This window comes from Pinus tabuliformis, chromosome J (assembly GCF_031772625.1).
Source record: "Pinus tabuliformis cultivar Carrire ecotype Pingquan chromosome J, CPIR1, whole genome shotgun sequence".
In the NCBI taxonomy this organism is placed as follows: domain Eukaryota; kingdom Viridiplantae; phylum Streptophyta; class Pinopsida; order Pinales; family Pinaceae; genus Pinus; species Pinus tabuliformis.
Genome location: NC_142295.1, coordinates 165655129 through 165799307, shown reverse-complemented (window position 1 = coordinate 165799307; position 144179 = coordinate 165655129). Strand labels below are relative to the sequence as shown.

General features: G+C 38.8%; 2 protein-coding genes across 2 annotated transcripts; one reads left to right on the top strand and one right to left on the bottom strand.

The window, feature by feature from the left end:
* Window positions 1-41816: 41816 nt before the first annotated feature.
* On the bottom strand, window positions 41817-137724 carry LOC149226195 (histone-binding protein MSI1). The gene is made up of 6 exons (XM_089377427.1): window positions 137186-137724; window positions 120186-120512; window positions 119485-119637; window positions 100244-100368; window positions 65756-65851; window positions 41817-42639 (listed from the first exon to the last, which is right to left on the bottom strand). Exons 1-6 carry the CDS (start codon window positions 137528-137530, stop codon window positions 42420-42422), a joined length of 1266 nt encoding a protein of 421 aa, XP_089233553.1. The 5' UTR covers window positions 137531-137724; the 3' UTR covers window positions 41817-42419.
* Window positions 70162-72096, top strand: LOC149226196 (uncharacterized). The gene is made up of 2 exons (XM_089375232.1): window positions 70162-71119; window positions 71278-72096. Exons 1-2 carry the CDS (start codon window positions 70165-70167, stop codon window positions 71922-71924), a joined length of 1602 nt encoding a protein of 533 aa, XP_089231358.1. The 5' UTR covers window positions 70162-70164; the 3' UTR covers window positions 71925-72096.
* Window positions 137725-144179: the final 6455 nt, after the last annotated feature.

The following is a 144179-nucleotide window of genomic DNA, read 5'->3' as shown; positions in this document are numbered from 1 at the left end:
GTAAACTAAATTATTTTATGAAATAAATCATTAAAATTAAAATTGTGAACTACAACTTCTACATTAATGATTTTAATAGTTAAAGTATATAATATTTACTAAACAATTGAATATTTTTTAAATTTTTATAATATATTCTAAAACAAATTAATCCCACATTCAACCCGTTGTAAAACAATTCTACAATATTCGCTTTATAATATTTTAAAACAAATTATCCCACATTAATTGTGCGGTAAAACATCTCCGCAATTTCACTCATATACTAAATTTCATTATCACTACAAGCTACATTGCTATCAACAACCTATTCAACGAAGAATTCTCGCAATTGAAAGGTAAGTTAATTTTTTTGCATGGAAAATTTTCATATTAAATTAGTTTAATGAAGAAGAATTTTTTTTTAAATTAATAATTTTTCTAAGCCAAAATAACAATTAAGTCCGTTGCGAGCATGGTGGGCCCGACCAAACTCAATCGCCCAACAGCTGTGGGCGGGCCACCGTGGTGTCGCGGGGTGGGCGGGGAAGGCGGGCGAGCGGGCGAGGTGTGAGGGCACAGGTGGGGCGGTAGGGGGACCCGACCAAACTCAATCGCCCAACAGCTGTGGGCGGGGCACCGTGGTGTCGCGGGGTGGGCGGGGAAGGCGGGGTGGGCGGGGAAGGCCGGCTAGCGAGCGAGTTGTGAGGGTGCAGGTGGGGCGGTAGGGGGTGTGTGGGGGGGGTGGGTTGGCAACCCCCCCGCCCGCTGCGGGGGTTGGGCGATTCTCAGAATCACCCAACCCCCGCGGCGGGCGAGGGGGGGCCGCCGGCCTACCCGCACCCCTCACCCTCACCCCGGCTCCCTCCCCCCTCACACACCACCCCCCCTCACACGCACCCTCCCCCCACATGCACCCCCCTCACAAGAAACCCCCCCACCTCACCCACCTCCCACACACCCACACGCACCTTCCCCCCCCCTCCCCTCACACACGCACCCCAACCTCCCCCTCCCCCCTCTCCCCCACCCCCCCTCACCTCACACATGCACCCCCCCACTCACTCGCCTCCCCCACCCTCCCCCCCTCTCACCCTCCCCCCCCCTTACTCACCCTCCCCTACCCGTCCCCCCCCACCCTCACACACGCACCTCCCCCCTCCCCCCCCCCCACACGCACCCTCCCCTCTCGCCCACCCACCGTCCTGCCTCTCACCCACCCCCTCACACACACACCCCCTCCCTCACCCACCCTCACCCCCCCCTCTCACATGCACCCCCACCCCTCCTCACACGCACCCTCCCCTCTCACCCACCTCCTCGCCCACCCACCCTCACATGCACCCACCACCCCCACCTGCCCTCGCCTACCCCCTCACCCGCCCTCGCCCTCGCCCGCCCCCTCACCCGCCCTCGCCCACACCTGCCCCGCCCCCTCACCCGCCCTCGCCCACGCCCATCCCACCCCCTCACCCGCCCTCGCCCATGCCCACGCTCGCCCGACCCCCTCACCCGCCCTCGCCCACGCCCGCCCCACCCCCTCACCTGCCCACACCCAGGCCTGGGGCGCGCCACCCTTGCAGCCCACCCGCCCGCCTGATTGGTGGCTGGGCGATTCCGGGAATCACCTAGCCACCAGTCAGGCGGGCGGGCGGGCCGCCGAGGTGGCGTGGTCTGGACTGGTGCCACCCCGGCAGCCCGCCTGCCTGCCCGGCTAGTGGCTAGGCGATTCCCGAAATCGCCCAGCCACCAGCCGGCCGGGCGGCCGCGGTGGCACCAGCCCAGCCGGGCAGGTGGGCGGGCTGCCAGGGTGGCGTGGCCTAGGCTGGCGGCCCGCCCAGCCACCAGCCGGGTGGGCATGTGGGCCGCCGAGGTGGCGCGGCCAGGGCTGGCGCCACCCCGGCCGCCCGGCTGGTGGCTGGACGATTCAGGTGGTGGCGCGCCCGCTCGCCACCCCGGCGGCCCGCCCAGCTGCCCGGCTGGTCGCTGGGCGATTCAGGCGATGGCACGCCCACGCGCCACCCCGACAGCCCGCCTGCCCACCCGGCTAGTGATTGGGCAATTCCCAGAATCGCCTAGCCACCAGCCGGGCGAGCGGGCGTGCCGCCGGGGTGGCGAGCAGGTGCACCACCACCCCAGGCGTGGGCGTGGGTGGGTGAGGGGGCAGGTGACGGGGTGCGGCGGGCATGGGTGGGTGAGGGGGTGGGGCAGCGTCGGCGTGGGTGGGTGAGGGGACGAGTGAGCGGGTGGGACGGGCGTGGGCAAGGGCAAGGGCAGGTGAGGGGGTGGGGTGGGCGAGGGCATGAGCGAGGGCAGGTGAGGGGACGAGCGAGGGTGACTAAGGGGGTGGGTGAGGGGGTGGGGCAGGCGACAGCGGCTGAGAGGGCGGGTGAGGGGCTGGAGCGGGCGATGGGGGATGAGAGGGTGGGGCGGGCGTGGGCGAGGACGGGTGAGGGGGCAGGTGAGGGGGTGAGGGGGCGGGTGAGGGCGAGGGCGAGGCGGGTAAGGGGGTCGGTGGGTGTGTGAGGGGGTGGGCAAGAGGGCGGGTGAGGGGGTGGGGTGGGCGAGGGCGGCTGAGGGGGTGAGTCGAGCGACGGTGTGGGCAAGGGCAGGTGAGGAGGTGGGGCGGGCAAGGGCGAGGGCGGGTGAGGGGGTGAGGGGGCGGGCGAGGGCGGGTGAGGGGGGGGCGAGGGGTGGGCGAGAGAGCGGGTGAGGGGGTGGGGCGGTCGTGGGCATGGGCAAGGGGGGTGAGGGGGCAGGCGACGGCGGGTGTGGGGACGGGCAAGGGCAAAGGGAGGTGAGGGGGTGAGGGGGCGGGCGAGGGCGAGGGCGGGGACGGGTGAGGGGGTGGGTGGGGGAGAGGGGGGGTGGGTGTGTGAGGGGGTGGGCAAGAGAGGGGATAGGTGTGTGAGGGGGTGGACGAGAAGGGGAGGGAGGGTGGGTGGGCTAGAAGGGGGGGGAGGGAGGGCAAGGAGCGGGGAGGGGGAGGGCGAGGGTGGGTGAGGGGGGAGGGTGCATGTGAGGGGGGGTGTGGGCGGATGTGAGGGGAGGGGAGGGTGCGTGTGAGGGGTGGTGGGCGAGAAGGGGGAGGGGGGGTTGAGGGTGAGTGAGGGGGGCGGGGCGGGGGTGCGTGTGTAAGGGGTGGGTGGAGGTGGGCAAGAGGGGGGGGGGGGGGCAAGGGTCTGTGTGGGGGGTGGTGGATGTGGGGGGGGAGGGGGCCGGGGTGAGGGTGTGGGCGGCGGGCGAGGGGGCCGTGTGAGGGGGGTGGGTGTGAGGGGTAGAGGGGGCCAGGGTGAGGGTGTGGAGGGGGATCAGGTGGGTCGGCCCCCCCACCCCACCCTGCCCGTCGCGGGGGTTGGGCGATTCTGAGAATCGCCCAACCCCCGTGCCGGGCGGGGGGGCTGCCGGACCACCCGCCCCCCCCCCCCCCCCCCCCCCCCCCCACACCTCCTACCGCCCCACCCGTGCCCCCACACCACCCCCACCCGCCCACCTTCCCCGCCCATCCCGCGACACCATGGTGGCCCACCCATGCCTGCCCTCCCACGCCCGCCCACCCGTCCGCATCCACCCTCGTCTTCCTTCCCACAGACAAAAAAATTATGATATATTTTTGTTGTTAATTTAAGTTAATATGTTTTTGTAATTTACTAATTTATGTGTTTTTATTTTTCAGGAAAATGGCATCAAAGAAGATTTCTGTGAATCTTTCTAGACCAAAGACTCTTAAAGGTGCATCTTCAAGAAACATTGGTGAACGAACTCCACCTGAGCTCATGGCTACAAATATTTCAAGTGCCTCAAGTGATAAGAAGATGATTTTAGACTGGAAGAATTCAAAAGAGATGAAATTTCCATCAAGAATCTGGTATGTGAAAGAAAGAGAAAGCACAAATGTCAATATATATCTATATATTGATACGAATGATAAAGGAATTTTTGAGGTGATGGGAAGATTCATAGATATGTGTTTGGTACCGGACACTGAAGTTGTTTACATACTTACAAAAGCTCCCAAGTCACAAGAAAGGATTAAATACCGACTATCATATTTACTGTATGACACAAGAGAGGTATCTACAAAGTTGTGTAAACAAATCGTAAATGAGATGACACAAAACATCGTAAGTATTGTTATTTATATTTGTATTTTGCGTTCTTGAAAGTGTCTCGCTATATTTTTTTAACTTTGTTTTTTATTGACATATGATATTTTGTTTGGCAAAATTTTGTTGAAAGTTGTTCAATTAGGTTGGGAGGCATTCATTTCATAGAGCATGATATCATGAAAGTTGTCAGCAGTTTTTACTCAGTGTCAAAGGAAGATATGGAAAACAAGCAAAATGTAGTAATTGATGATGCTACAAAACTACATCCAAAGAATCAGAAAAAAAGGCCTCTGGTGGATAAATCTAGCAAGGGTAAACAAGTTAGTTTTGAAGATGATGAAGTTGAAACTGACAATGAAGCATATGTTTCCATTATTGAAGATGACATTGGAACTGAGAAGCGCCATAAAAGACCAAAAGTAACAATGCCCAAGAATAAATCTGTTGGGAATGTTATGACAAAGAAAAGTAAAGTTGAAGATTTTGAAGCAGTCATTACCAGTAGTCAAGAACCTAGTGAAACTTAAAAAGAAAGCAGAGAAATCATTACACCAGGAGCTGATTTAGAGGATGGTATTATCAAAACAAAACAAAATGCCATTCGACGGAATTTGACAAAGAGAAACTTAATTGATGGTGGTCGTACATTTCAGCTTAATGTCAGGAAAACCTATAAGGCAAGTGAAGGACAATGTTAATATCAAGTCAAAGAGCCACATCATCTGCATGTTCACAACTTGAAGACATTGATGAGGTACAATCCATATGCTCATGTGGTTAGTTATGTGCTTCTTGTTTATCCACTTCAAGTTCCCAACAAAGAATCATTTGATAAGTCAAAATGTTTTGAATACAATTATTATGTGCTTGGGGGGAACCATTCTGTAGAAGCTCAAAGACAATTGGTGGAAGAATATCCTAATAACCCACATTTTGAAACAATGAAATGTATCATTTACGCTGGTTTATCAGATACAGAAGCAAATTTAGTGGCATGGGATCATAATTCAGATAATGAATATAGGATGTCTATGACTTTCATCCCAAGGGTTAGATTTATTCATAGTGAATTTGAAGAAAAATGTGGTGGGTGTTGGAGAGGTAAATCCCCTCTACGGATAGAGGCGATCCCTACTAGCCCAGCAAGGGTCTAGCAACAATCACACAATGCTGCTATGCATGTTCCTAATTACAATTAAACAAGAGGTAAAGAGCACCTACTTGGATTCCCGCGCTGTCGTTTGACGAAGAGATGTTGCCTTCGCTCCTTCGCTTCGGCTGGTCACAATCCTCCGCGATCCCCGCGAATAGATACCTGCACACACGAAGAGGAAACAAACGCAAGCGTGAAATCTAGTAAAAGCAACCATACATCAGTCAGAAAAGACGTAATTCACATTTAACCATTGCATGTACAAATGAGAATGGAACAATAGTAGCAGTCATCTATTATTAATCAAGACAGAGAAGAGTACAACCAAATGTTCTGACGTCGGTATCCTTCTCAGGAGGGGCCAGTCAGCAAGCGTCTCAAGCATTCACCTTTGGAAATGATTCTCCCAAGATAAGGAACTCTCTCTCACACAAGCAACACAAAACAACCTTCCCTAAGCTATCAATCACTTCCACACCTAGCACACCAAATACCTATAGTAGCAGCAATCTGAGCACTATAAGCTCTATACAATCCAAGCTATTCAAAACTAGCTGCTCATGGTAATGGTGGAAGTTTATATAGGAGAAGGAGCCTCCTAAAAGGGTGGAAGGATGAGCTTATCCTTGAGGGAAGTGGTTGCAAAGAGTCGAACAGACATGCCATAGAAGGGAGTCGATACTCACAAAGCTAACAACCAAACCTGGAGTGATCTGGAAGGCTGGCTGTTGGAACAAATTCGCCCAAACAGGATCAGCGCGGATTATAAGGAGACTGACGCGCTGACATCGCGCCTCAATAACTGGGAAAGTCATGTCAGCGCGACCCAATACAAAGGAGAGGTGCGCTGGCTCATAAAATGCGACCAGCGCGGAGAAGTGATGTGCTTCCGCGCTGGCAGCGCACTGAAAACATTAAGAGCCGCCGGTCAGCGCGGATATTTTAGAAACAGACGCGCTGATGAGGAAAACTTTGGAAAAGTGGGTTTTGGGCCAGTTCAGAAGGCATGAACTTGACTATCGTGAATTCTTGACACAGTAGGGTGACTGACAGGGAGACAGTGACAAATTACTGTGTAACAGTGGGGATAGGATAAATGTTACTGTAGATTTCCGAAAGGAATGTTGTATGGAAATAGGCTATCAAATTGTAGAGAAAACCAATTCAAAAGGTGGAAAAGGCAACAAAAATAGTCATTTATTCAGAGGTGTTGATAACATTTTCCAATTAGCATTTAGAACTGGAGATGTTTGGAAGTTGATTGATGAGATTTTTAGCATGTGGGAAGACATTGCCATTAAAAACCAGAGGGTCAAAAAGTCTAAGCCATTGATATGTAGCAACAGTAAATCAGCTCCTGAAATGAAGCAGCTTCCAGACGATATGACTATCACACCTTGGAGGGCGATGCAAGGAGTGAAAGATGAAAAAATTGTCAAAACAATATTATCTCGTGTGAGGTCAGGGGAATTATCATTGGAGGAAATGTTTGAAGAATTTCAAAAGTAAGTTTGTTGAATTATTTTTATTTATTTCTAGATTATAATTATATTTTAAATAAAACATGTTGTTCTTGGTAGTATTTGTTATATATATCATTATATTAAGTTTTTGTTACTTTATCTATGCAGTCACAAAGTTTACATGAAAATTCAAGAACAAATGGTTAGATTGTTGAATGAAGATAGTTGGGATGATGTTGTACGCAAGTATCCAGATTCAAGTTCTACATCAACATTAAAAGCTTTTTATCTTGCATTTAAAAAGGTATGTTGATTTATACATTCATTTTTATTCACTTGTGTACTATTTTTAATTTATAACTTACACATATATTTGTTTATTTTATAAAAGATAAGGAAGGATGATAATGGAGCGCTAGATAGTTTCAAAACCTTTATTGAAAAAATAAAGATCGAAATACTGAGGAAGCAACGTATTAAGAATGTTGAACTTGATCCAACTCTTAATCATTTCATTTGGAATGGGCTAGACACTATTCAATATCAAGTAATACAAGGTGACTGTGAAGACATTGCTAAACTCAAACCTAAAAGGGATTATGCCCTAGTCATTGCAGATATTCCCCATGGTTTCAATATTCCAAACATTGACTATGATAGTGAACCTTATACTTATCAAGCTCTTAGTAAAGTGGTGGCGGAATTTGTAAAAGTCACGTCATCACCATTATGGAGATTTGTAGAAGTCACGTCATTACCATTATGGAGATTTGTGACATTTCATTCAGACACACAATTGGCAATGATATTGTCAAGTTTCAAGGGGAAAACAAATTCAAGGATGCAGCTTACATGGTAAGACATTTAAAATTTATATTTGATTAATGTTGAAAAATTCATTTATATACAAATTAATTGAACTTTTACTATTTCATGTTACAGGCAAAAGTCAAATCTTCTTAACAATGAAAATCAACAATTTATAAATGATTGTGAGTTCATTCATATTGATAGTTGGGCAAAAGATGATAGCCATATGTCTATGATTTTTAATCAGGTAGACGGAAAGAGTCATAGCCAAATATTGATTTATGATGCTATTGTGAGAAAACTAGCATATGAAGACAAAGAAGCAAAAGGAGAGATAGTTAACATTTATCAAAAACCACAATTATTTATTAACTATCTTATAGACATATGTTCAAATGAAGGAGATTGGGTTCTGGATTTATTTTCTGGCTCAGGTAAGTTTTATTATATGGAATTGAATTTCAATATGTTATTTTTTAATTAATATGTCATTGTACTAATTTAGTTCATTATTTCTTTAGTGCTTGATAATTAGGTACAACACTAGCATGTTGCCTTCAAAAAGGAAGAAATTGCATTGCAATTGAAAAAAATCCAGTACAGTGCAATTTCATTCAGCAATGAGTTAATTCTCTTCAATTTCTTCCAGATGCAATGCAAGAAATTGGGTTGAAAAAAGGGGACTTTAGTGAATCACATGTGGCAAAAAAGGCAAAGGAACCCCAACCACCATTACATGGAATGTTTGGAAAGACATACATTGGGAGATTTGCAGACATCAAAGATCCATTAGAAGAGGAAAATGAGCAAAAGGAAGCAGGAAATATTGTGGAAGAAGACAATGATGAAACTCTGGAGGACGAAGAGTTTGGATTACGTGACATTGTTGATTAAATTTAAGTTATGCTTGGAAATCAAGCTTTGCAATGTTTTGAATTTGACATTTTATTAGAAGAATAAACACTCAATTAAGGTTGTTATGCGTTCAATATTTGTAATATGTGATTTTCACATTGATTTTTAAGTTAATCATTTTTTTGAAAAAAAGTGATTATTATTATTTTTTTGACATGAAATTCATTAAAAAAAAAACTATTATTTAACCATTTTTAGTCAAAATTTTTGTATAAAAATTGTGATTTTGACATGTCAATTCTAACAAAAAAATTATCAAAACGTCTAGTGTTTTAGTTATATTTATGTTAAAAATGGTTATTTTTATGTCCATTGTTAAAAAATATTGTTTTTTAGAAACAATTATTTCATGTGGATTGAAAAATTAATTAAGGATGTATAAATATGTAGAATATTGAAAATTCAAAATATCGACCTTCTAATTTAAAAATGCAAAACAATAAAAACCTCACTACAAAAAAATTAAAATTAAAATAAAAAACAAGAAAAAATAAAGAAAACGACCACTTCAAAAATTATCAAATTTACAAAAATAATTATTTACATTTCATACATTAGAAAATTTAAAGCCAAAAAATAGGTCTTTTAAAAAAAGGGTCTGATGCAGAATACCCACTTTTTTAAATCAGCGTGAAAATCACTACCATTCTAAAACATAATGTACATAAAAAAAATAAAAGTGCCAAAAACTATGCTTTAAAAAAAACATGTGTGTTCTGCATCACCCCTTTTCAAAATCAGGTCACTTTTTGCTATCTCTACGAAACGGGTAACAGTATCATTTCTCTTTTCAAAGTTTACATTGTTTTTTAAATTTCATTTATATTTTATATTTATATAATGCATAAAATATAAGATAAAGTTATGTATGACATCACAAATTTAAAATTATGATATGATAAAATCATGTGTAATGTCATCATAATGTTTTATCATTTAAAAGATGAGGGTGAAAAGGACAAATGATTATTTTATCCTTTCATAAGTCCTTAGCTTATGTAGATATCTTGAGATTTTAATGAAAAGGACTAATAGTTTCCCAAGTGTTAAATATATGGTTTTTGAATAGTCTAAATATGGTATGTGTTGGTCCAAATAATGTGCTAACAAATGTCCCATGAAGTATGGGGGGGGGAAACATATGGCTAAAATGCATCATGTATTTTTATGGAGGATTAGGGAGTGCCAAAGGATAATATCACTTAATAAAATAAAAGGAGGAAGGCCACCTATAAACATACGTATAATAAAAATACATTAATGGTTATTTTTGGACTAGGGGGTCGATCATCTCCATGTTCCTACCTAAGTCAAATTATATACATAATGGTGGATCAATAGCATAACAAAGTGGGAATTCCATGTCCAAAATACATTAATATCTCAAATATGTCATGGCATGTACATATCTTAATATTAATGGTGCAACCTTACCAAGGTGGATGGAAAACAGCTAAAGAAGATTAAACCCCAAAGCTTAAACATGACTTTAAACAAATAAGGAACTCTAGCACTACACCTATTGAGTTCCAAAATAGTGGTTCTAATTATTAGAAATAAAGGAACCATATTTTTCCATGGTCTTTGATTGATATAGAAAATTAATACCATTGAATATGATTATCACCATGAGATAATATGTGATGTTCAAACATGGAAGAAAACCTCTAGTCAAATATTAATGATGAAAATCACTACTAGCCACACGATAACCCATGAATAATGAAATGGATACCATGGTACTAGTACAATCCTAATGATGTCAAAATATTTTATTAATTCAAACACTAAAAGGAATCATTTGGTCAAGGAACTAAGATAGATTATCCATTTCCAAAGCAATGAAATCCACCAATGAAGAAAATAGATACCAAGGTACTATGGCCTCTAGACCAAACTCCTAGAGAAAATGTGTTGTGTCCATAAGAAGAAATGACAATGATGGGCCTTTTATCTAACACGAGTTAAAAATATGCCATATGATTCATATGGGACATATGCATGACTCAAAAGGGACTAACAAGAAATGGGAAGGGTGTGCAACACACTCCTTGATGCAAAGTGACCTTGCAAAATAATAACTTGGGCATCAATCAGTAACATGGTTCATGTACATTAACATTATCAAAGATGAAAATGGAAGGTGGGTAATGGCAAGGTAAGTGAGTAAATATGAATGAATTTTGTTGATTTTTGGTCGCATCAGATGTGCTCTAGCCTTGAAATTTGGAGGAAAGGCTAAGGCACATGAGATCTCCAAGACCCAGAAATCGTTTTGAGAAATTCCATCCATATCATGAGTTATTAAAATAATTAATATTTTTAATGGGTTCCTAAGTCTAAACTTAGGAAAATAAAAATATTAATGGTATTAATAAAGATAAGGATGGGAAGCTTCTAAGAGACGAGGATCAAGTATGTTTTAATCTTAGTCGTTGATTATGGACTTAATCTCAATTTTTGATTCATCAACAGGAAAAGAAGAAGAGAAGACTTTAGGGTCATTTGGAGACACACCAGCAGATACTAAGTATCCCATGGAAAATTGATTCTCAAAGAGAAGGAGATCGATTTCAGAGGGAGAGTTGTAGGGTGGAGGAAGAGGGGGGATGAGCAGCAGTCAAGGAGCTCAGAAGAAGTGACGCATGGACTCTGAGAGACAGCACAAAGAGAGATGCATAGATGATGCAGAGAGGGACCAAAGTTGCGGAGAGTCATGCAGAATGACGCAGTAGAGAAAGGAAGCTCTCCATGCTGTCAGAAAGTCTATGATAAAAGTCTCAAGTGTTTTCTCCCAGTGTCTATGTAAATTTTTCTATAAAAGCGATTGTTGTTGAAGATTAATAAAACCCTCCTCTTTTGCACCAGTTTTCCTGCATTGGATTTTTCCAAGGACAATTGTCCAAAAGTAATTGTGTTGATGTGATTGAATCTTGTGCATATATTTGTTTCTGTATAATGGTGTGATATCTGTAGTAAAATTTATTTTAATATTTACTGAAGGGATTTCATAAATAACTTATTGGGAATAATAAGTAGGTGAAAGAAATCAGTTGTTGCAGTAATAGAATTTTTGTTTAGAAATTTTCACATGGTATCAAAGAAAAGATTCGGCGACAGGAAGGGAAAATAAATTATGGGTCAAGAGCATGATGTAGAGGCATCCACTCAAGGAGACTCGTGTAGATTAAATTCAGAAGAATGCACAAGAGACGGAAATTACAATTATTCTATGTTGGCTTCCAAATTGGAAGAAGAAGTTGCTTGCGTAGCAAGCTCTGCCTCCTCATAGGTTTGGTATATAGATAGTGGAGCTTCCTGTCATATGGCAGGAATCCGAGAATGTTTTTCAGATTATCAGGAAGAAAGAAGGAATTTTCATATCACCATGGGGAATAAGGCAAAGTGTACTCTAGTAGGGAAAGGTACTATAGTTTTTCAAACAGAAACAAGAGAGCGGTTTCGAGCTACCAATTTGATGCACGTGCCAAGACTGGGGATGAACTTACTTTCCAAATCTCAACTTCAAAACAAGGGCTATGATGTTTTCTTCATTAAGGAGAAAGTATACATCAAACACCCGAGTTTGAAAAATAAGGTCCAGATCGGAATCAGAAGTAATAGGTTGTACAGATTGCAGCTAGAATCACCAATGGCACTAATAGGCAGTAATGGAGACAAGGATTTGAATGAACTATGGCATAGAAGGATGGGACATTTTCACCATGGGGCTCTGAGAATTCTCAGAAAAAGTGTAACATGAGTTCCAGATCTTAGTACTGAACGAGATGATGTATGCAGAGGGTGTGCTCTAGGCAAGTATGCCAAAGCAGCATTTCCAAGAAGTAACAATAGGGCCAAGAGTGTACTAGGATTGATACACTCAAACATCTGTGGACCGATGTCCACAAAATCTCTTAGTGTTGCTGAATACTTCATCACCTTCATCGATGACCATTCTAGGAAGACTTGGATCTACTTTCTGAAAACCAAAGATGAGGTTTTCAGTCAATTCAAAGAGTTTAAGGCTCTAGTGGAGAATCTGACAGGAAAGAAGATAAAAATGTTGTGCTCAGACAATGGTGGAGAGTATGTTGACAAGGACTTCACCGATTTTTGTGCTAGGGAGGGCATCAGAAGAGAGTGGACATCTTCCTACAATCTGGAGCATAATGGAGTAGCAGAAAGGAGGAACGGGACTATTGTGGAAGCAGCTAGGGCTATGTTGTATGATCAGGATATGCCAAAATTGTTGTGGGAAGAAGCATACAGCATGGCAATCTATGTCCATAATACAACTCCTCATAGGGCATTGGGCAAGATTACTCCAGAAAAAGGTATTCACCGGGAAGACACCTGAAGTTAGTCATTTCAAGATATTTGGGAGTTTAGCATATTATCATATACCCAAGGTGAAGAGGAAGAAGTTAGATCAAATTGTAGAGAAAGGATATCTTGTGGGATATAGAGAGAATGCTAAGGCATATAGAGTCTATCTTCTAGGGAGAAGGAAGGTAGTATTTGGGCGAGATGTAAAGTCCATGGAGGATAGAGCTTTCAGAAAATCTCAAGAAATGTCTTCTGAGGAGCAGTCAAAAGATGAGACGTTGGTAAAACCACTTCAACCAGCGGAAGCTAGTACCATAAATTCTCCTTCATAATAGGAGTAATCACAGGAAGAGGAAGAGCTGACAGATGCACCTACTACTAGAGAAAGAACGAGCCAAGAACTCCGACAAATTCTGCGGGATGCAGAAGAATTCATTGGTGCACCCAGAAATAGTAAAAGGGAGCAGAGAGAGCCAGACAGATACTAAGACTTAGTAGCTCAGGTTGGGGAACCCTCCAGTTTTTAGGAGGTTGCTCAGCATAAAGTATGGGTGGATATGATGGTGGAGGAATAAAGCTCTATAATGGTGAATGATGTTTGGGAAGTGGTGCCTATGCCTCAGGACAGATCATTGGTAGGTTCGAGATGGATCTACAAGATCAAATATGCTACAGACGGTAGTGTGGATAAATACAAAGCCAGGTTTGTCGCTAAGGGGTATGCTCAGAAGGAAGGAATAGACTATGAAGAGACCTTCACCCTAGTAGCCAGGTATATATCTATTAGAACCGTGATATCTCTTGCAGCTTAGATGGGGTGGGAGATTCATCAAATGGATGTCAAGATGACATTCTTGAACGAGGTAATAGAAGAGGAAGTATACATTGAACAGCCAAAAGGCTTTGAGACACATGAGAAGAAATCTCATGTATGCAAATTAAAGAAAGCCTTGTATGGGCTTAAACAAGCACCTAGAGCATGGTATGGTCAAATTGATGGCTACTTGCAGAAGATGGGGTTCGTCAAGAGTGATGCAAATCTCAATCTCTACTATCTAGTTGTAGATAATGAGCCTCTATTCCTAGTATTATATGTGGATGATCTCTTCCTGATAGGATCATCCAAGTTCAACGAGGATTGCAAGAAGAATCTAGCCATCGAATTCAACATGAAGGATTTGGGAAAGATGCATTATTTCCTGGGGTTGGAAGTTTGGTAGCAGAAGGGTGAGATCTTCCTTGGGCAAGGGAGATATGCTACAGAAATCCTGAAGAGATTTAGGATGCAGGACTGTAGGCCTATGGCTACTCTAATGATCACCAAATGGAAGAGGATTGATGCATCGGAAGACAAATATGTTGATCGCACCTTGTATAGGAAGCTTATAGGATCTTTGATGTATCTGGTCAATACCAGGCCAAACATTTGTTATGCTGTCAACACCCTCAATCAGTTCATGATGGAACCAAAAAGGGTGCATTGGGTAGTAACCAAACATGTTCTCAGGTATATACAAGGAAGAGTCGAGCATGGACTATTGTACATCAGAGGCAATGACATCAAGCTGAGTGGGTTCACTGACATAGATTGGGCTGGAAGTTCAATAGATAGGAAAGGTACCATTTGGTATTGTTTCAACATTGGATCGGGGATGACTTCTTGGTGCAGTAGGAAACAGAAATCCGTAGCTCTGATCTCAGTAGAAGCAGAATATATGGCCGCTAGCACAGCTTCGTCCGAAGCCATATGGCTTAGAAAATTGCTTGTGAACCTATTCAGTAGAAGGATGGAAGCGACCAAGATCATGTGTGATAATCAGAGTCGCATCAAGCTCTCTGAGAATCCAATATTTCATGATCGGTCAAAGCACATTGATATCAGGTGTCACTTTGTCAGAGACTATGTCCAACGAGGAGCAGTACAGTTGAGCTACACTCCTACAGGAGAACAGGTGGCATACATCCTCACCAAGGTTCTAGGGAGAACAAAGTTTGTTCATTTCAGGGAGAAGATGGGAATCGTAAAGTACCATTTCAATAATGGATAAGTATCAGAAGTTGCAGTGCAGCAATTAGCAGTGGCAGTGTTACGGGCAGCGAAATGTAGCAGATTGAGAGGGAGCTATAGCACAAATGTAGCAGTGACAGTAGCAGTATCATGGGCAGCAATACAGGAAGCAGCAGTACAGATGATGTAAGGCTGAAGGCCAAGCATCATCATAGGTACAGTGTGGAGGATCAGTGTGATGTTTCAATGATGGAGCATTACTAGAGAACATTTCTTGCTAAGAGGGAGTGTTGATTTGTGGTAGCATTGGATGTGCTATAGCCTTGAAATTTGGAGGAGAGGCTAACGCACATGAGATCTCCAAGACCCAAAAATAGTTTTGAGAAATTCCATCCATATGAGGAGTTATTAAAATAATTAATATTTTTAATGGGTTCTTAAGTCTAAACTTAGGAAACTAAAAATATTAATGGGTATTAATAAAGATAAGGACGAGAAGATTCTAAGAGACGAGGATCAAATCTGTTTTAATCTTACCTATTGATTAGGGACTTAATCTTGGTCGTTGATTCATCAACAGGAAAATTATAAGAGAAGACTTGAGGGTCATTTGGAGACACACCAGTAGATACTCAATATCCCAAGGAAAATCGATTATCAGAGAGAAGGAGATTGATTTCAGAGGGAGAGTTGCAGGGTGGAGGAAAGGGGGGATGAGCAGCAATCAGGGAACTTAGAAGAAGTGACGCGGGGACTCTAAGAGACAGCGCAAAGGGAGACACAAGGATGATGCTGAAAGGGACCAGAGTTGCGCAGAGCCACGTAGAAAGACGCAGGGCTGACGCATTAGAGAAAGGAAGCTCTCCAGGGTGTTAGAAAGTCTCGGAGAAAAGTCTCAAGTGTTTTCTCCCTGTGTCTATGATAATTTTTTTGTAAAAGTGATTGTTGTTGAAGATTAATAAAACCCTCCTCTGTTGCACTGGTTTCTCGCATTGGATTTTTCCGGGGAAAATTGTCCAAAAATAATAATGTTGATGTGATTGACTCTTGTGCATATATTTGTTTCTGTATAATGGTGTGATATCTATAGTAGAATTTATTTTAATATTTACTGAAGGGATTTCATAAATAACTTATTGGGAATAATAAGTAGGTGAAATAAATCAGTTGTTGCAGTCATATAATTTATGTTTAGAAATTTTCACACATTTCAAGAAACACATAAGGCTAGATGAAATGTATTGGACATGATGTTTTGGCTAGATGGATAAAGGTAGCTAACTCTATGCAAATATTGTGTGTGTGTATGGAAGAATTGTGTGTGTTTATTCTTGCAATTCATTCATGTATAGGTAAAGGAATTAGTGTAGCAAATGGACCACAAAATTGGGAACATCTTGTAATTGCTTTTATCTAGCAGTGATAATTTGCATGCTTCTATAGAAACAAATTGTTGAATAAGTGGTTGGGATGGGTAAACTGTTTAATTTTGTAGTCGCATGGTCAGTCTTCATAATTAATTTTTAGCCTTTCAAATAAATGTAATGACAAATTCAAGACATGTTCTTCATGTTAGCTTCAAAAAGAGAGAAATTTGAATTTTCAAATTATGAATTTTTGCCTCCAAAATGTAAGCATTAGAGAAATGTTGAGGTCTAAAATGGGCCTCCTAAGGAATATTATAAAACAATAGTGGAAATAATAATATAATATTATATTACCTCATCATGTTTTGGAGGGAAAAATTAAAAAAGTAATTTTTCAACTTATCTCCCTATGATTTTACTCAAATTTCGAGTGGGAGAGCTCGTTGGATGCGAAATTTAATTTTTCATTCAAGGAGTACCCATGTTGCATACTTTTGATGGACCCTACTACACGAAAAATGTGAAATACATTAAAAAAATGTGATTTCTATCACGTTTTTTCATGCATTTCACATTTTTTGTGTAGTAGGGTCCATTGATGTCACGTTTTTTCATGTATTTCACATTTTCGTGTAGTAAGGTTCATCGAAAGCATGAAACATGGGTATCCCTTGGATGTAAAATTAAATTTTGCATCCAATGAATTCTCTTACTCAAACTTTGAGTAAAATTGTAGGGAGATAAGTTGAAAATACAAGTTGAAAAAATAGTTTTTTTTTTTTTTTTTTCTCCAAAAATGGTGAATCATCCCCCATGGTTGACATCATCATATTGAATCCTATTGGTTCTTATAAAGTTGATTTTTGTTGTACATTATTGTTTTGAGGCCAATTTTTTACCTCAAAATTTCTCTAATGGTCGATTCCAAGTCGGCCTAGCCCTATAGATGTCTCTATTTGGGCTTCCTTAATCTCTATATAAAGGTCATTTTGCCACCTCCGTTGAGCAGAATTCAAATCACATCAAGGATATCTTCTGAGCTTATTTAAAGGACGAATTTGAGGCTCTAGAAGGATGAATCCGAGGAATAAAGAAATCTGATGCAGACTTAATTCCCTGATGAAGGTCGGAATCTCTGAGGTATAGCAAAATGAGTTTATGAGGCTACTTATTGTTGACCAAGTTTGACATAGTTATGTTCATGGTCAATTTGACCTCTATTTTGACTTGAAGGATTTTATGTATATCTTGTTGAACTGAACAATTTCTCTAAGGAAAAGGTTGTTGGGTTTTCTCCCAAGTGGGTTTTCCTAGGGTAAATTATTGTGTTTCTTGTTTGGTTATCACTTTATGATCCTACTGGAATTTTGTTTCTATTGTCGAGATATTTTGTGTAATAGTTTGTTTTATGATATAAATGTGAATACACAAAAGATTTATGTAAGAAACCATAAGAAGTAATTATCATATTAGGATATTCTTTAAAAATCAACATGGTATTAGAGCTATGGTTGAAGAGCAGTATTGAATGTGTAAGGTCAAAGAGAAGACGAGTTAGCCTAGGAAGCTAGCAAAAAATCTCTTACAAGCTAAGTCAAGTTAGTGCTATGTTCAAGGTGAGTTTAAGAAGAGATGGCACCTAAGTATTGTGTGTAATTTGTGCCCTAACAAGGGTCTGTCTAGCCCGTGAAAAGGAATGGAAAATCTTGTTTGAAGTTTTTCTTTGTTTAATGTACAAGAGAGGAGTGTTGAGCCTTGGAATGAGACTTATCAAGCCTCATTTTAGTCTGTTGTGGAGGGTCGAAGTTCATCAGGAAGTTGCACAAATATTTCTTAAGTAAGGTAAATCCATAAATTAGGCCAAAAATGCCTTGGTTTAACCTCTTGTAGGTCAACAATGTTGAGAGGCCTTAGGGTTGGCCTCGGCCTGTCATAGTAAGCCAAGAAGGTCTCAAGGTATGTTATAGGAGACCAAGAGACCTCAGGAGGACCAAGGAGCCTCAGAAACCAACCTGAAGACTCAACTTTATTTGTGGTCTACTAAGTTTATTTACACAAGGGTTTACAACATTGACAACCTTGATCATTTTCAGTGATTGTTACAAATAGATCCAATCTCCAGCATTGAGTGTATGTCTTGTAGATTTGTGGAGAGATTGATTACATATATGATCATTGGTATGATGTTAATATATTTATGGATTTGTACTTGGATATGTGTTTGCATCCTATAGTGGTGAAATCTGTGATTGATTCCAAGATTGTACCTTATGGGAATAATGATGAGTACTATAAGGATTGTCGAATTCTCTTAGGGATAGGGATTTTACTGAGATAATATTCTTGCTTTTTCTTGGTTAAATGGAAGATCCTTATTGATATTTTTGCTTCAATTTTCGAAAGCCTTGAAGTGTATTAGAGTTATTCTCATGCTCACAATTTGAAGATATGTCTTTCCTTTGAATCAACAAGTTAAGATATATCAAAGTTTACCTTGTGCCTCTAATGGATTTAATCCAAATGTCTTGGTTTCGTTAGAGATGTGGTTATCTTTATATGGTTCCAACAGATGTTGGTCGATGAGGATGACTTTAAGGATGTTGGAATTTGACAATAGTGTTGTTATTGATCATATCATTAACGATGATACTAAAATAAATCCTTGATGTTCTTGAATTCTTCAAGATGGCACTTTTCTTGAACAATGATATAATCACTACACAATACCTTGATGGCATTCACTTTAGGAATATGTTGTGAGATCACTTATACATTTGTTGTTCTATGGTATGAAGTTTTCGGATTGTGGCTCAAAGGCATAATAAGTCTTGAACCAAGTGTGTGTTCCATACACTACCAAGAATGTTTGGCATATTAAAATCATATTGGATTGAAGGGATATTTATTTTTTTATGCTACACTATATGTGTTCAAAGGCAGAAATACTGAATTTGTTGAGATCTAAGCCTCTAATGCCACATATATCTTATATGACTGAAAGATCTTTCTAGAAAGCAATTGTGGCTTTAATTGTTTGTACAAGCACCGGATGATTGTCTGTAAGGCTCATAAAATTTTGGAAGTTGTTGTTTCTCTACAATGCCAAAGAGGCATAATGTAAGAGTTTGAGTAAGATGAAGCATTTCGTGAATGATCTCTAGAAATATGAGTTGCAGGGCCAAGTTTAAAATGAGAACTCACATTTAGACCTATTTGGGCAGCTTCAAAGAATCATGCTAAATATTGTATAAGATGTAGATGGAGCTAAGAAGATAAATAAGAACACTTGTGTTATGCGCCCTTCTTGGAAGATATGATAGCCATAGGGTTTGTAAACCTTAGATTAATCTTGAAGGATAAGGAATCCCTAGGATTTGGGTATAAAACCCTAGAGCTAAACCTAGATATATGTTTTCGTTGAAAGAAGAAACCCTAGCTCTTGCAAGGAAGGAAGTTGATGATGAGGACAAGGTTGACGAATTTACAGGTGGATTTCAATGATTTCTACAAGAAAGAAATGATTAAGAGTTGGGAGCTATCAAACTCCCCTCATTTCCCCTATTTCCTACTTGATGAGTATATTTTTATGATTAGTGAGCCTCTTGTCTTTGTTTCCATTTTGATTGGTTATAATTGTTTCTTCCATGGCTTCTTAATGAGGGTTGCAGGTACATTATGAAGGTTTCCAAGATTTGGAAATTAATGGAAGCATCAAGAAGAAAAAAACAAAGTTGTGACAAAAGGATTCTCTAAGGATCGAACATAAACTCATCCATAATTATTTATGTTCAAGGAGAAATTTGTATTGACATCTAAAACCATGCCAGATGAGCAGAAGAGCTCCTAGTTCAGAGGGAGCAAGAAAATTAATAAGTTTTAAGAATTCCATGATGGATATTGTGCCAATATGTGTGTGGATCTACAAGATCAATCTTGCAGTAGATGGAAACCTAGAGAAGTACAAAGCAAGATTCATGAAGGCTCACCTAGAAAGAGGGAGAAGGCTATGACAAGACGTTTACTCCAATTGTCAGGTACACTTGTGTTATAACTATTATCATGTATTTGAAAACTGCACCAAGTGGATGCGGAGATCACTTTCCTCAATGGACTGATTGAGGAAGAATAAGTGTACATAGAGCTACCTTAGGGATTTGAGGTACATGAGAAGAAATCTAATTATTTCAAAAGAAGGCGGTGTACGAACCTTGGGCATGGTATTCTTGGATAGATGGATATCTAATGAGTCCTAGTTGATCTTGTTATGATATGACTTGTTTCTAACGGGAGAAACAGTGGCAAGAGGATTTTCTTTCTTGATAAAAGGAGCAGTCAAGTCCCACTTTGATGTCAAAAGGATTTGACCTATGAGTTTCAGATGAAGGATCTTGGTTGGATACTTTACTTCTTAGAACTAGAATTGTGGCAGAATTCGGGTAAGCATGTTGTCATGATCCTTCAGAGATTTGCGATGATGGATATCCAGTCCATGGCCACTTCCATGGTAACTAATATATAGAAGCTAAGTGGTAAAGGGAGAAGCCAGGATTTCCACAAAAGGATCTATTTCAGTGTCAAAGGGAGCACCCAGTCAAGGTGACCATAAAGTAGTTGTGGCACAACATGTGTTGAGGTACCTGCATGGTACTAAGATGTGAATTTAGAAGTATAGTTGTAGGGATCTACAAATTTAGATTGGGAAGAAAGTGTTGATTACAAGAAGAGCACATCACGATGATGATTCAGTTTGGATTATGCTTGAGTAGGAAGAAGACATTTGTTGCACTTAGTACTGCAGAGTCTAAGTCTATTGCAGCTAGTTGGGTGAGTTGAGAAGCAGTGTGGCTTTAGTAATTGCTCGTGGGATTGTTTCATCAGGTGCATGAGACGACCACGATGATAAGTCGTAGAACATTGAGATCAAGTACCTAGACATGTTACAAATGGGGGAAATGAGGTTCCAATGCATTTATACAGCCGAGCAAGTTCCTGACATTCTCACAAAGCCTTGTTGGGTTTCCCCCAAGTTGGTTTTCCCAAGGTAGAATTCTTGTGTTTCTTGTTTGGTTGTCTTTTATGATCCTACTGGCATTTATTTTCTACTATTGATATCTTCTATGTAATTTCTTTATGATAAATGTGAATACAATAAATATTAATGTAAGAAATCATAAGAAGTAATTATCATATTTAGGAAATCCCAGAAAAATTAACAAACAAAAGAAATAAATAAGAAAGCACAATGCAATTCATAATGTAGTCTCAATCTAGAAGGGCTCCCAAAATCAAAGGAAATTTCTGAGAATGGGTTCCAAAAGGAAAAGAGCTATTACTCTAAACCCACCATAAGAAGTCCTAATCATTAGGCATGTGCACAAGAGAAAAAGTGGATTAGCCTTATGCACCAATTTCAAACTTCCAACTAGGGTGATCTTAAGTTTCAATATGGTGAAAAAAGGTTTATATTCAAGACCACAGTAGGAGATTCCTACTCACACATGTCATTTTAGAAATAAATCTTACAAATCCAACCTTGACTAAGAATGAACCAACAACCAAAAAGGACAACCCAAGGTTCCACAACTAGAAAGTAACACCAAAAAAATATTACGATATTTGTTGTGAGCTATAAAATTTACCGAAATATGTGAAACTTCAAACTCTTTAACAATATTCTGCATAGTAACAACATTAATGGTTATGGATATGTAAGTTTGATCAAATGTATCCTCTATAGGTGGAAAAAAATGGCGATTGTTAACAAGAATTGAAGATAACACATAGTTAGTTGACCATCATTAATAACATCAGGTCATAAAATTTAATTTTAACTTTAATCATTTAATCAACAACTAAAAATACAATTATCAAAAAAGTCTAATAATCATCAATAAAAATAAAAATTTAATAATAAAATCAATTAATTAAACTAAATATGTTTCATAGCATTATCAAACCTGTCGGCTCCATGCTTTCCCATCCCAACCCTCTCCTCTATTTATTACCCCATTAATCTCTGACTTATTCACTCATCAAATCCTGATGATGAACCACAGAGGTTGGTTCGAAACGTCGATTACAAAAAACATGAATGCGATGAATCCGGAAGATATCACCACACAAAATGCAAATCGCAGAAGCCTAAAATCTATAAGAATTGAAGACGTTGGGCATTTTTTTATGGATCCATCACAAACAATTTTGTTTTTTTTCGACGTTTCGAACCAACATATGTTGTTCATCATTAGGATGAACGAAAGATATGAAAATATGATTCAATAAAAGATAACATATATATAGTAGCCTCGGGAGGATGAGGGGGTGACGACAAGATGAAACCCTAAAGAATGGTGACAAAGAAAAACTAAAAACCCTAATAGGAGAATTTATATGGTAATATCTCAAAATGAGGTCTTTCAAATATTAATCATTAATTTTAATTTTGAAATATTAAATATTAATAGACAAACTACTTATTAATGTAAAGTAATTATTAATATAAAGTATTAATGTTATGTATAAAGCATTAGTGTATAAAGTGTCATTGTTATTAATAGAAAGTGTTAATGTTAAATATGATTTAATTATTAATATAACTAAAGGTATGAAGAAAATGATTATAAATATAAAGGTACTCTGCAGTTTGAGAGGAGATTAAATTTAAGTAATGTTAAATATAAGAATTAAAACAAAAGAGGAAAGGGAGAGGGGTCAGTTAGAGACAGAATTGGAAGTCAAAAGTAGGAATCCAATTCTCACTAATTTTCCATCCTTTATCTCTATTAAGGTTATTAGGGTGCTTCCCTATTTCGATGGCTTCCCTTAATTTTTTTTTTTCTAAATTATGCTAAATTCTATTACTGAAACATAATGGTACACTAAAGCCGTAGCTTTTGCCTGTCCATGCCATAGTTTGGGCCAAAAACTAGCAAAACAAGGTCTGGACTGCCCATAATGGGAAACTAGTCCAGTTCAAAAATAAATTTGCAGGTGTTATCTCGTTTCCCATGCAGGGGAAACCAGCAATTACACATAGTATATAACCAATTTTTTAGAAAAAAAAAAAAAAAAGCATCAAAGTAACCATATGATAGCAAATTTTCCTAAAAACCCCAAAAAAAATCAAAAACCATAATTCTCGGAACCTGAGACTCGAAGCCACGTGGCGAATTGTGTGGTCGGCTAGGTTGCATACTGGCAAGCTAGGTGTTGCGCGGCGGCGACGGGTGTTCCTCAACAACGAAACATCTGTATTCATTCATGTCTTCTTTTGCCTACGTTGCACCCGTTTCATCTTCCCTCTGCTCTGGGTATTCCTCCACGACAAAACATCTGTAAGGATCCATGTCGTCGTCTGCTTGATGGTCATAGTCCTTCTCCTCTCCAGTTTTCTTGTCCGGAGGAGTGTCCTGCTTCGCCCTAGCACAGTGTGTGCTCCGTTCAACCCTGGCAGGCTCCGCGCTAGTATGGCGTCCACCGGTTGTGGTTGGCTCCTCCTCGTGGAAGGTAAAGGAGATGGTGGCAGTAATGATGGGCTGGTTTAGGGAGCAGCAGTATATGAATTGGGCTGAGCAGAGGGACGGCTAAGTACTTGAGGGAATTTCACTGGGTGGCGAGTCATGGTGCATCAGGTGGAGGTGGAGAGGACATGAGCGGTTTCTGCCACTGCGGGTATTTGGGTATCAGCCTAAGGTCAGTTGAGCCGAAGGGGAGGAAGTGTCAGAGGCCGAAGACAGAGGAGAATGGGGCAATCTGCCTCTGTTGCCCGCTCTGCAACTATGCATTTGATGGCGAGTTCTGGGCATATTGACAACAGGGGTAGGAGAAAGACTGAAGGGAGACGGCTCAGAGTGAAGAGAGGGCGCAGCAGGTTCAGAGGTCGGCTCAGAGGAAGGATTAGCTGCAGACGCAGGGTGGAAGATGAAATTACAGACCAAGCTTTGAGTAAAATGAATGCCCAGGCCGAGATTAATGCAGCAAAGGATGCTGCAGCGCCTGCCCATAGCAGTGCGAGAGCTTGGTTCCACTGCTACCAAAGGACATTGGCAATGCAGAGGCAGGTAGAGACTGGGGCAGTGGAAGTAAAATCATCAGAGGTCGTCATTGAGCCAAGACGAGGCAGGTAGATGCAGCCGGTTTAAAGACAGTGCCGGCTTAATTGCCATTTATGGCCACTGTTAATGCAATTTACGGATTGGTGTGCAGGATTACGGAGGGCCATGTGGTAAGGCCATTTGCCGTCCCATTCTGCCGCCATTCTATTAACTGTGATGTGCACCCGCATCCGGGAGTTGTGCTTCCTTGTGCACCAGGTTAGTGCAATCTTGTATTTGAGTTTGGTCATTTAAAATGTTGATGGTTCCAGAATGGAGTACCTGATCATGTTCGACTCCTATGTTTTCCAGTAGATCGGCAACCTTGTTGCTCTCTCTCTTGACGTGAATGAAAGTGGTGGCTCTTCTATTTTTCATCCATTGCTCTATTAGTTCTAGACAGGCAGCTAGTCTCCAGCTGGTGGTGACTTTCGAGGCCGGGGTTCCCATTTGTATTTGGGTAACCATGTTGATGAGAATTTGAGAGTCCCCTTCTATTATAATAGGATAGAAGTTATGTTGATGAGCTAGATTCATACCTTGCCATAATCCTTCCAGTTCTGTTGAGTTATTTGTGTCCCAACCAATTGAACCAAAGTAAAATAGTAGAGGTTTTCCTGCATGATTTTTGAATATTCCTCTGTGTCTTGCTTTGCCTGGGTTGCCTTTTAAGGCCCCATCAAAGTTTAGTTTGATCACATTTGTGGGAGGGGGATTCCAACGTGAGGGCTGCTTGGTGATGATGGTGGCTTTGTTGTGATCGTTCTGAGCCTGCGGGATCCAAATTTTCCAGTTTTCCCAAATACTCTGTTCCTGTGCCTGAGTGGGGAGGTCCTCTGCTTTCCATTGTTGGAGTGCCAGGGTTTCTTGAATGTTCTGGCATAAATTGTTCCAGATGATTTCCAATGGAGTGCTTTGATTTTTGAAAATTCTTTTGTTCCTTTCCTTCCAAATTGTCCAGAAAAATAAGCCCGGGAGGATTGTCCAGAGAGAGTTTAGAAGCTTGCTATTGTATGGAGCAGGGGCCCAGTTGCGAATGGTGCTTTTGATATCCCCCGATATTCTGCAAGGTCGTTGACACCTGAAGGTGAGTTTTTCCCATAATTGGTTGGCCATGTGGCAAGAATCCATGAGATGCTGAATAGTTTCTCCTTGTTTCTTGCAGTTAGGACAGTATGAGGGTCCTTGGAATCCTCTTTTAATTAGATTGTCCCAAGTGAGGATTTTTTTATGATATAGCAGCCAAGTGAAGGTAGAGACCTTGGGCCATATTCCGGTAGTCCATAACCGTGTCCAAACGGGATCTGTTGGTTCCTGTGTTTGGAGCATCAACTTATATTCTTCTTTTGTTTTGTATATTCCCCTCGGATTGTATCTCCATCTCAAAACATATTTTCCATCTGTACATCTGATTTTCCTGCTAGTGAGCTCCTTGTGCAAATCTTTGTAGTAGTCTTCCGTTTCTTGTTGTATTATCTGTTCTGTTGGTTTCCATTTCCTGAAGCCTTGATTGATATCTTGAGTCCAATGCTTAGAGACTTGATCAGTTTGGTTGATGTTATTGCTGTCAGGATTTTGAGGGGGAAGGACTTCTAATATTTTATGGCGTTGTTGCCATGAGTCAGTCCAAAATCTCGCAGTTCTCCCATCGCGAATCTCCCAGAAGCTGTGATGTTGTATTAACCCTTTATGCTAGTTAGTTGCATTCCAGATTAGAGAGCCTATATTTGTATTGGTAATTCTAATTAGCTCTTCCTACGGTCAATTATTCGCATATTTTGCAGTCCATAGTTGGGCCCAGGGCTTGTGTGGGCTTAACACCCATTGCCACCATAATCTTGCTCCCATCAAAGAATTGTTGTGTTGAGGATCTCGTAGTCCCATACCTCCCTGCTTTTTTGGTGTGCAAACTATTGCCCATTTTACTAGCGCCCATTTGCGATTTTGCCCTGAGGAACCCCATAGAAAGTTGCGTTGCAAGTCTTTTATCTTTTTGAGCACCCATTTCGACATTGCAAGAACTGAGAAAATATATAGAGGCATAGATTGTAAAACCGCCTTTATCAAAATAAGTCTGCTTACCATGTTAAGAGCTCTGTAAGTCCAAGACGATAGTTGACCTTCAATTTTCTCAAGGAGGTGCTTCCAGGATGTATGCTTTAAGGCTGAATCTATCAGAGGAGCACCCAAGTATTTAGATGGAAGTTTGGCTTGTGAGAAGCCTATGATTCTGGCAATGCTTCTTTGGGTTGCAGGGGGAGTATGGAAGAAGAAAATTTGAGATTTTGCAGTGTTTATTGTGGTTCCTGAGGCCATTGAGAACGTGTCTAGCAGAGCTTTGAAAGAATGAGCTTCGTGAACAGAGGGGTGTCCAAATAGCATATTGTCGTCCACAAATTGCTGATGAGTGATGGCAGAGGTTCCATGGGCAGAGATGCCTCTGAGGTCATGGGAGTGAACAACATGCTTTATAAGGCGTCCCAAACCTTCTGCCATGAGGATAAAAAGGAAGGGAGATAATGGATCGCCTTGACGAATTCCTCTTGAGGGGGAGTAGGGACTAGATGGGACACCATTAACTAAGATAGAGTAGAAGGTGGATGAAATGAGATCCATAACCCACATGAACCAAGTCGGGCTGAAGCCAAAGGTAGTAAGCATTTGTTTTATGTAAGTCCAATTTAATTTGTCAAAGGCTTTAGATAGGTCAATTTTAAGAAGCATACCTGCTTGTTTGTTGCTCTTTAAGGAATGTATGATTTCATGAGTCAGGATTATGCCATCCAAAAATTTTCGTCCTTCTACATAGCCTGATTGTTCCAGTGAGGAGTGGGAGAAGCGGTTTGAGACGGTTGGTGATGACCTTCGAAATGATTTTGTATATGACATTGCAAAGAGCGATGGGTCTGAACTTCTCCGGAGTGCTCGGCTGATCTTCTTTGGGGATGAGAGCTATGAATGTTGCATTGAGAGAAGGAAGAAGCCAATGCATAGTTCTGGATTCTTCTACCATCTTCCATACCTCATTTTTTATAAGATCCCAAAAGTGATGGAAGAAGTTCGAGGTGAAGCCATCAGGTCTGGGAGCTTTCCCATCATTTAGTTGAGTTGATGCTGATTCTACTTCCAACATAGTAACCGGTCGCAATAAGAGCTGATTGTGCTCTTCTATTATGAGTTTTGGAATATGATGGAGAATTTTGTTTATAGCAGGCTGTCTATCTGTTGGCAGCTCTTGATGTACCGTTTTGAAATGGTTGATGAGCTCTCTCTCAATGTCTTCATGTTTCTCCATTTGTACTCCCTGTTGATTTTGAAGATGTGCAATGGTGTTATTCATTCTTCTCTGGATCGTAGTGCGATGAAAGAATTTGGTGTTTCTTTCACCTTCTTTTAACCATCTGATTCTTGATTTTTGTTTCCAGAGCATTTCCTCTTGCTTCCTTCTTTCTTCTAGCTGCGTGAGAAGAACTTGTTCTTGACTTACCAATGCCTCAGTTCTGCCTCCTTCAATGATCTTTTGTTGTAGCTCTGTCATGCTTTGCTCGAGCATTTTTTGACCTTGAAATATATTGCTGAAGGTGGCGTGATTCCAGTGCTTGATTTTCTTTTTGAGATGCTTTAGCCATTGTTGGAATTGATACATAGTTGAGCCTCCAGAAGGGGGGAAGTTATCCCAGGCTGAATTGACTATATTTTTGAAATCTGGGTGGGTGAGCCAGAATGTTTCAAATCTGAATGGTTTCCTGATTGAGTCTCCAGGTCTTGTCCATTGAAGGGAAATGGGCCAGTGATCTGAGCCTGCTAGGGGGAGAATTGAAGCAGTAATGTCACCTCCCAAATGTACTGAGTTATCTGAGATTAGGAATCTGTCCAGCCTAGATGTGATTTGTTGAGAGCATGACCTTTTATTATTCTAGGTGAAAAGACCATTATCAAATGGTAAATCTATTAGCCAGTTATTTTGTATGTAGTCTTTGAAGCCTCTGCTTTCACTGTCCAATTTCACTCTGCCTCCTTTTTTTTCCTCCCATCTGGTAATCATATTGAAGTCACCTCCTGTGATCCAAAGTGGATGGCTTCTTGTGGAATTGAGAGTTTCCAACGTTTTTAGCAGTGCACTCTTTTGCACAGAATCTTGAGGGAAGTATACATTTGTCAAATGACCATGTATGTTGGTTCCTATGATGTGAAATGTGGCCTGGATGAGATGATGTGAGGCATGAAAGTCTGTGAGTGAAATGTTTTGCGTATTCCAGGCTATAGCAAGCCCTCCCGATGCTCCAGATGCATCTACCGTAACAGTTTGGCATCCTGGCCAAGCTTTGGATAAAATAGAATCTAATGTGCTATTGTTACATTTTGTTTTCTACATGAAGAGTAAATGGGGTTTTTCATGCTGAATAATGTTTTTGATCATCCTGTATTTCCCGAGATTGTTGAGTCCTCTTACATTCCATGAAATGAGCTTCATGGTTGACCAGTTGGTAATGATCTGTAATATTTGATCAGCTTGGAGCACCTGTCGGACTCCACTAAAATTTCCCCAATGAGGATGGTGCATTGTAAATCTGTCTTTCTGCCCCTTTTCTTTCCATCTTTGGTGGTGTGTTTCCCATCCCAGTTGCTTCCTTGTTGTATGCCCAAGGTTCTTTGCTGTTGTACTCTTGAGTACTACTTCCAGATTTTCGAGCTGCCTGTTCAGTATTTTGTCGAACTCTTTCTTTTTGCAAGCTTGTTCGAGACCAAAGATGTCTAGGTCTCCTAGATCGAAGCTCTCTGGCTCTTCTTCCATGTGACTTTGTTGACTACTCTCAGCCATGCTGTGGTTTTTTTGAGTGGGTCTGTCATAAAATTGTCAATGTCCATTCCTTTTGCTGACCATATCGCTTTGTCTTCTTCTTGAAGGGGGGTAGGTTGAGAAGCTGTTGGATGCTACTCTGAGTTATTCCCTGGAGAAGGTTGACTAAAAGCATTGGGAACGTGTACGGTAGATGACTTAGAGGATGGCGCAGAGGTTGTCTTAACCATTTTGGAAGGATCTGATTCTGGCATATCTAGGTTTGATAGAAGATCAAAATTGTTGCTAGTGGATGGTGCAACAGAGGTGGGCATGGTGTTTTTTGGTCCATGGGGGGGTTTTTTGGTATGCTTCTTTCCATTTGCGACTTTGGTGAACCCTTCAGAGTTAGATTTTTCCAAATCGTCTAAGGGTTTAGGAGAGGCATTTAGGGGGCAGTCACGGTATAAATGTCCATGAGCATGGCATTTCCTGCATCTAAAGGGCACATGTTCATAATCTATGGGTTGAATCCATTCAAAGTCATCATGAAGGAGACTTACCGAGTCCGTGAGTGCTTTGTCGAGTCGCATGTAAACGCATATGCGAGCATAAGATGTGTACCAGCGGAGCTTTGTTTCCTCTGCAATCTTTATGAACTCTCCTAGCCCGTTGCCAATAGCTTTGAGTGATTCTTCATCCCAATATTCCAAAGGTAAGGAGTACATGTGAATCTAGACTGGTGCCCAGCTGAAGTCTTCCTTGTCTGGGTTAAATCTTTCTATCCAATCTCTTAGATATAGACCCGCGGCATTGAAGAAATAGGGACCTCCATCGAGAATGTGGTTTCTGTCTTCAATACAGTTGAAGATGGCCGTAAAAAAACCTTTGGGGCCTAGCTGAAGGGTAACATGCCCTTTTGGCTTCCATTTGGAGGCTATCCATCCTTGCAGGGCTTTCTCAGTTGGCCAGTAGCCTATGAATTTACCTATAAGCACATGATCTTTCATATATTGGATTTGAGCATTGATTCTATGGCTGGGTAGATCGATCTTGGGGCATTCCGCTGCAATAGGCTTGCATGTGGAAGATGTTGCCTTCTTTGGTTCATCAGGTACCGTGGAGGTGTGCTCCTTTCCTTTGTTCCGATCTTCCGCTTCCTATTGCTGTGCAGGTTGGATCGGTGGCTATTTCGTGCTCCTGGTTAAGGGTTGTCCATTTTCGTCCCCATGTAGCCTGTTTCCAGTGTTGATGCCTGTAGGGGGAGGCCCTGTGGCCTCCCCCATCGGAATGTTCATTGTTTGTTTCTGTCGAATCAGCTAAGCCTGCGCTCGAAGTATGACAACTTGATTCTGAAGGTTTGACACTTATGTCTCTATGCCATGGAAAGTTTTGTCTGAAACCCTCGTCCACCATTTTCCTCTCATCCCCTCGCAGTATGCATGATTCGGCTTCCCTTAATTTTATATGGTGATAATGATCTATTTTGGCAAGGATGCAGGTGTTTTCAATACAATTTTGACGTTTGGTCTTATTAGAATGTTTGGCTAATGCGGAAATTTTAGAATGATTATGTTTTATGTCTGCGGAGTGTTATTGAATCCTAGTCATGATGGAGAGACCAGTTTCACCAACATAGGGTTTTCCACATGAGCAAGGAATTAAATAGACACCTTTTTGACACATAGGATTAATGGGGTCTTCTATATATTTAAGGCGACTATGAATGGTGTTTATGGGCTTGAAGGTAGCCATAATGTTACTCTTTATTACAATGTGGGAAACCTTGTATATAGTTCCCAAAATGTAGGGGAGGTGGACCTTACCGACAACATTGTCCATATGCTTGGGTCCTTTATTGGAATTTTGGAATGCCCTTATGCCTTGGTGTCTCTTGTATCAATTCTTTTTTAAAACCTCCATAAGATGGGTCTTTTCTTCTTCCAAATGTTCTTTGTCATAAATTATCACAGCTCTAGTTGTCAAAGTGTTAAGAACACCTATTTTTTGGTCAGGATGATCGTGGGAGCTAGCATAGAGATATTGCTCAATGTGTGTCTTTCTTCGATAGACCTAGTTAGAAATGAAACCATCTTGATTTCTGGTAATGAATGGTGTTTATGGACTTGAAGGTGGTCATAATTTTATTCTTTCTTACAATGTGTGAAACCTTGTATGTAGTTCCCAAAATGTAGGGGAGGTGGACCTTACCAACAACATTGTCCATATGCTTGGGTCCTTTATTGGAATTTTTGAATGCCCTTATGCCTTGGTGTCTCTTGTTTCCATTATTTTTTAACACCTCCATAAGATGGGTCTTTTCTTCTTCCAAATGTTCTTTGTCGTAAATTCTCACATCTCTAGTTTCCAAAGTGTTAAGAACACCTATTTTTCGGTCAAGATGATCGTGGGAGCTAGCGTAGAGATATTGCTATGTGTGAGTCTTTTTTCAATAGACCTAGTTAGAAATGGAACCATCTTTATTTCTGATAATGAAAATGTCAAGGAAGGGAAGGCTACCATCCACTTCAACTTTCATTGTAAATTCGATACAACTGGATTGACTTTTAAGGTGTTGTTTGAAAAAAAAAAAAAATCTCACATCCATGTGCCCATATGATGAATGTGTTTTAAAATTTTACAATGAATTCAATGGATTGTGAAGTAGAGTAATCGACCTCAGTTATGGTCTCCCTTAAATGAATTTGATTTCCAAATAGTGGCTCATGCAAGTTAGCTTCAGTTTCAGACAAACTAAGAGCAATGATGTCCACAAGTATAAGAGGTGGTGTTAGTAGGGAGGATTCATAGTGATGATGATCTCTATAAGGAATGGAATATAATGACATGCAAGTGTAGTAGTTAGGTCCTAAAAAGTAATCAATAGGACAACCAAGTTGCATATCATCCCAAGTAATAACTAAGTCATGGCCTCTCAAATTTATTTGTCATCATTGAAGAGTACGGTTGAAGAGGACAACTTATATTCACACCCAAGGGGTAAAGTGGCTTTGTTAACATTAAGCGTGATGGCACAAATTCAATCTCCAAACCTAAGTGGAGAGAAGGTGATTCTTGATCCAAAGGATTATGCTCAATGTGATTGTTTATTGTGCAAATAGTAGAGGTGGTGAAACGAAACATTTGCAAGGTTTTGCCAACCAACCAACAAGAACAAATGACAAAAATGTCATGGGTGAGATTCTTGCTCTAGGTAAAAAACAAATGAGGATCACAAAATGAGATTTTATGTAAGGTGACAATATATCCTTCATGTGAAAACAACTTCATGGATCAAAAGTGAGAAGACAAAAAAGCCTACATGGCATATATGTAATCATGGCCCAAGAGTAACTTACATCTGATGTGGGTTATGAAAACATCATTAACCCTCTTACTACCTTTACTAAATTAGAAATCGGTTAGAATTCCTATCAAGTCACATAATCTATCATCAAATGCCTAAAATTTGGTTAGCGTCGAAACAAGGGAAATTGAGTCAAATCTTTGCCAAGCAAACAAGGACGTAACATAAAAATAGGATCCTTCATTAATTGAACATTGATAAACAATGTTATAAATTATTACACTTATTTGGAAAAGGGGTGGAAGAAGAAAGATGTTCTAGTATCAATTGGTCTCGTTCAAAGGTAATGGCCTTAAAACCTAGAGGTGGTGCATTTCCATTTTTCTTACAGTGAGTAATCTCAATAGACAATGGGCCATTAGAAGTGGGAGAGGTGTCGCTAGTCCGATAGCTAAGTAGTTGTTCTCAAAGTACAAGTCACTTAGGGCGTGATCAATGAAACCTCAACATCCACAATCAAAATATATGGGGCCTCAACTATGGAAACACTCATCAACTCCATTGTGAAATAGGGCACTGGAAAAGGCCAAAGGAAGTGTGGGAGGAAAGAGCATGCATTTTTTGTTCTTCCGGAAAAGTGGAAATAGAAAAACATTTCATTTTAGAATGTGAGGCCTTCAAAGACAACAGGAAAAGTTATGCAGATATGTTGGCAACTAGCTCTTGGGATAATCTATTTAGCAAGGGGTTTGTCAAGAAGTTGGGAGAATTTATTTTGAAGCTTTGCAGAAAAAGGGTCGAATACATCAAGCAGATGAAGAAGCAATCTGTCCCATAGGCTATCTTTAGCCTCATGGACGTTAAAAATAATTTCCTTCTTTCTTTCTTTCTAGATCATCCTGCAAGGAGTGGCATGCAATTTGGCAATATATATATATAGATAGATATATAATTAATTATTTAATTAAAATAGATTAATTAATTAATTAAAATCACTAGCCACATTGTTGTGAAGGTGTACAAAGTTCTAGGAGCTCTTAACAATCACAAGAATAATGAACCACTCTAGAATGGTGCAAAGGGTGGTTATTTTTAACTCTATTCTCCTCAATGAACTTAGTTTCTTTGGACCCTATATGAGATTTCCCCTGCCATTAAGTTCAATTCCATCTTTTCCCTTCGTAATTCTTGTGCTATGTTTTCTTCTTATTCTATTTGGATATTTCTTGGTTAATAGTTAGGTTAGAAATAGCATTCAAACTTTGGCTAGGTTCAACAGTAGGAGATGGAACCAAGTTAACATTTGGTGAAGGAATGGGTGTCTCATATTGAGAGAGGGAACATTAAAGGATGACCCTTTTAAAGGGGTCTCCACATTAGCATTTATAGAAACATTTATCATTCTAGGATCAAGATAAGGTGCTAAAAAGGTTTTAATTAAGATAGTATATTAAGACATGAATGATAAACTTAATATACCAAGGGGTGCAAATCAATCAAGAAAGTTACAAAGGCCAACTTATTAAACAAAAGTAATTCCTATGATTAATTGAAACCAAAGGGTGGAAAGCTAATTCAAAGTTAAGGCCAATAAATAAATTAAGAAATTACTTGTGTGAACAATTAATATCTATATATGGAAAAGGCTAATTAAGAGTTGACATCATTGATAAACTAATTATTCAATAACTTTTACTAATGATTATAATAATAATATTAAAGCATACCTCTATGACATACTAATCAAGGATTATTGTTTATATGGAATTTCCTCTATAGTAACAGAGTACTTATACCCATAGGACTACCCAAGACCTATGAAAGATGGTTCACTGGAGACCTATTTAACCCCAATGACACACATGCATACATGGAGAAATAAAAAAAGATAAAACACAATGGATGTACCTTAGTTTGAAGGTGGATGCCCATTACTCTTGGTAGTTGAATACCTTGATATCTTTGCTCCTAGAGCTTATCACTTGTAACTTACAAAATAGACAACCAAATCCACTATATCTTTCTGCCTACAATCCACGTTAGCATGTTGGATTTTGTAAGTCGAGAAGGTACTTTTGCACAGGGCTTCTATTTAGGCGTGCAGAAATGACCCACATTCTCCTTAGAACACCTGCTCTAGTGTGAGCAAGTTGCTAATGTAACTTAGCCTAAGTCTAACTTAGGAAAAGCACATATTAATATGTTGGCTTATTGAGCGAAAAGAAACTAAAAAATAAAGTAAATTACTTTAGTAAGTTTCAATATTAGTTGTTGATATCAAGTGAGGCAAGACATTTATCACTTTGATAATAGGGTTAGGGTTAGGGATTTATCTCAATGTGAAGTTATAAAAGCAAGGCCAATGAGGAGATATATGCACTACAGCAGTACAAGATTGAGAGCTACATCTCAGTGAGTGGTGTGCTAGGTTCGAGGGAGTGTAGAGAAGTTGGAGATCTAAATCTGTGGAGAAGATCAAGCACTGATCTATGGAATATTTGTTGGTTCAGTTCCAGATTAATTTCACTGTGCATTTTCTCAGATGGGTAATTATCCCAAGATGAGAGCCCACATAAGTTTGGCTTATTTTAATGAAAAACTTGCTGGGAAGAAATATGTTTGTGCCATTGTGATTGAGTTTTTTATATTTGATTTCACTAAAAAATTTAGGAACCTAGTTGTGTGTTTATTTAATAGATCGTTTTTTCTACTAGGAATTAAATATTGGTTGCTGGGTTTGCAAGAAAACTAACATGGTATCAGAGTTGGATCTCTGAAAAATGATCTTGGAATAATGGAAGCCAAGGTTTGTACAAGATCATTGGGCCAAGTTCGTCCATGCTCATGCAAAGGCAAAGAATTTTTTTAATGGGTTGAAGTAAATTAGTCGTACGGTTTAGTTGAAAAAAATAAACAGAAAAAAGGAGCTAAGTTTTTAAAGTCAGATAAAAAAAAGGTTCACACAAGGAGGTGTGTAGGGTGGGTGGTCGACACATCTGACGACTCGGGAAAATTGATGTGAGGAGAGCACCCGATCGACATATCTGGTCGAGGGCGACAGGATTATGGAATAGCCACAGGCAGACGCCAGCAGTGGTGGAGGATGGGAGCCCAGACACAAGTCACAACATCTTCACGACAAGAGACAAGGAAAATTGGCAAGAAGAGTTAGGTCGGAAGATTGCAAGGAGACCAATCGTGGCTACAGGTAGTCGAATCATTGAAAGAGAATTTGATCAATTATGTTAACAGATTAGCTAGTGGCAGCGGCAGCAAAGGGTTGTTTTGGCATAGGCGGTGGAGGAAATAATAGTATCAACCACATGTTGTGAAGAATTGGGCATAATAGTGCGAGATAGATTATGGTTGCAGTGTGACAATTAGAGTATAGTACCCATTCTACATACTTTTGAGTAGACCTAAGTCGAAAAAAATGAAAATACATGAAAAAAGTGTGTTGAACACACTTTTTCCGAAGTGGGCCTATTCTAAAGTATTTTCATTTTTTTTCCAATGTGAGTCTACTCAAAAGCATGAAGAGTGGGTACCCATTGTATGTGGAGTTTAATTTTGCATCAAATTAGTCTCTACACTTGACATTTGAGTAAACCTACACAGAGGTAAGTGAAAAATATAATAATAAGGTAATTTCCTTTCCTTTTTTTTAATTATAACTCTTATTTTATTATTTTAACTATTATTTTATTTTTTTTCTTAAAAGACCCATTTTAAACCTCAAAATTTCCCTAATGAGGAAAAGGGGTCACCGTCTTTCAAATCTAGTTTGAAGAGCTTAATCATCAACTGAACTACTTCCAACTCTAAGTGTGAGTCATATAAATCTTTCAACATCTTCAACGCGTTTGTAATTAGAATAATATGTGGACTCACCTCTTCACATAAAGAAGCAACAATCAGTTCATAAGCTTTGTTATCTCTATTCTCCTATATGGTTAGATCTTTATTTGATGTGGGCTTGGCAAGTGCATTGTCACCTTTTCCTTCACAAATACCTTCTCATAAGTCATTAAAGATAAGGTTGTGCATGATCTTTCTAGATCCTTCATGGAAGTTCTCTTTGTCAGTGAGTAGTACTACAACAATGGAGATGAGAGAATGCATCTTTACCAATATTTTTGAGCTGCTACAATCTCACCTATTGAGCAAACGCCACTAAACTTTTAACATAAGAAAATGATTGACAAACCCAAAACATCCATAATATTAATTTATGAGAACTTGAAACAATGGCTAAAATCAACTATATAGTCCATAGTTTTTTGTTATATACTCTATATTTAATAGAAATTTGTCATCTTAGATTAACCTCATGATGCAACCACGCATGCCCATCTCAAAAGGCAATGCATGTTATCTTTGGCAAACTCTTACAGAAGCCTTGCAACAACACTTGTGGTTTATGACGCATAGACATAGGTTCAGGAACATAGATAGATTTAGAAATGTTGGGAACAACTAGATGTGCAGGTATCGAACCCATCAAGACCTTGACTTTGAAGAAGCTCGGCGTCAAGTGTCTTAAACACTCCTTAGATCTCTTTGCTTCTCTCCATGGCAACCCTCGACATCCCAATCAACACAATGAACAAATAATGAGTAAAATAATGTGTAAATGAAGAGAGGTACAAAATACATGATGCATACCACATTTAATTGTATGAAATTCTCTAACAATTGTCTCTCAGGTCTAGCTTAAAGTGGCCAAAGTAACCAAAAAAAAGAATAAAGGGATATTTTCCTTTGGCAACGTTTCGCTGGTATGCAAAATTTGGTAGAGTGTCACAGCCCATGATAATTTTACAAGCTCCTAGTCCAAGTGAGCCAATAATAGAGATGTGTGGGGATATATTTCGTTTGAATGGAGAGGTTGTGACTCAATGGAGAAGTCAAATGTCATGACATGAGAGGCTTAATAGTGGAATGTTGAACCCTAATGCTAAGGGAGAGCTATGGATGACAGGGTTAATTGTCGATTGTTGAACCCTAATGCTAGGGGAGAGTGATGGGTTTGTGTTGGGCATTGGTTGTAAAGTGATGGATCTGATACCTAGCCCACAAATGAATTATCAGACAAGGTCACATGGAAAATAGGGTTAGGGTTCTATGCCCTAAACTTTGAATTTTGTCATGAATGGTGCAACAAGGGAAGGAGGTTGTGTAAATCCTAAAAGTTTCAAGAGAAACATCTCAACTTCCGAGCTAGCAAAATACTTGAGCGTGGCACAACCTAGGCACAATGAGAGTAACAAACAAGTCTAACGCACACACAAGTTGTGGACCTGACGAAGGGGACGTTTCTGAGGGAACAACATGCTGAGATGGCGAGAAGTGTTTCTAAGGGCTGCAACTGCAACATATAAGTAACAAAAAACAAGCCAAAACACCTAAACTTAGAACCTAGGACCTATGCTTTGATACCATATAGGCCAAGATGTCTTAACTCCCCAAATTATGTTTTACATTAATGTGAACATCATTATATACATGAAGAGAGATGACTTTTGGGATTTAGAATCCAAAGTCTCTTCCCATTCTAACTATTCAAATTTCTCTATTTACTTATTTTGCCCAATCCTTAATATATATATATATATATATATATATATTTCAGGTCCCATTTCATATATACATTTCCATTTCCTTGTACCATGCATGCAACTTACTTTCAAGGCCTTTGAGATGCTATTTCTTAATTCACACATTTCATATTTAATATTTTTTAACTTTTCAAACCCGATATAAACATTGCTCTATAATTATCCATTTTGATACATCATTAACCCTATGAAATATACTTATATAATCATGTGGAAGCTAAAGTTACTACTGATATCTAAACCATCTTAACAAGACTTCATCATATTGTTATTGTACCGCAATAAACCTCAATAATCCCAATAACCTCATTTATTGTGTTACATCTGACAACATCAAAAAGCATCTATTACTTCCACAGCATCACCAGATTATAGGTCATATAAAGCCCAGACTTACTATAGTAAAATATTGATATATAGAGAGAACACGTCATAGGAGCAAGGTCACTGTCGTTATATTGATATATAGAGAACACGTCATAGGAGCAAGGTGATGTTAATGAAGGTATTGGGTGTAGTTTCTTGTATTATACTTTATATTAAGCCCAGTCTCACTATAGTAAATTCTTCAGCAACACTAATAGGAGTAAGGTCATATTAGGTTATTAGATGTAGTTTTGGTTATATTTCCAAAACCCCAGTATATAGGTCATATCAAGTCCAATCTCACCATGCTAGAATAATCATTTGCAAATATCAAGAACATGCGAATAGTAGTAAGTTGGTGTTAATGAGCGTATTGGGTGTAATTTATTGTGTTACATGTTACATAGAGCCCAGTCTCACTATGTAAATTTTTCAGCCACACTAATAGGAGAAAGGTAATATTAGGGTATTAGATGCAATTATGTTTTAATGTCCAGAACCTCATTTAAAAATGGAAGAAACAAAATCTTATTTCGAAGGAAAAAGCATTTTTATTTTTATTTTAATCAGTGAGAAAACCTATAATAACTCAGTTGTTAAACCAACAGCTGGGACAACCATCACTGGCTGCTATCTGCAAATGTAGGCTGACTAACCACTGTTATTCAAGGAAAACCACACCAGAATTATCCATTCATGGTCCGTAAGAAGTCGGGCTTTCACTCCTGCTAGATGTCTCTGGGTGTTGGGTCATTAACCTGTTTCCTTACGCCCAAATAAGACAAGCTCAAAAAAATATCAAATCAATGGAATACATAAAATCATAGCTAATGAGAATGATCATAAATTCAGACACAATCTTCAAAAGGATTCTTTAAATCCGTTGGAACGAAACTCACTAGGAGTATTACTTATCATGATACGGCTTAATACACAACGGTTGTCAATGCATGCCCTAAAACCTACTTGCAAATATTTATATCAGAATAAACAAAACCATTGGCATAGATAACTTGCAAATATTTATATCAGAATAAACAAAACCATTGGCATAGATAACTTATGGTGGAAGAATGATGGTGTGATATTGCCTATCACACAGCTACAAAAATTAGACACCCAAAAAACCATAGGCAACAGCAGCAAGTATAGAAGAAATGGACATGTTAACTAGATTTCACAGTAGAAACAAAACATGAAAAACACAAATTTGGAATGCAGTTGTAACTAGGTGATTGGCTTTTTCTTCATCTTCAACAGGGTAAACAAATAGCATCGAAGAGAACTGGTAAACCAAAACAACCACCAAGATTCTAGTGTACCAAGTAATGCACAAGAGTGAAAAATAGCATTATCAATTAAATTTTCCAAGCAGTACCGCATAGTTTTTCATGCATGTTGCGTAAAATAAAAACTAGAAATACTGTCCAGATAATATTACCAAATAAAATTGCAATTTTTAAAATGTAAAGATAATATTACAACTAGAAAGCGTGTACAATTAGCATTATTGGAGGCAAATAAATGAGTGCCTAATCATATGGAAAGATATGGAAAGATACTCCGGTTGAAGACTGCACACATGCACATATTCAAAAACGAGGCTTGTTGCATCCAGCTTCCAACATTAACAATGCTCGAGGACAAAACAGCCCAATTCAGGAGAGGAATATGGTTTAGGTCAACCTCACACAAACATATAATAAAAAATTGTGTAAAAATGTAGTAATGGTACAAATGAAATTACTTTAAATTGTGATTTGGAAATCTAATACTTAAACACCATATAGTCCTATCCTACTCAAAATATTATTGTAGAGACTTCCTACTTGAAGTGAAGATACCTTTGTGTCTTCCAACAACATACCAAAAATAGACCGAAACTTTATGAGTTTGGCAAAATATTCCACTCAATTAACCCAACTAGATAGAGGAGTTCACTCTAAAGAATTTCGGAGTTCTGCTCCATCAGGTGAAAGTTGAATACCCGTGGTTTAAAGGACCAATGGATGTGCAAACTAATGCCAATGGAAGGGAATAAAAGAATTGAGGACCATACGAATAATTTGGAGTCAACTGGACCTGAAATCAGACGATAAAGTCTTCCAAGTGCTTTTTTTTCTTCATCTTTTAGAGCGCAAGCCCAGAATAATATTATTTTTTATAAAAATAAAAAATAAAAAGAGATTAACCAAGATCAGTAATCCTACCTTTCAAGTTGGCATAACTATCTACCTGATACAACTGAGGATAAGTATAATCTGCAATACACCAGATGTAGCTGGTGAAATGATGCTACCAGTACACTGTATCCCAATAGGGTGTACTGATTCACATACAGACAAAGAATCTAGAATGCCAGACATACTGCTATTCTGGCCTTATAATGACCATAAAGGGATGCCATACAACCTGCCAGACACAGCTGTGCCCCAAATGCATAAATCCCGTGCTACTTCGGTACACAGTGAGCTATATTTATCCTCATCAATCTGAGACATCAAGTAATAAACGTGTTGCTATCATTAGCACTTACCAACCAACATATTTTGCATACATGGCCCAGAATTTTGACTCAGATTAAGCTACAATAAATATTTATTGCTTCACTCCATTGCAAACGTGAATCACTGGTGGAGGCATGCTTATGGAAATATATAAAACCATCAGATGGCCCAGTGTTTCAAGGAGTTGAATCACTAGCGAGGAATATTTATCCCCTCATTGCCAAGCTTAGACCTCTTTTAGCCATATTAAACCTATGGAGGATGTCCAATGCCCATCATTAAAAACTGCACACAAAAGCATCACATGCAAGAAAAAGGAATCGCAACTACAACTGGAAACAACAGCCAATGAAGTTACAAATGATTTAGGAGGAATATGATCGAAGATTTTACATGAGGTAACCTTACATGCCTTCCAACTGGTTCAAATTCCTCATAATCATATCCCTAAGACAAAAATATGACCACGTTCTTACAATATACCTCCAACATATCAAAATTATTAATCACTCAAACATCAGACATCAGATCCACTTTAACATTTTGATAATGTAACTGCTGCATAATGCAATGCAAATATGAACACGTTCTTACAATATACCTCCAACATATCAAAATTATTAATCACTGAAACATCAGACGTCAGATCCACTTTAACATTTTGATAATGTAACTGCTGCATAATGCAATGCAAATATGAACACGTTCTTACAATATCCCTCCAACATATCAAAATTATTAATGACTCAAAACCCCAGTGAGGTCCACCAAATCGGAGTCTCAGACATCAGATCCACTTACATTTTGATAATGTATCTGCTGCATAATGTCATGCAAACAGTTTTCACTGCTAGAATGCACAGTAAAGTTGCAACACATACAAACTAATGAATCACACACATGAACACATATATAAGATCCAATCTATAATAAGAAGGTGCAAAATATAATGTAGGGAATTGAAAATCCTCAATAAAAAATTCACAATAAAAATAGGCATATACAAAAGAGATGTTGCAACTCATATCAAGTTATGTGCTTATATTTCACAATACACTCTAGAACAAGTGTTGGACATCTTCAAATATCTTACCAGCAAAATCCACCGGACCAGAAATAGATGAAAATTGAATAGTGACAACATTTGAGACCCTTACATTCTGATGTTTCCCATCTTACCTAGAACGTGAGCATCACTTTCAGCTATAAATTTGTCTATAAAACCTATTACAGGGAAAGGCAGACCTGGCATAATCTTCACCAGATTGCAAACTACATAAATACAGCAGAAAACAGCAAAAGCTAAAGGTTTAAGCTCTTTCAACGTGTCTTTTCTCAATAAAAAATATGATAAGCCAAGTTTTGCTTCTCATTATATAAAAGAAAATGGAATGAGAACCATGTCATTTGTTGAGAAACTCTGAAAGCGAATACACCTCTTAATTTCACAAATTCTAGCTAGCTCTTACAATGTTTCTTTGGAAGCCATATCCCCCTCACCATGATATACATTTTCAGCCATTTGCCAGATTTGGAGAATGTTATCTTCAGCCACACTAGCTATAACCCAATCCTCACATCCCTCTTAATTTCACAACTTCTAGCTAGATAAAAGTTACACTGCTTCTTCAGGAAGCATATCCTCCTCGTCATGGTATATATTTTCAGCCATTTGCCAGATTTGGAGAATGTTATCTTCAGCTACACTAGCTATAACCCAATCCTCACATGGGTTCCATGAGAAATCTGATATCTTACTAGTATGTCCACCATGAATAAACAGCAACTCAGGTGGTCCATCTTCTGCATCCTCTGCTGTTTGCTCATCGTCAATCCTACAAAATCACGTGATAATCTTCTAAATACAACATTGCAACTAAGAACTTCAAAAACTATGAAAAATGTAAATATAATTGAGAAAATAAATACTTAATATGGGAAAAGCATATTCAAGAAGCGAAGTCTGCATATGCTGTATACAGATGACCACATAAGTAGGTCAATGGAACTGAAGAGTACAACCAGTATGAATACAATGTGGGAGTGCCAGCACAACTGCTAGAAAATGCCGAAAATAATACAAAAAAGAAACAAAAGTATAACATCAGAACATATGTATAAAACCGTGACAAAGGTACTGTGATACAAAACACTAAATGAGTTTGTCCAAGAATGGAAAGGTGGACAACCCAACCAAAGAACCTGTCAAGAAAAAGAGAGTGAGAGTGGGATATAAGACCAATTTTATCAGAACCAGACCACTCATCAAACCAGTCAACTCCAGAACCAGGAACTGGACCAAAAATGGACAAAAAATCCAGAAACTGAACCAGAACCAGACAAAAAATACATAAACATTCAAATTTTGCTATAACCAAATAAAACATGTCTATTCCATCAATATGAATCCAAACCATTATAAACAATTATGAAAAGTTTATCATATAGAAAGCCTGCATATAACCAAAATAGCACCTAGTGCAATCCATCTCTGGACCAAAAATACATCAACAAAGAGCCTCTAGATGGCCTCTAGAGTCGAAAAAATTCATTCTACAACAAATACCTACATATCATCAAAATCATTGCCTATATTGGGATCTGCATCATCAATATCATTAAAATAAGATAGAAAAAGCTTAACAAGTCAAAAGATTTTGTTTGAGTGATTGGTACATTTTCAGTAGGGTCATGACAAGGGAGTTCAACAATAAATGCAACCAACATTGAGGTACATAGAGGGCTTAGTGCTATAGATTAAATGCTAGTTCCATATCCTCACACATGACAAAATCCAATGGAAACTTTGCAATCCCCCCAATCATGAAAATTCTTAAGCTTGATGGATTTTGAGAGGGGTCTAAAAATATACTTTCTTCGTATGAAATCCAACGAGGTTGGAACCACTCTCAACCATCTTGAAACAATTAACGGTAATGTTAAAAATTCATTCATTTTCATACTTTTACTTAAATTTTTAACATTACCATTAATAACATAGCATTAGTGTTAATTTTAGTTAACAATGGTATGTTCTATGCTTAAGAGCAATTTACTTCAATTTTTCTTATTAGCCCAATATCAATTTCCAGATTAGCAATCACATTAACATGACAGTAAATGCAAATAGAAAATAAATTAAAACAGTAGAAGACAAGCCAATGCAAGAGGACACAAGGTGTGGCGCACAACCCCAATGTGGGGAAACCCTTTGATCAATTCTTCTTATTATTCTTCAAAAGTTCAGCAAAGAGAGCGAGTACAATATACAAAATTCACTTGCCCAATCAAAGTCAAATCTGTCCAGTCAAACTGCAGTCACAAGAAGCCCTAACCAGAAAGTCAACACTGGTCAACATGGCAGAATTTCTCCTCCAAATCAGCCCGGTCAAACCCAGCCAACTCAGCTTCCAACAGTAATCCAAATCAGCCCAAAACGGTCCCAAAAATAACAGTCAAACTTGGTCAACGCAGAGGTCAAACATGTGGTTGATGCTGGTCAAACAGCTCAGGTTGCCTCGATTTCTGTGCACAAAAATGCAGCCTGACCAAACAGAATATTCCCCAAGAAAAACACAGTCAAACTCGGTCAACTGCAGCTCGGTCAATGCTGGTCAAACCCTCCTGCAATTTGGTCAATTGCAGGCTGTCCTATGCACGTGTGGAGAGAGAAGCTGCCCAAAAATCTGTACACCCAATCAGATGAGAGATATAGATGTGTGAGAGATGAGTGTCCAAATGAGGTAGATGCTCCTATTTATATGTAACGTTGAGGATGAATAGACGTGTCTTTTGGGCTTCTGAGCCAACATAAGATCGCTGGCCGACCTTGACAATTTGTCCATAAACGAAATAAATTCATAATTCTATTTATACATGTCAGAATGAGACGATCTTTAGATCAATCCTGCACCTCTCAGAAAGAGGAATCCAATAAAAATATCAGTTGCATCATATGAGCTGCCAAGGTGGAGTCTGGCCCTAGTTGCCAAATTTAACACTCCTTCTCAACTAGGAAAAACTCTACCGCTAGACCATCTGACAATCTGTACCATCCCTGTCATACCTGCTTTGCTCATCCCTACTCTGCTCTGCTGAACCATGAAGAAATAATGAAGAAGAAATGATCGAGAATGTATCATACCATTCTCCACTGGCCCGAAGTCGGTCTTCAATAATCGAGAGTGTATCATACTACTCTCCACTGACCCGAAGTCAGTCTCCATTGATCCTAGATCAATATCAAATATCCTAGCATAGGGAGTATGGTAGTACACAATGTGTCCATCGGTAGTACTATGGACCCTATCCTCATTTGCCTACTCATTGGCTAGATGAGAGGTACTTCCCATGAGTCCCGGACTACATGGATAGGTTGTATCCGCAGGAGACGTGAACCACTCATCTTGCTCGTATGCCATAGGAGAAGGTGAACCACTCATCCTATGCATATCTCAACCATCATGGGGTATCACAGAGGAAGGTGAACCACTCACCCTATACATCGCGCACTGCTAGGGGAAGGTGAACCACTCACCCTATGGTCACTCATTGGTCCAAGAAGTACCCCAAGCCCCCCGGAGCTCCCAGAGCTCAGTACCCACCTCATACGGTACCCTCATAAGAGGGTCTCTCCATGACTCCAAGTCGTTCATGGAAGGTTAGGAATTTGACCTTCCCCAGCGACTTCGTAAGAATATTTGTGACCTAATCATCAATCCTAATATGACGGAGCCTTATTGCTCCTCATTGTACCATATCCCGGATACAGTGGTATCTAATATCAATATACTTGGAGCAATCATGAAACACGGGATTCTCAGAAAAACGAATCCCACTTTGGTTGTCGAAGAAGATCACAGTGGTATCTAGGACATGTCCAAACAGTTCACTAAAGAGCTTCCTCAACCAAGCAGCTTCACAAGAGGCCATACTAGCAGCAATATATTCGGCCTCAGTAGTGCTCAAAGCAACCAACTTTTGCTTCCTGCTCATCCAGGATATCGAAGCAGAACCTAGAGAGAAACAACATCCCAATGTGCTTTTACGATCCACCACACTGCCATCCCATTCAGCATCAGAATAACCATGGAGCCTCACATTCTCGACAGTGTATCTCAGTCCATAGGTGTGATTGTGCCCAAAGATATCTCAAGAGATTCTTGGCAACAATCCAATGTATGTGTTGAGGCTCGACCATAAACTGACTCAATGTATTCACTGCAAATCATATGTCCGAACGGAAGTTCACCAAGAACATCAGGGCCCCCATGAGTTGACAATACTCAGAAGGATTTCCCAAATCGGGCCCAGTAACACTTCCGCATAACTTCTTGAAGTTAAGTTCCATCAGAGTCGTCACAGACTTGCAGTCCACCATCCCAAATCTTTCAAATATCTTCACAACGTATTTTCCTTGAGAAAGGAAAATCTCACCTAGCTTTTTCCAGGCCTCCAACCCTAAGAAATAATGCATCAGTCCTAGGTCCTTCATTTCAAACTCGGAAGCCAACTCCCTCTTATATTGATGAATAAGAGGGTTTGCACCTGTCAGAAAGAGATCGTCCACATAAAGTACCATGATAAGAAGTTTGTCATTCCCAACCTTAAAGTAAAGGTTTGGATCAGCTTCACTTCTTGTAAAACCCAACTTCATCAGATAGTTGTCAATCCTCTCATACCAAGCTCAGGGGGCTTGCTTCAACCCATAGAGGGCTTTCTTCAACCTGCATACATGTGTTTGACGACCTTGAACTTCAAACCCCTCGGGTTGTTCCACATAGACTTCCTCCTTAATTGAACCATGCAAGAAGGTGGTTTTGACATCCATCTTGTGTAGGTTGCATCCTTGCAAGGCAACAAGGGCTATAATCAAACGAATGGTGGTATATCGAGCAACTAGTGAAATCTTTCATTGTCGTCCACAGCTTCCTTTTGAAAGAAGCCTCTAGCAACAAATTTGACCTTGAACTTTTCATCACTTCCATCAGTGCCATGCTTGATCTTATAGAGCCATTTCGAAGTGACAACAGATTTGTCCCTAGGTCTATGGACCACATCCCAGACATCATTCTTCATAATCAACTCATACTCTTCGTTCATAGCATCCTTCCAAACTTGGTGCTTCACAGCTTCTTCGAATGTGCAAGGCTCGGATTGAAAAATGGTGCTCATGGCAATTAAGTACCCTTGGTACCTATTCGGCTTCTTTCTTTCACAAAATGTCCCCCTTGGTGCAATATGTCTCTCAGCATCTTTGAGAGTTTCCCTAAGCCATGAGGGGCTCCTTTTTGAGGAGGAGGTGGATCAACAGGATCCATTGGCCCTTCAACATCGGGCATCAGCTCATCCTGTGGTTCTCCCTGCATTCCTAAATCTGCTTCTTTGTACTTTCTTGGAATAAGAAGGTTACTAATCTTCTCAAGGGCAGCATCTTCGTCTAAAGTGACATCTTGACTTATTTCCATTTCTCTTTAACCAGGCACATAAATTCTATATGCCCTAGAAGTTTCATTGTAGCCCACAAATGTTCCTTTCTTCCCAGATGCATCCATTTTGCTTCTCTATTATTTCGGCACATGAAAATATACGGGGCTACCAAAAATTCTGAAGTGAGAAACATCAGGTTTCTTACCGATGAAAACTTCTTCGAGAGTTTTGGAGTGGAACGCTTGATGAGGACATCTATTTTGAACGTACACAGCAGTGTTTGCAGCTTCTGCCCATAAGAACTTGGGAAATCTTTGATCATAAACCATGGCACGAGTGGCTTCTATAATAGAACGATTTTTCTTTTCAACAACACCATTTTGCTCAGAAGTATATGCGGTAGTAGTCTCCCTCTTAATGCCAAATTCCCTACAATAGTAATTGAACTCATTTGATTCATATTTGGTCCCATTATCGGTCCTCAATATTTTGATCTTCTTCCCTGTTTGATTTTCGACCAAAGCTTTGAAAGAATGGAACCATGAGAATACCTCATCCTTCTTCAAGAAATATATCCAAGTTTTGCGAGAGAAATCATCCACAAAGATAGCATAATATAAATATCCTCCCAACGATGTCACGGGCATCATACCAGATAGATCAAAATGAACCAATTGCAAAATGTCGGTAGTCCTGCTATCACGAGTGGAATGGTCCCCTTGAATGTTTTCCTTCAGCACATCCGAACAAACACCTTCATGTTCTACTTTAAATTCAGGCATACTTGTCACCATCTTACTCACATTGGGTAATGTAGATGAGCAAATCTCTGATGCCATAATTCGGATTGAAGAGATGTGTCACAAGACATAGCTCCTCATGGGCTCCTCCAACTTGATATAGGCTATCAACCCTAAATCCAAGAGTAAATGCTTCTTTGAAATTTCTATTCCAAACATGTACCTTTCCATCGATGAATGCCACTTTGAATCCTTTGTCTTCCGTCGTCGAGATAGATACCAGGTCCTTCTTTAGATCAAGTACATTTAGTACTTCTTGTAGATGAATGGTGCTACCTTGATTCAATTGAAGAGTAACATTCCCAACTCCCTTCACGAGATAGGTGGCATTGTCCCCAAGAATGATTTCCAAATTTGTATCTTTTTCTATCAGATTTGAAATAGTTTCCTTATACCCAATGAAGTGCTTTGAGGCACCACTATCAATCAACCAATTTCCCAAGGTGTCTAGAGGAGAGGTAGTAGAGAGGGCAGATATAAGATAAAATTATTTTTGCTCGTTATCAACAACAATAGATTCATCATACCTGCAGTTTCTTGATCTTTTGGGAGGTCGACCATTTCCATGTTGAGTAGCAGGAGCATTCCTTTTTCCTTTGTTGTTGAATCTGCCATTCCTTTGATTGTTGTTGCCCCTGAAATTGTTGTGGTTGTGGTTGTCATCATCATAAGGGGTATCACTTCTATTAGGACACTCCCTAGCATAATGGCCAAACTTGTTACAAATGAAGCATCTTCCCTTCCTTCCATTTTTGAATCCTTGTCTTATTTGACATTGCTTCTTTGAACCTACATTGTTCTTCTTTTTAGCATGAGCGGAGAATGTAGTAAGATCATTCCTATTTGAGGGCATGTCCATTTCTATCCTCCTTGTCTCTTCTTGAGAACATCTAGTCAGCGATTCTTCAAAACCTGGAATCCTGTCGTACTTGAGGATAGTAGTGTTGAACACGTGCCATTCACGAGGGAGTCCTCCAAGGGCAATGAGAGTGAGCTCTCTATCAGCAATAACTTCTCCAATTGAAAGAAGATCATTTTTTATCACGATAATCCTCATGAAGTTGGATTCGATATCTTCACCTCTCCCCTTCTTTATGTCCTTCAACTTGTGCTTGAGGAAGAGAACTTGGTTTGCATTGCTAACCTTGAACATGCCAACCAACCTATCATACATCTCCTTGGATGTGTTCAAATCAAAGATGTATGCAACCAAATGCTTGTTAATAGAATCCTTGATGATCTTCTTAGCTTTGACTTCACCTTTCTTGTACTTTGTCTTAGCTGCAGCCGGTGCATTTGAAGGAGGTTCAATGATCTTTCCTTGCACATAATCCATAACATCATGCTCTTCCAAAGTCAAATCAAAAGACATCTTCCATGCATGATAATCAAATTTATCATTGAGTTTGTCATCAAGCTTGAAGTATGATGTGAAGGCCATTAACTCTTGTCCTTGTCCAACAAATCTCAATGATTGCTCTTTTCATTCTTGCTTGGGCTTTGTCTTCACCTCAACTCCGATACCATGTTAATTTTAGATAACAATGGTATGTTTTATGCTTAAGAGCAATTTACTTCAATTTTTCTTATTAGCCCAATATCAATTCCCAGATTAGCAATCACATTAACATGACAGTAAATGCAGATAGAACATAAATTAAAACAGTAAAAGACAAACCAAGACAAAAGGACACAAGATGTGGCGCATGCCAGGGACAAACCCCAATGTGGAGAAACCCTTTGATCGATTCTTCTTATTATTCAAAAGTTCAGTAGAGAGAGAGAGAGAGTACCATATACAAAATTCACTTGCCCAATCAAAGTCAAATATGTCCAGTCAAACTACAATCACAGAAAGCACAAACCAAAAAGTAGTTGTTGGTCAATGTGGCAAAATTTATCCTCCAAATCAGCTCGGTCAAACCTAGTCATCGGCCTCCAACAGCAATCCAAATCATCCCAAAACAGTCTTGAAAATATCAATCAAACTCAGTCAACGCAAAGGTCAAACCTACAGTCAACGTTGGTCCAACAACTCAAATTGCCTCAATTTCTGTGCCCAAAAATGCGACATGCCCAAACAAAATATTCCCCAAGAAAAACACAGTCAAACTTAGTTAACACTAGTCAAACCCTCCTACAATTTGCTCAACGCCCAAAACAGAAAATTGCAAGTTGTCCTTCGCACCTATGGAGAGAGTGGTTGCCCAGAAATCCGTACACCCAATTAGATGAGAGAGAGATGTGTGAGAGATGAGTGTCCAAATGAGGTAGATGCTCCTTCTATTTATATGTAACATTTAGGATGAATAGACGTGTCTTTTGGGCTTCTGAGCCTACATAAGATTGCTAGTCGACCTTGATAATTTGTCCATAAACAAAATAAATTCATAATTCTATTTATACGTGTCAGAATGAGATGATCTTTAGATCAATCCTACACCTCTCGGAAAGAAGAATCCAATAAACATATAAGTTGCATCATATGAGTTGTCCAAGGTGGAGTTTGGCCCTAGTTGCCAAATTTAACAATTAGCAATACCCTAGAGTTGAATATTAAGTTGCCCCACTCATAAATTATTGTAATTTGTGTTCCAAAGGTCGTCATATAGAATACAACCATCGGTTTAGCATTGAACTAGCCTTTTCCGATTGAGGGCAACCGATCACACTGGTTTGCCTCCAAACGGAGTTCTGCTAATGCAAGTCTTGTTCTAATAAAACAAGATCATACAAGGGGTTTGATGATGTCAATGTCTCCAGAGCCTGATGGTCGAGGGTGAGGAGGGCCAACTAGGCACTGGCTCATTGTCAAAGTCTTCTGGAACCACTGAGGAGCCTGGCTACACAATCCAAGGAGGGATGTATGGACCACAGATACTCCTAACATCTAAGATCAAAAGAAGGAACTCCAAATGGATATATGGTTGCTCCTCTAGATCTATGAGGTAGTTTGATCAGCCAAGCGGGCTCTACTCTGGATCTTTCTAGAGTTGATCTCTCTAATGCTCAAAGGACATGTTCCTAGTGTACAGATTGGTCTCAATAATATCAGATAATCTCCCAGAGGAAGAGGCTATAAGGGACAAGGATTGGAGCCTCACGATAGAGTCAAATTGGAACCGTAACCACCAAGGCAAGGTTCTAGGCAATAAAAATGCAATAGAGCTCCCACAGGTCCCATCGAAATCAAGATGTGTTGGAGTGATAAGGGATCACACAAAGGGAATGTAAAGTTGGTCTATAAGCAAAGGTCAAGGTTAGTTTAAAAAATTAGGTAGAATTTTAAGGCTTTGTTGTAGGTGTTTTATTCTGCAAATTTGCGCAAAAGCTTCTAAGGTTGGAAATTGAAAGGGTGTCTAAATTAGTAATATCTTCAAAATCTCTGAATACTTCTAGGTCAAGGTAGACTCCAGATCTAGCAAAAACTCATTTTAACCTCAGTTATGTCAGAAGATCAGAGGGGCTGGCAAATAGGACGGTGATTTGATAGTAAATTTAGTGAGAGAGTAGAAATTTTGCATTAGGAGTCAACACATGATTATACAAGGAAACTATCTCAATGTGGACTGATATTTATAATCACTGGCACTTTTACTAAGTTCCATTCTACGACTTAGACTGCATATGAAGACAGATTGCTTTGGTCAGTACAGGAATGAATGGACGTGAAAGAAGGATGACAAAGTTAGTGCCCAAAAGGAGGATATTAAGGAACCAATTAAAATGGGACACAATAGGGAAAAGCAACAATCTTGCAGGAGTGGAATTTGTGGAGAAGCTTAGGGATAAACAAAAGGAGTTCAAAAGAATAAGAAGGAAGAAACAGAAACTCTAACCAAAAAAAGGTACTTTATTCTCGCAGAAGAAAATGAGAACTTTTAAAGGGATGACAATCGCTGAAGGAAAAGTAACTAGGTTCAGTCTTCATAAATGTACTTTTGATATTTGTATTTATTCAAGAAAAGAAACATTATTTTTATAATATATGTCAATGAGTTTCTTGCTCGTTGAAATAGGTCTAGCACATGTTAAAGTGCTATAAGTGAGTCAAATAGATAAAAGAAAATGTTGAAGACCTTAAGAGCATATTACACCATGTATATGTTTGCATAAAAGTCAAAGAATATCCCTCCAAGCGAAGTCAAGTCTCCTCCAAGAATGTGGCACCATCAAAAGAAGCCAACCTAAGCAAGTCAAGTTGGCCTCTAGTCTTCAAGTCGGCCTTCAAGTCAGCCTAAAAGGAGGGATAGACCTCTATATATAGAGGTTGTCCACTCCCTCGTAACATTATAACTTATCTTTGAATTTAAGCTTTTGTGATCCATAATCTGAGTTTATAGAAATATTTTCGGAAAAATCACATTATAAAATCTTTGTCGACGCATTTCGAACCAATGAGTGTGGTTCATCATCAAGACAAGTTGAAAGAATCAGATCAAGGCTCCATGTTAAATAGGGATCGTAGATTTTCCAACGGTTAGGTTTGACTGGAAGAAAAACAAATATATTGGACCCAATTGGACCCAAGTCAGAACAAAAACGGTTAGATTGGTCCAATTGGGTCCAATATACTAATAATTTTGACCAATCTAACCGTTTATGTTCTGACCTGGGTCCAATATAGCCGTTTTTTTCCAGTCAAACCTAACCGTTGGAAAATCTGCCATCCATATTTAACATGGAACCTTGATCTGATTCTTTCAACTTGTCCTGATGATGAACCACACTCGTTGGTTCGAAACGCGCCGACAAAGATTTTATGATGTGATTTTTCCGAAAATATTTCTATAAACTTAGATTATTACTTATCTCTGAAATCAGCGATCAAGGAAGACCGAAAAAGGGTAAAGAAAGACGAAGTAGAAGGAGCCTCCAGTGCAGTAAAGAAGGAAAGACCTAAACCGAAGTTGAAGGGACTGTCTTTAGGGTGAAAAACAGTCACACTTGTGAGAAATAGAGGACAGTCCGAGGTCACTACAACAACAAGATAACAGTCATATATATCTCATGGTTTGGGCTAGTAACCTAGGCCTATAAGGCCTCCTACTCAAGCGAAGAAGAGAGTCTCTCAAGCGAAGGAGAAAGGAACCAAAGTATAGGGGAAACCTCCCACACGTGCGAGAAATTAGCGTTGAAGTGTTGCCATATCAAGTTTGCAACTACATCTCAAGAAAGGGCTCAGTTGGAGGAAGGATAAAGTACTCTTCATATGTAAAGGAATCTACCAAGGAATAAAGAGGAATATCTCTTATAGAAGATACCTAACAAGGACTATTATCAGTTGCCGAAAGAAGGACGAAGTGTCGGCGAGCAAAGTGTTGGTAGAAGGAAGACCAAGTGTCGGGGAACAAAGTGCAGAACTCTATTTTCAGAAACGGCCGGTTCCGAACCGACTCGGACGAGTTGGTCCGAGCCAAACTCTCCAACTGTGACCCGGCCTAGGATTTGGTTCGGCCGGCCGGGTTAATACCAAGCCGGTCAAGTTGCCTAACAACTCGGTCGGCTTGGCCGAGTCCAAGCCTACTCGGCCGAGCTGGAAACAGCGGCCTGTAAACCCGTCAAACTGCGATTTTTTTTTATACTTTTTGGGGGACTCCAAACTGGTTTTTATTTTGCCTATGTTGTCTTTGGGGTCCATTCCCCTCCTAAACCCTATTTAACCCACCCAACCCCTCTCCTTTCTTCACAGCCATCTCATGCATTTGAGTGAGAATTTCAGTGAGAGTTTGTGAGGAGTTGTTGAGTTTCTTTTTGGAGTAGCAGTGAGGAGTCCTGGGCAAGCATTATAGCTGGAGTGAGGAGCTTCTTGGGCAGCCATTTGAAGCAGCATTTGCCATTGAGGAGTTGGTTTATTGGAGCAACCACGAGGAGGCAGTTTGTGCTTGGAGGTATTTTTTTTTCACTTGTAAAAATCTACTTTTGCTTATTAAATTTTATGTGCAAATCTAGAAATTGAAAAGAGTGTTTTTTGTGAAAGAAATGAACATTGAATCAATGCTTTTTTTCTGTTTTCATTTTCAGATTTTTTGCTTTCATTTCCAAGTCAAAAAATGGCACCTAGAGTGAAAGATGCTCCTTGGGCATATGTTGAAATGGTTGATAGTCAAATGCATTGCAAATTTTGCCATAGGAAAATTAAGGAAGGTCCTAGGGGCATTAATAGGCCGAAACAACACTTGGCGGGAATTAGAGGCCAAATTACTCCATGTACCTCACCAGAAATTGGAGACATTAGGAAGGATTTGTTAGCCAGCTTCGAGAAGTTTAAAGAAGATAAGGCTAGGCAAAAAGAGTTAGAGGCTAAAATTGGGAGGAAGAGGAATATACAAAAAATGCTGGCTACCAACCCCCATTTTGATTTTGAGGGTTCTTCCTCTATCCCTTGTACTGATGCATCCAACCCCTTCTGATATGTTCCTCCCTCTTTTGATTCTATTCAAGAAAATGGAAATGGTAAAATGAAAAAGGGTGATATGAATATCAAAAGTTATTTCACTCCCTCCTCTCCATCAGATGCACATGGTCCTCAAGCTAGTAAAAGTCATATGCAGCCCACTTTAGATGACCATTGGAAGAAAGAATTGAGGGAGACTGCTTGTGATTACATAGCTAGATGGTGGTATGATGATAATATCCCCTTCAATGCTTCCCGTTTACCATATTATGAGCTTATGTTTGATGCCATACATGTTGCTGGAAAAGGCTTCAAAGGCCCTACTATGCATGAGCTAAGGGGGTATCATTTGCAGAAAGAAATTGCCTCCATTAATGAGTATTTGAAAGACTTCAAGGACTCATGGGCAAGTACAGGATGTACCATCATGTCAGATGGATGAACTAATCAAAGTAACCGTACCATCATAAACCTTCTTATCTTCTGCCCACAAGGAACCATGTTTCTAAAATCAATTGATGCATCTAATAAGGTAAAAGATGGACAATTGTTGTTTCAGCTATTGGATGAGGTTGTTGAGGAGGTGGGGGTGGCTAATGTTGTTCAAGTCATCATAGATAATGCCTCTAACTATATTCTTGTTGGTAAACTGTTAGAGAAAAAACACAAAACCATCTTTTGGACCCCATGTGTTGCACATTGCATAAACCTCATGCTTGAGGATATTGGCAAATCAGATTGGGTCAAAAACACTGTAGATCATGCCAAATGCATAACAAAATTTATCTACAATCATTCATGGATTTTGAGCCTGATGAGGAAACCCACGGGGAGCAGGGATATTATTAGGCCTGCCATCACTAAATTTGCTACTCATTTTTTGACATTCCAATCTATGCTTTCACAACATAGAAACTTGCAAAACATTTTTTTCTAGTGAAGAAAGGAATCAAAGCCAGTGGTCTCACAAACTGGAAGGCAAAGAATTGAAAAAGAAAGTTAATGAAGAAATATTTTGGAGAAAGGCAATAGAGATTGTGAAGCTCGCTGAGCCACTGGTTAAGGTGTTGCGGTTGGTGGATGGGGAAAGATTGGCTATGGGCTTCATTTATGAGGCTAAGGATCAAGCAAAGGATCAAATAAAGAGGCCATACAAGGATAAAGTGGCTAAGTATGGGCCCATTTGGGCAATCATTGATGAAAGATGGAACAATCAACTCCATTGCCCTATACAGGCAGCTGGGTATTTTTTGAACCCATAGTATCATTATAAAGCTAAGGAGACAGGAGCTTTGAAGGGGGAGGTTAGAAATGGATTGATTGATTGCATTGATCGCATGATCCCATTGGAGTGTGATCAGCTGGAGATGCAGCAACAAACCACAACCTTCAGCGATGCCTCAAGTACCTTTGGGAAGAACCTAGCAAAGATTGCAAGGGAAGCAGATGAGCCAGGTAAACAAAAATTTCAATTTTCAAATTCTTAATACTTATTTCGTTAAATCGTTTATAATTTGAAAGTTGGATATAATTTGTAATTTTGGTTGACCTAACTCATTACACTCCTATGTTTTTTGCAGCACAATGGTGGGAGGCTTTTCGTAGCCATTGTCCTGAATTGCAGAGGTTTGCAATTCGTATTTTGAGTCAAACTTGCAGTGCTACTGGGTGTGAACGCAATTGGTCTGTCTTTGAGAGGATTCACACGAAGAAGAGAAACTGTTTAGATCAAAAACAGTTAAATGATCTAGTCTATGTCCAATACAACCTCCAGCTCAGACGCAACCAATTGCTTAACAAAAGACCTGATTCAGATCCCATTGTGTTGGAAGACATTGATCCAACATCAGATTGGGTAGTGGAGAGTCATCTAACAGAGTTTGATTTTGATGAGGATCTTGATTTGGATTTACAGGTGGGGGATCACTCGAACATAATGTTCAATTGAATGCAGATCCACTTGTACCAGCCTTAGGGCCAGCGCCAAGTCCTGCAGTTGCAAGCGCTTCCTCTGTGGAGCCATGGCAGAAGCGCATATCTCGTCTATCTCAACTTGCAGTTGTTGCAAAGCCTACTAGTGCTACCACTTATACAATTGCAGTTGGAGATGATGAGGAGGAGGAGCCATGGGGCCCGCTGTCTGACTTTGATCCAAAGGTTGATCCAGATGATCTTGGCTCCTCTAGCAATAGCCAGTAGTACTTGTCGCAGTTTACTTTTGTTGTAGAGGCCATTTCTAGCCTCCTTGGTTATGTGTTTTTGTTTTGATCTCTATATCATCATCATGTATGTATTGGACAGTGCACTGGGTGCCGTTTTGAGATAATCGATATATACATGAGCCTACTTTGATCATATGTTGTCTTCTATCTATATTCTAACGCTGTGTGTTTGGAAACATGAATGAAAATCTTTAAAATTATGTTTTTTTATAAATAAAAAAATATTTGATGTATTTTTTACAACGACCGAGTCATTGAAATCGAGTTGGCCGAGTCGATACCGAGTCGAAGTCGGAGTCAACCCTCGGCCAAGTCAGTGTCGGAGTCAGAGTTTTAAAACATTGGTGCAGAAAGGAGGAAGGACTTGACTTGTGCTTGGAGGACATTCAAGTCAAGGGTCTAGGGTTTGGCATTGATCAATAAGAAGCTTCAATAAAAGAAATTTACCAAAGGGTTTTCCTCTCAAAAGAAGAGAGGTTTTGGCCCTAGCAAAGAGCAAACATCTTGTGTTCTTGTTCTTATGTTTTTGGTAGCAGTTTGATGAATTACACACATGCATTAATAAAAAGAAGAAGAAGATTAAGCTAACAAGAAAAGTAAAAAGACTCCACAAATTGTTATCAAGTCAAGAAGAATCACACTACACCTAATTGCCCTTGATTCTTCAACATGGTATCAAAGTTAAGGTGACACATCAAGGAAAGTGCATCTCAAGAACACTCATCAAAGAAGAACATCTACAAAAGTTGAAGCATCTAACCAAGAAGTCTCTATCATATCAAGGACAAGAAGGTCTCCCATCCATCACTCATCAAGGAAGACTACAAAGCAAGAAGAAGAGCCTTACATAAAGGCGCCTACAAGAAGAGCAAATCAAGGAAGGGCCTACACCAAGCTACAAATCATCAAGCAAATCTCATCATCAAGCAAGTCAACTTGGAGAAAGCAACTTGAAGAACATCAAGATCTAAGGAAGGCAAGTCATCAAGTCTTCAAGGAGAAAGCAAGTCCACTACATCTCAAAATCTATCAAGTATATGTCGCCTTATGTATATACATCAATGTCTTTTTGCAAGGAAAGCAACAAATTGGTAGGTACCAATAACTTTCTTGCATGGAAGAAGAGATTGATTTACTTCTCAAGGAGAATGAACTTCTAGAACACATCAAAGGGAATATCACTATCTTTGTTAAGGAACAAACTCAAGCCTTAGCCAAGTACAATAAGGATGAGACAAGAGTTCAAAAGATTCTAATAGAATCCATCAAAGACTCTCATTCCTTATGTCTCCAAATTTGAAACATCAAAAGAAATCTATGATAAACTAGTAGAGCTATTCTCGGTAAGCACAGTTGGAGAAGTGATATCTCTTCGAAATGAATTGTACAAGATGAAGATATCAAAGAAAGGAATAGCTCCCTAATACATGAAGATCTCTAAGATGAGGGATCAACTTCAAGAGATAGGGGAAGCCATGTCCAACAGGGAAATGACAACTGTAGTACTCAATGCTCTACCTGAGAATTGGGGTAACTTCACATCAAGCATATATGCCAAGAAGGAAGCCACCCCACTAAGTGAAATGTGGTCCCTATGCAAGATAGAGGAAACAAGACTCAAAGCAAAGGAAGATGTGGGATCAAGGGAGCAAGCATTTGCTGCCATGGCCAAGAGAAAAGGAAAATTTGGCAAATTTAGTCCACGAAGAACAAGCAATAGATATATGTCCAAAATCCAATGCTATGGATGCCAAGAATATGAATACTACAAAAGGAATTGTCCTAAACTAAATAAGGACAACAACAACAAAAGAAAAAGGGAAGAAACTCACATGACTCAAGAGGTGAAAGAAGAAGAAAAGAAGAAAAAGAAAGATGATCCTTCGAATCTCTACTGTGACTAAGTCAAACTCTTTACTTAAAGTCTTCTTTCAAAGTTTTGAGTAGTGTAGGAGCATGTAGGAATAGAATAAAATTGCATGGCTAGAAACATCTTCTACAATCTATAATAAGCATGATGTACATAGAGTTCAAAACACTCATGTAGAAGGAGCATTTATAAATGAGAACAAAATGCATGGTTAGAAATATCTTCTAAAATATAGGAGCATGGCAAATATAGCTCAAGATATTCATGTAGAAGAGCATACCTAGGATAGGATCTCATCCGCAATGAAAGAAAATTGATCATGATTAAGAATCTTAGAAGACCTCCATCAAAAGGAAAGAAACATTTGCAGGGTAAGGGTCTTCAAGATCCTATTATGGAATCTTCAAAAGAAGATTCATAAACAAAAGCAGATGTCTCATTAGGAATCCCATTCACGGGATTCAAGAAAAGGATGATATGCAGGCAAGATAAGACGAAGCAAGAAGGGCCACACCAAGGACAACCAAATGAAGCTAAAATGATCAAAGGAGAATCAAGATGAGGTATGTATGAATCCAAGTTTACTCATGTTATCATATGTATATTATTGAGTCAGGAGAATAGTTCTATAACATGCTCAAGTAGGAAAGAATCTCTTTCACCAATGACATACTCAAAGGCATGTACTACAATCCAATGAAGGTCAACAAAAGGAAATACTCACATAAGGAGTCTAAGATTGTTGACTAAGAAGCAAGTGAAGAAGGAATGTTGGCTAGTCCTCGAAGCAAGCAATGAAGAAGTGCTCCCACAAGGAGCATAAGGTGGTTGACCAATCCATCCAAGAAGAAGCAAGTAAAGAAAGAGATCAAGCATGTGAAGAACACCATGATCACCAAGAATCACTATCTGACAAGATACTTTGAAGACATCTCCCAAAAGAAGGCATGGCAACTCTGACAAAGGAAGAAAAAGATCAAAGGACCCTTGACACCTGTGAAGGCCTTGGAGATATAAAAGGTGCAAATAAATGACTCTACTCTATGAAGATGTCATGATGAAAAAGCCATCCAACAAAAGCACCATTTAATGTTGAAGCAATATCAAGATTATGTCGTGAAGGGCTACTAGATCAAAGCATGGGAACAAGCAAGTACAACTAAGCATCCATGTGAAGAGAAGTCTGAAGCATAAACAAAATGACGATGAGTAACCAGATGACAAGAGAACCTAATATATGACAAAAAGGTCACTTTCCACAAAGGAAGCAATGACATGACAAACTAGGAAGGAAAGTGATCAATGGTTGGTGCCCTACCGTGAAGAAGTTCGAACAAAGACTTCATGACATCAAAGGAAGGAAGGAGATCAAGCAGTTGGAGGACCCATGAAGAAGAAATTGTTGATGAATAGACAAGTCCCTAGCTAAGAGGGCATTATAACAAATTCCCAATTGCAAAGGAACTTGTACAAGTACCTTGTCAAAGGATACTTGGGCATGTCCTTTTCAATTGAGAGGAAGTGATAGACACAACATTCTTGTCTTCACTTGGGAGGAAAGAATGGGAGGATTGGGTAATCATCTGGTGTTCGATACTCTTTGAGGATGTGTAGGGAATCCAAAACTAGAGTAGGCAAGAGGACCGATATGCTTTAAAGGCTTGGAACCCAAGATAAGAATAGTCCTAGAAGTCATGTACCTTGAGAGACAATGACTAAGGTGTTTATAAGTCATTGGTCTCGACAACATTGTGCTCTAATCTATTAAGAGATAGAGTTGCCAGTCAAGGCCTTGTTGTGGAAACAATGTTGGTTACTATGATGCTATAACAAATGGATTGCCAATTGGTTTTCTCTTATGTGAATTCTTCAAGATTGAAACATAGCCAAACACCTTGTAATGTTGTATGAATACCTCCCAAGTTAAGAGGAAGTGTTGAAAGAAATGTAACTAGGTTCGGTCTTCATAACTGTACTTTTGATATTTGTATTTATTCAAGAAAATAAATATTATTTTTATAATATATGTCAATGAGTTTCTTGCTCATTGAAATAGATCTAGCACATGTTAAAGTACTATAAGTGATTCAAATAGTCAAAAGAAAATGTTGAAGACCTTAAGGTCATGTTACACCATGTATATTTTTGTATAAAAGTCAAAGAATATCCCTCCAAGCAAAGTCAAGTCTCCTTTAAGCATGTGGCACCATCAAAAGAAGCCAACCGAAGCAAATAAGTCAAGTCGGCCTTCAAGTCGGCCTAAAAGGAGGGACAGACCTCTATATATAGAGGTTGTCCACTCCCTCATAACGTCATAACTTACCTCTGAAATCAGCGAGCAAGGAAGACCAAAAAAGGGTAAAGAAAGACGAAGTAGAAGGAGCCTCTAGTGCAACAAAGAAGGAGAGACCTAAACCGAAGTTGAAGGGACTGTTTTTAGGGTGAAAAACAGTCACACGTGCGAGAAATAGAGGACAGTCTACGGTCACTACAACAGCAAGATAACAGTCATATATATCTCATGGTTTGGGCTAGTAACCTAGGCCTATAAGGCCTCCTACTCAAGCGAAGAAGAGAGTCTCTCAAGCGAAGGAGAAAGGAACCAAAGTATAGGGGAAACCTCCCACATGTGCGAGAAATTAGGGTTGTAGTGTTGCCATATCAAGTCTGCAACTACATCTCAAGAAAGGGCTCGGTGGAGGAAGGATAAAGTACTCTTCATATGTAAAGGAATCTACCAAGGAATAAAGAGGAATATCTCTTATAGAAGATACCTAACAAGGACTACTATCAGTTGCCGGAAGAAGGACGAAGTGTCGAGAAGCAAAGTGTCGGAAGAAGGAAGACTAAGTGCCAGGGAACAAAGTGCAGAAAGGAGGAAGGACTTGACTTGTGCTTGGAGGACATTCTAGTCAAGGGTCTAGTGTTTTGCATTGATCAATAAGAAGCTTCAATAAGAAAAATTTACCAAGATTACCTCTACTCGACTTATCGTATGGCACTATCTGACTTACCAATTTAACTGTTGCCTCACTTCCCCCACGATATTCCTTTAATGCTCATCGTCCCTTTTTAATTTTCAGTGTTAACTTTTGAGTCTTGACTCTAGATATGGATGACCCTAAACTGATTCTGACTCGTCACGCTTTACTATTTTTGAGTTTGAGTTATATCAATTTACTATTCCAGTCTTCAGATTTCAGTATCGACTATTGTCTATTTTGCATAGGACTAATTACATTCTAGGATGATAAATTTAATTTTTAAATCAATGTAGATTCTAAATTTTAGAATGATGAATTTAATTTTTAAATCAATGTAGATTCTAAATTTTCGAATGATGAATACAGATCAAATGTACTTAATTATTGAATCTCATGGTGTATGGATGGATGACGTATGTATCAGTATGGATGATGACTATGGATCAGTGTATTTCATTATTTAATTCAATTATGTATTTATCAATGTATTTATGCTTTTATTATTGAATATGAATTTGAATATATATATATACACCCTGATACCCCAACATCCACCCTAAATTTCCCTAAAATTTGAGGGTACTCCCACACGTCCCCCGTATGCATCTCCCAACACTTACATCCCCCATCTCAAAGTCTTGGAGGAACATTGCCTAAAAGAAATCCATGCTGAGATCAGCCACAATCAAGCAACAAAAGAGCGTAAATAGAATTCAGAGTGCATTTGCTATATTTGAAATTCCATATTTCTAGAAAGGTGAACCTGCCCAAGGGCAATGAACACCATGTGAGAAGGATGTTGATTCTGTATAGAAGTTCAATTGAGTCCTCGAAAAAGAAATTCACAAAATTAAGGCTTACACTGCTGGAAACATTTTTTTCAAATAGGATAAACAGGAGCCTGAGGCAACAAAAGGTTAGATATTTTGAGTTCTCTATTGTGAACTTGGTCTTCAGGTTATGCATGGGCTTTGTATTCTGGTTATAATCTCGGGTTACGTAATTTGGACAAAAATAAATGCCTATAAGTCGGTGTTTCTGTAAAGTAGTATGTTCTTCACCCCTTGGATATTTGTAAAAGGAGAACCACAGTCAGTGCTAAACAAAATTATGCACTAACAAACAGGGTTTGATGTAATTTTGAATGGCAAAATGTGGCAGCATAAACTAATTTTGCTTCCCTGGAAATAAATAAATAAGTTAAATTGCATAATACTGAATATGGATCTGCTGGTATTTTTTAAAACTTTGGATCCAAACATATAGAACATGAACCAGAAACATAGAAAATTCAGATCTCCAAATATATTTCACTCTGATTCACTCTGACAACCTTGGTATAGTGCAGAGTCCAGACTGCTATGAAAAACGTGCATTTATTTGTTTTAGGCTAGTTTTAACTTTTATAGGTAGATGTTGGAGGTTTTTAATGTGTTTTAAAAATTTAATTTTGTTTTGTAGGATCCACCAGCTTCTTGTTTTTTTCAACACTTCGAAAACCAAAAACCCATCACAAGTTGATCCTCCAACACTTCTAAACCAAAAACGTATCCTGGAAAGATCCAGATTCAGATCTGCACAAATGCAGATCCAATATCCTCAATAGGCAGATCTAGTAACATAGACTAGTGAAGCGAACAAAGTTCGTACTTGCTGTTAACTACTCCGGCAAACTTGGAATATAAAGATCTCCATTGAGATACAAGAATATATATTAGAAAGTCTGAATGAGATGATGATACAATGAGAGTGAGGGATCTGCTTATATACTAGGCAGTGCCTCTTCATGGGAGGTAATGTCCCATTTAGACATGCCTCTTCAATATTAATTACTAATTAACTAATCATTATTACAATTATCCTCCTTATTTATATTTATATTATTTATATATTTTTATTCGTAACATTGCCTTCCTCCTCAAAAAAGCTTTGTCCTCAAAGCTTGTTGATGCAAAAGGCTTGATCTCTTTTTCGGTTTCGAATGTCTTCTCGTCTCGGCACTGTCATCTTTGTTGATACAAGTTGATATGATCTTCTAAGTGACAAACAAAATTGTCGCACTGAGAAGAGATCAGACCATCCTAGATTAATCTTTTGTGGAATATTTTGATCACTGGAATTTCGTAACAAATTGTCATCATAGGATTGGATTGAGGTTACATCAATATTCTTTGGAACATCAATTTGTTGTTTTTGTTCTAAATGGTCCTAATACATAACTTGGTTGAGTTGTCTACTCTCATGATCCGGATGTCGATAGATAACTTTTTTGGTTTGACTTTCCCTTATTAGGTGTGTGGAAATTCTTTGATTTTCTTCAGGTACTATGGTTGTTGAGTTAAGTACACAATCTTCGTTTGGAATTTACATCATCTGGATTGTAACATGTGAGTGTGTTTTTCCTTCAACTGATAGATCCCCTTCTTGAGTTCTGCTATTGATTGGTTCAGTATTTGTTTCTTTATCTTGAACTGGGATGTTACGACTGGCGACTTCGATACTTCCTCTTGAATACAATGTTCTAACTTGTCTTTTAACGACTTTTTGTCCTTCTTAAGCTTTTTAATTCGTGTTAGTAATTTTTCTTTATGATCTTTAAGTCGCAAAACTTCTTCATCTCTATTAGCAGTGATTTTGTCAATTTTATTTTGCATATTTTGTAGTGCTTTTTTACCTTCTTGAAAAATTACTTTTGAAATATCTTGGATGTCTTCTGGTGTTACTGAGTTTGGCTTCACATTGACATCATGTAATGTTATCTTTTTTCTTTTTGTAAGAAAATGTCAAAAACTTATTTTTCGTATTCAAGATGAAGGAACCAAGGGTTCCCATCCAGGGTGAATCCAAAATAATGTAATCTTGATCACTCTATAGGGTTTAAATTGAGAAGTGCGATATAAATGTATAATCCTCAATGTTTAACTGTAAATTGGTTAGGTCATATTTTTTGTTGCCAAAACAATCTAATTTTTCGATTATATTTGACCCTGAGATCACTAATTGGTTTGTGATTTTAGGCGTTATATAATGTTTATCTTCGACAAGTGAGATCGCAATAGTGACATCTTTTCCACAATGGACCCTTTTAATTCTAAATAGCACTGAAGCATAATTACGTGAAGTTTTTGGAAATTTTCCTCCATTACTAGTCTCCATTTTTACCCCTTCTTTTTTAAATTAAATAATAATTTTATTTTTTTAGATTTGACTAATAATTATTTTTTTATTGTCTTAAAATACTTTTTTATATAATAATTAAATTAATTAATTATAAAGTTATAAACTATATAAATATAACTATGATATAATTATATAAGTGTTAATTATAACTATAATTATAGATTATATAGTAATTGTGTGTAATGTAACGATTCAAGCAAAGGTAACGATGGTCAAGGAAGGATGTATTGACTGGCAGTGGTCACGAGACAATGAAGAGTGGCCGAGAAGGATTGTTCGGCAGTGGAGATACAACAGAGGAGCCGCAAGGAGTGGACGCAGCAGGATGGTGGAGAGGTGGACTGACCGAGGACGTGGGAGCGAAGAGTGGCAACGATGGGCGGACAACTAGAAGTGTGGAGTGCGGACAGCGGAATAACACGAGCAGGACAATTGGATGCGATACAAGGAGATTACAGTGTGGGGGAAAGACAGCGGAGGGGCAAAGGAATAGCGAGTGGCTGACAGCGATGTGAAGTTGTGATGGCTCGGACAACAGTTCTGTTGCTGATGTTGTGAAACGTGTCTATTTGCTGAGTGCTGCGGATGGAAATCAGGGCTCCAGTGGTGGGTGCAGCAAACGGCTATGGACGCGGTGACAAACAGGGGCGTTATCTTGCAAGGTGGCAATCCCAAGGCAGACTTATCCACTATGGTACAAAACAATACCATAAGCATAATTCAGAACTTCACATTCATTTAGCATGTCATAACAATTGGAGACCACATGCTGCAAGTTATCTAGATTTACAAAAAACTGTAGAACTATTTCCATTTTCATTTTGTTAACATCTTTATCTCATACATTAAAAATTATGCTAAACCTAAACATAAAGTTAAAATCACTGGTTGTAGTGATCATAGAACTATGAAAATAGATTTTTCATGATGCATTACTCTCAGAGATTATTTGTTTGGTTTCAAAGTTGCCACAGATATTTTACTATCAATAACTGAGAAAGGAAATTGCATAAGGATGAAAAAGCTGCAAGGACAACAATGAAATCATGATGCTAGTGTGATTACCAACCTGCTGAGGTCCCACACCATAAGCCTTCTGTCTGCACTACAAGAAGCCAATATTGTTTCATTTTTGGGGCTCCAGCCTATTTGGAAAACCTCCTCCCTGAAATTTAAAATAGTAAGAATAGATAACACAGTTACCACACAAATCTGAGAATCAACAAAACTGCATACAACACAATGCATACCACCACCTCGAATCACAAATGCTATTATTTAAGATCTCTAATACACAGTACATCATGCCTTAAATAAAAACACCAAAGAAAGTAAATCACTTTCCATAATGCAAGGACTAAATGAGCAACCCTCTCCTAACAATGCAAATTCAGGATACTAAAAAAATAAAATGCCTGGGAAAAAGAAAAACGAGGATTTTTCATTTCAGAAAACAAACTGGAATTTTGCCCTAAACTGGAGAAAGCCAGATCCAATTATTTATTCTCAAAGTTGGATGTAGAAGAATTTGATACAAGTGACCCATTAATAAACTTTTGATCCACATTAACCTCAGATTTATTAAGCTCTGAGAAGGATCTGATATGAGCATAAAAGTAAGATACACAGTAAAACACAAGAAAGCTAGTCTGAGAGTATGAGAGAATATTGCTGGAGTTGTACATGTGCTGTACAGCCATTTGTATTAGTAATGGAGTATAAAATTGAAGAGAGAGTGATCAATAATGTAAGTCCCCGATAAAATACAATAAAGCAGGTGAGTGATCAATTTATGGAAGTCTCCCAAATGAAATCATCTGTAAGTATGCACTAAAAAAGTACAAATATAATACATACCATTTGGGACTTTCAACTTAAACACAAAAAGTTCTTGACATTCCCCTATAAAAAGAAGAAGATAACATTGCAAGACATTATGATGAAGTCAGATTCAATAGCATCCTCATCACTTTGACTACTAACTCTCAATAACATCAAAAGCATCAATAGCATCCTAGTTATTGAGAGTTAGTACACATCAACTACCTTGACTTATGTTATTGATGCAAATAGGATCGATGCTATTGAGAGTTGATAAGCATCAACTACTTTGACTTATATGCTTACTAACTCTGCAACCAACTACAAGGATACCATATTCTCCTTACTACCATTGTCCATATTGGTGGAAGCACACCAACCCTTGATCTACAAATTTTGAATCAAAAGGGCCATTCATTATCGCCTATATAATCTGTGGCATCAACACTAAATGAAGAGTTGTAGAGGTGGGACTAGTGACCTCTACACCTTTGTCTCCCAGAAGTTTAGCAAGAAAGGATTGAACCTTCTCAATGATATTTACCTAGAAAACCTTGCACTCACCATTAGAATACCATACTTTCTGTTGTAGGAGCACCATTTCTTCTTCTTTTGAGTCCAATAGCAAGGGTTGTGCTACGAGATCCCAAGTTCTATCCACAACAATTAAGTTAGCCCTTGTAAGTGGCAAAGTCCAAAGAGAAGGATATTGACCTCTTTTGATTGACAACATCAGTTTTAAGCATCTTAGCCTCTATTTTGAAAGCAACATGGAAAGTGTGCTGCATGGATGTAATAACAAATAGTTCCAACTCCTTACTAAAATGTGGCAATAACATAAAAATGAACCTAACAAGGAAAATGTCTATGCAACCTCTTTCCTCAAACTTGATGGACATTTTATAGAAGTCATCAATAAATTGTTGGTTGGAATAATTGTACTACAATTTGTTTAACTTCAAGCCACAAGACAAACAAAGCATCCTTGTACCCTAATGTGTTGACCTCTTAAGAAAGACATCCCTGAATTGTGCCAAGTGCAAATTAATAATTTGTTGTTGGTCACCAAACAATGAGAGTGGCTTTGACAACACATAAGGGCCCACTTCCCTATATGAACTTTAGTAACTAGAATCTTGTTGGATGCTATAAGATTTGATTCAATTTTGAAATAAGCTTCCATGCTACATATCTAAGAATGGGCTTTGTCAATGTTGACAGACCTATCAAATTTAGGCACCAAGAGTTTAGTGTCAACTTGAAGTCCTGTTGAACTTAATTCTGAAATAAGCTTCCATGCTACATATCTAAGATGGGCCTTGTCCTTGTTGACAGCCCCATCAAATTTAGGCACCAATAGTTTAGTGTCAAGTGGAAGTCCAGTTGAACAATAGAAACAACCCAGTGAATAACAAGTTAAGGTTAAGGCCATGGCTAGCTCTGTTGGAACACTCATCTTATCATGCATCAATTTAACTTGGAATTCTTGTTTCTGTCAAGTATGTCGCTGTTGCTAAGTAAGAATGGTTTCCAATAATAAGCATTGTTGCTCCTACACTTCATCGACCAAGATTTGGACAATGTTTGAGTCCTAAGAGTCTCGTGATGCACTAAGCTTTTATAGAGAGCCATGGGCCTGGGAGATGTAGGCACAAATGGAGTTTTACACCCAAAATGGTGTCTATGAATTATAGGCAAAAATGTAAGAAATTCAAAGTAAAAAGCACCAAAATTGGTTAAAACATGAGGTTTACCACTCAACAAGATATTAAGAACTCTTAGCCCCATAGATCTCCTTGCAAGAGTACTTTCATCTTACAGCCATAGTATCACGCCTTTGAGAGCCTAAGAAGAGATTCCTGAGTAGAAGGAAAATCCCAAAGGAGATCAACATGACGAAGCTCTTGGGAAGCCCAAATCTTAAGGCATTTGTATTACTATATATAGAATACAAAATTGTGGGGAGAGTGATAAAGTTAACCAAGTCCCCAACAAAATGTCAAAATACAATAAACTGGATGAGTGATCAAATTTAGAATAAATCACACAAAAGAGATAAGACAAAGTAGAAAATAGAGAAGTACAAATCACTGTTTTACGAAACGGCCGAGTTGAAACCGAAACGGCCGTTTCGGACCGTTTCAATAGCCAAAACATTGACCCGACCCATGACCCGGCTCGGCTAACCGAGTCAGCTATGACTCGGCCGAGTCATCCAATGACTCGGTCGAGTCATAGCTGACTCGGTCAACCCGGCCGGGTCCGTATTGACTCGGCCGAGTCATGGAAAGGACGGCTGGGCAGCGGTTTTTATAAAAAAAATTCATTTTTTTGCTGATATTTGGTAAAGTTAAGTAGGGTTTGTGGATTCCAAAGGGTAATGGAATATTGTTAAATGCTTTTGGGGTCCATTTCCCCCTCCCAAACTCTATTTAAGACAGCCAAATGCTCTCATTTCACTCACAGCAGTCTTATGCATTTGAGTGAGAGTCTTCTTTGAGAGTTAGTGAGCAGTTCTTGAGCTTGTTTTGGAGCAGCAGTGAGGAGTCTTGGAGGAGCATTGTAGCTGGAGTGAGGAGCTTCTTGGGCAGCCATTTGGAGCAGCATTGAGGAGCTGATTCTTGGAGCAAGCTTGAGGAGGCAGTTTGTGCCTGGAGGTATTTTTTTCCACCTCTATAAATCTGTTTTTACTTAGTAAATTTTAGGTGCATATCAAGATAACTTAGAGAGTGTTTTTAGTCAAATAAATGAACATTGAATCAATTTTTTTTTTTTTCATTTTCAGATTGTTTTCCTAGTCAAAAAATGGCACCTAGAGCAAAAGATCCTGCTTGGGCATATGTTGAAATGGTTGATAGTGAGATGTGTTGCAAGTTTTGCCATAGGAAAATTAAGTCAGGTCCTGAGGGGATTCATAGGCTGAAACAACACTTGGCAGGGATTAAAGGCAATATTACTGCATGTCCCTCTGATCAAATTGGGGAGATTAGAAAGAATTTGCTGGAAAGATTTGAAAAATTTAAAGAAGAAAAGACTAGGCAAAAAGAGATACAGGCTGAAATTGGGAGGAAGAGGGAGATACAAAGAATGATGGCTGCCAACCCCCACTATGAGTTTGAGGGTTCTTCCTCTATCCCTCAAACTGATGCATCAAACCCTTTCCGTTATGTTCCTCCCTCTTTTGCTTCTGTTCAAGATAAGGGAAAGGGTAGAATGAAGGGTGATGGGACTATCAAAAGTTTTTTCACTCACTCAGGCTCCTCTCCATCAGATGCACATGGTCCTGAAGTTAGTATTAGTAAAGTTCTTGCTCAGCCCACTTTAGATGACCATTGGAAGAAAGAATTGAGGGAGACTGCTTGTGACTACATAGCTAGATGGTGGTATGATGCTGATATCCCCTTTAATGCTGCTCGTTCACCATATTATGAGCCTATGTTTGAGGCCATACATGCTGCTGGAAAAGACTTCAAAGGCCCTACTATGCAAGAGCTAAGGGGGTTTCATTTGCATAAAGAAATTCAATCAATTAATGAGTATTTGCAAGATTTCAAGGAATCATGGGCAAGAACAGGGTGTACCATCATGTCAGATGGATGGACTGATCAAAGAAACCATACCATCATAAACTTTCTTGTCTTCTGCCCACAGGGAACCATGTTTTTAAAATCAGTTGATGCATCTGATAAGGTAAAAGATGGCCACTTGTTGTTTCAGCTATTGGATGAGGTTATTCAGGATGTGGGGGTGGCTAATGTTGTTCAAATCATCACAGACAATGCCTCTAACTATGTTCTTGTTGGTAGACTGTTAGAGGAAAAACACAAGACCATCTTTTGGACCCCATGCGCTGCACATTGCATAGACCTCATGCTTGAGGATATTGGAAAATTAGATTGGGTCAGAAACACTATAGATCATGCCAAAAGCATAACAAAATTTATCTACAATCATACACTGGTTTTGAGTCTCATGAGGAAACACACTGGAGGCAAGGATATTATTAGGCCTGCCATCACTAGATTTGCTACACATTTTTTGACATTGCAATCTATGCTTTCCCAACATAGAAACTTGCAAAAGATGTTTTCCAGTGATGAATGGAATCAAAGCAGTTGGTCTAACAAACCAGAAGGCAGAGAATTGAAAAGGAAAGTCCATGATGAAACTTTTTGGAGAAAGGCAGCAGAGATTGTGAAGCTTGCTGAGCCACTAGTTAAGGTGTTGCGGTTGGTGGATGGGGAAAGGTTGGCTATGGGCTTCATTTATGAGGCTATGGATCAAGCAAAGGAGCAAATAAAGACAGCATACAAGGATAGAGTGGCAAAGTATGGGCCCATTTGGGCAATCATTGATGAAAGATGGAACAATCAACTCCATCGCCCTATACATGCAGCTGGGTATTTTTTGAACCCACGGTATCATTATAAAGCTAAGGAGTCAGGAGCTTTGAGGGGGGAGGTCAGAGATGGACTGGTTGATTGCATTGAGCGCATGGTCCCATCGGAGTCTGATCAGCTGCTGATACATCAGCAGGTCACATCCTTCAGCAATGCAACAGGTACCTTTGGGAAGAACCTAGCAAAGATTGCAAGAGAAGCAGATGAGCCAGGTACAAAAATTTCAATTTTCAATTTCTTAATGGTTTTACTTTTTTTATTAAAGTTTGTTAAATCATTTATAATTTGAAAGTTAGATATAATTTGTAATTTTGTTGAGCTTCAGCCTTCATCTAACTCATAATTCATTACACTCCTATGTTTTTTGCAGCACAATGGTGGGAGGCCTTTGGTGGCCAGTGCCCTGAATTGCAAAGGTTTGCAATTCGTATTTTGAGTCAAACTTGCAGTGCATCTGGGTGTGAGCGCAATTGGTCTGTCTTTGAGAGGATTCACACAAAGAAGAGAAACCGTTTGGAGCAAAAACGGTTGAATGATCTAGTTTTTGTCCAATACAACCTTCGGCTCAGACGGAACCAATTGCTGAACAAAAGACCTGATTCAGATCCCATTGTGTTGGAAGACATTGATCCAACATCAGATTGGGTAGTGGAGAGTCGTCTACCAGAGTTTGATCCTGATGAGGATCTTGATGAACTTGATGTTGGAGATCCACTGCAGCATGTTCAGTTGAATGCAGATCCCAATCCACCAGCCTCAGTCTCACAGCCAGCTAGTAGGACTCCAGTTGTAGGTGCTTCGCCTTCCTCTGCTCAGCCACGACAGAAGCGCAGCCGCATTTGTACTCTATCTCAGCTTGCATCTGCTGCACAGCCTAGTGGTACTGGCACCACTTCTACAGTTGCAGTTGGAGACGATGATGATGAGGAGGAGCCATGGGGCCCCTTGTCTGACTCTGATGATGATGATCCAGAGATTGGTCGAGATGATCTTGGCTCCTCTGGCAGTAGCTACTAGCCTCCTTGGTTATTTGTATTTTGTTTTGACTCTTGAGTCTTTGATCATGTATGACAGACTACAGTTGACTATGTATTTACTATTGCCATTGGGTACCATTTTGATATAATGGATTGGTTCATGAGCCTACTTTGATCATATGTTGTCTTCCATGTATATTATAATGTTGTGTGTTTGGAAACTTGAATGAAAATCTTTAAAATTATGTTTAAAATATTTAAAATTATGTTTTTTTATAAAAAAAAAAATATTTAATATATTTTTTACAACGACCGAGTCATTGCCGAGTCGGAGTCCGAGTCGGAGTCGATCCTCGGCCGAGTCCGAGTCCGAGTCTGAGTTGTAAAACATTGGTACAAATACAACAGATATTCACTAGACTAAGTCTTTACCAAGATCAAACCCCTCATGGTGAAACGTTCAATATATTTGCACTGTCAAAGACTATTTAACTATATTGAGACTTGTGCCTCAAGGGTTTTGAACTCAATAAGACAAGGTCTTGTTAAGTTGATGAAGGCAAGTAGCCAATATAGCCCCCACCAGTGTCCAAGTCCTATCAAGTGACATGATAATCGTGCCTGCACTTGTCGATGCACATGATTTGACACAATAGCAGTTAGGGCCAAGTGTGAATCATGGCTGACTTTGGAAAAATATATAACTCCAATTCATGGTTGCTTAGACTAAAGGTGGTCGAATTAAATGATGCCTTTAGCTCCCTTGTAATGTTATATATGGACACATTAACCTAATCATAATAAGAGAAAGCCACTTCAAATATACATATATAAATATTTATAAAGGACCCCAACAAATTTTTCACCAATCTTGTAAATCAAATTCATTGACCTATGTGTAGAAAATTTTTGTTTACTGTAGCCCACCCAGTTTCTAGTTTTTGCACGTAGTTTAATGCCCAAACCCAACATTACATGTAGCTGATATAGATGTTAGACATGCATTCAATCATGAAACATAAGACTACTCATACCATTTTATTTTTACACAGCTGATACAAGAAATAAATGAAAACACACACTCAGAAAATTGTACACAATTTACACAATTATTTTTGGTCCAATGACCCTGGAAAAAACCACAAAAGGAAAACCAGTGAAAAGAGGATTTATTTGCTTCTCTAGAAAAAATTTAGAGTCTTTAATACAACAAGAGTTTTGTATTTATCTCTTCCCTTAACCTCTGAAGTCCTATTTCAGTCAAACTTAGAACTAATATTTATGCTCCACATTCTGCTCTCTTCAGCCAAAATTTCGGACCACTGTTGCTCCTTAAACACAGGAGACACGGACCTCAGTTTGCTCCTTAAACACAGGAGATTCGGACCACTGTTTACTCCTTAAACACAGACGATTCAGACCACTGGACAGTCACTAATCTGCTAGAAAACTCGGGTTTTAAATAGCAGAAAATACACACATAAATAACACGTGTTTTCTCCCTAAACTGTGAGCTGACACACCCTCTGCAACAGCCTGAAAATTTTGCTGACAGTGCACAGAATTCACAGAACGTGTGTAGACTATGATGGGGAAAAATCGGGCTACCTGTACGCTGGCCCTGACAGAGATTCAACTCGACCTGGCTTAGAAGATACCCTTGACCTGTGTGCAAAGTTCAAACCATAGTTATGACTGCCTCCTTCAATTTCGTGCTCTCCCTCTAACTTATGCTCAGCCTCCAAGAGAGATTCGAACTACTGTGAATTTGCTTCCTTGTTCTCTGCTGTAGATTTTTCTCACAAAGCTTTTTCCTCCTTTCAAGCTCCTACGCCCTTCTCCAATGCTACTCATGAAGAATGAATGAGCTCTTTTTCCTTTTGTCTTTTGTCTTCTTTAAATGAAGAGAAACCTAACCCTAGAGATCTAATGGCTGAGATTAGATCTCAGCTCATTAGATCAAGGGTAGAGATCGTTTTCCTCTCATGACCCATTTTCTCATGTGGTAACATGTGCATTTTTTCTCTCATAAAGTCACTTTTAAAACATAAAAATCACTTTAATAATAAATGCACTTTGTAATTTTTCTTCCTAAAGTCGCATTTAGAACATAAAATGACTTTTTTTAAAAGTACTTAGCACATGTACCACTTCATAAAGTGATTTAACTCCAAGACTGTTGGAAGAATCACCGCACCTCTATAGAATCCGTAATTTCCACCCTGGGGATCCTAGTTACTCGCTTGTAATGTTTACCAATACCTGCTGGTTTTGGTGTAACGGCAAACCTCCACATGGTATCAGAGCACAGGAATTTTTTTTTTCGAAATAATTTTTCATAGTTTGAAAAATTCAGTAGTTCATTTCGAAATTGCTCTCAAGGTCTGTAGATTTCTTGATCAGCTATCCTCTTTGCATCCTAATCTCTTCAGTTCTTTCATTCCTTTCATTTCTAAGGTCGAGCCCTCTGTAAGCCAAGTAGCCTTCACTGAGTCTTAGCCTCGGCTTTGCTCACTGTGATAAAAGCTTACAGTCGTCTATCTCGATACAGAAATGGATTCTTCTCCTGCATTATCATTTCTTCATATCTAAGCATTTTTTTTTAGAAACTCTAGGATCTGGTTTAGAACAAAATTGCCGATTCTGTTTGGATAATCTCAGTCGGGCATCGAGAAATTCCGCAGAGCCTGTAGAATTTTTTGCCGTGGCACCTGTGTGTTAAAAAGGGCACTTACGACTTCTGATTAAGACGAGGGAGACGGAATTGGCGTCGACAGCAGGGTATGACGGCAGGTTACGAATTGGCGTAAGCGTTTCGGGTATTATTTTCTCGCTCACGTATAATCGTTTTTTTTTACGTGTCGGGCATTTTTTTCTTGCCCTCGTATCATCGTTTCTCTTTCCAAGGGATTACCTTCGCTCCATTTTCTAGCACCGGTTCGAACGGGAACGACAGCTTCCTGTATCCATCCTTTATTGTATCTATATACATCACTGGGTGACGGTAAGGCATGGTTGACTCCAGGAATTCTGCAAACACTGCATCGACAGTGGGACTGACGCTGAGATTCGCATAAGTCCACACAGCTATCACATCCCATGGTTTTCGCAGGAGGCGTTTAACTTGGAGAAAAAGGTGTCGAAGTCGAACCAGTGGACTGTCGTGGCCACCGTCACCAGATCCATCGAAAACAGTTCTTCATCGTTCAGCGGCAGTCATTACTATCAGCATTTTTTTCTCTAGAACAGATATTTGAATTTTTTTTATAAATCGATCTCTGCTATTTCTCCAAGGCCGTGGGCACTGTATCATCGTTTATCTTTGGGTTTCGCTCTGCGGAGTTCTGTTTTGACAAGGGTAAATCGATCGATTTTTTTTGCGCTAAATCAACCTGATTCCAGTCCGGAAGCTCTTGGATCACCGCAGATTTCAGTGATTCTGCGTGTTGGAAGCTTTTGAACAGAAAATTTCTGGTTTTTCTAAAGAACTGATATTTAAATAGCGGCAGTCATCGTGAGTACAGGGATAGCAGAAATTTAAAAGCAGGGTCTTTTTCTTGTCTTAGTCATGAATCCTTTACGCTTTCTGGCAAAATTTCATTAAATAAGCCGATATTTTCTGAGTCAAATCTGTCGTTCAAAGCACTATCTTAAGCAGCAGAGTTTGGGAAGAAATTCATTCAAATAAATCAGCATTGTTATTACAGTAAAACAGAGGTTTTAACTTTCCAGAACTTTTGTGTCTCTTCATCTCCGTCTTGAGTTTCCTGCCTATGCCTGTGGGCCCAATTTGTTGATTCTTCCTATCTAGTGTTTATTTAAGAAAATTGTGCTTCTTACAGTAAATCAGTTTCCTTTGGGAATCATTTTATATTTATATCAGCATCTGTCAATTTTGTCTGGATCAGCCAGCATCCGCATTGAAATCCGTGCAGGATTTTTTTTGTATTTTTTCCATATCTTGGGAAACGTGCAGATGGCTTCGTTAACCAGTCTCATGTTGGAAGGCAGTCATGAATATTCCGAGCAGACAGAATCTACCTTTTACGCCTTTATGGCTAAAAGGTCGTCAGATCATGTACCGTCTTCTGCTTGGTACATTGACTCTGGTGCATCACGCCATTTCTCTCACAGGCGTGACTGGTTTATTGACTTCTCACCTTTCAGTGATTCCGTGGTATTTGGTGGAGGTGAAAAATATACAGTGGCTGGCAGAGGTACCATTCAGATCCAGTCTGGTGGGCGCACACTCATCTTCTTGAATGTATACTATGTTCCTGGTATGGAAATTAATCTGCTGTCTGTCAGCCAGATTATGAGGAATTCTCCTCAGCTTGATGTAGTGTTCAGTGCGCACAAGTGCTCCATTATTGACAGGGAGACTAGTATAACAATCGTTGTTGGCCTAGAGGACCATGGTCTATATAGGCTACTTGACACCGGTGACTCTCCAGAAGTGGCTCTAGCAGCACGTGTCTCTCCCATCAGTACTCTATGGCATCAGCGATATGGGCATCTAAATATGCAGTATCTCTCTCAGCTCTCTCGGGAGGGACTTGTGTCAGGATTACCTGATATTCAGACTCAGCAATTGGGGGTATGCGGTGCCTGTCAAGCGAGAAAGCAACATCGGTCTCCATTCAAGGATGGAGAATCTTGGCAAGCATCTAAGGTACTTCAGTTACTTCATGCTGATATTTGTGGTATGAATACAGCTTCTATTACTGCTTGCAAATATTTTTTACTTATTGTAGATGATTTCAGCAGAAAGATGTGGGTGTATTTTCTAAAAAATAAATCTGATGCACTTAGTACCTTTCAGAAGTTTAAAACCTTAGTTGAAAAAGAGTCTGGCTGTAACATCATGACTCTTAGGACCGACAATGGGGGGGAATTTTGTTCTTCAGCTTTTGCCAACTTCTGTGAGATTCATGGCATCAAACGTCAGTTAACCACACCCTACACTCCTCAGCAGAACAGTGTTGTCGAGCGTCGCAACCGCACGGTTGTTGAAATGGCTCGTTCCATGTTACAACACAGGAGTGTTCCAAACAGATTCTGGGCTGAAGCAGTATTTACTGTTGTTTACCTTCTTAACCGATCACCCACTCAGGCTGTTACAGGGAAGACTCCTGAAGAGGTTTGGTCTGGCCGTAAGCCTAAGATCAGTCATCTCAAAGTTTTTGGCTCAGTTGCATATGTTTGGATTCCAGCTGCTAAGCGCTCTAAGTTGGATTCCAAAAGTCAGAAACTCATGATGACAGGGTACAGTGATCATCACAAGGCCTATAGGCTGATAGATATAGCCACTGGTCATCTTAGCTTCAGTCGGGATGTAGTATTTGATGAAGACAGAGGATTCTTTCAGTCTTCTTCTTCTGAGCAGCATTCTGAGGATCAGCCTCACAGTGTTCTTCTTCCGGTCGGTCCACCTGATGGGAGGGATGATGTAGCATCAGTATTTGATAATACTCTATCTGAACTTCCTCCAGAAAATAACCCTCCTCTTGCGGCCCCTATTGCTCTTGAGTCTTCTCCACCTCCTCCTGATATTGATTCCTCTACTCCTGATATTGGTTCTTCTACTCTTCGGCCTAAATGGTGGGCTAAAACCATTGGTGATCTCCGAGATGATGAGCTCCTTGAAGGTAGAACTTCTAGACATAAGAACAGACAACAGTCTACAGTCAATTTTGCTCTTATGGCTAATCTACACAGTATTTTTGAGCCTCAAACCTATTCAGAGGCTAAGGGTACATCTGAGTGGGAACAGGCTATGGAAGCCGAATTCCAGAGTCTTCAAAAGAATCACACATGGTATCAGAGCTTGGACCCAGGTTCGATTCCCCCAAGTTGCGTTTAAGGGGGGTGTTGGAAGAATCACCGCACCTCTATAGAATCTGTAATTTCCACCCTGGGGATCCTAGTTACTCGCTTGTAATGTTTACCAATACCTGTTGGTTTTGGTGTAACGACAAACCTCCACAAAGACATTAATATAACTCCTAATTTCTCATGACAAAAAGGTTATTAACGTGTCTTCCTGGGCCAAAAGGATAAATGCCTAGGAAACACTTTTTTGGTATCATTGTTCACAACACTATAAAAAAATATTCACAACTGAAAGCTTGCCCTACAAGTCCCCATGAGTCAAACTTATTGTTGAGGTGTTTGACTCCCCAACAAATTAATCAAGTCATTGTGTTCAACAACATTTAATTTTTGGGGTGCTCAACGACTTCCCCAAGTTTTGTAACAACGGTTTAAAAAGAGTTTCTCGCAAGGTATTTTTCAAGGACTTAGATTACAAATTGAAAAAAGCATATTGTTGAATGGTGTTGTCATTGATGCCAATGTCTGTAAATGAACGCTCTTAATATTTGTTTGGATTGCATTAGTTGGAAGCTCCAATCGAAGGTTGGTTGAAAACCCTAGCTCTAGGGTTTGGATTCCTTGGGCGATAGGCATACCCCGCATTTATTAGAGGTTTTTGAAGAAGCAAATCACTAAATTTGCCTTGGAGATCCTCATCAACCCGATTCTAGTGGTATGTGGCATGCCTCGTGGTTCTTCACAGTTTAGAAGTTATGATTGATTAAACACTGAGGACCCAATTTGTGGGTAAAATCGCCAAGGGGCGTTGTTGTCGCAATCTTCTTTTGGGTAAGATGATAAGGCTCTTTCACCAAGAATTAAATAATTTGTTTTATGCTCATGGAGGGTGTCAAATTTATTTTAAAATTTGTGAGGGATTTTCCTTGAAGAAATTTCAACTCAACATAGCCCTCAATATTGAAGTCGCCATCATCAAACGAAGTTTTCAATTTAAAAGAATTTGAATTTCAAAATCAAATTGCCCTCCACAAATACAGTTTGGTTCCCCCCCAAGTGACCCTAATAAAATCTATAAAATGGTATTGTTCTCTCCAAATGTTATGAACTCAACGAATATTCTTATGTGATTATCTTTGAATTTGCACTCGGCCTTGTGGACAAAAGGACCATCTAACGAGAGGCTAGGGTTTGGTTTGGCTTTATTTTGTATTGGGGATTTGTTTGGGCAAAATTTTCTTGTAGGTGGAAGATCGAGGTCTAAGTTTGGGCTATCAAGGTTTGTTTGGATGAACGAGGGGTATCTTGATTCTTTGCATATATCTAGAATGTCTTGCGACCTCACAGAGCATAGTGATCTCTGTAGTCACCTCTGTTAAGGCAGGGAATGTGATAACTCGGACCTAATTTTAGACATAATCCATGTGATCTAATACAAGTCTGGGAACCGAAGTCTGTTTACATGATTAAGGTTTTCATCTCTATGATTCTTCATGAAATTGTAAGAGGTTTGTTGCACCTCTAGAACAATGACGTAAAAGTCATTATTCAGATGCTTAAACCTCTATCTTTGTGGTTGGTCACATGCCTTATGTTTATCTGAAGAAGGATGATTCAAGTCCGTTGACATTGTTTATAAGGCCTAAAATTACCTGTGGACATGATACATTTAATGATGAAGACAATTTTTAAGGCATAAGACATGAAGTTTTGAATTTCAACATTTTTGTGGCATCTTAGACCAGTGAAGGTTGCAAGCCCATTCAACCAAGCTTTCGATGAGGATCTAGTCTATGCACAACAAAGAAGATTACACATTTTGATTTATACACCACAGAATAGTGTGGTCTCATACACCCTCTCTGCGGCCATAATTCAATTCCAGAACAGGTACTGAAGTAAGGGTTTTAATTGTTGAGGCATTGCAATACCTCTAAGACTGCAGATCTCCTTCACATGTAAGGTCTAAGTGTTCTTTGGGTATACATATTGACACATTTTGAGTACCCATTTAAGCTGACTTTTGTGCACTATTGGCTTGAAGAATTGAAGCAATAATTGAAGGTCAGCATCCCCCTATGGCATCATCTCATTTGGACATTACAAAAGCACACACTTGAAAAGAGGGTTGCATTATGTGTTGAAGAATATTTGAGAAGGGTCAAATTTGTACAGTGCAACCCACAGTCTTGAAGACACCTTCACCACAAAAATTTCTCCAATCAGCATGATCATTGCTCTGAAGATTTTTCGACCTAGTCTTTACATACTTTCGGCATCATTTTTGTATTGTCTTGTAAAACCTAGGAAGTAGAGCAGTAAGGACAGGAGTGATATGATTGTGTTCTTAATCCTATCACCAACAAAGAAGTGATATGACTGTCACCAGCAAGGAAGTGATATGATTGTGCATACATATGAGAGCGATGAAGAACATATATGGTTAGACCATGTACCCTTGTTGTACACAATCAAAACTTATATAAATTTGTGTGTCAAATACACCTGAGCGATTGGAATAAACACTTTGTGTTTGATTAAATTACCCTGATATGCTGGCATTTGAAATAAGTGGTGGTCACGTATTTGAGTGTGTTTGTTCGAGCCCATTGATCTTGTGTTCAATTGTCCTGGCAGAGTTCTTGCCACTAATAACTTGCATACCATAGAGGGAATCCTTGCAACCCTTCATACTATTCAAAGTGATCTCTTTTATTTTATCGCTTTTAAAAGTCAGAAATTACTATTGGGTCAAATTGTCATTTTGTCGAACAAACAACAGTTTCCAGTAATCTGCCAAATTTGGTGATCATTTTTAGAATTGGCACTTGTCTCTTGTCAATTTGTCTAACATGCCCTGAAAGGAGCATTGCATAGAATATTTAATTTATTATATGGTTCTTAAATATTTATGGGTTTTTTAAGGTGAGTATTGATTCAATGTAAACCAAAAGATGTTTGGCAATCAGGGTTGAGAATTGGATGCAACTATACAAGTTTGAAGTTGTCATGACTCATATTTAGAATATGTATTGAAAAAAAAGAACATGTTGCAAGAGTTTTGGTTACATGAAGAAAACAGGGCAACGTTGAGGAGAGTAATCTCATTGGTCAGAAATGACAGTGGTAGCATTGACAACCAACTACAGAGAGTGATATAACAGAGGTTGCAGTGACATTGACAATAGTAGCAATATGATGGTTATAGTGATTGGAATCTGGATAGTGAATTGGTTGAGCTAGGGTTTGATGTGTTGCCGCACAGAATGTCTAGGCACCGCAACAACAGCTCAGATCGGGGATTGTCACCATGATCCCCAATCTCTCCATTTAAACTTTCTCCCAACAACAGGCTAAGGGGGGTACACCCTACGGAAATGGAATGGAGGAGAACTAGTTGGGAACCAACCACTTTGGGAGACACAGTCAAGCAACCATGTACTTGTTTTAGATTTAGCCAGACTTATAGGATTCAATTAGATTTAAAAGATGATACCAATGCCTTATGGAGTCAACTATCTTGCTAGGAAATTTAGGACCAAGTAATTGATAAGCAATTGCTACTTGGATGAATAACTATCTTGTGTGAAATGCAGAGACTAAGACTAAAGTGAGCTGCAAGAATCTTGATTAATTTTAGTTAAATGTCTATTCTAAGTTCAAACCCTTCAATCCTTTCTATATCGAGCCTGATTTCGTAGTAAGTGGTAGAGAGAAGATAAGGTGAAGCACATTAAGGTGTGATTAACAATACCTATCCTGAAAATCTAACATACCTGGTGCCTTCGACACCGCAGAGCGTTGTGGTGCTGACAACTGCAAGATCACCGTTTTAAGTATTATTAAAAGCAGGCTTCTCAAGCAAAAATGGATGGGTACCTTATCTTTCTATCGACCAAGCTTATGCTTGGAAGTAAATTTTAATTATGTAGAACTAACTTAATATGTGAATGCACGAGATGATTAGAAACGAGATGATGCTAAATCAAGGATTGAAAGCACTTATGCCACGATCTATTTCTGATTTAAATGTCAAAGCCTTAAATACCAAAATCAATATTCACTTCACTAGATTGAAAGATAAACTTCTTGGCAATATGCTTAAAATATCACAATATAATGCCCAATTAAATCACAAGCTTATCACTTCAATTTATCTAGATTCTTTCCAATGCAATTATAGCTCAAAGAAAACAAAAACCTCTTCACAATTCTTTAATATCAATGCCAATTATATAGATGCTCAAAAATACTCAGTTTAAGAAATGAAAGATATGCAATAAATACTCAATAATTCAAGTATTTAAAGCCACGCTTACAGTTAATTCGACGATGAGCAATCTCAATAAATGTCAAGCACAAAAATATTCAAAACCCAATGTCAGTGATTATAAAACTTAGCATGCAAAAGACCTAAGCACTTAAATTCCAAAAATTAATTACCATGAAGAACCATGAAATTCAAATGCCAAACACTTCAAACAATTCCGGATTTAAAATAATTTTCTTACGTGCTCCAATCCAAAAAAAAATCTTGTTTTCCTATAGTCAAACATTAGAGATAATTAAAAAAAAAAAAGTCTTGACTATAGAATAAATTTAATTTTACCCCGCAGAAAGTATGCTTTAAATTTAAAAATTCTAGACCGAAGTTGCCGAAAACGGCTACCTCCAACCCCAAAAATGGCGTATTTCGTTTCAGATCTGGATCCACGTACGAAACACATGAAAAAAGCCAAATCAAACATTAGAGATAATTTTAAAAAAAAAAAAAAATCTTGACTATAGAATAAATTTAATTTTATCCCGCAGAAAGTATGCTTTAAATTTAAAAATTCTAGACCGAAGTTGCCGAAAAAGGCTACCTCCAACCCCAAAAATGGCGTATTTCGTTTCAGATCTGGATCCACGTACGAAACACATGAAAAACGCCAGATAAATAAACCAAAAAAAAAACATATTTGTGGAGGTTTTTTCCGAAAATGGGAAGTTTTTTGTTTCAACCGTTTTTCAGACATTTTGGTTGAAAAACAGCGCGTTTCAACAATTTGCCAAAACATTTTCAGATTTCGTGATACGTATTTCACTAATCCAAAAATGTTTTCTGAAATTTGGCAAAATTTGACCGTCGAGAACAATCATTTTCGTTTTTCGATCCTCCATTTTCGTTTAACCACCGAACCTAACCTAAAAGGTATTTGTGACTGCCACTAGAGTGAAACATTATCGTTGGAGTCGTCAAAGTTGAAACATTACCGCTGGAGTGAGCCGCCGAGAGATTGTTCAATATTTGACATTTGTCTACCACCCGAGTTCAGTAACCATTTTAGTGTTTGTCTTTTTGGTGTTTTCGATGCAGGAGTGTCGTCGACTAACTGTTTGTGTTCAGTTGACAGTAAGCCGCAAACTGGAGTGAGGTTTGTCGCTTGAGCCGTCGAGAGTCGATTGTGTACTATGCAGACTGCGGAAAGCCAAAGGACTCAACTGTGCAAGTCATCTTTTAAGTTACTTGTAAGTCATCTTTTAAGTTTTAACTCCCAACGTTATCATGACATTAGTTGTCGATGATGTTCAGTTCTTGACACTGTCAAGCATGTAGTTCAATCATTACATAATTTCCATTGTGCCTGGGATAAGCACTTATTGACTTTGAAATTTGAATAAACCTAATATTTTGGTGAACTTATTATAGTTAAGGAACACTCGAGTTATAATCAATGTTCCATCATGTTTTGGGGATGAAGGGATGTGGGAGGGATCTCAGGGAGATGTAGAAAAGCCCCTCAAATTTCTAGGGATCCACATGTTTCCAACATAGGTGATGATACACCAAATATTAAATATATTTAAAAAAAATACAAAAATATAGAATTTTTTAATGTGTAATTAATCTCACATTTATACATTCAAAGCAACAACATCCATGATTCAATGGGCATCTACACAATTTAGATACAATGATGCATCCCATTAATTACTGCCATCACCATTTAAATATTACATGGTCAAGATTATCACATCAAAAAATGAATAAATGGAAGAAGTTTCAAGCCATTAGTCATTGTAAATCAACCTCTACTTGATCATCTACATTTATATGCCATGAGAAACTATCATCATCATATATGGGATTGTGAAGACAATTGGTCCCTAGTTCAACTCTAACTATAACTTTATCTTTCCAACCAAAGAAATGGAAAAAAGATGGATGCTTCTCCATCTTTTTACGGAAATAATGCTCATCGAACTTGAAGTTCTCCTAGAATTGATAGGAAATCCTTTCTGTCCACACATTATTGCCTCTCAAAGCTTGTTGTTCACAAAAGATTCTAAAATCAATCAAAACACCAAAAATTTAAATAATATCGGTTTAAACAATTTACAGTTGTTAGATTATAGTATGTTGTTAGGAATAAAATCTTTTTTGAGATTGCTTTGTTGAAACTACAAGTATAATTTTAAAATAAATTTTATACTGTTTTCTACCATGACCTCATGACAATGTTTGAGATAGTTCTTATAATGATAGAAATAAAGTTTTACTAGGGTTTTCTTGAGATCTAAGATACATATTTTAATTTTTAAGTTTGTAACTTGTTTTGAACCTTTGAAATACATATTTGTCAATTTTATTTTGCAATTTCATTAACATAATCATCATCATTCATGCCAACTTCAAGTTCAACCATTCGTAAGACAGAGGAAGTGGAACATGAAATTGAATCTGCCCCCTAAAGTTGATCCAAAGTCACTACTCTGGAAATATGTAACTATTGTTGGGAAGATCCAAGGAGGGGGATCATTGGCATGGGTTTGCAATGAGTGTAAAAAAGAGTAGAAGAGATCATACACACAGATTAAAGCACATTTGCTTAGGTTAAAAGGCAATGGGGTTCGAATATGTAGTGGCCCACTTAAAGAGAATGGGACAAATGGAAATGGTTTAAGCAAGGCAAAACTTGCAAAATATCATAAAAAACAATGCAAGGCAGATGCCAAAACAAATGAGGCAAATCCTACCTCCCATTTAAAACACCCAACAAGGTTGGGAGCATCTTCATCAAAGCCTCCACTTCATTCTCATGGAATTGTTTGTTCAAAGCGGTCTAATTTGGGACCGCTTGAAAGGAGTTTTAATAATGATGCTCGAGAGATAGCAAATGTAGCTATAGGTCAATGCATTTATGCAAATGGTCTTCCCTTTAACCTTGTGCGATCTCTTTACTGGGCAAAGATGATAAAAGTAGTGAATGAAGCCCCAAGAGGGTTCAAGAGCCCTGGATATGAGAAGGTACGCACCACAATGTTGAATGCTGAAAAGTTAGATTTGGAGGCTAAATTAAGCCCCATTCGTAATTCATGGCGCATTTCAGGGGTGTCCATCATTTCTGATGGATGGAAAGATCAAAGAAATAGGCCTTTGATCAATGTGATTGCTCAAAGCCGACATGGGGCAATGTTTTTGAACGTACTGCATTGTGAGGGGCAAATGAAAGATTCTCAATTCATTGTTGACATCTTGATTGAAGCAATTGAATTGGTGGAACCTGAAAATGTTGTCCAAGTAATAACTGACAATGCAATGGTGTGTAGAGCAGCAAACCTAATTATTGAAGTCGAATATCAGCACATATTTTGGACACCTTGTGTTGTACATTCATAAAACCTCATGTTGAGCAAAGATGGGAAGCAAATTGAGTGGATTCCAATTATTTTTGAAGAGGCAAAAAAAATTCAAGCTTTTATCACAATCCACCACATGTCCCAAGGCATCTACAAGGAATTTGCGAAATTGGAGCTCCTTAAGGTACCTATACTTTAAATTTTATTTCATAAGTTATGAATTCTAACTCTAAATTCAAATATCCAAATTGGATTCTCAAATGTCATGATTCGTGAATCATAATAGTTATTCAATCAAATTATGATTTTTAATTTGTTGAAATTTGAAACATTAGCAATTTGGCACCTGCAGGTTGTCGAGACTCTATTTGCTTCTCACATCATAGTCTTAACAAGGCTTATGCAGATGAAAGATGCATTACAATCAATGGTATGCAGTTCTCTTTGTAATCAATCCAGGCAATCCCAATCTGATAGAGCACAAGCACTGAAACGGTTGGTTGTTGATAATGAATGGTAGAATAGAGTGGAGTACCTCTTGGCATTTACTAAGCCAATTGTGGAATTGCTCTGTATGTTTGACACAAATATGCCTAATTTGGGGGAGGTGTATGAGGGCATTGATCCCATGATAAAGAAGATAAGGTTGGTTATAAATGCCAAGGAGAATGACCCAAATGAATTCTTTTACAGAGAAGGAAAAGATATATTGACCAAAAGGTTGAACAAGATAACCACCCCATTGCACCTTTTAGCCTATGCAGTGAATCCAAAATGTTATATTGCAGAGTTGCTAAGTGATCCAGAAAGAACCGCACCAAGCAAAGACCCAGAAGTTGCAAAAGGATTTAAAAATGCTTTTAGAAAGTTTTTTGTAGATCCCGAAATTGGGCTTCGAATTCGTGCAAAGTTTTCTCATTTTGTGGAATCAGAGGGTTGGGGTTGTGATATTGATTGTATGCGGGACAAGACCAGATTAAGTCCAATTGATTGGTGGAACTTCTATGGTGGGGTACTTCCACATATCCAAAAATTAGCCATCATGATCTTGTCACAGGTTGCCAATTCCTCTTCAGCAGAAAGGGATTGGAGTACATACAACTTCATCCATTCAGTGAAGCAAAAGAGATTGGGCTCTAAGAAGGTTGAGGAACTAGTGTATGTTCATTCAAACCTTCGCCTTCTGTCACACAAGAGAGATGAATACAAATTTGGGGCCACCAATTATGGGACATGGAACCAGAGTTGCTTGAATTGGATATGACATTGAATGCCATGTCTCATATGACTTTGCTTGATGTGGAGTCACCAATAGGTGGATCTTCAAGTGTACATGGCAACAATGTTCCCACTTTTGGAGAAGATGTGGAACTTCTTAGTGACATGAATGAAGACATATTTGATGATATGTAAATGTAATTTATGATGGTGTTTTAAATTTTAAATTTTTGAACAACCATATGAATTATGAATAATGATAGTAGATTGTCAGTGATAGTTCATTTTGTACTTTGTATTATGTAGTATGCATTATTAATTTTGGTAATGATGTTGTAACTTGTCATGTTGATAAACTTAATGATTGAAATTTGAAACAAAAACTTGATGATATGTTGAATCATGAATGTTATAATAATCATTAATGATGAGCACAATGTTTATGCTGAATTGATGATAATGAATCATGATAAATCATAGATGATAATTGATTATGTATTTTTAGTCTTTAGATCTAATTTAGATTCTAAAATATGAATGGTAATATGAAATTCTTATTTTTTAAATATGTGTGTGTGTGTGTGTGTGCGTGTGTCGTTTCCTGCTGTATCGTATCCAGATTTTTTTAAAATTTGTCGTATATGTTTCAAGCCCCTTATTCATATCCGTTTCAGTGCAACTCAGTTCCAAACCCTTGTCACAAAAAAAACCCAAAAAAAAGAACTTTAGATTTAAAATTTTATATTATTCCTTTGGCAATTTTAATATGATAAAGTTTATGAATGAAGAGTAAAATTTTAATGTGGCAAATGTGAAAATCAAAAAGGTTTAATTTAATTTTTAATGGGCCAAAGGCCACATAAAAATTTTAATTCAAAATGATGAAACCTTAAGATCTTATTTAGATTTAATTCCTCTAAAAAATCAAAGCCACACTAAAAAATGAAAATCAAAATTTTAAATCTTTCTTTTTTTAACAAACAAAATCAAAATGTAAAATGATTAAGTTAAAAAAAAATGATTTCTTTTGGTTTTAAAACTAACCCAAAAAAAGAAAAATAAAAACAAAAAAAGAAAGGAAAGCAAAAGGGAGTCGAGGGAGAGCTTTGCAAGTTGAAGCACGGTGGGGAGGAAGAAATGCAGGTCAAAGGATGGACACTGGGATGAGGGAGCAGCAACGGGCGAGGGTTTGCAGGGAGCAAAAAAGGGGATCAAAGCACGCAGAGGAGTGGAGAGGTTGCAGGAAAGAGGGAGAAGGAGCTGGAAGCTGCGAGTTTAGGAAAAAAACACAACAAATTGAGGGCTGCAATTTGGCAGCAGCAAAGGGAAAGAAGGTTGAAGGAGAAAGTGAAACTGCAAGGAGAGAAAGATGCAAAGGCAATGAAGGTTTACAGCAAAGAATGCAAAGAGTGAGGCCAAAAAATTTATGAAAACTTCAAAAAAATTGCCCAAAATTTTATTTTAACTATCTCCAAAAAATTTTATGAATAAACCTAGATTTAAAATTCTTTCTTGCACACAAAAAATTTTCTGAGACAAGATCTTGCCCTTCAAGGCCTAGATCTGTCTCAGATCTTGAAAATTTTCCTTGAAAAAACCTTCAGATCAAAACTTGCAAAATGGAAAACAAAAATACCCAAATCTCGATATACAAAAATAAATAAAACCCTAAGACCCCCAATTAGAAAAAAAATATCAGATCTATAGAAAATATCTATAGATCTATACACAAAAGTTGTGGATCTATAAGATTTGAGGAGTATGAGTCCAACTCCACTCCCAGATCTGAAAATCTAAGGCTCTTATTAGTCAGATCTATCAATTTTTACACAAAAAATTTATAAGATTTTGGTTTTCTATAGTAGTAGTAGCCCAAAAACTTCAAGCATAAAAAATTAATCTTTAGATAAAATTGAAGCTTATATGAGGTAGGGTCTTCAAAAAATATGTGTTAAGAGTTGGCTAATCCAACCGAGGACTATCCCCAAACGCTCAATGAGAACCTCAGAGATCTTCTGCAAACACTAGATCAATCATCAAACCAAATAGAGAAATAGGATAACAATAAAATTCTGAAAAAATAGAGATACCTGCTAATTCAATTAAAATTAAAAATGTTACCGTAGATCCAACAAACTAAATAAGATACATGTATTCAGATTGAAGCTTATATGAGGTAGGGTCTTCAAAAAATATGTGTTAAGAGTTGGCTAATCCAACCGAGGACTATCCCCAAACGCTCAATGAGAACCTCAGAGATCTTCTGCAAACACTAGATCAATCATCAAACCAAATAGAGAAATAGGATAACAATAAAATTCTGAAAAAATAGAGATACCTGCTAATTCAATTAAAATTAAAAATGTTATCGTAGATCCAACAAACTGAATAAGATACATGTATTCAGATTATTCGAAGAGCTATTGATTAATAGTTTTCACATAATAGTAAGCAGAAATTAAAACATTGTTACCATACCATAGATTCATGAAGAGGAACACCATGGCAAGTTGAAACCCCAAAGACTTTTGCAATAATTCGAGAAAATATACAAGAGCGCTTGAGATTTTAGTTAACGATTCAAAAATCGGATGAAAAATACACTGACACCAACCTCTAATTTATAAATAAATTATCCAACGACTAGTTCGTTTGATCCTTGTCAAAGTAAAATCAACCGTTGAAAAAAAATTGATTATCTTTTAATCTCATTCGTCTAAATTATTTATTTTTGGAGGAATTTCAGACTTTTCATTTAATGCCTTTTTAATTAACTCAAAAATAATAATTTTGAGTTAATTACCTCAAAAATTTGACTTTGATTTAACTACCAAGGTCCAAGGGTCCAAGATTTCTTAAAATTTTCAATATTCCCTTAGCCCAGCACCTTTAAAAATTTTGTTTTTTAAGACTCCCGAATTTTGCCTTTGGAGAAATTAAATTTACCTAAGATATAAAATTAATTAAATTTCTAATTTAGGATTTTTAATTTAATTTGGCCAGAAAATTTAATTAATTGACTTATGAGGGGATTAATTATTTTGCCAACCCTCTAATACTTAGTCATGGTGTCTAATTATGAGGGACAATGCACTAAATATTTTTTACATCAAGATTTTATATTTTAATACATGAAGGGGGAAAACCCGTTTGTTATAAACCCTCAAAAAATACCCATTTATGCGACACAAAATATAATCCAGTAGACCAAGTGACTTGTAATAAAATAATCTAGTCAATTAGCTAGGATTATTCTCAAATCACTTTTACATAGACTCGATCTAAAACACTAAGACTCGCCTAAGATCTTAGCGACAAAATCCACTCTAGCTTTGGGGTATGAGTGGATGGAAAAACTTTATCAATCATTTGTGTCTAGAAACACAGATAAATTAGTGAGACTAAAAACATCCTAGAATGGAAATCGTCACATACAAACGTGGTGTTACCTAGGCTGTTACATACAAACGTGGTGTTAATTTTATATAACAATTGTATGTTCTATGCTTAGAGGAATTTTACTTCAATTTCTTTATTAACCCAATATCAATATCCAGTTTAGCAATCACATCAACATGATGTAGATAGAACATAAACAATAACAATGGAAGACAAACTGAGACAAGAGGACACAAGATATGGCACCACCTCGAGACAAACCCCAATGTGGGGAAACCCTTGATCAATTCTTCTTATAATTCTTCAAAAGTTCAGCAGAGAGAGAGTACAATCTACAATGTTCACTTGCCCAATCACAGTGAAATTTGATCAGTCAAACAACAAAAATATAAAGCCCTAACCAAAAAGTCAATGTTGGTCAGTAGGGCAGATTTTAACCTCCAAAACAACTCGATCAAACTTGGTCGACTCGGCCTCCAACAGCTAGTCAAATCAGCCCAAAAACAGTTCGAAAAAGTCCAATCAAATACGGTCAACGAAAGTCAACGTAGCAACAAGCCCTTCCATAGTTAACGTTGGTCAAGTAATGCTCAAACTGCCTCGATTTTTTGTGCCCAAAACTACAACCTACCCTAACAAAGATACCCCACACAAAACTACAATCAAAATTAGTCAATGCTAGTCAAAACAGCCTTCTGCAATTTTCGGTCAACATTGGTCAACACGGGGACCAAAAAAAGTGCAGTCCTTTCTTCGCACCTATGGAGAGAGAGAAGCCTCAGAAATCCTTACCTAATCAAGGAGAGAGAGATGTGTGAGTGAGTGAAGTGCCAAAATGAGGAGGAGGCCTCTTGAATTTATATGCAATGTTGAGGTGCAAATTAGATGATTGAGCACCTTTGACAATTTGTCCATAATCAAAATAAATTCATAATTCCATTTGTACATGTCAGAATGGGATGATCTTTAGATCAATCCTACACCTCTCGAAGAGAAAAATCCAATACAAATATCAGTTGCCTCATATGAGTTGTCCAAGGTGAAGTTTGGCCCTAGTTGCCAAATTTAACACTCCCTCTCAACAAGGGAGAACATCACCTGCCAAACCATGTGACAATTTGTACCATCCTTGCCTCTACTCTGTTGAACCATGAAGAAATAAGAAATGATCGAAAATGTATCATACCATTCTCCACTGACCTAAAGTCAGTCTCCAATAATAGAGAGTGCGGCATACTACTCTTAACCGACTCGAAGTCAGTTTCCATTGATCCAGATCAATATCAACATCCTAGCATAGGGAGTACGGTAGTACTATGGCCCCTATCCTCATTTCCCTACTCATTGGCCAGATGATAGGTACTTTCCATGAGTCCCAAACTGCATGGGTAGGATGTTCCAGCAGGAGAAGGTGAACCACTCATCTTGCTCATATGCCAGAGGAGAAGATGAACCACTCATCCTATGCATATCTCAACACGGGGTATCATAGGGGAAGGTGAACCACTCACTCTGTACATCGTGCACCATTAGGGGAAGGTGAACCACTCACCCTATGGTTGCCCATCACTCTAAGAAGTACCCCAAGCCCCCCGGAGCTCCCAGAGCTCAACATCTATCTCATACGAGACCCTCATAAGAGGGTTCTCTCCACAACTCCAAGTCGTTCATGGAAGGTAAAGAATTTGACCTTCCCCTGGGGCTTTGTAAGAATATCAACAACCTGATCATCAATCCCAATGTGTTGGAGCCTTATTGCACACTATTGTACCATATCCTAAATAAAGTGGTACCTGATATCAATATGCTTGGAGTGGTCATGAAACACAGGATTCTCAAAAAGACGAATCCCACTCTGGTTGTCGCAGAAGATCACGGTAGTATCCAACACATGTCCAAACAGCTCACTAAGAGCTTCATCAACAAAACAACTTCACAGGAGGCCAATACTAGCAACAATGTATTCAGCCAAAAGATCACGGTAGTATCCAGCGCATGTCCAAACAGCTCACTAAAGAGCTTCATCAACAAAACAGCTTCACAGGAGGCCCAACAATGCATTCAGCCTTAGCGGTGCTCAAAGCAATCGATTTTGCATCCTACTCATCCATGATATCGAAGCAAAACCTAGAGAGAAGCAATATCTGGATGTGCTTTTACGATCCACCACATTGCCAGCCCAATCTACATCAGAGTAACCATGGAGCCTCGCATTCCCAACAGTGTATCTCAGTCCATAGGTGATTGTGCCCCGCAGATATCTCAAGAGATTCTTGGCAGCAATCCAGTGTATGTGATGAGGCTCGACCATAAACCGACTCAATGTGTTCACTGCAAAACATATGTCCAGACGAGAGTTCACCAAGAACATCAAGGCCCCCACAAGTTGATGATACTCAAAAGGATTTCCCAAATTGGGCCCAACAACATTTCCACATAACTTATTGAAGTTAAGTTCCATCGCAGTAGTCACGGACTTGCAATCCACCATCCCAAATCTTTCAAGTATCTTCAAAATATATTTTCCTTGAGAAAGGAAAATCGCACCTAGCTTTTGCCAGACATCCAACCCTAGGAAGTAAAGCATTAGTCCTAGGTCTTTCATCTCGAATTCAGAAGCTAACTCCCTCTTATATTGATGAATATGAGGGTTTGCACTTGTCAAAAAGAGATGTCCACATAGAGTACCAAGATGAGAGGTCTATCATTCTCAACCTTAAAGTAAAGGTTCAGATCAACTTCACTTCTTGTAAATCACAGCTTCATTAGATAGCTATCGATCGTCTCATACCAAGCCCAAGGTGCTTGCTTCAACCCATAGAGGGATTTCTTCAACCTGCATACATGTGTCTGATGATCTTGAACTTCGAACCCCTCAAGTTGTTCTACATAGACTTCCTCCTTAAATGAACCATGCAAGGAGGCAATCTTGACATCCATCTGGTGTTGATTCCATCCTTCTGAGGCAGCAAGGGCAATGATCAAACGAATGGTGGTGTAGCAGGCAATTGGTGCAAATATCTCATCATAATCTACACCTTCCTTTTGAGAAAAGCCTCAAGCAACAAATTTGGCCTTGAACTTTTCAACACTTCCATCAGCTCCATGCTTGATTTTGTCGAGCCATTTCGAGGTGACAACGTATTTGTCCTTGGGTCTAGGGACCACATCCCATATATCATTCTTCATAATCGACTCATACTTTTCATTCATTGCATCCTTCCAAACTTGGTGCTTTGCAACTTCTTCGAATGTGCAAGTCTCAGATTGAACAATGGTGCTCATTCCAGTTAAGTACCCTTGGTATCTATTCGGCTTCTTCCTTTCACGAAATGTCCCCCTAGATGCAACATGTCTCTCGGCATCTTCGAGAGTCTCCCTAAGCCATGAGGGTCTCTTTTTCGAGGAGGAGGGCTCATGAAAGGGTGGATCAATGGGATCCATTGGTCCTTTAGCATCAGGCATCGACTCATCCTGCGATTCTCCCTCCTTTCCTGAATCTGCTTCTTTGTCCTTCCTTGGAAGAGGAAAGTTACTAATATTCCCAAGGGCAGCATCCTCATCAAAGTTGACATCATGACCTATCTCCACTTCTTTTTGGCCAGGCAAATAGATTCTCTATGCCTTAGAATTTTCACTATAGCCCACAAGTGTTCCTTTGCATCCAATTTGCTTCTCTTTTCTTTCGGCACATTAAAATATACAGAACTACTAAAAATTCTAAAATGAGAAACATCAAGTTTCTTATCGGTGAAAACTTCTTCGGGAGTTTTGGAGTCCAACGCTTGATGAGGGCATCTATTTTGAACATACACGACGGCGTTTGCAACTTCGACCCATAAGAACTTCGGAAGGCTTTGATCATGAAGCATGGCATGAGAGGCTTCTACGATAGAAAGATTCTTCCTTTCAATAACACCATTTTGCTCAGGAGTATATGTGGTAGCAGTCTCCCTCTTAATGCCATCTTCTCTACAATAATTATTGAACTCATTTGATTCATATTTGGTTCCATTATTAGTCATCAATATTGTGATCTTCTTTCTTGTTTGATTTTCGGCCAAAGCTTTGAAAGAACAGAACCATGAGAATACTTTGTCCTTATTCAAGAAATATATCCAAGTCTTGCAAGAGAAATCATCCATAAAGATAGCATAATATAAATATCCTCCTAATGAATTCACAGGCATCATTTCAGATAAATCAAAATGAACCAATTGCAATATTTTGGTAGTCAGGCTATCACTTGAGGGGAATGATCCCCTTGTATGCTTCCTTCAGCACACCCCTGACAAACACCTTCATGTTCTACTTTAAATTCGGGCATACCTGTCACCATCTTCCTCACATAGAGTAAAGCCTTGTAATATAGATGAGCAAACCTCCAATGCCATAATTCGAATTGAAGTGATGTGTCGCAAGACATAGCTCGCAATGGACTTCCTCCAACTTGTTATAGGCTATCAACCCTAAAGCTAAGTGTAATTGCATCTTTGACATTTTTATTCCACACACGTACCATTCCATCGATGAATGCCACCTTAAATCCTTTGTCCTCCATCGCTGAGATAGATACCAGGTTCTTCTTTAGATCGGGTACATATATTACTTCTTGTCGATGAATGGTGTTACCTTGATTCAATTGAAGAGTAACATTCCCAACTCCCTTCACGGGATAGGTGGCATTGTCTCCAAGGATAATTTCCAAATTTGTATCCTTTTCAATCAGATTTGAAAGAGCTTCCTTATATCCAATGAAGTGCCTTGAGGCACCACTATTAATCAACCAATTTCCCAAAGTGTTCGGAGTAGTTGCAGTGGAGAGGGCAGATATAAGATAAAATTATTTTTGCTTGTTATCAACAACATTAGATTCATCATACCTAGTGTTTCTTGATCTCTTGGGAGGGTGACCATTTCCTTGATGAGGAGCGAGAGCATTCCTTTTTCCTCGGTTGTTGAATTTTCCATTCCTTTGATTGTTGTTGCCCCTGAAATTGTTTTTGTTGTGGTTGTCATCGTCATGAGGTGTATCCCTTCTATTAGGACACTCTCTAGCATAGTGGCCAAACTTGTTGTAAATGAAGCATCTTCCCTTCCTTCCATTTTTGAAACCCAGCCTTCCTTGATAGTGCTTGTTTGACCCTGCATTGTTCTTCTTTTTAGCATGCGCAAAGAATGCAATAGGATCATTCCTATTTGAAAGCATATTTAGTTCCATCATCCTTGTTTCTTGTTGAGAACATCTAGTCAGCAATTCTTCAAAACATAGATTCCTGTCGTTGTTAAGAATAGTAGTGTTGAACACGTGCCATTCACAAGGTTTTCCTCCAACGGCAATGAGAGTAAGCTCTCTATCAGCAATAGCTTCTCCAATCGAAAGAAGATCATTTTTTATCTCAGTAATCCTCATGAAGTAGGATTGAATATCTTCATTTATTCCCTTCTTTATATCCTTCAGCTTGTTTCGGAGGAAAAGAACTTGGTTTGCATTGCTAGATTTGAACATGCCAACCAACTTGTCATATATCTCCTTTGATGTGTTCAAAACGGAGATGTAAGCAACTAAATGCTTATGAATAGAATCCCTGATGATCTTCTTGGCTTTGACTTCACCCTTCTTGTACTTTGTCTTAGAAGCAGTCGGTGCATTTGAAGGGGGTTCTGAAATCTTTCCCTACACATAATACATAACATCTTGCTCTTCTAAAGTCAAATCAAGAGACATCTTCCATGCATGATAATCAGACTTATCATGAAGCTTATCATCAGACTTGAAGTAGGATGAGGAGGCCATTTGATCAGTGATTGCTCTTCTTACTCTTGCTTGGGCTTTGTCTTCACCTCAGCTTCGACACCATGTTAATTTTAGATAACAATGGTATGTTCTATGCTTAGAGCAATTTTACTTCAATTTCTTTATTATCCCAATATCAATATTGAGTTTAGCAATCACATCAACATGATAGTAAAATGCATATAGAACATAAACAATAATAGTAGAAGACAAAAGGACACAAGATATGGCACCAGCCAGGGACAAACCCTAATGTGGTGAAACCCTTGATCAATTCTTCATATAATTCTTCAAAAGTTCAACAAAGGGAGAGAGTTTCACTTGCCCATTCACAATGAAATCTGATCAGTCAAACAGCAGAAACAAAAAACCCTAACCAAAAAGTCAAATCTAGTCAATAGGGCAGATCTTCACCTCGAAAACAACTCGATCAAACTCGGCCAACTCGACCTACAACAGCGAGTCAAATCAACCCAAAAACAGTCTGAAAAAGTCCAATCTAATCTAGTCAACGCAATAGCAAGCCCTTCCACAATCAACATTGGTCAAACAGCCTCGGTTTTTGTGCCCAAAACTGCGGCCTACCCAAACAGAGATACCCCACACAAAACCACAGTCAAAACTGGTCAATGCTGGCCAAAATAGCCTACTGCAATTTTCGTTCAACATTGTTCCTCACAAGGACAAAAATAGTATAGTCCTTTCTTCGCACGTGTGGAGAGATAAGCCTCAGAAATCCGTACCCAATCAAGGGCAGAGAGATGTGTGAGTGAGTGAAGTGCCAAAATGAAGAGGAGGCCTTTTGAATTTATATGCAATGTTGAGGTGCAAATTAGATGAGTGGCAGACCTTGACGATTTGTCCATAATCAAAATAAATTCATAATTCCATTTGTACATGTCAAAATGGGATGATCTTTAGATCAATCCTACACCTCTCAAAGAGAGGAATCCAATAAAAATATCAGCTTCCACGTATGAGTTGTCCAAGGTGAAGGTTGACCCTAGGGTCCAAATTTAACACGTGGTCATACTAAGATTATTTACATTTTACATATGCAAAATGGGCTTTACATATTTATAAAATTGTTGGTTGATGATGAAGTCTAAAAAGCACGGACGCTCGAACATGATTGATCCCTTTTGCGAAAAAAGGGGTGTATTGTTATGGGGTCGTTGACACAGAGTGGTCAACAATATGCAAATTGGGCAAAGGCAAAATTGTTTATGACAGTTGATGTTAACAGCTAGAGTCTCGTGTAAACTTGATTTGATTGACAGATTGTTTTGCAGTTTCCTATTAATATCAAGCAGAGGTGGATCCAGTCTAAAAATTGTGAAACGTGGTCTGCCAGCTGATCAGGGTGGCAGGTTGGTGCAAGCAAGAGAATGGAGTTTTCTTCAGGTTGGAGCCTGAGAACACTCCGGGGTGGCAAGGTGGTACTAGGGCAAGTTGTAGCATGTACAAGGCGTTGGAGCATTCATCCAGTAGCAACCAGTAAACAAGGTGAGTGAGCCTAAAATCTAGGGCATTGGAGCGTCCTTGCCAATTGTCGTTGATAAATAGGGAGTACAAGCATCCTACAGGTTGATTCTGTAAATAAGGGGGTTGGAAGCGGGTTGGAAGCTCCTTCAATTGGAGCCGAAAACTTTATGTAAATCTTTTGAAAACAAGTATTAAGAATCATTCGGTGTTTTTTGTCCCAGAGGAGTTTCCACCTAAAATCTTTGTGTCTATTATGGCTATTGTTATGCATTGTTAAATGGTGTTGATAAATGTTTATGTTTATCTGATGCTAATAATAATTAATGCTCTGTGAAGTTAAAATATATTAATTGCTAAGAAATATTGATTCACCTAATTGCTCATTGCTCAGTATTTCCAACACACATAAATATGTAGACAAATATTCAATAAAAAACATATAATTTACTATTAAAACATGTAAATTTTGGAAAATATTACCAATCTAAGAATATTTTATGTAAAACATGCACAATTTTTCAAGAGAAAAAGGACAGTTGGCAAATATTTTTTTTGAGAAAAAAGGTTAAAAATAGCCAATTGAAAAAATTAGCCATCAAAAAATACCATGGTTTTTGGATTGCTCAATTCTTTTAGAATAATTATGGTTTAGTTACAATTCAAGTATGTCAATTACTATTAACTATCTTATAATTTGGGTTCATTTGGGTTAATTGAAACCTTTTGTGATGAATTAGAATTTAATTAGGGATTTTATTTAATTAGAGTTTCCTAGCATGTATTAAGAAATAAACTAATGCATCGTTATTGTTTCTTATGTTAATTAGGGTACCTACCTCAACTTACAAATAGGGTTCACTATTGGCTAACAAAGGTTTATTAGTATATAATGAGGTTTAGTAGTGGATTCATTTGGTTAATTGGGTTTTATTAATGTGTAACTAAGACTTAATTAGTGCTTGCTTAGTATTTTACGATTTCTCAGCTATAATTAGGGTCTAGTTAGTATACTAAGTCACAGGACACGTCCCTCAGGGTCTCGTGTCCCGTATTCCAAGTGTCGGACACGAAAACCGCCCTAAAACGTGTTGAAAACGTTTTTCTTCGTGTCCTCCAATCGAGACATGTGTTTTGGACGTGTCGAAAATGTGCACTAACATTTTTGGTTCTTAGGACATGTGTCCCATGAAAAGTGACATTTAAAACCTACAACATGGTTTATTTTTGGGTTTTTTTGTCATTGTTCGCCACCGAAGTTGAGTTTGCTCATCGCTGGAATCCAATTTGTTGTGCAGTGTGAGGAATTCCATCAAATTCGAGCGCAATGCTCACAACTTCACATCGCCCTGGACCTGGAGATGTAGGAGACGAGCGTTCGCATGCTTGCCGAGAGTTTGGAGCACTTAAATTTCTTATAAGTTGTGTTATAACCTATGGAACTAACTTAATTATACACGAGTGACCACGTATAGATCGTGTGTTGAAATAAAAATCCCAACTCCCTGTCATGTGCCCATTGCTCACTACACCTTCGAGGTCTAAAGGGAGGGAAAGCTCGATTAACACTCTGGTCAACAATAAAGTTTGAACACATATAAATTTATAGTTCATAAATTTATGTGAAGTTTGAACATGATCAAACTTGTTCGAAGTTGATAACAAAAATTATAATATGAACAATGAACATTGAACAGTGAACATCATTGATGTAGTAAAATTAATAAACTAACTAGTAAATTACACAATAGTAAATAGTGTATACTAAATACTAAATAGATATCATCATGATTCATATCTATATGGATCAAGCACAATATTTCAGTATTTTTTAATATATATATATATATATATAAAATGTGTCCCTCATGGCATGTTTCCGGGGTCACTGCATCTCATGTCGAATACTCGTATTTACGTGTCCTCTGTGTCTCGTGTCCTCGTGTCATGTGACTTAGTTAGTATATAATTAACATCTAGTTCAAAAAACTAACAGACCACCAGTGGACTTCAAAGTGGGAGTGAGCTTCCAGCATCTTCCTCTTTTCTGTATGTGACTGCCACTAGAACCCTGCAGTTTTAGCGCACTGATGAATAATTTCTACTTGTTTGAAGACCCTTTCCTTTATGCAGATTCCTGTTCAAAGGGGTTCTTGTATGGCAAGCAAAACGTGTTAGACTGTGGCCAGAATGTGGTAGATCTTCGTGTAATAGTTAAAAGATATTTTATTTTCACAACCTTTTGATCGATGACGATACTTTGTGCATGTACATCGATGAATGTAATATTTCTTCTTACCAGAAATACAACACCATGATTTTCCCTTTGGGTAAGAACCAAAAAAAAAAGTGTTTAACTAAGATTTATTAGTGTATAAGGACAGACTTTTGTGTCAAAGCTAGTTGAAAACATATAGAATGGTACATGTAAATCTAACCCTTCCAAGAGATATCAGAATGGTATTGATTGAAGTTGTTCAAGCAACGGCAATTCAGGGGTGTAAAACAAAAATATCTGATGCCATGGTAAAACAGGAGCATGCAATCTTGCTCGGATAACAAACATCAATTACAAAATCTTGGATGACACAGTGCACTGTCACCCCAACCAGCAATACACAAGACTTACAACAAATGCATTGAAGGCTCAAATAACTGACCAAAAATACACCACCACAAACAACAATGAAGCTACACAAAACACTCAGTCAATCGGTATAAATTCCAAATATAATGAGAAAATGAGCAGTGCATCGTTCTCTGCCATGTGGTCTACCAAATAAAATGGTAAAGTATTAGATGAAAACACTCTTCTTCACATGGCATTTTAAGAAGACTAAATGGATATTCACTTCCTTATATTCCATTTTAAGAAATCCATTTGCATTCCAACGCCAAAGTACCTCCACATAAAGAGATTTAACATTTCAAGTTTCCACATACATCACAGACATTCAGACATAATTCCATAAACAAGAAAATGAATTAGAGCCAGACAAATCACATACTTGTGACAGGAAAAGGTATGCAAAGCACTGGATATCTTGCGCAGATCAAAAAGTTTCACCGTTCTGTCTGCAGATCCTGTAGCCAGTACCCACTCATTGAAAGGATTGAATGCAAGACAATTAACCTGAATAAACAGGAATACACTTGATCAGAAGAAACCAAAATAATACATCTACCCAAAACAAAACTCATACTACAATAGAAACAAGAAAATAAACCTCATTGATATGTGCATGGATTGAAAGAGCAATGAGAACAATCGCACAAGGAAAGTGTGTGAAAAAGTCAAACTGTAGACTCTATATTATCTTAGGTATATACATGAGTAAAAAATTGGTGGATAGAAATATTTTATGAGCTAGGAGAGTGATCATCTTTCACCGAGTCACAACAATTTTACAATGAGGTGGGACAGATGCAAATAACAAAATTACATATATAATAGATATTGGACCAAATCAACTAGGCCCAAGTCTCATCATTCATATAGGTTACTAAAACTACATCTTGGAAGAATAGCCCAGCCTCAAAAGCATGTTTTGATACAAAGAAAAAAAAATGGGTCATTATGATTATTGGCTCCATTTTCTGTCTGACTCCTACACCTTATTCTGCTGGTCCTTGTAAACTTCTCATTCAATCAAATTCAGCCCCTTATAAATTATATATTGTTTTATGTCCTGTTGATTTCTCTAGGTTCAGAACTTAGCTTGTATAACAAACATGGCTGGGCAATAAACCTGGAAAGCTGGTATGATTTGCACAATCTTGCATGGTAGCAGGGTTAAAAGACACATTGTTGAGTTTTCTGAGTTAACGAGGAAATTATTAATCCTTTTACCCTTTTCTATATATCACCAAAGGCAAGACATAAGTAGGACTTGTTACATCTATCTAACAAGGGTGTCTGTTAACCCCAGCAGGATGAATGTAGATAGGTTCTTGCTGCCACCCCTGTCTACATTCATTCTGCTGGGTTTCATCATCTACTGCATAACAACATCATGAGAAATCTCTCCAAAACTCTCTGGGCTAATAAGGGAGGAGGCAAAGGCTTCCATCACATCAACAGGAACACCTATTGTATAGGCTTCTACAAAATTGTATATGACAAGGAGATCCCATGGGCAAAAAAACATGTTAGAGCATAAATTTACTGTCTTTGACTGTTTACCCAACCACTGTGAGTGTGAGAAGGACTTTTACTGCTTGAGGCATTTGGAGGGCCTAGAAGGTTGGACTAGAAAGGCCAAGGCTTTGAAGTTAGGTCATTTTGAATGATCACTCTTTATGGTGGTCCCATCCTACTTTATGAAAGCAAAGTCAAGACGCCCTTTCATTTTTAAAAAGAGGCTTTAACAATATCAAAGACATTTTTGCTGCTCAGACATGGGAATGGGTCCCCTGCCCTAAGCAGGAAAAAAGTTCAATGTAGCCAAACTTCATAGACATGTCATCAAGCAGGTCAAGCAGATCATCCCCAACTTACTCTTCATGAAATTTGGATTGCAATCCTCTACAGCCTGGTGGAAGGAGTTGAATTGGAACAAGGTCGAGGCCTTTACAAAATACATGCCAATGAATAGCAACAAGTCGCTCTACAAAACCCTTATGTCTGGACTCCAAGGTTCAGTTAAATCAAATATTGACAATTAAACCCAAGTAGACGACATGGCTCTTTCAGCTTCACAATGCCCCAAAACTCTTGATCAAGCACAAGGATGTCTTTTTTGTCTATTCCCTTATCCTTGAAGGCATGACTCTTGTGCATCAGCTCGTCCAACTTGGCATACCCTAGGCCTAGTGGCTCCATTATGGTAACCTACAGAGCCTTAAACATTTTGTATGTTTTTACGCCTATGCTAAATCCACCTAATTCGGGCACCAAATTTGTGGTTGATTTCTCACTGTTGCCGCAAAATCTGGCACCATAGTGCAAAGCCCACTAGGCACTAAGGGAAACGATGGGATCAACCACCATCGTCACCTTAGAAGTAGTTCCCTTGTTGTTCTGTGGATGGATGTTATCCCCACAAGGGAGACTTCCCCAGGCAAATTTCAAAGATTAACCCAAGAATTCTCAAAAGTACCCTCCCCATGGGAATGGGTCCCCTGCCCTAAGCAGGAAAAAAGTTCAATGTAGCCAAACTTCATAGACATGTCATCAAGCAGGTCAAGCAGATCATCCCCAACTTACTCTTCATGAAATTTGGATTGCAATCCTCTACAGCCTGGTGGAAGGAGTTGAATTGGAACAAGGTCGAGGCCTTTACAAAATACATGCCAATGAATAGCAACAAGTCGCTCTACAAAACCCTTATGTCTGGACTCCAAGGTTCAGTTAAATCAAATATTGACAATTAAACCCAAGTAGACGACATGGCTCTTTCAGCTTCACAATGCCCCAAAACTCTTGATCAAGCACAAGGATGTCTTTTTTGTCTATTCCCTTATCCTTGAAGGCATGACTCTTGTGCATCAGCTCGTCCAACTTGGCATACCCTAGGCCTAGTGGCTCCATTATGGTAACCTACAGAGCCTTAAACATTTTGTATGTTTTTACGCCTATGCTAAATCCACCTAATTCGGGCACCAAATTTGTGGTTGATTTCTCACTGTTGCCGCAAAATCTGGCACCATAGTGCAAAGCCCACTAGGCACTAAGGGAAACGATGGGATCAACCACCATCGTCACCTTAGAAGTAGTTCCCTTGTTGTTCTGTGGATGGATGTTATCCCCACAAGGGAGACTTCCCCAGGCAAATTTCAAAGATTAACCCAAGAATTCTCAAAAGTACCCTCCAAAGATTTTGCTAATAAGGCAATCTAGCATAACCTTCAATAAGGTAGGGCTTTGAATGATATGAGGTAGTGAGTTCAAAGAACCTATGGCTAAGTCTAGAGGGCTACGATAAGTCTTTAAGATGCTCAAACAGATTCCAAATACATGCTACTTTTAATTTAAATACTGCTGTTATAAATTGAGTTTTGAAGGAGGACAAACTACGGCAAGCAAAATTTATGATAGCATTAGCAAAACAAACCACAGTCAATGATAAACAATAAATAATCAAAGGTTATTTAATGAGTAAATGAAGGAAAAGATTGTAGCAACTTTCAATAGCTAAAAATGCAATAAACAGCTACTAAAGCCTAGACGTCAACCCCAAAACATAGTTTTTAAAAACGGTCAGTTTGAACCAGTAATTGGTCAAACCAGCTAGTCGAACAGGCCCAGATAATGAACCATTAGAAAAACTAGATTGGAGGGTCGATTTATGTTGAGAAAGCCATTAGGGTGGCAAATTAATTAATTTCTCTTATTATGACATTATCTTGTGATGTTTCATTATTAGTTCTTCTTCTTTAAATGTATCATGTTCTTATCATCAAGACTAATGCCAATCAATAAATGGAGGAGGACACGAGATGTAGGCACACAGTCAGGGCAAAATCCCTATGTAGTGAAAAACCCAATCAAGAACTCTTCCTTCGGTAGATTCAAAACAAAACTGAGATGACCAAGGCCGTCGTAACCTAGACCGAAAGACTTCTTCCATCCATCAAGTCAACCTTGTTCCATCATGCTTCAGTTTCGAGTCATGTATTCAGTATTTCATTCATCGGTCCTGTACTCAATACTTCATTCACAGTCATGCAATACTTGATAGGCTTCGGTGCTATACTTCAGTCCTGCAATTATGTCATGCTTCGGTCCCGTAATAGTATCATACTCCAGTCCTGCAATAGTGTCATAATTTGGTCCTGCAATGGCCTTGAAACAATGTTATACTTCAGTCCTGTAGTGGTACAGTAAGACTGTCAACCTTCGATTCTGTAGTAGCCAAGAGTTTCATTCTTCGGTTCTGTGGTAGCCCAATAAGAGTATTATACTTCAGTTCTATGGTAGCCCATTAAGAGTATTATATTTCGGTTCTGTGGTAGCCTTAAAATGTCTCGGCCTATAATGACACTTCAACCTCCTGAATGATCTGAATTCACCGAACTTACTTCTTTGTCCTTCTATTGAGCTGAGTTTACATGTGTATTTATAGTTGTTTCCAACTAAGAAATGAGTCGACATGAGTAATTTCTGAGGCCAACTTATAGAAGATTAGTTTAGAGGTTGACTTGCAAGGTGACTTGATGGAGGAAGCTTTTGACATGACAAAATAGATTTGACTTTGACTTTAAAAATCCTAAAAGCCTACAATGGAGGCTTGACCTATGACAATTGACCCAAGCATGAAACTCATGCTTTAATAAGTCAATTTAATTAATAATAAAATTTATTTTCCTTTCTTTTGATAAATAGATTTCATTATGACTCAAGTACAACTATGAAGACCGAACCTAGTTACATTCTTAAACACTCCCTCTTAACTAGGGAGGTATCCATACTTACATATATCTATAGACGTACATGGAAGATCTCAAAACACATGATCTATGAAGAGTTTAGGCACACTCAATACCACAGACTAGATTCCTGACCAGGGCAATCTATCCAAGTGGGACTAAGATGGACTAAAGCTTTCAGCCACTCTAGGTAGCATCAGTGTTACTTGCTAACCATCAACCCAGGAAACTAGGTGCGTAATGCAAGGTCAAAGCTCTATGACCAATGCCACCCTGCCTACTTCGGGAACTAGACATCAACACACAGGTCAGCCAGATGTCCTCCCAGGCAATGTGTATTACACATAAAACCTCAACACTCCCGATTATTCAAATCGGTAACAAATCTCTCCCCGATCAAATAGATCAATAACATCAAGCATGTAAAACATGCTTCCAAAACTTAGAGAGATTTACCTCTACAACCACAACCGCAATCAGTAACAACCTTTCAAATACATAAATAAACACAAACCTTCAGGGTCTTCAAAGATCTTGATGTTGCTTCACAATTTATCACAGTAGGACTTAAAGGCTTCCCAAACAAATCTTGACAGAAATTTCCTCAATCAAATATCGTCCTTTCCTACTTCAGATGCAACAACATATTCTACAATCGGATCTTGCTTTCCTTCTTTCAGCAGCACCTCAATATACATTCTCCAATTTCTTCTTCAAGGTATCCATGATGACTATAATATGCCCTCCCTCTCAACTTGGGAGATGTAACCTTTCTTTTATCCAAGCTCCCTGTTAACTTAGGGAGATCAACTATTTTCTATGACATCGAAGAATCTTTTATTGCTTCCATCCTTCTTATCAGAGTCATCTTGATGATCACCATTCATATAACTTCTTTCCTCATGCTTGCCAATCAAGTCAACTTTTCTTACGAATATCTTCAACATCTTGAAGATTATGTACCTACACACCTTAGACAACAAGTACAACCAAATACATATACAGAAGCATGAAGTTAACCATATCAATATCATACAATAATGGAAGCATTAGACTTTAGATATCAAATACCTAAACTTAGGTTCCTAATCAACAAGAGACACATACTTTTATACTTCAACTTCTTGCTCAGGATTTTGTTACAAACCCTAGATCACAATAGTAACTTAATCATGTATCCATTGAATTCCATCATGTATGAGGATATGAGATTGGCATTTATCAAGAGCATGAAGCCCTCTACATACCTTGATGTTGGTGGTATTGATTGTTGAACTCCTCTAATGTTGGTGGTATTGAATATTGAACTCCGTTACCATGGCCTTAAGAAAAGAAGTACAGTTCACTCAGACCAAAATAATAGGTTGGACATATTAAGCTTTTCTACCATAAACAAGGTTGAGGTGATGAACCATCCACTCAAACCAAAATCATTGGTTAGGCATTTTAAGCTTTTTCAATTTCTACCATATTATAAGGTTGAGGAATCTAACTAAAGACTTTGAGCCAAATGATGTTAATTTAGCTCTTGTTGATGATCCATTTTTAGTAGTGGTGAAACAGTAATGAATTTGATAAGATCGTGTTGATTAGTGATTTGTAATAGGTCGATGGCCTAGAAGCTTGTAGCATTGTTTTTTTAACATTAGAGGCCATTCAAAGCCTCATTGATTGTGTATTTTGTTGATAAGTATCGCACTCAATTCCATTTTGATAGATTCACCCTTAATTGGTATACAGATGAGCAAACTTTTCATATTTTGTCTCTAATGGTTTGGAATCATGATTTGAAATCTTAAAAATATTATTCATTAAAAATTAATTATTTTATGTATTTTCATCAAATCCGATTCATTGAATCGGATTCCAATTTGAAACCTGGTTAGATAGGAGGTTAGTTCAAAACCAGTTACGGTTTTTAAAACTCTGCCCTAAAAAGGTGGTTGAAAATGCATAAAATTGATATTTTTTCTTTTCCAATTTAAAAGATGCAAACCCTAACCCTAATACTATGATGTTTAAGGTATTTTATGTTATTTAATGCAAAATTTGATGTAATCTAACCTGGGCTTACCATATAAACAAAAACAAAGCAAAAAAAAAAATTAAAGATTGACACACAAAGACTATTGCCTTTATCAATATTGGTTATATGGAGTCAAAAAGGGCATGATCAAAGGTGGAAAACCGTGATTGTAGCAAGCAAGAGAGACAGAAGCCTCTCAATCTACTCTAGCAGCTTTCAATCAATTGGAGATTGAAGATCAAGGAATGTTATTCTAAGTTTCCTTGATGGATACTTGGTGTGAAGGAAATTTTAGAGCCATAAAATATTCAAGATATGATGAAAACTTCATACAAACTCTAATTCTACAATATTGCAAAATGGGAGAATATACTCACAAGAAAATAACACAATTCACCATAGCATCACTTCATCAATCCAAGAGAAAATAAAACAAGCAAGAATATTTCCCCCAAGACAATTTGCTACCTTGGTGGTCCATTACATCCAAGAGTCAAATGAACTATTACACACTTTATCTAATGAGAAATAATGGGTTTGTGCGACAATGATCCTCTCCAAATCGACTCCCCTCTATTTATAAGAGGCTAACCATGTCAATTTTGGAGTAAAATTGACTAAACGACCTAGAATTAATATTTTAGTAATTACAAGTTAACTAGGTCAAAGTCGACCTAAAAGATAGCCATCTCAATGAGAAAACATATAAACAAACAAACAAATTTTCTTTTAGACCACACATGAGCAAAGATCCTCCAAAGGTGATGTCATCCTTCATTAGTGAAGATCTCCATCAATAGGTGTTAAGAATGGGTCAAAGAGTGCTCTTCACTCAAAACCATCTCCTCAAGAAGTGTGCATCATCAAGCAAAAACTCTCATCATCATAATGGTGTCATCAATCAAGTCCATGTCATCCTTGTAGACCTCATGAGGGTAACATCACAAGGCTAGGGCATGATGTCATCATCCTAAAAGGTGCACCATCCCTTCAAAAAGGGTCTCAAGTCATCATCCTCATCAAACTTGTCCATGGGTAGGAAAACATCCATCAAGAAGGTATAGTGACAACCTGGGGACATCCTATGGTTTCTATGTACATCTTCTTTCTAGGCAGCGTCCCATCTTCAGTGAGTAGGGTTTCAAGCTCTAGAGGGAGAGGAGAATGTTGTATACATCTAAATGTCAACACACTTCTCAAAGTGGTCAACATCTTGGCTATAGGGACCTAAAGGGTGATCAAGTGGGGTTAGACATCCTCTCTGAAATGCTAGAGAAGTCAATCAATCCCTCAAGGGATGGCAACCATACATGAGAGAAAACATCTGAAATATACCCTAAAAATCAAGTGAGATCATCATCAGAGGTAAAGTAACCATAGAAGTATCAAAGTGAGCCATAACTAATGCAAAAGGCACCAAAATACTTCACATAAGCATCATCTTCAAATGTCTTTCTAGGTTAGGGTTTGTAAACAAGTTACCATGCTTAAATATGGGAGGGTTATCCAAATGCCCTATAAGGTGCTTCCAGCATTACAAGGAGGAATAGTTCATAGGCCAACACATCTACCAACAAGTGGTATGGTGGGGGTTTACTTCATAGAAAATGCAATAATTTGTGTTTTGGTTATGAAATACCATCATTCTTGAGTGTTATAATGTGAAGAGGTAGTTGTGGGACCCAAGTTACCCCTTTCCTTAGCTTATTTTTACCACCCCTCTTGTGCACCTTTTTCTTTAATGGTTTTCTTTTCTTGTATAGCTTGGGTCACAAGCTTTTGTTTACGCATTAATTAACCCTTAAAAATGAAGTGATTTATTGTTCATCGAGGTTGGGATATTCAAAGTTTCTTTCATTTTGATTTGCATGTGCATTAGCCAAGAATTGGGTGAAGGACAATGAAAGGGGTAGAGCTCGGGCCAGGATTTCGTCCACATACCTTATTATATCCCAACCAATTTTTTTTGCATTTTTTCATAATGGCTCATGCTCTTCCTTTTCTTTCGATGGCATCAACCTCTTCGAGCAAAGTTTATGATTCCCTACTCAAGAATGAGAAAACAAGGAACCAATACTAGTAACAAACAACAATAAACACAAAGATGGAATGTGAATACAAGGGATACATGCAAGGTGATAATTATGGATTATCATGGGCACTCAACATCAATCAATGCCTCTTATTTATGCCCCTACTGAATAGCGAAAAGAAAGGCCCCAAAGAGGGTCACACAAGGCTAAGGGTAGGAAAGAACCAAAGGTGAAGCATGGGAACAAGAATATAATCAAAAGTGTCTATCATCCAATTCAACCTATGATTCATACAAGAATACCTTTAAACATTAAATGAAAGCACTTGTTTACAAAAATGGTTAATGCACCTTACAATGGATGACCCAACTTCCTTTGATAAGGAAGCTAGATGTGATAAGCAATGACCGAAGCATGGCTAGAGCATCCTTGAGGTTGGTTATTTGTCGATCAAGGCTAATAGCTGGCAAGCTTATCAAAATGGGAGAAAATATTTCTCCTAGGGGTTATCCACTTGGGTAGGTAACACTCACTACACCCATATCCTAGCAAGTTGCTCTCTTAGGGTACAAAGTGTCCTAGGCCATCAACATCCCTAGAGCTCAATAGCTTACTAGAGCTGAAATTTTATTTCCTATGTGTAAAAAGAAATAATTCTTGTTTACAGTTTAACAAGGGCCAACATGCTCAAATTTTCACTTCGGCAAACAAAACACTTCTTATGCTTGTCTTTAATATTTCTATGCAAATTTTTTTCAAATGCAAAAAATGTAGTGGGATTTGTCGCATCTATGCCAATTGAAAGAATATTTGGGGGGTCTCATTGCATTATGAGCAAGAAACATTCTATTGGCTCTCGTACTCCCTCCACCTACTTTAGGGAATCGCAAAGTTCTAATAAAAGGCCAAGGCACAGAGCTAGTTGTGTTGATCGTTGAAGGCAAGCATCACCATAGCTAGAGCATGTAAACCTCCACCATGGCATCAGATTGATAAGTTGCTAACACTTTCCCTTGGTATTTCTAAGAAAAAGAAGCCAACCAAAGATTTTTATCGAGTTAATGATGGTTGGCATTACATTACCACAAATTTTGAGTCAACTAATGATGGTTTGGGGGCACTCCTAATGACAAAGAAGATGCCCCTTTAATTGCAAGTCTCATCATGATAGTTAATAAATTGTTTGTATATGTGTGAACACTGTTTTTGGGCCTTTATGGCAAGACTATGGTTTTTTTGTTTTGTGCCGAAGGGCTTTTAAGAAATGTTGCTTCTAAAATGTATGTCCATGTGACTAGGCTTTATGTTTTTGGGTAGTTTTGATAGATATTAGGGCTTTTCACACCACTTTTTCACTTGTTGAGGCTGCTCAACTGCGTACCATTTTGTGCGAAATTCCTAATATGTAAGTAATATATTTTATTGATAGTTAAAGGAAGCATTTTATACAGAAAAAGGATTAGAAAAAACTTTTAGCATTACAACTAGGATTCATCATGTTCAAACATTCTGCCACAAAACATCCATCACATGTGAAAACTATTGAAATCAGTAGGTAGAAAGCTATGGCAGGATATGATGTCATGATCCTCATGATGGTTGAACATTGAAATTGATGCATACTAACTACCCATTACTAACAATCTTGATGACGTTAAGCACAAAATATGTAGTATTATGCCAGACGTCATCCGTTATCTGGGTAACAACTAGATGGCACAGATTATCTGATTAATCTTGTGGACTTTCAATTCAATCTTATTCGGCACCTTTTTAGTTATATCTTTTTTTATATCCTGTGGATTCCTTGAAGTTTAGAAACTGGTTTTTCTAACAAACATTGCCAATCTTTGTGCACATGTACTTCACCTTGTTGACCAATATCTTATAACGTTCATTCATAAAGGAGGTTTTAAAATTGTGAAAAATAGTGTTAAAAATGGCAACTAGGGCCAAAATTCATGTGGGTCACCTTATTTATGGATGCTAATATTTTTCCTAGATTCCTCTCGTTGAGAGGTGTAGGATTGATCTAAAGATCATCCGATTCCAACAAGTATTTATGAAGATATGAGTTTATCTTGATTATGGACAAATTGTCAAGGTCGGCCAGCAACTTATGTAGGCTCAAAAGCCCAATAGTCATGTCTATTCAACCCCAACGTTTTGCATATAAATACAAGGAGCATTCTCCTCATTTGCACGCTTCACTTCTCATCACATATCTCTCTCCCCTGCGCCGAAAAGAGTCTCTTCTCTCTCCTGCACAAAAAGGCTCTCTCTCTCACACGTGTGGAAAAGAAGGCGCAGATTTCTAGGGCTGACGCTGCAAAAAGGAACTTTGACCAGCATTGACCAACATGGACTCCTCTTTGACTACGAGTTTGGTGTGGTTGATTCTCCTTGGAAAGCCGCAATTTTTGGCACCGGAATCAAGGTGATCTGACCTCCGGTTTGACAGATATTGACTGCCCTAGTTTAGGGCTAATCTAGGGTTTGTTGTTGCTGATATAAATCAGATTTTTGTACTATTTCTCTCTACTGAATTATTGAAGATAAAAGAAGATTTGATCAAAGGGTTTCCCCATATTGGGGTTTGTCCCTGGCTAGCCGCCACATCTTGTGTCTCTTGTCTTGGCTTGTTTTCTGTTGATCGTTTAAATGTTCTATCTGCACTTTACTTAATGTACATGTGATTGCTAATCTGTGGATAATAATAAGAAAAACAAGTAAACTGCTCTAAGCATAGAACATACCATAATTTAACATGGTATCAGAGTTGAGGTGAAGACAAAGCCCAAGCAAGAGCAAGAGCAATCACCAAAGAGAAGGTTGGCAAGGCTATCTAAAAGGAATTATGGGGTCCTCAACACACTTCCCTGATGAAGACAAACTCCGTGAGAAGTTTGACTACCATGAATGGAAGATGTCTTTCGATCTGGACCATGTGAGAGGCAGAGTTGTTGAGCCTCCATCAAATGCATCTGCTGCTGCCAGGAACAAATGGACCAAGGGAGAAGTCAAAGCAAAGAAGATCATCCGAGACTCTATCGACAAGCGCTTGGTGGCCTATGTTTTTGAGCTGAACACCTCCAAGGAAATCTACGATAGACTGGTGAGTTTATTTGAAGTTAATGATGCAAATCAAGTCCTGTTTCTTAGAAATAAGCTAAAGGAAATTAAGAAGGGCAAAGATGAAAATATGCAAGCATATTTCTTAAGGATCACTGAGATCAAGAACGATCTCCTATCTATTAGGGAAATAATTCCTAACAGGGAAATGGCACTCACAACTATTGGAGGACTACCATCTGAATGGTATATATTCAAAACTACTCTCCTCAACAATAATGTAATTCCTGGATTTGAGGAATTAATGGCAAGATGCATTCAAGAAAAAGCAAGGATGGAAGAGCAGGAAATGCCCACACTTCAAGGTCATCCTGCTGCCTTTTCTTCTCATGCTAAAAGAAGAAACAATTCCGAGGCTAAATCCAAAGGAAAGGTTGGGCCAAAGGGTGGAAGAAAGGGACGATGTTACCATTGCAATAAACCAAGTCATTATGCAAGGGAGTGTCCTGATAAAAGGAACTCACACCAGGATGATGGTCAAAATCCCTCTCAAGGCAATCAAAGAAATGGCAGGTCAAATGGCTGAGGTAAAAGGAGTGCTGGAAATCAAGGAAGAGGACAACCATTCAAGAAGGCAAGAAATTCCAGGTATAAATCTAACATTGTTGACAATAAGTAAGATGAATATTATCTACCAACTGCTCTATCTACCCTGCTCCCCCGAACTCGCTGGGAAATTGGCTTATTGATAGTGGTGCCTCAAGCCACTTCACTGGTTACAACGAACCTCTATATAATCTGGTAGAGAAAGAAACCAACTTGGAAATTGTTCTTGGAGACAATTCAAAATATCCCGTGAAGGGCGTATGAAATGTCACTCTTCAATTGAATCAGGGTAATACCATCCACTTACAAGATGTATTATATGTACCTGATCTCAAAAAGAACCTGGTGTCCATTTCGACAATGGAAGACAAAGGCTACAAGGTGGCTTTCAGCGATGGCAAGGTACGTGTATGGAAAAAGAACTTTAAAGATGCTTTTCCTCTTGGGTTTCGAGTTGATTCATTATATCAGGTTGGAGGAAGTCCGTTGGGTGTCATCTCTTGTGACACATCTCTTCAGTCCGAACTATGACATCGAAGGTTTGCTCACCTTCATTATAAAGCTCTACCTGATGTCAGAAAAATGGTAACCGGGATGCCGGAGTTCAAATTAAAGCAAGAGGGTATATGTCCAGGATGTGCCGAAGGAAAGCTCAAAAGGGAACCATTTCCCTCAAGCCAAAGCAAGACCTCCGATATACTGCAATTGGTTCACTCGGACATATCCGGTATGATGCCTGTGAACTCCATGGGAGGATATTTATATTACCTCACCTTTACAGATGATTATTCTCGCGAGACTTGGATATATTTCTTGAAAAAGAAGGATGAAGTGTTCTCTTGGTTTCGACACTTCAAAGCCTTGATCGAGAATCAAACCGAAAAGAAGATCAAGATCCTAAGGACTGATAATGGGACTCAATATGAATCCAATGAGTTTCATGACTTTTGCAAAGAGGCTGGCATTAAGAGGGAGACTACTACACCATATACTCTTGAGCAGAATGGTGTGGCAGAAAGGAAGAATCGTACGATTGTGGAAGCTGTCTGTGCTATGCTCCATGATCAAAGACTTCTGAAGTTTCTATGGGCCGAAGTTGCAAACACTGCCGTATATGTACAAAATTGATGCCCTCATCAAGCATTGGGTTCCAAAACTCCTGAAGAAATGTTCACCGATAAGAAACCTGACGTATCTCATTTTAGAATCTTTGGAAGCCCTATATATTTTCATGTGCCGAAAGAGAAGTCTGGAAAGAAAGGAATCTTTGTGGGTTATAGTGAAAATACTAAGGGATATAGAATTTATGTAGCTAATCAAAGGGAAGTCGAGATTATTCATGATGTCACCTTTGACGAAGATATGGCCCTTAGCAAGGTGGACAATCTTCCTACTTTGAGGAGCTCTCAAGAAGCTGACACCAGGGAACCGAAAGAAAAAGAAGATGAGACAATGCCCGATATGGAAGAACCATTAGATCTTATTGATCCTCCACCGCCTGAGCCTTCCTCTTCAAGGAAGAGACCTTCATGGTTTAGGGGGACACTTGATGATGTTGAAGGACACACAGCTCCCCGAGGAACCTTCCGTGAAAGTAAGAAGCCGAACAGGGATCAAGGATACCTGACCATCATAAGCACCATCATCCAAAAAGAGCCTTCATCATTCACAGATGCCGTCAAGCATCAAGTATGGAAGGATGCTATGACTAAAAATATGAGTCTATTATGAGAACGATGTCTGGGATGTGGTCCCCAGACCCCAGGACAAGACAGTTGTCACTTCAAAATGGCTTTACAAGATAAAGCATGCAGCGAATGGAAGTACGGAAAAGTATAAGGCTCGTTTTGTCGTTCGTGGCTTCTCCCAGAAGGAAGGTATAGAATATGACGAGATATTTGCATATGTTGCCCAATATACCACCATCCACTCGATAATAGCCCTTGCTGCTTCGCAAGGATGGAACCTACATCAGATGGATGTCAAGACTGCGTTCTTACATGGTTCGATCAAAGAGGAGGTCTATGTGGAGCAACCCGAAGGATTTGAAATTTATGATCGAGAATCTCATGTGTGCAGGTTGAAAAAGGCCCTCTATGGGCTAAAGCAAGCACCCCGAGCATGGTATGAGAGAATCGATAGCTATTTGATGAAGCTGGGATTCACTAGAAGTGAAGCCGACCCTAACCTTTACTTTAAGGTTATAGATGACAAGCCTCTCATACTGGTGCTTTATGTTGACGACCTCTTTCTAACAAGTGCAGACCCTCTCATTCACAAATGTAAGAGGGAGCTAGCTTCTAAATTCGAGATGAAAGATCTAGGACTCATGCACTATTTCCTAGGACTCGAAGTCTAGCAGAAACCAGGGGAGATTTTCCTATCTCAAGGAAAGTATGTGGTGAAGATACTGGAAAGATTCGGCATGGTGGACTGCAAGCCTGTAACTACCCCAATGGAGCTTAACTTTAAGAAGTTAAGCGGTAGTGCTGCCGGACCTGTTTTACGAAATGCTACCGAGTATCGACAGCTCGTCGGAGCATTAATGTTCTTGGTGAACTCCCGTCCGGATATATGCTTTGCAGTCAACACTTTGAGTCAACATATGGTTGAGCCTCACCACTCACATTGGATTGGTGCCAAGAATCTGCTAAGATATCTTCATGGCACAATCACTCATGGATTAAGATACACTGCCAAAAATGTGAGACTACTTGGGTATACTAATGTTGATTGGGCAGGCAATGTGGAGGACCGAAAGAGCACCTCCTGGTGTTGTTTTTCTTTGGGATCTGCCTCGATATCCTGGATGAGCAGGAAGCAGAAGTCAGTGGCTTTGAGCACCGCCGAGGCAGAATACATTGCTGCTAGCATGGCCTCCTGTGAGGTAGTCTAGTTGTGAAAGCTCTTCAATGAGCTGTTTGGATTTACATTAGATACCACCATGATTCTATGTGAAAATCAGAGCGGGATCCGTTTATCAAAAAATCATGTATTTCATGATCACTCCAAGCATATCGATATCAAGTACCACTATATTCGAGATATGGTGCAACGAAGAGCAATAAGGCTCCAACATATCGGTACAGATGAACAGGTCACCGACATTCTAACAAAACCCCTAGGAAAGGTCAAATTCCTAACTTTCGGAGAACGACTTGGTGTCGTTCAGAGACCCTCTGATAAGGGTCAAGTATGATGTACTGAGCTCTGGGAGCTTCAGGGGGGCGCGGGGTACTTGGAGCGACATATGACCACAGGGTGACTCACCATCCCCTGTTGGTGCACTTTGTACAGGGTAAAAGGTTCAACCTTCCCCTGTGACACCCCGTGGCGACTATGGAACAGGATGATTAGTTCTCCTGTGGGCCAGGATGATTTGTTCTCCATGGCGATTATGGAACAGGATGATTCGTTCTCCTGTAGGCCAGGATGATTAGTTCTCCATGGCATCCACTGGACAAGATGATTCGTTCTCCTGTGGACAGGATGATTAGTTCCCCTGTCGAGGCATCCTACCCATGCAGTTTGGGACTCATGGGAAGTACCTCTCATCTGATCAATGAGCAAGGAAATGAGGATAGGGACCATAGTAGTTCTATCGATGGACGCATCGTTGTATCTACCGTACTCCCTATGCTAGGATGACCTGCATTGGTCTGGGATCAATGACACTGGTCTGGGACCAGTGAGAGTGGTACGCACTCTGAGACTGACTTCAGGTCACTGGAGGATGGTATGATACATCCTCGATCATTTCTTCTTCTTCATAATTCGAGCAAAGCAGAGCAAAGCAAGTAGGGTCAAGCCATAAAAGACAGTGCATTTGATGGATAGACAAGAGTGATGGTCCAACAGATTACAGATAAAGTTCTCCCTAGTTGAGAGGGAGTGTTAAAATTGGCAACTAGGGCCAAACTTCATGTGGGTCACCTTATTTATGGATGCTGATATTTTTCCTAGATTCCTCTCGTCGAGAGGTGTAGGATTGATCTAAAGATCATCCGATTCCGACAAGTATTTATGAAGATATGAATTTATTTTGATTATGGACAAATTGTCAAGGTCGGCCAACAACTTATGTAGGCTCAAAAGCCCAACAATCATGTCTATTCAACCCCAACATTTTGCATATAAATACAAGGAGCATTCTCCTCATTTGCACACTTCACTTCTCATCACATATCTCTCTCTCTCCTGCACAGAAAAGAGTCTCTTCTCTCTCCTGCACAGAAAGGCTCTCTCTCTCACACGTGTGGAAAAGAGGACGCAGATTTCTAGGGCTGAAGCTGCAGAAAGGAACTTTGACCAGCGTGGACTCCTCTTTGACTGCGAGTTTGGTGTGGCTGATTCTCCTTGGAAGGCCGCAATTTTTGGCACCGGAATCAAGGTGATCTGACCTCCGGTTTGACAGATATTGACTGCCCTAGTTTAGGGCTGATCTAGGGTTTGCTGTTGTTGATATAAATCAGATTTTTGTACTATTCCTCTCTGCTGAATTAGTGAAGATAAAAGAAAATTTGATCAAAGGGTTTCCCCATATTGGGGTTTGTCCCTGGCTAGCCGCCAAATCTTGTGTCTCTTGTCTTGGCTTGTTTTCTGTTGATCGTTTAAATGTTCTATCTGCACTTTACTTAATGTACATGTGATTGCTAATCTGTGGATAATAATAAGAAAAACAAATAAACTGCTCTAAGCATAGAGCATACCATAATTTAACAAATAGAGTTGATATATTGTAGTTATTGGGGAGCGTTTATATGTATTGGGGGTCATAAAAAGGTATCTGGTAAAAATAGGGGTTTTTATTGGAAAGATGTATTGGCAGTGGGGTTCAATAAAAGTTTTTGGAAGGTATTTATCAATATCTAGTGAAATTAAAGATATTCTTTAAATGCCCACAAACACGTGCTACATCACAGGTTCAGAGAGTGAAGACCCCATGTCTTTGTTAGGCATTAAACCACAATGTATGGTGTGTTTTTTATTGTGATTTTGCATGATAGGGTTAAAAGACACAACTTGTTGAGTTTTATGAGTTGATGAACAATTATTATCCTTTTATCTGTATGGTTAGGATTCATCCTATTGAAGCATTCTGCCACAGAAACTGGTAGGTTCTCTACACCCTAGGTTCTGCACCCATGCATATCCATTAGTTGAAGACAGGTGAAAATCTGTAGTCAGAAAGGTACAGTAAAACATAATGCCGTGGTCCTTGTAATGGTTGAAAATTACAAGGATCCACACTAACTACTGTCATTCACATGGTCAATGATATTAAGCATAAACCAAGCAGTATTGTCCAGAAAAATGTTTGGTGTGAATATGTGACTCTACTGATTTCCTATGGGATAATGTTACCAAGTTTAATCCCGTCTAGAGATGCAAGCATCTATTCACAGTTGTAAATGTGAGTGGACCCTCTCAAACTTATGAGATTGGGTGGCACTATACATAAACCAATTATAAGTTGTATTAAACATTTGCATTTAACCCATTTATTCGAAGGATTCCATCAGACAACACAAAGGTAGTGTCTTGGGACATCCCTGGGCTTGACAAGAAAGAAAGAGACATTCATTCTATGACGATTTCATTATAGAGACAAAAAATATCCTAGGGCTAAACCAACAACAGGACAACAAAAATAAATATAGAAAAAGATTCATACAGGTTGTGTTCCAAGTATAAGATAAGATACGATAATTTTATTTATGTCCACCAAATGACCACAAAAGTCTGTCAAAGGAACAAAAATAGTACATTTAGTGTCAGTACAAAGTGGGAGTGCTAAGGCATTTACAGACTGAACGCTAACTTTCTAGCCAAAAGAGAGTATAAGCTAAGGTATTGTTACAAATATGGATGGTATAAACTGAAAAACTCAGAAAATCTCAGTACTGAGCAAAAGAAGAAAGCAGGTCAAGCCCTGCTGGAGCTAACAGCTGAGGATGAGTGAGGGGACCAAGAGGCAGACAAAACAGGATATATTAAGAAAAACATCACAAAACAAATATGGATTCTATATTTTGAGAAACTTCTACAAACATTATATTAAAGAGAAAATAACTGTAGTTGGCATTTTTCCAAACAAAAGCCAGGAAACCAATTTTGCAATGGAAATCAGACTTGCAAGGGTACATCCCAGACAATTTGTTTTTTTATTAAAAGAAAGGATAAATTTGTAACATAGGAAAGAGTTGTTGAAAATAATAGCGAGAAAGGGTTCCTTGATTTGTGTCTTAATCAAAGGAATCACAATGAGTTTTTCCTTGAGCATGCATGAGTTATGAGCTAATTCCTAAAAAGTACGACGAAATCCTAAAATTTAGGGCGAATTCCTAACAGTTAGGAGTGCAAGAAGCAGTTGATTGGTGCTAATTAGTGGAAGGCCGAGTTTATTGCCTTCTAGTGCAAGTTATTTTTGGGTAAACTTCAAGTTGATTGAGTCAGGCTCCTAATTTATAAGAAGGACAAGTTAACACAACCAGAGACTTTTGTTAACTAGTCAATCAACAGTTCGACTTTCCTCAAATAGAACTTGCCAGTGATAACCTAATCAAAGTGCTTATAAGGAGGAACGAAGGCACAATTTGATCATTGTCTTGTGAGCACAAGTTGGTGAGACAAGACAATAGAGCTCACAGGTTTGTGAGAAGGTTGCACAGGGTTGTGTGTGGAGCTTGTGAGAGGCAGAGTGTGCAAGAGAAGCTTGTGCACAGATTGATAGAGGGCAGCAGAGATCAGCAGTCTTGCAAGGGTTTCAAGCTTAGATCAAGCAGGAAAGACAAGTGTGTTTTTCAGATTGAAACAGTTGTATTTGTAAGAGATCAATTGCTCAGTTTCTATCAATAAAATTCTCAAGCAAGCAGAGGGTTTTCCCAGTTGGGTTCCCTAGAAAAAATATTGTGTTTTGCTACTGTGTGACTCTGATTTATTTCTGTTCCTATTCCGCTGCAAATTTAGTAGAGAAATTCTGTGTCTATATGAAAAGAAAGTAGTTTTCAGATTGTTCATATTAGCAGTTGCAGAATTTTGTAGATTTTCTACAGGAGCATACATGGCAAATGACAAATTGAACCTACATCTAATACCAAAAAATTCATAAATACTGGCATACACTATTACTCAGTTGACTTACCTCACCTTGATGAGCTACTACTGAATGCAGTGGTTTATTAGTTGCAGATGTACGCAAATCCCATATCAACAAATGGCGGTCATCTCCAACAGACCCAAAAAGGTACTCATGCCTTAAATGCCATGCAACATCTTCTACAACACCCTCGTGCACCTAGATTGACGAGGTCATCAAACAATTTCAACAAAGAAGACAAAATTGGCAGCATAAAGATAACAATACAAATAAACAGAAACTCACCAATTGATCCCATTAAATTTCTGCAGAAAAAATAACAATGATAGTAAACAATAGGAATAATCCTGGCATCTTTTAATGGTCACATTAGTGGGGGTGTGAGCTCAGTTCTAACAGTGTCTTTACCCTTATTTTTTTATGCCATGATACCATCATGTAAACCAATCAACTTTACGATGAAAATGGCTTCTGACAAAGCCTGAACAGGGTGACACATTAACAAACCTAAAGAATAGAACTTTCAAAGCCTAAAAATCTGTGTTCAATTTCATATAGAATCCTCGGTTAAGCTGCAACTGGCAGACAACAAAATATGAACCAATCCTATTATATGGGCAAATCATCCTACTCCTGAACTGTCTTCGAATGCCAACCTAATGATGATAAGAAGTCATCATGATGGGTGGATTTATTTGCAGTCCAACACAAAGTTACATTAAATAATATCTGTCCAAACAACTCACCTTAAATATTTGTTGGGCCTCAAGCACTTTGTTTTTGGCAGGTACATTAATGTCCCACAAACAGATTTGTGCATCGTCTGAACCACTTAAAAGATGGCCATGCTTAAAAGGGCTCCATGATAAACCATAACCTTCTGTATTATGACCCCTCAATCTGAGATCAGGATTACAGCCACCATCTTGAGGAGGCTTTGAAGGATGCTTGCTGTAGTCAAACACATAGACTTCTGCACTAACTGTTTTCGTGGCAATAATGAAAGGATTTTGTGGCATGTATCGGGCTCTATTGACCTCTCCATCATGATTGATTTGCTGTATTACTTGTACCTGCAACAAAGAGCATCCACTGAGTAACCTGACCTAAATGGCAGAAATGGCATATTTACAGCAATTTGATTAGAAAGTTTCAATAACATTGAGCTGAACAAAACAGTTTCAACACAGACACTGAAAAATGTCCGTCCCAAACATATAACAAATCCCAAATGCGTGGGCAGCATTAAAGAATGTGATAAAATAGCAACGTTGAAAAACAAAATTTTGCATTCAATCTTTTCCTTTCCAATAAGGCAAAGAAAGTAATTACACTGTACAACAACCAACATTGTTCATCATAAATGTGGTGAATTCTTACAGTCGCAAGAAAATGTTCAGAAAAATTCATAGACCTTTTTGCAAATATACACTGAACTAGTAATCAGCCCACATATTCATAGATGGAACATAAAGTGAGCCATAAAGTTGTTTATTCACGTACTCAGTGCCATGGACATCACAACATTTACAAATGAACATGTAGGTGGATTACATATACATAGCCGTGTTACTAAAACAACTGGTTACTCAAAAACATTAGACAAAAGGTTCCACTCTCCATAAAGATGATAAGGTCCTTCCAATAAATGAAAGGAAAATCAATTTGAATGTTTGCCTATGTGGACACAAAGCATGTTTCAAAAGCAAACATCTAGGAGGATCTGCTTAAGGTGATTTGTATATTCAAAATATTTTAAATTTTAATATTGAAATGACTTGCAAAGGCTGGGTTTATGGATAGAACAATGACCATTATCAAGATTGGTAGAGAAAATATATAAAACCTATTTATATTTGACATCACAATAGTCAAGATGATGTAAAAAAGCACCATGAAAGAACTAAGCTTCCAAGGAAACTAAACAACCAAATGTTGGATCTAGCTCAAGCAGTTGAGAGGAGTGTCATCCTCCCTACCCAGGTACAATTCCCACAAGTGACCAGTGTTGCGGGGGAGCGCTGCCCCCCACGCTCCCGCTCTTGAAGCGTGCTCCGGATGGAAGCGCTCACAAAGCAACCTCGAGAGCGCATTCCCAATTTTCGAGAGCATGCTCCCGCAAATAAAAGAGAAAAATTAAAAATAATAATAATAATAACATAAAATTCCCAGATGTGGTGTACTTCACGATGGCCACTTGGCAGTTGAACCACCATAGGGGCCCGTCTAGCCTCCACGTGCGCCTTTACCTCACCATGACGAACCGGACCAACTTTAAATGCCTGCGAGTGGAGAACCTAATCGCACACTTAGTCGATAAATACAAGACCTGCCGTGGTAGTTCCTTCAGTTTGTTGTTTCGGGAGATGAATTTGGGTTGCGCAGAGAACAGTGGAGTTGAGTCCCAAGATGCCTCGCCATGGTCAAGACCTTAGGTGAGAAGAGAGGCAGTCGCCTGGGATTGTTGGGGGTGGTGTGATACTGAAGTTCGGGATTGTCCATGGGACCCTGGAAGGTGAATCGCTAGGGTAACTTTTCGCCTTCCCACCTACAATTTCCGCTTAATGGATGAAAAGTCTGTGGAGGCGTCAGAGCTTGTGTATGTTGTTCAAGGTAAGGTCGTTCCCATATACTTCTATTTTCACTCTCAAAATTGGGGTGCTGAGCTAACTTATAATTGGGCTCGCCCTGGTTTACGGGTCCTTCTGGTCCATGATTTTTACTGCAAATGAAGGGAGGGGTTTGTCTTGGGATATAGCATTTCTTGAGAGTATTTATAGGTATTTCCATCACACCATGGAATCTCTAACTCCATGAATTTTCTTGCATACCCATGATCGTCCTCACATGAATCATGACTTTCCCTTGCATAGCCATATCTATCCTCGCATGTGCCACATCTTTTTTTTTTACTTGGCCAAGATTTATCTTGCATGGTGCATGATTGTTCTTGCATGCAACATGAATTTTCCTTGCATGCTCCATAGATGTCCTCGCATGGGCTACAACTTTCCTTGCACCACCATGGGTGTCCTCATATGGTACATGATTGTCCTTGCATGGGTTGAAAACTCCACTATGTTGCTTGAACCTAAAGGTTTAGACTTCCATTAGGCGGATGACAATACTATGCTAGACTCCGTTTGAGCCTACACAAACTTCACTACTCACTTGCTTTCCCTCCCAAAAAGTGTTGCTACTGAACTTGAGTCCTTCCAAAGTTAGTCTCGAGTTGTGGTCAAACATTGGGTCTAATCCACTTTAAACCATCGTTGCTCAACTCTGCATTAGTCTTCATCCTCCTAGGTCAAGCACCTCATGTGCACATGGTCCAACTATCAAATGTGCAACTCCATTACCCAAAGATACTAGCTCACAATCAACCTACCATCCATACGAACCTATCTTGTCAATGCCAAAGCACCTTCTTTGTTGAACCTTTTGCTCCATATCTAGCAATTTCACAGCTCCCTCTTAAGTTGCTTCCTGTGCACACTTAGATCTGCGTGCCCTTCAAAGTAGCTTTGATACCATGTTGAAATTTCCTATGTACCCCAAATCTAGTCTATGTCTAGACTTTATCATAAACAAACTAAAGGTACTCAACTAAAAGCACTATGCACAGCAGAAATATAACAACAAGAGATCAATAAAGTACACAAGTTTTATGAGCTCAAAATCTCATTTCTCATTAGCCCATCAATAAGAAAACATTAGGGCTCTCATACCAAGGATCATGGCCCTTCATAAACCCTGATGAAAACTAGTATACATAATATACAATAAAATACACAGTTTATCCTTTGACTAATTTAGGGCTTCAGTTCTGCTTCTTTAGATCTTCAATCTGCCCAATAAAATACAGAGACAAATCTTGACTTGTTGATGGCAATCCTTTGCAATCAACTCCTTCAATCCTTTTTGTCCCATGGCTGTCCTTTGCCTTCACACATAGAGATCAACTCCATTTGATCACTTGTCCTCTTATTGTCCACCCGGCAAGCTTATTTTGTGCTCACAGAGATCGAGGCCTTTAGACCTTTGTCCAATCGCTTAATGTCCAAAATCCAAACAATCTGGGCTCTCTAGGCATGCCTTTATCTATGCCTCAGACTCTCCTTTGTCCTATTTAGACCCTTGGCTTTCACAAAGGTCATTAGTAGCCCTGTTAAGCTTGAGATCTCCCCTAACCAGGGCGTCTAAATTCTACCCTATCTCAAACTCTTGGTATATGGCCTCACTATCTTGGCTCATGGCCTTCCTGGTTACACCAGTGAGCTGCTAAAACAACTCTCAACCAGACTTGGCCTCCTTTAATTACCAACAATCAGACCCTAACCAATCTTGATAAGATCTCGACCTTCATTAGGTGTCTCCTCAATCTTTGTAACAACTTCCTCCAACCACCCTAACCTCAACCTGTTTCAATCACACAAACCCTCGACCTCCTTCTCCAAATCTCCTGTGGTTATCACTATCTCAGCATTTACTACAACCAAGTCCTTCTACTCAACCTCATTTCTCCTTTTAGGTTGCAACCCCTTTAGTTAAACAGATCATGTAGAAACTCAACTTCCAAACAAATCCTTCCTTACTTGCTAGCTTGGCCTCCCTCTTCGTTTTGACAGTTGCTCTTTAGCTAATCAAATCACAAAGAACTCGGCCTCCTTTAGCTTGCTCTCCCACTCCACACATGTAGCCCTTCACTTGTGTGTGTCTAGGCCTCTCCTTTGGCCTCCTATTTATACTTTTGTGTGAGATATTGTAGGAGTTTCCCTTCTCCATCAATAAACCCCTATTTACCACTCAACAACAAATTAGATTAAACAATTAATTGACTAGGGTCTCAAGTCCATAACTTTGGGTCAAAACCCCAACCACTTGGGTAACTTGTCGAACCAAGTCCTTTCTGCAGGTTTTCTCCTCTCAAAAATACCTTTCGAGCTACCCAAGTTTTTTAGGCACACAAGACGCCCTACTAAAAGTCCCCACTGAACTACCTACTTCCCTTAGTAAGCAAGGAGAAGTTGCAAAGATTGCAAAGCAACAACAAGGGTAACTACACAAAAGGCCCAACGAGGCAGCACTAGAATAACCTTTATAAATGTCTGGCAACAAAAGTCAGGGTTGAATCCACCAAGTCTTAATCGTGAAGAGTGGGAAGCATACCAAAAGGGATTGGCTCCATTCCTAGGGAGACCCCAAGTAACCCTTGACCATTCCCCATGGGGACACTTCCTAAAGAGCTCGACATTGTAATGTAGAACAAGGATGATTATAAAGAATTAAAGGGAGCACCTATAAGTGCCAATGACTATCTAGAATGTAGCAAAGGAAGCTCTTGAAATTTTTAGCTATGGTCAGTATTCATAATTAATATTTTAGCCCTTCAAATATATGTAATAATAAATCCAAGACATGTTCTTCATGTCGGCTTCAAAAAGAGAGGATTTTGAATTTCTAAACTTGAAATTTTGGCTCTAAGAATGTCAAGTGGACACTCCAAAAAGGTCAAGTCAGCCTAACCCTTCGAACACACCACTTTGGGTTCATCTAATCATTATATATACCCATTAGACTTCATCAATTGGGAGGCAATTTGGATTACTTTTGTTCAAGCAAAAGTTAACTTCTATTCAAGTGCAGGAGGAGAAAGACAAGGGCAGAGCGGGTTTAAAAGGCAAGTCGAGAATCTAGGAAGACCTGATTTCTAAAGCAGTAGCAGACTAATTTGTGAGACAGCAGGCCGAAACTTCAGTAAGTCGAAATCTTAGGAGGTCAAGATTTCAAGACGTTGAATTTATCTCTAGTTGACCAAGTTTGACCTAAGTGTGGTTGTGGTCAATTGGACTTTGTTTTTTACTAGAAAATTAGATTGTATCTCTTGTTGAATTAACCAATTTCTCTAAGGAAAAGGTTGTTGGGGTTTTCCCCAAGTGGGTTTTTGTTAAGCTATGGTATGTTCTATGCTTATAACAGTTTACTTCTTTTTCTTATTATATTCCATAGATTAGCAATCACATGTACATAAAGTAAAGTGCAGATAGAACATTAAATGATCGATAGAAAAGAAGCCAAGACAAGAGACACAAGATGTGGCGACTAACCAGGGACAAACCCCACAATGTGTGGGGAAACCCTTTGATCAAATCTTCTTTTATCTTCAATAATTCAGCAGAGAGAAATAATACAATAAATCTGATTCATATCAGCAGTAGCAAACCCTAGATCAGCAGCATCAACATTAGCGGCTTCATCATCAAACTAGGGCAGGCGATATCTCACAAACCGACCGTCAGATTGACTTCATTCCACCACCAAAAGTTGCGGCTTCCAAAGGAGGTTCAGATGAACCTACAACGCAATTCATATGAGGAGATCTTCTAGACCACGCAAGTCAATCTTTACTTATGCAGTTGCAGCTTCAGTTTCAGCAGTTTCTAGCTTCAAAATAGGGCAGTCGATATCTTGCAAACCGTTCGTCGGATTGACTTCATTCCACCACCAAAAGTTGCGGCTTTCAAAAGAGGTTCAGATGAACCTACAGCGCAGTTCAGATGAGGAGATCTTCTATGCCACGCAGGTCAATCTTTACTTCTACAGTTGCAGCTTTAGTTTCAGCAGTTTCCGACTTCAAACTAGGGCAGTCGATATCTTGCAAACCGTTCGTCGGATTGACTTCATTCCACCACCAAAAGTTGCGGCTTTCAGAGGAGATCCAGATGGACCTACAGCGCAGTTCCAAAGAGGAGATCTTCTAGGCCACGCAGATCAATCTTTGAATCTGCAGTTGCAACTTCAGGTTCAACAGCTTCCGACTTCACATGTGTGAGAGAGAGACCCATTTCTGCGCAGTAGAGAAGAAACTCATTTCTGCGCAGTAGAGAGAGAGAGATGTGATGAGAAGAGTGAGTGCAAATGAGGAAAAGTCCTCTTATATTTATACACAACGTTGGTGTTTGAATAGATGCGACTGTTGAGCTTCTGAGCCTACATGAGTTGTAGGTCGGCTTGATAATAATGCCATAATCAAAATAAATTCATATCTCCATGAATACTTATCGGAATTGGATGATCTTTATATCAATCCTAAACCTCTCGATGAGAGGAATCTAATAAAAATATTATCAGCCATGAATAAGATGACCCATATGAAGTTTTGCCCTGTTGCCAATTTTAACACTCCCTCTCAACGAGGGAGAACTTCATCTGCAATCTGTCTATCGGTCGTTACTATTCATAAATCAAATGCACTGCCCTGTACAACCTGACCCTTGCCCTGCTCTGCTCTATTATGCCTGTTATGCTTTGTATTGTTCTGCCCTGTACTGATCAATACTGTTTTGCTCTGTTCTACTCTGCTCTTGCATTGTTTTGTTTTGCTCTGCTTTTGTCTGAATTATGAAGAAGAAGAAATGATTGAGGATGTATCATACTGACTCAAAGTCAATCTCAGTATGTACCACTAGTCCCAAACCAGTCTCAACCAACCCGAAGTCAGCATCATAGTGAGTACAACTCCACTGGTCCTAGACCAGCATCATCCTCCACTGACTCAAAGTCAGTCTCAAAGTGCGTACCACTGGTCCCAGACCAGTCTCAGCCGACCCAAAGTCAGCGTCATAGTATGTACCACTCTCACTGGTCCCAAACCAGTACTGCACTGACACGAAGTCAGTCTCGGAGTATGTACAGTTGGTCCCAGACCAGTCTCAACCGACCCAAAGTCAGCGTCATAGTATGGTACAACTCCTACCACTGGTCCCAGACCAGTATCGCAGTCTCAGAGAGTGTACCACTAGTCCCAGACCAGTCTCAACCGACCCGAAGTCAGCGTCATAGTATGTACCACTTTCACTGGTCCCAAACCAGTACTGCACTGACACGAAATTAGTCTTGGAGTATGTACCATTGGTCCCAAACCAGTCTCAACCGACCCGAAGTCAGTGTCATAGTATGGTACAACTCCTACCACTGGTCCCAGATCAATGGAGGTCATCCTAGCGTAGCGAGTACGGTAGATACAACGATGCGTCCATCAATACTACTATGGTCCCTAACTTCATTTCCCTGCTCATTGATCATATGAGAGGTACTTCCCATGAGTCCCAGATTGCATGGTTAGGATGCCTCAACAAGAGAACTAATCCATCATGTCCTCACAGGAGAACACATCAATCCTGCTACAATCGCCATGGAGAACACATCAATCCAGGCCGCCATGGAGAACACATCAATCTAGGCCTCACAAGAGAACACATCAATCCTGCTACAATTGCCATGGAGAACACATCAATCCAGGCCTCACAAGAGCACACATCAATCCTGCTACACAGGAGAGCGAATCATCCTGTTCCACAAGAGAGCGAATCATCCTGTTCCACAAGAGAGCGAATCATCCTGTCCCACAAGAGAGCGAGTCATCTTGTTCCAGTGCGCACCACCAGGGGAGGGTGAGTCACCCTGTGGTCGTATGTTGCTCCAGTAAGAACCGCAAGCCCTCAGAGCTCCCAGAGCTCAATGTATGCAACATGCAGGACCCTTGTACAAGGGTTTCTTAACGACTCCAAGTCGTTTGGGAAAATCACAGATTAGATCTTTCCTCGGGGCTTTGACAAGGTGTATCGACCTATACATCATCTTAATGCAAGGGAGCCTCCTTGCTCATCGTCTTACCATACCCCAGATGATGTCTATCTGCTGGAGTAATCGACGAATACGAGATTCCTCAATAATCGAATCCCACCTCTGGTTGTTATAGAGAATCACAATGGTATGTGTTCAAACAGCTCACTGAAGAGCTTCCCCAACCAAGCAGCTTCATACGAGATCATACTCGTAGATATGTATATGGTCTCGGCGGTGCTTATGGCAACCGACTTCTGCTTCTTGCTCATCCATTATATCGAAGCATAATCCAAAAAGAAACAGCACTAAAAAGTGCTCCAGTGATCCTCCACACTACCTGCCTAATCAGCATTCAAATAATCATGCAATTTCATATTTCCAGTAGTGTATCTCAATTCATTAGTAATTGTGCCATGAAGATATCTTAGAAGATTCTTAGCATTAATGTAGTGAGGCTCAACCAAATATGAGCTCACAGTGCTAACTGCAAAACATATGTTCGGACGGAGGTTCACCAATAACATCAACGCGAATGAGTTTTTGAAACTCAGAGGCATTTCCCAAATCTGGTCCGACATCTCTACCATATAACTTCTAAAAGTTAAGATCCTCGAGGTAGTCACAGGCTTGCAGTCCATCATACCAAATCTTTCAAATATCTTTACCACATATTTTCCTTGAGATAGGAAAATTTCCCTTGGCTTCTGCCATACTTCAAGTCCTTGGTCCTTCATTTCAAATTCAGAAGCCAACTCCCTCTTACATTTATGAATGAGAGGGTTTGCACCTATTAAAAAGAGGTCATTCACATACAGCACCAGTATGAGAGGCTTATCATCTTCAACCTTAAAGTAAAGGTTAGGATCGGCTTCACTCCTAGTGAATTACAGCTTCATCAAGTAACTGTCGATCCTCTCATACCATGCTCGGGGTGCTTGCTTCAGCCCATAGAGAGCCTTCTTCAACCTGCATACATGAGATTTTCGATCATAAATTTCAAATCCTTCGGGTTGCTCCACGTAGACCTCTTCTTTGATCAAGCCGTGTAAGAACACAGTCTTGACATCCATCTGATGTAGGTTCCATCCTTGTGAAGCGACAAGGGCTATGATCGAGCGGATGGTCGTATATCTGGCAACAGGTGCAAATATCACATCATAGTCTATACCTTCCTTCTGGGAGAAACCACAAGCAACAAAACGAGCCTTATACTTTTCCGTACTTTCATTTGCTGCATGCTTTATCTTGTAAAGCCATTTAGAAGTGACAATGGTCTTGTCCTGGGGTCTAGGAACTACTTCCTAGACATCATTCTCCATAATAGACTCATATTCTTTGGTCATACCATCCTTCCATACTTGATGCTTGACGGCATCTAAGAATGATGGAGGCTCATTTTGTATGAATGTGCTCATGATGGTCAGGTATCCCTGATACCTATTAGGTTTCTTACTTTCACGGAAGGTTCCTCAGGGTGCAGCATGTCCTTCAGCATCATCAAGTATCCCCCTAAGCCATGAAGGCCTCTTCCTAAAAGAGGAAGGCTCATCTGGATCCATGGGTTCTTCTACATCAGGCATTGATTCATCATCCTTTTCTTTCAGTTCCCTGGTGTCGGCTTCTTGAGAGCTCCTCAAAGTCGGAAGATTGTTCACCTTGCTGAGAGCCATATCTTCGTCAAAGGTGACATCATGACTAATTACAACTTCCCTTTGACCGGCTACATAGATTCTATAGCCTTTAGTATTTTCACCATAGCCCACGAAAATTCCCTTCTTTCCAGATGAACCCAATTTATTTCTTTTCTCTTTCGGCACATGAAAAATACAGGGCTTCCAAAAATTCTAAAATGAAAAACATCAAGTTTCTTACCGGTGAACTTTTCTTCAGGAGTCTTGGAACCCAATGCTATACGGCAGTGTTTGTAGTTTCAGCCCATAGAAACTTCGGAAGTCTTTGATCATGTAGCATGGCCCGAACAGCTTCCACAATCGTGCGGTTCTTCCTTCCCACCACACCATTCTGCTCAGGAGTACGTGGTGTAGTAGTCTCCCTCTTAATGCCAACCTCAAATATGCCTGAGTGAACCAACTGTAATATATCGGAGGTCTTGCTTTGGCTTGAGGGGAGTGGTCCCCTTTTGAGCTTTCCTTCGGCACATCCTGGACATACACCTTCTTTCTCTACTCGGAATTCGAGCCTTCCTGTCACCATTTGTCTTACACGGAGTAGAGCTTTATAATGAAGGTGGGAAAACCTCCGATGCCAAAGTTCGGACTGAAGAGATGTGTCATAAGACATGACACCTACCTGACTTTCATCGACCTGATAACATGAAACCTAAGAGTAAAGGCATCTTTAAAATTATTTTTCGATACATGTGCCTTGCCATCGCTGAAGGTTACCTTGTAGCCTTTGTCTTCCATTGCCGAGATGGCACCAGGTTCTTTCGGAGGTCAGGTGCATTTAATACATCTTGGAATTTCTAGCCTTCTTGAATGTTTGTCCTCTTCCTTGATTCTCAACTCTCCTCTTACCTTTGCTATTGAATTTGTCATTCCTTTGATTGCCATCAGAGGGATTTTTGATCATCGTCCTAGTGTGAGTCCTTTCTATTAGGGCACTCTCTTACATAGTGACTTACTTTATTGCAAATGTAACATCGTAAATTTTCTTCCACCCTTAGGTCCAGCCTTTCCTTTTGATTTAGTCCCAGAATTATTTCTTTTCTTAGCATGAGAAGAAAAGGCAGCAGGAGGACCTTTAGGCATGGGCATTTCTTGCTCTTCTACCCTTGTTTCTTCTTGAATGCATCTAGCCATTAATTTCTCAAAACCAAGAATTACATTATTGTTCAAAAGAGTAGTCCTGAACACGTACCATTCGGATGTTAATCCTCCAAGAGTCGTGAGTGCCATTCCCTTGTCAGTGATAGCCTCCCCAATAGATAGGAGATCGTTCCTGATTCCGGTGATCCTTAAGAAGTATGCTTGCATACTCTCATCTTTACCCTTCTTAATTTCCTTCAGCTTATTTCTAAGAAACAAAACTCGATTTGCATCATTTACTTTAAATAAACTCACCAATCTATCGTAGACTTCCTTGGAGGTGTCCAGTTCAGAGATGTAGGCCACCAAGTGCTTGTCGATAGAGTCCCGGATGATCTTCTTCGCTTTAACTTCCCCGTTCTTCCATTTGTTCCTGGTAGCAAGAGGTGCATTTGAGGGAGGCTCAACAATATTGCCTCTCACATGATCCAACACTTCTTAATCCACAAGGGTTAGATCGATAGACATCTTCCATCCGTGATAGTCAGCTTTCTCACGGAGCTTGTCTTCAGCAGGAAAGAGTGTTGAGGACCCCATTGTTCTTTTAAGATAGCCTTGCCAATCTTCTCTTCGGTGATTGCTCTTGCTCTTGCTCGGGCTTTGTTTTCACCTCAGCTCTGATACCATGTTAAGCTATGGTATGTTCTATGCTTATAACAGTTTACTTCTTTTTCTTATTATATTCCACAGATTAGCAATCAAATGTACATAAAGTAAAGTGCAAATAGAACATTAAACGATCGATAGAAAACAAGACAAGACAAGAGACAAGATGTGGCGGCTAGCCAGGGACAAACCCCACAATGTGTGGGGAAACCCTTTGATCAAATCTTTTTTTATCTTCAATAATTCAGCAGAGAGAAATAGTACAATAAATCTGATTCATATCAGCAGTAGTAAACCCTAGATCAGCAGCATCAGCATTAGGGACTTCATCATCAAACTAGGGCAGACGATATCTCACAAACCGACCGTCGGATTGACTTCATTCCACCACCAAAAGTTGCGGCTTCCAGAGGAGGTTCAGATGAACCTACAGTGCAGTTCAGATGAGGAGATCTTCTAGGCCACGCAAGTCAATCTTTACTTATGCAGTTGCAGCTTCAGTTTCAACAATTTCCGACTTCAAACTAGGGCAGTCGATATCTTGCAAACCGTTCGTCGGATTGACTTCATTCCACCACCAAAAGTTGCGGCTTTCAGAGGAGGTTCAGATGAACCTACAGCGCAATTCAGATGAGGAGATCTTCTAGGCCACGCAGGTCAATCTTTACTTCTGCAGTTGTAGCTTCAGTTTCAGCAGTTTCCGGCTTCAAACTAGGGCAGTCGATATCTTGCAAACCATTCGTCGAATTGACTTCATTCCACCACCAAAAGTTGCGGCTTTCAGAGGAGATCCAGATGGACCTACAATGCAGTTCCAAAGAGGAGATCTTCTAGGCCACGCAGGTCAATCTTTGAATCTGCAGTTGCAACTTCAGGTTCAACAGCTTCCGGCTTCACGTGTGAGAGAGAGACCCATTTCTACGTAGTAGAGAAGAAACTCATTTCTACGCGGTAGAGAGAGAGAGATGTGATGAGAAGAGTGAGTGCAAATGAGGAAAAGTCCTCTTATATTTATACACAACGTTGGTGTTTGAATAGATGCGACTGTTGGGCTTCTGAGCCTACATGAGTTGTAGGTCGGCTTGATAATAATTCCATAATCAAAATAAATTCATATCTCCATGAATACTTATCGGAATCAGATAATCTTTATATCAATCCTACACCTCTCGACGAGAGGAATCTAATTAAAATATTATCAGCCATGAATAAGATGACCCACATGAAGTTTTGCCCTGGTTGCCAATTTTAACAGTTTTCCCAAGGTAAAATTATGTGTCTCATGTATTTGGCTCTCTCTTTATGATCCTACTATCATAAATATTTCTACTATTGATGTCTTCTACATAATTGCTTAATGATGAATAAGAATATGAAAAGATTAAATCATTAAAAATAATTATCAACTAGGAAGACCTTTGATAAATCAACAGAAGCAAAGGTCCAAAAGATCAAGGGAGCCCACTTTGAATACTTGACAACCAATCAAAGGCTGCTACGTGGCAAAACAAAAAAATGCCTAAAGGTCATTACATGAACAAGCAAAATGAGACAACTTACAAATTGGATTCTTGGGAATTCTCTTGGCCTTCCACAAGGAAAATGAGCTAAATCAAGGAAGACAACAAAGAGACCAACGAACAATAAAGGTGATGTTTGGCAAAATTCGACCGTTTTCTTGTTTGGAGATTTTGTTTACTGAAGCAATTAGTAAGAGGATTGAACACAAGGGAAAATAGAATTTTTCCTAGATCAAGAGGATGATGAGGCAAACTTATACCTTGTCCAAGGGAAGCATGAAAATTGTCCACATCCCAAATTGTGCAATACAATATGCAATTGCAACAAAGGAGAAGGAACACACAAAATCTCAAACATAGTGTACTCATTGAATGTAATAATTCCTTGAGAAAGTATAAGAAGCCAACAACAACATTTCTTGTTGGTTTTCCCAATTAGGTTTCCATGGTAAATCTTTGTGTTATTATTCGACATGTGATGGTGATTTCCAATATTGTCACAACTAAAATATACTGAAAGTTTATGCACAATAAAATAACACAACAGTGATATTCCATTTTTCGGCAAGATTGATTGAGGTTTGTGTTGGCGAATTGCTCCATTGTAGGCTAAGTGATAGTAGATCAACCAAATTAGGCTCCAAGTCCCAATGGTTCTCAACCATGTTCCACAACCATATCTGATTAACTATATCAAGGAAGTTAGATCACCAAGAAAAATGGGAAGGCAAATAAACTCCTCCTTAATCCTTATTCCCAAGGAGTGTAACACAACAAATTTTTTAAAATTCAACCTGATATGATTATGCAACATCTCCTACAAGCTCACGTCCAAGGTTCTAGCTAAAAAAATTGAAGATGATCATCAAAAAAATGATTTCTATAGAACAGAATGGATTTGTTCTCAAAAAGCTAAAATGGGAAAGTTGAGAACATTGTGCTTCTATAACAAGCAATCCATACTAGTAGTTAAAAAACATAGAGAGAAGGTAATTCAATTGGACATGGAATGTTTTTCATAAGAGCAAACGTAGCTTCTTTTTCCAACACTTGAAAAAAATAAATCAAGTTTGCCAAGAAAGCAGTTTATTGTAGCACAACTAGTCCAAGGTTCTAGCTAAGAGAATTGAAGATGATCATCAAAAAAACGATCTCTAAAGAACATAATGGATTTGTTCTCAAAAATCTAAAATGGGAAAGTTGAGAACATTGTGCTTCTATAACAAGCAATCCATGCTAGTAGTTTAAAAACATAGAGAGAAGGTAATTCAATTGGACATGGAATGTTTTTCATAAAGATCAAACATAGCTTCTTTTTCCAACACTTGAAAAAAATAAATCAAGTTTGCCAAGAAAGTAGTTTATTGTAGCACAACTGGAAAACATAACAATATGGTAATTAAATTAGAGATAGTCAATCACTTCAATAAGGTCAAACATAATTTCCTTCACCAAACCTTGGAAAAAAAATAAGTTTGCTAGGGATTAGATATTAAGGCGGATCAAAGCTTGCATTGTTGGGCCTTCGATTGAACATCTTGCTCATCGCCAACCCACAAAGTTTTTCATAGCCTCAAGAGGTACTAAGAAGGATACCCATTGTCCACCTATTAATGCATTCTTATGGTTGAAGTGTTTGGCAAATGGCTAGAATTAACAAGATGTCAAGCCACTCTCATAAGTATTAACATTTTGGGAGGATTTAAACTAATTTATCACTTCCAATTTTCAAAAAATACTCTATTTTTGGGGGGCACTTGAATGAAAATAAGGTGGAGCAAAGCTTGCATTATTAGGCCTTGGATTACACCTATTGTTAATGGTGAACCCACCTACTTCTTTGTAGCCTCAAAAGCATACACATTGTCCACATAATGGTACATTCTTATAGTTGAAGTGTTCGGCAAACACCTAGAATTAGCAAGATGTCAAGCCACTCTCCCAAGTACTAGCAATGTTAGAGGATCTAAACTAGTGAATCAATTCCAATTTCTAAACAATACTCTGTTTTTAGTGGGCACTTGAATGATCATAGCACAACAGTTCAAGAAAATCTGGGATTCCTTTCTTTAGGCTTCAAGAGGGGAAATACATAGAAGGAAACACAAAATATATGCCTATAACAACACGGTAGGAATTTTGAATAGGATTTCCCAAAATACTAAGGGTTCAATAGAGCATTAGTGAAAATCCTTTCAATATCTAAGAATCCCTCTTACATATAAATTATTTATCTTCCAAGAAATGGGCCCAACACTGAACAATAAGGAAATATCATCGTGGGGTCTAATTTGGCTCAACTTGTATGGAAGTTGACTAATCAATGTAATGCTCTTAACTCGTCATTTATTTCTCTTCTTTGCACTAACAAACCCAATGGGTCAAATGTCATGTCAAGATCATTGAGAACAGCTTCATAATCCTCATAAATCAAACTCTTAGAGCATGAAAATTTTAATAAGAGATACAAATAGATACATCTTATTACCATCCACGGGGCCAAAGTGATCTACGGTAATATTTCTAGAAAATCAAGAGTTTGCCTCTATACTGTGTCAAAGTCACAAGAATAAATCCTAAGACAAGCAATACCATAGTAAGAACAAAAACCATAAAAAGGTTTGCCTTTGGTTGGGGGGAACAAAATCCTTGTAGGGGTACAAGTTCATTTAAAGCTCAAAGTAACCTTTCATTTCAACTTTCCTGACTTGGCACAACACAAGCCACCAATTATAACAAAACATTGGAAGTTGTTATTTGAAACGAACCTAGTTACTAATTTTATCATATTATTCCAACAATTGACACTTTGAATTGTGCTATAAACCAATTGCTAACATGCAAAAAACCACAAAATAATTGAGATGAATCATCTCCGAAGAAAACTCAACTCCTAGAACAAAAAAACAATTAAGATGAATCATCTCCAGCAGAACCCACTTAAACAAAACTGCAGAAAGAAGTGTGTAGGCAAAAAGGGGGACAACAACTTAAACAAAAACAATAGACCTATCAATTGGAAGAAGCTTGGGTGGTTGGGAAAAATGTTGTTATCCTCCCCACCCAGGTTCAATTCCAATCTGTGACATGTTGAGCTCATAATGAGTATATCCTTGTAATGGATTCAAGCCTTGTTGTTTGAGAGTCACTTGAAGACAGAAACATCTATGTTCCTCATATAGAATATAAAGGTACTTCTTCAAAGGAAGAAAACAATAGCCCCAGTTAACAAATGCAGCAACTTGCAACTTATAATGAAAATAAAAGAAGACCCTGCATGAAAACATTTTTTAATAACAAATATCAAATCATTCACATTCAATGTAAGCTGAAAAAGGGGGGAAAAATCCTAACCCCACTAACAAACAGAAAACCTCCAATGGTAACTATCAGTTTCAAGCTATTCCCAACGGACCAAAACAAGAGCTAATAGAACTAAACGGTTTACTAAAAGCTGTTAAAAATCCCAACTGAACATACCAACTCTGGATAAGAGATACAACAACTTCCAAATGGAATGAAAACCAAACAAATAGGCGTTTGCTAATAATCAGTTTGAGGCAAACTCCCAAGACCTAATAGCACCAAATGCCTTCCTAGAAGGCGTTAATATCAATTCAATGCACGAACGACGTAGAAGAAATCCAACAACGACCCAATGGAATGAAAACTAAACCAATACATATTTCCTGTTAATCAGTTTCAGCAAACACCGCTGGTCTAAATTAATCAAAAAGGAAATCAATAGCTCTAAATGGATAATAAAAATATTAATTCAACAAACCAACTCGGTAAAGAAGTGCAACAGATTTCCAATACAACGAAAACGGAACAAATACACATTTCCTATAATCAGTTTCAACGCAATCGCCCTTATTATGAATCCTAAATGCAAGATAATCCTTAAAACCTCAAGCTGGCGGAACAAATGCAGTGTCTTCACCGAGCGAAGATAAGCCTTAAAATTGCAATTGACAATACCTTATGCACTTCTCCAAAAAAATAAAACAAAAACCCACGGTTATAATATAATCCAAACCCTAACCCTAGCAAGTACACCTAACGCAGATGACAAAAACGCTTCAAATTTAGGCCCCTTTCGACCTAAAGCACTACAAATACTACTACCGTTGATAACAACATTGACAGTATCATTAGCCATACCTTGCCATTAGCGCAGCCGAACCCTCCAATCTCCCCGCGCTCGTCGTCATACTGCCTGGCGTCATTCTCTGCATCCTCTAGCGGGAGTTGAACTTGGGCCAGCATCAGATAGTTGGGCTCGTTGTCGGAAGTATGAGTCCCCAGTATCATTTTTTGAACGGAATAATCTTTTCCAGGGGGCTCTTCGCGGTCCGGGAGCCACTGTACAGTGAGTGAAGGCCATTCGAGGGCGTGCGTTATCACCAGATCGTAAAGAAACGGCGTATTTTTCTTCCAGATTTTGTACTCTTCGTTCACCAGGCGCTCCTCCATCTCGCCGCGGAATTCTTCTTCGTCCTTCGCCATGGCCGGAAGCTCCTAACTGGGGTTTTCCCGCCAAGGGTTTTGGCTCAGAGTAACTGGATTTGGTAAGAATTGCGAGAAGCTTTGGGTTAGAGTTTAACGTGTTTGGTTTGTGTTTTGCGGGAAAGGGAGCATGCAGTGAAAGACGGCTTGTTTGAAGTCCCGTGAAATTGAATTTGAATTTCGTGCTGTAAGCGGTTTTTCGGGTTTATTTCTTTTCACTATGGTCCAAAGGAGAGGGTAAGTGATATGGATTTTGCTATTTTTCTCTCTCCGTCGAGAGAAGCACGTTTATGCAAGTGTAGTGTTTTGTGGTTAGGGTCGAAGTGTGAACCTTAACTCGATTTGGTAGGGAGTTTTGATAGTTTAGGTTTTTTTAATTTGATTAGGGTGGAGTGTAAATTTTGGATGGATGAGATAAATAAAAGTTATGATGGATTAGTTGTTTTAATATTTATTTTTAAAGGGATAAAAGTGAAAATGATGGATGGATTAGATTAGTTGGTTTAATGTATTTTTTTTTAAGTATAAAAGTGAATAGGATGGTTTTTTTAAGTTTGTTGATTTGAAATTTGGGTTTAAATTGTTTTTTTTCCTTTTTCATTTATTGGTTAACTTTATTGGGTTGGTAAAGTAAGGGTTTTGTTATTTTCTCTATCAATGTTGATATCACTTTAGAGACCATCTTTGTTAGTAAGCACATTTATATAAATGTATGGTTTGTAATTAGGGTTAAATGTAAATTTTTTTGTAAATATGGCAAAATAGATTTCTCTAAATTATGGCAATTTATTTAAGGGATTGCTTTCATGAGTCTATTTAATCATGTTGATTAAAGGTATTTGTGGAAAATTTATGGGATGAGAGGTATGGAAATGGCATTCCCTAAGTTTTGAGGTTTGATTTTACAACACATTGCCATGTGAGCCCTTCAAATTGGTATTAACATGGAGTTGAGAATGTGGGATATACACGAGATTCAAAAAACATGCAAAACAAAGAAATGTGGTCATCCTTGTTTGCAAGTTTTTGTGGTGGTCATAATTTGAAGAATTCGCTTCAGGAGTTTTATCCACAGTGATCATTTTCAATCGATGTTTCGAGTCTAAACGTGGCCATCTTCTATGTTTCCCCACGAGGTGTCATTAACAGCACATTTAAGTTCCCTTCACTGTTCATACTAGCACAATATTAATGGCAAGCAATAATGCATGAAGGAGTGATTTCTAGTGTCATTTTAAATAATTTGTTGCAGTCCAATGCATTTGAGGGTACATTATTTCTTGCCCTCTTCTCGAGCATTCCTTTGCTAATATTGGTACACTAAAGCTCTTGTTTTCTTTTAGTGAATTATTTTCCATCATAATGTGACTCAATTTGGGGGGCTCGGTGGTGAATGTAGAATTGAGTGTCACAGTTTGTCAATTTGGGGTTCAAGTGTTTTTTGAAAATTCTTTCAACTGATGCTCAAAGAACAACGTAAGTATCAATGGAGTTTAGTGTGTTAATAAAGTGAAAGTGTTGTTATTTTCTTTGTCAATGTTCAAATACTCTTAGAGGCATGATATGCCTAAAGCACATATGCTCAAATACAACCTAAAGCAATGTATTTGTACTTTTTAAGGGAAGATTATGTCTATCTATTTATTATGTTATTGATTTGTCTTTATTAATTGTTTATTATCTTTATCAAGTAAGTGTTAATAGTGCGAGTGGATTAGTAAAGTAAGGTATTATTACATTTTTTGTTGACGACATCCAAATTGTTTTAAAGACATTGTTTCCTGAGCACCTATGTGCAAGTTTATATTTGGATTTTTCAATTGGAATACGAATCAATAATCCTTTAAAAATAAGTGAATGTTGATTTACCTTGAATAAACCTAAATATAAAAATAGTCAAAGGGGTGTCTTTGTAACTTTTAATGAAAGGTTGTATCTTTCTACTTATTTATTGGGTTATTTATTTGTTTATGTTAATTGTTTATTAATATTTACTATTATTAGTATGGGGTGAAGTTCAACTATCAATCTATCATTGTTTTTGTATTAATTCATATATATATATATATATATATATATATATATAGGCATAGTCTAATTTATAAACGAAATAACCTTTTTCGTCGGGATTCACCAAAATCTGACAATACAATTTCAAGATTTTTTGTTGTTTAAAATACATTTTTAATGCATAAATGGATTCATCACCCTGAAAAACCCATAAGGCACTTGAATTATGCAGATTAAACAATTTTGTCTATAAGTTAGACTATATATATATATATATATATATATATATATATATGAATTTCATTTATCTACTATGTTATTGGTGGATATATTTGAAGTGTTTTTGTGCAACTTTAAGTAAGACTAGTTTTTTTAGTTTCTACTAAGTTTATGATGAATTTCCTACCTTTTCTAACTTTATACTCTATAAAAGTGGATTAGTTAATTTACAAAGCCAAAAAAACTCCAAATTCTTGTTGACATTCTCACTTATTAACTAATTTTTAAAGTCTTTCTTGGTAATGTTGTTTGAATTTAATAGTTGTGTATGAAGCCTTCTAGGTCATGCTACCTGTTGTCTTTCAGACTATAAATGCTCATTAAAATTAGTATAGTAGATTGTTATTTGAGGCATTATCCAATTTTAATATCATTTTGGACTAAAATCATTCGATTTCACCATTGGTTTATTTTTCTAGTGACAAATCATGACGATAGAAAGTAAGTTATGTGTATATATTTGCTATGTGATTAATAGAAGGTTCTTCAACTTAAAAACCAGCCTAGATCCATCTTAACTCCAGATCTATCAAGTGCTGGGAGGGATCAAATCTTTCGAGGTGCAAAATTCTTTTTTGAGTGCAAAACTTGAGGAAAGGTTTGCACCTCGAGAGATTTGATCCCTCTAGGCACGTGATAGATCCAAAGTTAAGATAGATCTAAGCCGGTTTCAGTCGTGTGAGGCCAAAGAAAATCTAACGAACATATGATTAATTTTATCAAAAATATGTAAAATCATCTGATATTAATATAATCATTTTAAATATGCTAAATATGTCTCAGATTAATCTAGTCATTTTAATTTAAAAATTTCTTAGTTACCTCAATTTGTTGAGTGATAAATATTGTGAATAACTTTAATTATGGAAAATGATGAAATAAAAACTTTGAATGTAAAGTGACAATGTAATAGTGTTGAATGATAGAAAATGTGAATAATAAGAATATCGTTAAACTGAAAAGCACAAGTTAAATTGTAAACCATTTAAATATTTAGCTCAAGATATTGTAGTAAACATCATACCTTGTGTCTCTTTCTCTCCAATATTAATAGGTTGAATTATTATAACACAGAAATCAATGTACAATGTCAATAATTTTTTATGCTTACACTGAAATCAATGCACAATATTAATCCAATCACTTTGAAATTAATGCACCATTATACATCCAATTACATCAAATCATAAATCAACATCTACACTGAAATCAATGCATCTAGTGCAAGAAATCAAATAAGATTAGAAAACAACATTTACATTGAAATGAATGCATCTAATTCAAGCAATCAAATATGATTAGAAATCAACATTTACACTCAAATAAATGCATCTAGTGCGAGTAAGCAAATAGGTTTATAAACCAACATCTACACTGAAATCAATGCATCTAGTGCAAGTAAACAAATAGGATTATAAACCAACATCTACACAGAAATCAATGCATCTAGCGCAAGCAATTAGATAGGATTAGAAATCACCATTTACACTGAAACCAATGGATTTAGTATAAGCAATAAAATAGGATTAAAAATCATCTACATTGAAATCAATGCATCTAGTGAAAGCAATCAAATATTATTAGAAATCAACATCTACATTGAAATGAATGCATCTAGTGCAAGCAATCAAATAGGATTATAAATCACCATCAACACTGAAATCAATGCATTTAGTGAAAGCAATCAAATAGGATTAGAAATCATCTACATTGAAATCAATGCATCTAGTGCAAGCGATCAAATATCATTAGAAATCAACATCTACACTAAAATCAATGCATTTATTGCAAGAAATGAAATAGGATTAGAAATCACCATCTAAACTAAAATCAATGCATCTAGTGCAATAAATCTTCTTCCCTCTCTCCCCCCTCCATATATATCTATATCTCCCTCCATCTCTCTATATTTGTATCTCTATCTCAACCCCCCAAACACACACACTCTCTCACTCCATATCTATCAATCTCTCTGTCCTTCCCTCTCTCTCTCCATTTATTATTATTAGTATGGGGTGAAGTTCAACTATCAATTTATCATTGTTTTTGTCCTCTTGTGCTTTCCTGCTCCAAAACTCCAAGTGTGCCACACCCTCCAAGAGCGCTCCAAGAAAACTGTAAGTGTCCAAGAGTGTGAGAGAGAGAAATAATGAGATAGCTCAAACTGAACTGACCAAGCTTACCAACTGATTCTCAGAAGCCTTTTTATTAATGAGGCCTCTATTTTATTCATTTTCCATTATTTTCCTTCACTTTCCTCCTCACATGCAACCTGTGACCTTTCACCTCCCTTTTCTCCTGATTTCCTTTATTTTTCATAAATAAATGTGTCAAAATGCCACTTTGCCTTCCAAAGCCTTTGTCGTTGCCTTTGCCAATTTCCTTAGCCATAATCAATCGAAATGAACACCCACTAGGATGTTTTTCACACCATTCAGCTTGGAATACGTCTCCCATCAACCGTGGTCTTATATTTTTATATTCACATAGAAATTTAACCAGGGTTGTTACAATGTATTTATCATGCATGCATGTCAATTATCTATGTGGTTATTATGCATGCATTGTCATAGTTATGGTTGTTGTGCATGAGGTCATGTGATCCACGTGGACATTGGTGGCCACCTGCCAATCCCACTTGGACCCCCACCATTGTTTCTTTCAGTTTTTCAGTTTCCTTAATTGTAGCACAAGTTACTATTTTTAGCAGTTTTTCGGGTCCTAAACTTCTAGAGTCATTTTCAGGCCCTAAACGACGTTTTTTTGGCAATTTACTGCTAGCGATTTTATATCTAAAATCATTTTTCCGTCATATTCCTTGGAGATATCTTTCCAACGTATTATCATGCGCGTCAAATGGAGATAATATGACCAAGTCGCGACCCTGAGAAGTTAGTTGTCCAACTCACCCCAATGGGGCCCATAAACTCTTGGTGTTACATCTCCTCGAGTTAGGGTTTTGGTTGTTTAGGGTTTGTTCTTATTGTTCAATAATAAAAAAGGCCCTTGAGCCTCATTGTAACATAGTTTAGAGGCATGTAGCTGCCACATCTCTTCTCAGAGATAAGCTACCATCGCCTGAGCTAGTCTTATTTCCATTATGTTTGGTAAACATGTTTTAGTATTTGATATTAATGAAATGAAGTGTTATTTCCACTGCATCTTTGTATTTATGGTTATATATGTAATTTGTTGTGTTCTTGTTTAAATCTTGATTAGTGGTATCAGAGCGGTCTGCTCTTTCTTTGTTTTTCGTTGCATGTCCCTAATGAGGTCGGGATGTAAGGAGTTAGGGTTTGAACTGGTCGAACCTTTGCAAGACCAGCATCACAAATCCCGATGGCCTCCCATGGCGGATGAAAAGAAAGATGAGGGGGCAGGAGATCTTATCAAAATCTTGCTTGAGGAAGCCCTCGACGACAAAGGAACGCGATGTTGGACAACTTTGGCCAGATCCTTCAACGGCTACCCAAGGGTGACGCATCTACTTCTGGTAGTTACTCTGGAAGCGCCACACCCTTTAAGGTACAAGTTAACTTTGACATTCCCATATTTGAGGGTTAGATAGATGATGACGTTGTAGATAAATGGCTAAATATGCTAGAAGGATATTTTTTCGTTCATGATTTTTCCAGTTGGGAAAAGATCACCTTTGCACTTTGGTGGGCCCCAGTATTGTAGCAATAATGCTACAACTCCTGGAGCTTCCTATCTCTAATTTTATCAACCCGATAGTTCGTACAAACTTGGAAGCGACGGTGCTGTATGCACAAGTACTAGCTCTTGTCGCAGCTGTCACTTGGTCAGCTGGCACAAGTCCGCTAGGGCTCAAGCCAACTTCTATAGGCTCACAGAAGAAGCTTTATGAATGATGGACGAAAGCTAACTTAAAGAAGACTAATCTAGTTGTAGAAAGGAACTGAAAGTCAACAAAGCATGTAAACCCTAGTAAACCCTAATTTGACTAGCTAGACCCTAACTATGCAAAATTGTGAATGAAGCAACTACCAATAATGCCATTACTTGCAGTGAGTTGAAATACATGAATCTAAGCTACTTGCATATGAAAAGACATGTTTTTGTATTTTTTCATTAAGTGGTTGGATTTATTGTGATGATGCTTTTGATTAGGGTTTGGTTGTGCAGGAGCAGTTTGAATGGAAGGAAAGCATGGGCAAGGCCAAGATGGCTAGTGTAGGTCCCAGAGGGTCTCTAGCATCAGTCCACAGAAGTCTACCACGTTCGGATGCTCAGCAACCGAGTTTGCAGGCTTCTACAGGAAGTCTGCAGGGGATCCTACAGGAAACTCAGGGATTTCTACAGGAAGTCTGTGCAATTCTACAGGATGTTTGACCGTGGA

Coding starts and splice junctions, on each gene's coding strand:
- LOC149226196 (XM_089375232.1), top strand. CDS start 70,165: ATGTTTTTAAAATCAGTTGATGCATCTGATAAGGTAAAAGATGGCCAC. Junction 71,120..71,277: donor AAGAGAAGCAGATGAGCCAG/GTACAAAAATTT, acceptor TGTTTTTTGCAG/CACAATGGTGGGAGGCCTTT.
- LOC149226195 (XM_089377427.1), bottom strand. CDS start 137,530: ATGGCGAAGGACGAAGAAGAATTCCGCGGCGAGATGGAGGAGCGCCTG. Junction 120,513..137,185: donor TCGGCTGCGCTAATGGCAAG/GTATGGCTAATG, acceptor TCTTTGTTGCAG/GTACAAGTAATACAGCAAAT. Junction 65,852..100,243: donor CATACCTTTTCCTGTCACAA/GTATGTGATTTG, acceptor TTTAAATTTCAG/GGAGGAGGTTTTCCAAATAG.